General features: G+C 41.4%; 2 protein-coding genes across 2 annotated transcripts; one reads left to right on the top strand and one right to left on the bottom strand.

Moving 5' to 3' along the window:
- Window positions 1-5,224: 5,224 nt before the first annotated feature.
- Window positions 5,225-20,840, bottom strand: LOC140247035 (SAP30-binding protein-like). The gene is made up of 8 exons (XM_072326334.1): window positions 20,804-20,840; window positions 17,362-17,598; window positions 15,095-15,252; window positions 11,470-11,604; window positions 9,876-9,955; window positions 7,912-8,024; window positions 6,366-6,539; window positions 5,225-5,430 (listed from the first exon to the last, which is right to left on the bottom strand). Exons 2-8 carry the CDS (start codon window positions 17,558-17,560, stop codon window positions 5,225-5,227), a joined length of 1,065 nt encoding a protein of 354 aa, XP_072182435.1. The 5' UTR covers window positions 17,561-17,598; window positions 20,804-20,840.
- Window positions 20,841-25,733: 4,893 nt separating this feature from the next.
- LOC140246545 (uncharacterized) lies at window positions 25,734-95,046 on the top strand. The gene is made up of 44 exons (XM_072325887.1): window positions 25,734-25,775; window positions 27,011-27,089; window positions 28,146-28,390; window positions 30,674-30,790; window positions 31,461-31,544; window positions 32,575-32,688; window positions 33,346-33,480; window positions 34,322-34,502; window positions 35,992-36,045; window positions 37,342-37,417; window positions 38,910-38,958; window positions 39,779-39,879; window positions 42,251-42,317; window positions 43,852-43,900; window positions 49,189-49,407; window positions 50,894-51,192; window positions 52,427-52,700; window positions 53,963-54,081; window positions 54,735-54,912; window positions 55,767-55,995; window positions 57,597-57,722; window positions 58,351-58,481; window positions 60,077-60,147; window positions 61,144-61,330; window positions 63,605-63,819; window positions 64,699-64,823; window positions 67,510-67,686; window positions 68,523-68,660; window positions 69,560-69,767; window positions 70,144-70,385; window positions 72,907-72,969; window positions 73,319-73,433; window positions 74,841-75,002; window positions 75,622-75,825; window positions 77,484-77,573; window positions 78,529-78,695; window positions 80,698-80,879; window positions 81,379-81,759; window positions 82,400-84,390; window positions 85,479-85,639; window positions 86,262-86,390; window positions 88,982-89,213; window positions 89,861-89,932; window positions 91,690-95,046. Exons 1-44 carry the CDS (start codon window positions 25,734-25,736, stop codon window positions 92,782-92,784), a joined length of 9,375 nt encoding a protein of 3,124 aa, XP_072181988.1. The 3' UTR covers window positions 92,785-95,046.
- The last annotated feature ends 9,485 nt before the right edge of the window (window positions 95,047-104,531 follow it).

Below are 104,531 nucleotides of genomic sequence, written 5' to 3' on the forward strand. Positions count from 1 at the left end.
GCTGAAAGTCTGTTCTTTAAGAACTTGCTCTTCACTAAAATTCCATGCCTGGCGACTTTTTGTTTGTTTAGTGATGCAGGGTCACATAGTGTTCCTCGGTGGGTCAGTGATGAAGGGCTATAGGCCCACCGTTCCTGCAATATTAATACAGTACAATGATGTTGTATAATTATTAAGGCTTGTTGAATATCATGAGAACTTTAAAAAAGATGTGTTCACGTGTGTGTGTGTACGTGTGTGTGATTGTTTCTTATTACAGCTGTACGGTCAACTTCACACATGTCAGAAAATGGGCTAACTGAAACAATTCTATTTGAAGGATATGAACGTGCTGATAACTGTACAATGGATACATATACATAATCATGTATGTGTCAGTCAAAATTAAGAACTTACTGACACATGAAAGTTGGGGATTTTCTGTAGTCCTAGATTTCACTTGGGCAGGGGTAGACTGTATAGAGACAAAGGAATGCGACAACATTTGCATTGTTTCATATGAAAACATTTATTTACAATTTGACTTCCCTTGGATGAAGAGGAAAGTGACAAAGGAAAAGTTCTGAGAGGAATAAATAATGCTCACTTTTATTTCATGTACATCCTCATCAGCAAGTTTATATGGATTTGTACAGAAAAGGTCAATCAATCTGACACACAATTACACAATAATGACAAGTCATACTCATAACATCGACATGGGCAGCTAAAATGCTTACAAGGAAACCCATTAGAGCCTGGAAATTTCTTCCAGAACTATGCTGTGTTGATAGAAATTTCAGTGGGAAAGTGGTCACTGACAATGATGTTCACTATGTTCTTTGAAGCAATTTTAGAGTTTTAACTTGCTTAAATTGATGTGTTTCCTCATTATTTTAAAGCTTTTACATATACCTGGATAGATTTATGAGATAATATGAAGGGTAAAAAAGTCAAAGGACTTGGCCAGCTGGAAAGCGGTCTCCGTATTTACACCATTATTATCCTGTAAGGGGGATGAGGTTATCTCCTACAGGGGAACCTCGGTATAGCAAGGACATAAAAACATTGACAATTACAGTGTACCTTGTGCTGTCAGGTGCCTCATTTGATAACTAAACACAAAAGACATGTACAGAGTGGGGAACTGTACAGCAAAATCACTTTATGCTGTATACGCCAAACATTTCGCAAGGTTTTTATTTTCGCAAACTTTGTGAGTCAAGTGCTTATTCGCGAAATTAAAGACACGCGAAAATATTGACTCTGATTGCGATGTGGATGTGATGTCCGCATGTACATTTCTCTGTGCAGTGCAGGACTCCACGATCGCGAATTTAACCACTCGCGAAATCATCGGGAATTCCCTATTCACGGAAAAAATTTCGACTCACAAAAATATACGTAAATACAGTATATTAGGGTTTTGTCACAGTGCACTACCGTTCCAATGAACATGGTTATAACGAAACTCTTGTGAGAACGAAATCAAAATTCAGGTCCCAAAATTATCATCTATATACAGTATGCTAATATACACTGTACTATTCGGTTGTAACAAAGTTTCGATATAACAAAGTTTTGATATAACGAAATAAAACCACTGGTTCTGAAGACTTTGTTATAATGGAAGTACACTGTATGCAACCACTCTTTAGCAGACAAAAAGGAACTTTGGCAAATGGGACAGGAAGGTATAGGCGATGGTAAGCTGACCACAAAAATTAATCCAGCTTGATTTGAACATGTACAGGAAAGAAAAACAAATGACTTGCAGATATTACCCCACATAGATGATTTCTAATTCTCATCACTACGTGCATGCTATAAACAAGATCTTGCTGTGCGTGAGATCTTACTGTATCAAATACAGAGCTCATTTTACAGAGGTAGAATCCCACTGAAACACCCCCCCCCCCAAAAAAAAAAAAAAAAAAAATGATTAAAGAACCCCAATATTACAAACTATTGCAGCAACAAGGTTATGCTCCTCCACTAAAATGCAAAGTACCTTTGTACGTATGTATTTCATTGTTTGTCAAGTGCAGATACAAACAATTTCTGTACAACAGCAATTTCACTGCTAACACAGTGTTTATCATAACAATACGTCGCTGTATTTAGTAAAGCTTGGTGTTCACTGAAGGCATACAGCTATGCCCAAATGACTGAATAAAATATATTCACAAACACGTCATAAGTACGTTCTAAGGGGAGCTTGATGAAGACTAACATTTTGTCCCACTGGAAGTTAGAATAAACTTTTCTTTACACACTCGCCATACAAGGATGGGACGAGGATCTCACACTGTATGGATAGAGTTTTGGCCGTATACCCACTCTAACAATAACACACAGGGTAGCTTACACTTCTACACTGGCTGAAATGCTTGTTAGAATACAGGATCTTGTGTTACAAGCTGATTCTCATTATGTCACTTTCCCTCTGAACAGCGAAACGGGACAGATGATTTTAAAAGACGTCCTGTTTAAGGGGCATTCCGGACGATTTTCATAATTTCACATCATGTAGTAAATAAATCAACAGCTTCATGTATAGATTTGTAGAATTTATTGTGGTTCTTGAGCAGAGAAACAGTACTTTCAAAAACCTTAACCCTATTCTAACTGGGGGGGGGGGGGGCAAATTGACCCCCCCCTCGACGTTTCGCGCCACGATTCCGCAACGCGCGAAGATTTTGCCGCGTCGTTTCATGACTTTTTTCATTAAAGTCTCCCGCACATTTTGAGACCAAATTTGCGATGTCCGGGTACACCGTTCTGAAGTTATGCAATGTTTTGCATATGCATGTCAACCCGAAAACCGTTCAAATTCATGATTTCGTGTGCAAATCCAATGGAAACTGTGTTTTTTTGTTTAATTGATATGAATTAGATTATTTCAACTTTTAACCATTGAAATAAATCAATTCTAATGTAGATAAGCTTGAAAAAGTGCCTCCAACAAATTTTGGCAAAAAAACAATAGAAAACAAAAGATCGAAAAACAATAAAATACATAAGAAATTAACAAAACAATAAAAAACAAAAGAAAATGATTTTGATTGCGCTATTTTTTTACAAGAAAATTGTTTGATGTGTCTTGAGGAACTCTGACACAAAAATTTAATAATCCTTCAGTCTTTTTGATGGCGTTATAGATGAAAATATGAGTTCATGCGTTAATTTGCATAATTAATTAATTAAAAAATATGAAATCAACATTTTTCTATTGTATGGCCATGTAATCTTGTAGTTGACATCCGGCTCTATGTTCAGGCAAAATTTTGCGGTGATCGCGCGATTGGCGGCCGAGATCTGAAGGGGGGGTCAAATTGACCCCCCCCCCCCCCCCCCCCCCCCCCCCCCCCCACTAAAAACTTGGTCTCAAATAGCCCAGTTAGAATAGGGTTAAAGGGGCATTCCGGACGATTTTCATAATTTCACATCATGTAGTACATAAATCAACAGCTTCATGTATAGATTTGTAGAATTTATTGTGGTTCTTGAGCAGAGAAACAGTACTTTCAAAAACCTTAAACAAATTACACTGAACAAAGATGATGACATAGGAGCCTCACATATCTCAGAAATGTAGCAGTGTCATTCCATTACAATACCGCATGCTTGCAAGCTCACCTGTGTGTAATCTATGCATGCCTTCTTCTTTTGTGCTGCTTCCTTGAGCCACATCTCATGCATTCTTATGGTGAGGCTGCCATGTCATCATCCTTGTTCATTGCAATTTGTTATAAACTTCGAAAACATTCTTATTTTTCATCCCAATCATTATAAATCCTCAAACTCTGTACCCAGTATAACTAATTTATATATGTTCAAATGTAAAAATTTGAAAATCATCCGGAGGTCTCCTTTAAGACCGCACTGTTGCATCAAACCCTCTTATTAGGATCACGGTAAAGATAAGAAGCATGATACATCTACATGTACATCACTAATAAGCCAGTTTGGAGATAGCTCATGTGCACATGGGTACAAATGACCTTCATCTTTCTCAGTTGGTTAGTCACTTCACTCGAAGCGACATAATACTTAAGCTTGGTAAACATAGCAGTTTATGAAACTCGTATTCAAACAAAGGATGGACCTGCGTAGATCAAGTAACCATGACGGTTCGTCAGTCAACACTTTGAGAAGCATCCATTTCATTGCACTGTTTTGAACACATTAACAAACTATTTCTGTTAACATTGTCAAATACCATTCGGGTTTGCTGTCAGGGGGATATACTGGCAGGCTCCATTGATAAGGATTACATGAGTAATCATCGCATCAAAGATGCTCATCTCAGTGAATTTAGAAACCAACATGTCTCTCAGTACAAATGACCTTTTTCTGCTCATGCTCAAACTGGACCCCGACCTGGATAATTATCAAAGTGCAATCCACATCACTCTTTCCACATTGGTCCATCAGTCGAGGGTCATTATAGCTGGTGGGTGTGCCATGTTGTGCAATACCTTCTGTGCCAAATCCCCGCTCCCAGCTCTGGCCTTACACTGTCCTCGTCCATGTATGACAATAATTTCAGAATCTCGCCCGAACTGAGTCGCACTCGTGGCTTGATTTAGGTATCAGTTTACAGTTGATGCTTCTTCCTGCTTTTTCAAGCCACTCCTACATTTGTACCACACAGTCTTTGTCTGTTAAAGATGTCAAAGTCCTTTGCAGCTTGTGGCTGTGTTGTATTTTGCAACGCCTTCAGATTTGAAACTGCACTACCAGCTTCGGCAATGCACCAACAAACGCACCAACTCTCACCAATATAATTCTTCAACCATATGGGAATCCTTCCAGAACTGAATTCACAAACTCGAGAATCTCTCAAGGATGGTGAGGAAAGGCAGATATGATGCTTGCTGCCACTCTACAACTGCTCTCTCCCCCCACTGCTCCCACATGGTACCACACTAGTCTTTGTTCAGGGAAAAGTGTCCAAGTTAATGCACGCAACATTCTGTTGCTGATACACACATCAGAGGGCCGCCCTTCATTGTTTGATGCATCACGCGTTACCCCGGGGTACCGTTGTACCCTGGGGTACCACGAGGTGTAGCGCCACCTCACGTCCACTCGAGGACAGTGGCTAGCGCCCGCTAGCTCCAGCACCAAAATAATTTCCCACTTTTTGGCACCCAGGGTACAACCTTAAAAAAAAAAAATAATAATAATTAAACAAAATGGCTGATTTTTTATTCGGTACCCCGGGATACCATTTATGTCATCATTTCTCCATCTTCGGCTTCTTAAAGGTCCCTATCGATGAGATGACCGTGGTCTTTGACCCCGTTGCCGACGTCGTTGTGGAGACTACGGACTGGGCGGTGATGGTGGTGGTGACAATGGAAATGAGCGGTCGCTGCATGAGCGGGACAGGAGGTGGCAGGGTCTGGATCGGGTTGTCCCATTTACTCTTCCGCTTCTTCTCCTCTGTAAAATTGGGAACGGGAATGGGGGAAAGAGGGAAGACATTAAAACTTTGCAATTTCGGAATTCTTCATTGTTCCTTAAACCAAGTTTCATAGAATGACTGCACATTGGCAAGGGAACCTTCTTATAAAGAGGACATAAATCCTATGACAAGTACCCTGTTATAGCATGTTTTTCACTATCCATTTACATGTCGTCGCTGGGGTGACAAGACCTTGTATCTGCAGTTTTGGTGAAAATGACTTTTTTAGATTAATGGTCAGATAATCAATTAAGTGATGTCCTGTCCAAATCCTAGATGTCTTACCCCAAAAATGAAGCCACCACGGCATGTCAAAGGAATGTCTATCCCATTGGATACAGTGCTTTGGCTGCCATGTTTTTTTGCTCTCCTGAACATTTGACATTTTGTAGATACGAGGTCTTGTCGCCCCAGCGACGATGTACTTATGGCAAACTGAAATCTGTGTGTGTGGCTCAACGTGCTCTCGTAACATCTTAGACAGGGCGAACTTGAACTTTTGAAATTTTTTTTGCGAATCTACACTCCTTGATTTGGCTGCTCCCTGGTTGCTAGTATTCCAGCATGCTAGCCATGAGGGGTAAGCCTAGAGCCTAATGTCTCTCTGCGCAGTCACAGAGCAATCACTCAGGGCGTGCAGCGAGTAACCACTCTAGTATGTGTAATATAGGTTGCATGATATTTGCGCAAGCAACAGCTGCTCCCGTGGAATATCTGTATGCTGAGCCAAACATGAATTCTAACCACAAACACAACCCTAACCTTAATCCTAACCCTCGCATCAAACTAAACCTCGAACCCTATCACAATCCTAACCCTAAACCTGACCCTAAGTCTGAAGAGAAAATAAGAGTGGACCAACTGTCGGAGGAGCAAATGTCACGTCACTGTGATACATGCTCTTTGTTCTTACCATGGACTGGTCCCTGGCTTGCTGCAGAGGTTGAGGGCGCTGTTCCTGTTGTGCTGGTCACAAGAGCTGCCTGGAGCTGGGGCTTCTTCACCATGCCAGTGACAAACTCCACCTTGGTTCTCTCCTTCTTCTCCTTCTCCTTCCTCTTCTGGATCTCCTCCTTCTGAGCCTTCGCTGCAGGTTGATGGAGAGTGAGAGAATGAGAGAATAGGAAAAACGTAATAAGAGGAAATTGAGCTTTTGCTGCACAGGGGGCGAGAGAACAAGATAACGAAAGAATCATTGATTGAATGACATGAGGAGCAGATGATCAAAGAACGAGAGATTATGAGAATGAAAGAATACTTAGAGACTGAGCCTTTGCTGCAGAGATTGAAAGGGAGCGAGAGAACGAGAGAAAAGGAGAACGTAATAAGAGGAGACTTAGTCTTTGCTGCACAGATTTACGGGGAGCGAGAGAACGAGAGAATAAGATGAGACTGCACCTTTGCTGCACGCATTGATGGGGAACGATTGAGAGAACAAGATAATAAAAGAATCATTGAGTGAATGACAGAACATCAGGAGCAGAGGACCAAAGAACAAGAGAACAGGAGAATGAAAGAATATGAGGAGACTGAGCCTTAGTTGCAGATTGATGGGGAGCGAGAGAACGAGAGAATAGGAGAATGAAAGAATAAGTGAAGACTGCGCCTTTACTGCAGAATGACGAGAGAACAAGAGAATGAAAGAATCATTGAGTGAATGACAGAACATGAGGAGGAGAGGACAAAAGAACGAGAGAATAGGAGAACGTAAGAATAAGAGGAGACTGAGCCTTAGTTGCAGATTGATGTGAACGAGAACAAGAAAATAGGAGAATGTAAGTATAAGAGGAGACTGAGCCTTAGTTGCAGATTGATGTGAACGAGAACAAGAACATAGGAGAACGTAAGAATAAGAGGAGACTGAGCCTTAGTTGCAGAATGACTGGGAGTGAGAGAACGAGAGAATGAAAGAATCATTGAGTGAATGACAGAACATGAGGAGCAGAGGACCAAAGAACGAGAGAATAGGAGAATGAAAGATTAAGAGGAGACTGAGCCTTAGTTGCAGAATGACTGGGAGTGAGAGAACGAGAGAATGAAAGAATCATTGAGTGAATGACAGAACATGAGGAGCAGAGGACCAAAGAATGGAAGAGTTAGAGGGAATGAAATGAGTGAATGAATGACAAAGAAGAGAGAAATCATGTGATTCACTCTCAAAGATTGCTGTGACTCGATTTGTCGATTATCGACAATCAGTCATGAAAAAATTACACAGCAAGTACGATCAGGTATGTTCTGAGATTGTGGCCTTCCGACAGAGCTTTTAGGCTAACATTTCACATTTGTGTCCTTGCCCAACTGAAAGCTCGTTATCACAGCATTATTTCTTCCACACATTCCTTCTGCATACATGTAGACATTTTTGAGCAAAAAATTGACAGTTCTGCAGGCATACATGAACTATGTTTTGGTGTTAATTTTTCTGGAGATTCGACCAGTCCTATCTCGATACTCACCAAGAGCCTCATAGTATGAGCTCTCCTCCCAGCAATAAGGGTCGTACATGTCCTTTGGGTAGTTGCTGCCAAGTTCGTCGATACCGAGGAAGTCAATTAACTTCTCGTAAATGCTGAGTGAAGGAGATACAAGGTTGGGGATTTTCATGAATAAAATCACAAACAAGTGCTACATCCATCAACTGTTTCATGTTTGATACACGTTTCAATACCCAATTTCGAAACATATAATATTGCAAACACCTTTCTGATTGTGTTTCTTCCGTTGATGTCCATCAACTCTGTTGTGAGTCGATTGGGAGGCCCTGTCACTGCGCAGCTCCATCGTACAGTTTTACCCAAGGAGCGGAGATGTGTAGTCGGCAGTGGTTGGCGTGGGCAGGTCCAAGCTATAGAGGCGCTTCAAAATGACACTGTGTTTATCAACTGCAAAACGCGTTTGTGGCCCAAACACATTTGAGATTGAACTTTTTTCAGCATTTCAAAAACATGTAACCCCATAATCAAAATGGCATTTTGTTTATCAACAGTCCAAAACTCCCTGAAAGTTGCTCGGAAAACGTAACTCTGCACCACAAGTGAGTTGATCAATGCACCCACAAATGTATTTACATTTCAATGGATCCTTTTTTTTTTTTTTTTTTTTTTTACTGCTATCACAATTCATACAAATCTGGAGTACACTTATGGTAAAATAAGGAAAATTTTAAACTTTGACCTTTAGAGAACAATACATGAATATCAAAGAACACTATATTGATCTATTCTGACATAAAAATACAATCGTATCTGTTCAAAGTAACTGTAATGAAATACAGATATTAACTTCCAAAAGTTACAGCGTCTTTCACACATTCAGCAGCCTTTTGAAAACTTGACTCAAAACTTGGGAAAATAAGAATGTCGCTACGGCAACTGGCATGCATCCGCTGCATTGCTTAATTCTCCCAATAGGCAGGGCTCCACACTAACTTTTATTTTTGGTGGCCCAAAGGCAAACATCCGACCTTTTTTGGTGGCCCGATCAGGCCACCACATTCGTCATTTCTGAAATTTTGGTGGCCCGACGTGCGTTTTTGGTGGCCCCGGGCCTCCGGACCACCGTTAGTGTCGAGCCCTGCAATAGGTCTACACACTACATCTTGACAACGTGAGATGACTGCTTCACAGGATTGGCAACAAATTACAATCTGGCAAGATATAATCACCAAATTTCATGAAAACACTTTCAGCTATCGTCAAAAATAAGGATCTTTTTTTTTCTTTTAAACATTTTCACTGACCTTTGACCCTATGGCCCAAATTCTTCATTATGTTATTGTGCAGTATCAAATGCATGTAATATCTTATACACCAAGTTCAAAATTTGTCCCGTATACACCGAGTGAAAAAAGAATACAGATAAACCGATAAAAGGACGGCCAGACAACTCAAAGAACTATTCTGTGGTAACACTTCGTGATGGAGGCTTAGGCCCCAGTCACATATAAACACGGATGCTCAAGGATCTACACGGTGATCCGGGGACGTCCGGGGAGATCCGGGGAGATCCGGGATTTTGGTATGGCTGTACACACGGTATCAACACGGCAGCTACACGGATAAGGCCGGAAGAGCGCGGCGTCTACACGGACAAACACGGCATCTACACGGATCAACACGGCAGCTACACGGCAGCCACACGGACCACCCCGGATTGCTCTGCCAACACGGCAATCCCCGGATGACGCCGGATGTTTTTGACCTCCAAAAGTTGCCGTGTTGGCCTCCCGGCGTCAACACGGATCTCTCCCCGGATCAGATCCGGGGTGGTCCGGGGTGATCCGGGATGTCTATGTGACTGGGGCATTAGGATACAAAATTGAACATATTTGATGTAAATTTACTGCTGAGGCATCTTTCATTTCCATTTTCTATATTTTGTGCAAGACTTTGGTTGTTGTGCTTGCTATTTTCTCCATTACCTTGGATTTCTGAAATCTTTTCTCCTCTGAATAAGCTGGTTCACATCCTGCTGCTTCCTGTAGTAGCTGTTGATCTTCTCCTGTGGGAAGAATAAGACAACAGGATCAGAATGCAAGCCATAGACTTGAATCATGATTGTAACAAGCACTCTGGATCTCCACATCTCTTAATGACTTCATTTTACCTTTTGAAGAAACATCACTTTCACTGACAACATTAGCTGGCAGTGCATTTCCCATTTTCATCATGGCTAACTAATGCCCCTAACATTTGCACTACCATCATCATCATCATCAGCATCAGTATCATCAGCCTCATCCTCATCCTCCTCCTCATCATCATCATCATTACATCATCATCCTCCTTCTCATCGTCATCAGCTGGATAGTCATCATACTTGTTACTACAAATTTTATGAATGTTATCACCAATCACCACCACAATAATTCAAGACCATCACTCATTTTTCTCCTCCTTGTCAATAACTGCTAACACCACCACAGTCACTGCTAACACCACCACAGTCACTGCTAACACCACCACAGTCACTGCTAACACCACCACAGTCACTGCTACCATCACAATCACAGCTACCATCAACATTGAAATGCTATCACAACCAACATAACTGAATCCACCATTTTCATCACTGGAATCACCACCATCATTCATGCTACCATCTCAGTCATCAATGCTACCACCATCATTCTTGCATCAGTTGGACCACCACCATCATCCTTGCTACCAGTGTCCTCCACCATCACCGCTGCTACTACCACAAGCACTGTTACCATCATCATCACTGCTACCACAGCCATTATCACTTAGATCACCACCATCATTTTTGCTACCACCACTATCATCCATACTACCTCCATCATCACCCTTGCTACAACTATCATCATCACCAAGTATTACCACTGCCATCATACTTGCTACCTCCACCATTCCTAAACAACTGCCAAAATCACTTGTAAGAGCAGGGTTCTAACCTGGTGAAGTGGTCCCTCTACCGACCGCACAAGAAAAAAAACTGGCGAATGATGCCGACCCTTTGTGGTTCGCCCCAGGTGACTAGCAATAGTCAGCAAATGGTATCGATCAGGCACATTGTGCCATACCCTACATTGTACAAGGAGAAGAACCAACTCCACCATCAACATTCCCAAAGCCATCTTCACTGATACAATCATCATCATTACTGCTAACATCACCAATAGTGAAATTATCACCTCTTTCTTTTTCCTAATTATCATCATCATCATCATCATCGTATATTAGTATTATAGGTACCATCACCGTACCACCATGATCATCAGCGCAGCTGCCACCATCATCCGTTCACCATCATCACAGCTACCATCACCATCTTCTGCTGTTGCCATCATACTACTCCCATCCTTCTCCTCCTACTCCTCCTCCTCATCATCACCAACCTCATCCTCCTCCTCCTCATCATCATCATCATCCTCCTCCTCATCATCATCATCATCATAACTATCACTACTATCACCACCACCACCACCATCCACATCACTCCGATCCATCCCCCTCCCCTATCACCATCCTTCTCCCTGAATTCCCCAAACATACCTGGAGCTGTCTGGGACACCTGCCAGGTGGTTCGGGGGGCAGAGAGACCTCCTCGGCGCTGAGCCGGCGGATCTTCTGCGAGAGAGCTGACTCCGGTAACGACATTGATGCCGTGAGATAGTCCTTGTCCACAAGCTGCATGATAGAATGAATGCGAAATTGAGAATATTTTCACGAAATACTTCCTTTTGTTGTCATTATCAAATATTATCAAATATATGCAGTGATTACAAATCAATGTACCTGTTAAACACAAGTCTCTTTTTGATTGCTTATGACAGCTGATAGCAACTTTGACCGATTGCCCATCAGTGTGTATGAGAGTGATAGAGAACAAAAATAAACATGCCAGGTTATATCACCCAGTGTTTCAGCAATAATATTAAATCTAAAGTCGGCATGACATCATTGACATGGTTGTTTTTGTAGTCTTTTTTCTTTTCTTTTTTTTTGGTGTCAATCCTGCCCTCTTCCTGATTACATTAAAACATTCAAGCCTCGACACCAGGAAATTCATGTGAGCTCAACCTCTCCTAAAAATGAAGAAGCAAGGTTATCCTATGATTCTAGCTCAAGCCAAGATATCCCCCACCAGACTTGCAGTGAAATGGGACAGGCCACAAGCAGCCACTGCCTGAATGCAATACTAAAGATTACAATACACTTTTAACTCTTTATGTGCCATGTCGCACTCCCAACTCAGTTGACGGCATGCCAACTTCGCATATATTCTGCTCAAACGCACAAATCCGCCAAAACCGATCGATAAATTGCCAAATGTCACAGTATAATGAAAGTAGTTCTCACGATTTGTCGTTCGTCTTTACATATAGCTTGCATTTTATTTGATGATTGACCAAAACTGGTGTTCCTTACTGAATTTTTTGTGTAAATTCTAAGTTTCTGTCCCTATTTAGCATGCAAAAGTCATGCCTTTTAACTACATGTATAATGTAGTTCCCGGTCATTTCAAAGAAAAGCAATAACATATTTGTCATACCATTTTTATCAACACATGGCTTGGCATTTTTTCTACAACTTTGCTCATTACGTGTCCAGCTAAACAGAAATCTGTAAAAGTTACATGGATTTAAAAAACAGAATATCTTCCCAAAGCATGACAACATTGGTGTCTCAGAATAATGTGGCACACAGGGGGTTTCCACCATGGCACATAAAGAGTTAAAAAGAATGTAGCTATCCGATTGGTCGATTGCTCATCACATAACATTCAGTTGAAAGTACCATCAGTACCGTGCATCACAAAACGAAAAAAAGTCGCCCACACTGATTTTGTGTGAGGACTGAAAATAGGTGAAATGGGTCAACCGAGCCGATCTCGACTTTTTCATATTTTCTGAGATTGCAAATCTTCTTCTACACTAAGCTAAAATTTGGGATCATAAAACGGGCAGGAAAGTGTGTTTTTCAGCAGTTTATCTCGAACATTTTTTGGCAGAATAGTGTGTCTTTAGAGTACCCTTTTCATTTCTTAAAAACCTTGTTCACTCTCTTCACTTTCAACTCCTATAACTTTTGAAAGGATGATGCTACACCCGCTTTGAAAGTTGGCATTAATTAAGGACAGAATGTGTTGATAAGGCATGCTCAATTTCAGTTTAACCCTAACTTACCTGGGCTATTTAGCGAGCTTGAATTCCTGGGGGGCATTATGGCCCCCCCTTCAAATCTCGGCCGTTGATCGCGCGATTGCCGCAAAATTTTGCATGAACATAAAGCCGGATGTAATCTACAAGACTGTTAAGTTAAATTTTCAAAAAATTTGCATTTTCTATTTTAAATCAATTAATTTTGCAAATATATGCCAAAAAATCATTTTTGTCTGTAACTGGCTAATAAAAGCTTATGGAATGCTGATTTTTGGTTTAAATATTCCTAGTGACATTCCAAACATTTGTGCGTACAAAAAAATTCAGAATCAAAATTAATTTCTTATGTTTTTTATTGTTTTATCAATTCTTTATGTATTTCCTTGTTTTTTTACGAACTTTAGTTTTTGTTGTTTTTTCAGCAGAATTTGTCACACACATTTTTTGAAGCATAATTATACTAAAATAAATTGATTTCAGCCATCAAAATCAAAAATATGAATCTTTATATGAATTAATTGAAAAAACACAATTTGTATTGACTTTGTACAAAAAAAATATGTTTTTGAGCAATTTGGGGGTTGACGAAAGTTTTTTGAAGGGGCGTGGCTTTGGAACGGTATGCCCGGGCGCGACAAATTTGGTCTCAAAAGTTGCGCGAGACTTGAAAGTAAAAAGTCAGCGAACGGCGCAGTCAAAAAATTTTGCGCGCCAGAATGGTCGCAGGGGGGGGGGGGGGGGGTAAGTTAGGGTTAATTTGATAATGCCTTCATTATTATTATTGTTACTCCAGTGGTTTACATCCTGTTTTTTGTCCCATTCATCACACAGCCAGCACGGCTTGGTAAAGATTAAGCGCTTGAATAGACACTGTACTTCAGAACCTCTTTTCTCAGTTCACACTTTTCCCCGAGTGTGTGCCTTCTTTCCAATATTTACATACAATGCAGGTAAGGAGAGTCCATTTGCTTTGAGTTATACATCATTTTAAAGCTTAAAGTCTGCTCTTTCAGAAATATATGCTCTTAACTAAAATTTCATGTCTGGCGACTTAAAGGTAGGGGATACCTTTTACAGACCTCCCAAAATGCAGCAAAACATTAAATATGAACCTCAGGGGACTTGTTTAGGCCACTGCTGAGAAATTTGGAAGTCAACAGTTATCTACAATTTGAATAATGCACAAAACTCAACTACTCAGTAGTTCTGTGTGTCAGCCACACTTAAGCCTTTTTGTTGCAGTCTTCTGTATTTTTTATCTATAAACACAAATCTAAAAGTATAAGAGCTGATGTAATAACATATAGAGTGTGTGGCAAGAATGTATATAGAAATGTTTGTAAGTTTTGATGAACTTTCTTCACAAAATATACATGATGGACACACATGCCATGCATGGGTCTGCAAAGGTAGCCTAGTAATATACTGGAATTTACAGTGAGCCCCGAAAAAAAAATTCAATTCAAAATCTAACGGTCAATAAAAATGTACTAAATGTTACCTTCCACTTTCAATACTTTATGGGAGTTTCTAAAATGATACTCTCTTCAACATACCACTGTATTCATACAACTCTTCATTTAAGGCATGCAAATGGGATTCCCTACCTTTAATGTTTGTTTTGTGATGCAGGGTTACATATAGTACGCACTAACCATCACTTTCAGTCAGTCTAGCATTGATGGTACTACTAGACTGACTGACTGTGCTACTCAGTTGCCTTTCTCACAAAAAAAAATGCTTGCCATTTCTGTGCTAGATTCAAGAATCTGAGTGGACCACATCTGTTTACGTCCGAGGTGTTGTATCAAAAACAAATAGTGTATGGTCTTTATTCATGCAATGGAACAAGATTTCACACTCGGTGAAAGATGAGGCGCACTATTCAACTCGGCTTCCAATTGTTAAATACAGCGCCTCTAAAATCACCTCATGCGAAATCATGTACCATAACACTCGGGACCATTCACAATTTGTATAAATACTTTTTACACTGCCACAGTTGACTCGCTTACCGAACTTCTCTTCAGCTGAGAAGACTCCTCGTCGGGTTCTGGTGTGACCTTTGACCTTGACCCTGACGGACCCTTGACCACATCCTCTTCTTCCTCATCTTCTCCTTCTTCTTCTTTCCTTCCTTCCTCCTCTTCAACAGTGTAATATGACACAAGGCCTTTGCAGAAACAAGAGAACTAACTGTTACACCTGTGTATAGTGTTGTGCAACTGTCAGATATATTAAAGGGTGTGTACAGTTCTGGTCGAGGTGAGGATTTAGCTTTTAACTCTTTGCGAAATATTCAGAAACCACTCTATGAGATGTCACAGAGCATGCAGTTCTAAGGGGTATCAAAAGTTTATTCGATGAAAATCGGTTTTGAAATGGCTGAGATATCCAAAAACAAGGTGAAACACAGAGATCCTAATAAAGTTGTGGCATGTCGCCTTTTATTATTAGCACTTTTGGGATATCTCAGCCATTTGAAAACCAATTTTCATCAAATAAATGTTGAATCCTTCTTAAAATTACATGTTCTTTCATATTTCATAAGAGGCTTTTCATTATCTCACTTAGGAATGTTCAAAACATGAATCCCCACCTCAACCAGTACTGTACAGTCCCTTTAAAAAACGAGTTCTGTGCTGCGAACGTTTCTGCTTATACAGTTAACCATAATTCCAAGCTCAGGTGACTTTTTTTAAATTTTTTTAATAGAGTCAATATTTATAGTTGTACAAAAGCACATAAAAATATTGCCTTCATTTACAGAAGTAAATATATATATATGGGACATTGATATACTACTTAAACCTGATAAAGTGTAAAGTTGGGCCTTTAGGCAAAGTAAAAGACTGGTTGCATACATTGTAGAAGATCTCAGCCAGTCATTTGACTGGGATCCATCTCAAAGTTTATGAACCCAAATATGGGGCCCTTTGACAAATCGCCAATCGGACAGACAAGTCAGTGTTCACTTTTTGTGTTTTTTTTTTCTGTCTTTTATTTATTTTTGGGGTAATAGCTGAAAGTCAGAAAAAGAATCTGCTTCTTACCAATGTATGGGGAAATAGTTGAGGACACACAATTGTAACATTAATTATACAGGGTACACTGTACGTACGCATAAATGTACAGTACTTTAGCAAGCTAAAATCTTAGCAAGCATACCTGTAATTCTTTCCGCAGCTATTCTACATGTAATTTTTTTTTCTTTTTTAAACACACAGCAGAGGTTTGCATTTATTCATTCGTTTTGTTATTTCTTTTAAACTTTTTTTTTACTATGCTGGACACAAACGAGCACTTGACCTACCCCAATTAGGAAGAAGGCCTAGTGGTATGATATTACCCTTCAGTTACAAGTTGAAGGAATGTGCACATGTACCGGTACTTTTCATTAAAAATTCAAATTTTGTGGAATTCTCAATTCTCTTTATTATCACTGATCTCTAGTGATGTCACAAACTGTTGTGGTCTTCTCGTCCCGACATGATGGCACCATTAACAATAAACTTTTTGAACAGTAGATGTGTTCTACTAATATTGCTGTTTTCACTCGGTCCACATGCAGGTCTATACTTGGCTTTAGGTGAGATTCTGAGAAAATGGTCTCAAAGCAGGGCGGCTGGATTCTCTGTACTAAAGACCTACGGTTGTACATTGTAATCTGAGCTTAAACTTGAAGGGAGAATAATCAATCAATCTTTTCACAGAATTTCTTGGTCAAATTCCTTGTAAGAAACACAAAATTTGTTGGAAAAGATCATATTTTTCTACTTTTTTAGTCCCCCCCCCCAATACAAAATAAAGAGAAAAGCAGGCCTAGAAAAAAAGAAGAGGGAAGCTATTAAAACATGTATAGGGATGGTATAGTATTTGTGGAGACGAGGATTGGGCCTTTCTTTTTGTGAGATACCAGAAAACCACTTATGAAAAAGTACAGAGCATCGCCATTCTAAGAGGAATTCAAAGTTTATTGGATGAAAACTGCTTTTGGAATGGCTGAGACATCCAAAAACAAAGTAAAGCAAAGTGATCGTAATAAAAGGTAGGCCTACAGTACAAATTGTAGGTCCCACCTTTTATTAGGATGGCACTTTAGTGGATAACTCAGCCATTTCAAAACAAATTTTCACCAAATAAACATTGAATCCCTCTTGGAATTACTTGCTCTTTCAAATTTCATAAGAGGTTTTTCATTTTCTCCCCAAAAATGTTAGAAACCTGACATTAGGTCTGAACCGAAACTATACGATGCCTTTAAAAGTAAACTTTGCCTTACTCGCTCCTTGCTTCAGCTGTGTCTTGGTCTCCTTGGCAGAGATGCCATCACCATCCGGTTTCTCTCCTTCCACCTCCGCTATCTCTCCATCTTCTTCCTCCTCCTCATCCTTCATCTTCTCCTCGTCGGAGTCAGAGGCATAGCTGACGAGGTGGGCCAGGCTCCTTGCCCCCACACTCTCACTGGATTGTAGCGACATACTTGGTAGTTGGCTTCTTTACACTGCAAATGATGCACCTTAACAAAATCAAGATCATGAACTAATGAAGACTGAACACAAAAGCTTGTCTCAACGTCTTAAGTTTGGCTTCGAAATAGACTACATTGTACAGATATAACTACATCATTCATTGATCATGTAGATGTAATGTAATACTGTATGAGCTGAAATTTTCGCGTGCAGATATTTTCGCGAATTGCTACTTGGAGAACATTTTCGCGTGTTGTTAATTTCGTTGTTGCGAGGCTCTAACTGAACTTAGTTAAATTTATTCGCGCATTGTTATTTTCGCGTGTTGTTATTTTCGCGGTTCAAAGGCGATTCGCGAAATTAACACCACAGCAAAAATTTCAGCTCGTACAGTAACAGTTAACAGGTTAGACAGGATCTTTTGCACACACATCGCCTCCTCGCACAATCCACAATGTTCTTCAAAACAACTTATAAATATCTCCTTCCCAGCTTTCATAACACAAGTCCTGTAATGAACCCTCAGCAGAAACAACAGCCTCATGCAAGGTATGGTAGGGGTCCAACCCACCGACCGGGTCCATAACGACCGGCCGCGCATTATAATGGCATTGCGCGTACAGAAAGAAAATGTACGCATGGGACTACGCGCAACGGTGTTCGATTCTTCACTGGGCTACGCTACCGAGTAAAATGTGGCGAAAACAACTAAGTATTCCCTCTAAATTACCGAAATTTAGCAAAATCGAATAAGGTTTATCGTGTAACTACATATAACTAGGCCTACCTTTGCTGACTCGTTGTTAGATGTAGAGTATCCTTCCGTAATAAATTTGACGATTTTGACCGCAAAATTGTCACCGCCGCTTGTACGATCGTGCACACACGTTACACATACACATGACATAAACATTTTGTCGCCCGCTACGACCGTACGACACTACGAGTTGATGCAGAAACGAGAAATGAATGTGAAAAAAACGGTAATCATGTAGAAATGCACACCATGCACACCTACAATTTCCTTCCTTAATTTGTCTATGAAAACTTCTTTTGGATATCAGAAATGTCAAGATGGACCATATCTGATGGTTTCATGAAATTTCATAGCCAATTACAGAAGAAAAGTAGCTAATTTTGACTCAAAAGTACGCCGATCGCGATCGACGGCTGTGTCAGCGTAGCTTGATGGGTGATCGATTATGTACAAGAGCGATATAACGATGATAATCGATCGTTGTAGTCTGTGATACAGCCGCTTGTTTGATGTTTAACCACAATAATTACGTCGGCTCAGCGGTAAAAAGTGGAATAAAGAAAGTGATCTTGATGCGTCTGTTTTTTATCGTTTTAGCTTATTTTCTCCTGCGTGTGACTGTATATCTGTCAACATTTTTGCTGACTGAATGATGGAAGGATAATACATTGTACGTGTACAAACTAGTAAAAGATATATGAAATAAAAAGAAAATTCTCCATCATAGTGACTGAGGTGTGTTTTTTTTTTTTAAATAGTTCTTGTCTTGTCTGACCTGAGCATTTGTGTTATTTTGATTTTGTAATTTTACACCTGTATATTTATGCAATACTGTGTATGTACTCAATGTAATCACTTATGTAAAATCGTTTGTAATTCAGCTTCTGGCTGCAATCAATGATTTGTTGAATAAAGATACCATCAACTATGATACTAAAAAAAATCATGAATATTATTATTGCACAATAAAATGGACATACCTATAGCCTACTACAAAACAGAAGCAAATATTGGGGTTTGCAGTTCTTGTATACATAATTAAAAAGTGAAATGGAAAAACAAATACTAATCATAAAAACAATAATATTTATATTATAAATCAAACTTATCAATTACAAAAAAATAATATTTCAATTTCAATATTCTGTTTCCACAATGCCATGAGTATCTTTTTAGGTACATGTAGAATGAACACTTTATAAGAAGTCCACCATATTTAAAACATGATTGTACACTTTTCTAAGATTATTAATATTAGGCCTATATTTAGATTACTAGAAACAAATCCCCTTTGAATTCAACTTCCCTCTCATCTTTTCTCTCTCTCTCTCCCTCCTTCTAATAGCCTTATCATTTTCTTCCACTTTTCCTTCAACCTCATTCTATTCCCTTCAACGCTATTGAAATAAGATTATTAGAGTTCTATTATTATTATCAACTTTTGTCAAGATAAAATCAATACTTGCCACAATTTTCAAGGAAAGGACGACTAAATCCTGGTACGAATAATCTGTATCAATAATTTGAATAGCGATAATCATGATAGTGGCAATGAGAACAATGAGAAAAAAAATAGGAAAAAGAAAGCAGGGCCTACACGTATTGCTCGAGTCGTACGTGTTCGATATTGTTAGTAAGTGGCTAATTAGAGACTACTAGAATCGATTATAATCGTTGACATCGTTCTCTGCGAAATCGATGCACTACCTACTACGTCGGAGATTTTACGTTCGCGACAGACGTACTTTTCAACTCCGATTTCTCATTTTCCTTCCCTTTTCGGCTTTCTAATTCCATGAAAACTCTCTGATATGGTTCAATTTAGCATCTCCAATAGCTGCACAAAATTTGATTGACAAACGACGAAGAGAACGGCAGGTGTGCATTTCTACATGATTACCAAAAAAACAAACCGACTCATCTAATTTATTTCAATTACGATGAAAAGTTTCCTAATGAAAATCAAGTCAAATTCATCAAACAGTCCTTCAAAAGTAATATCGAAGGATTCAAAATATATTCAAATATTATTGGGGAAAAAAATTACGACTAGAAAAAAACAGCAGCTTGTCGAAAAAACGCGTTTAAGTACGCTTTATACGTATTGTCAATAGAGGGCGGGGTGGTCGGTCGATATGAGCCCGGCAACTGAGTGCGGAAAAAATGACACCCCACGCGTTCGAAGCCGCCATCTAGAGCGCGTACCTCAGATCGCATTTTCAGTGCGCGCTTGTGAATCCGGAGTATTTTCTCTACACGTGAGTAAAATTTCAGGCAAATTGTGAGATTTTCCACGTTTCTATTGATAGAAAAACGTTAGGTGTCCGATATTATGAACACCCAACCATACTGCTGTACGTAACATTGTACGTCCACAGCGCACACACACAAGACTCAGACAGTTATTGTTTCTATACGTATTTAAACAATTATGGACGTGGATATTATGAAGTTAGGATTCGTAAGACAATGTCAAAGTACTAAAACATACTCACAAATCAATGCAGATGTACGGTTTGACAACTTTTGACATAGAAGATACAGATCCCTAGGCTGTTGTATGCATGCACAATTAAAACTAAGCGCTGAGTAAACCTCCCAACGCGGTACGCAACGTACACTACCCGCGCTCCGTCGATCCCCTTCCTTACATGCACTACACAAACACACGCGCGGCGCACGCACGCACGCACACACACACACGGTATCACACACCATACAATGTGTATAAAATACCCAACACCCGCCGCATACATGCGCTTCTTTCGCCGAATGGTCTGCTACCATACGCCTCTGAGTGTACGATTTTTGCTGCGGGCCGCGACCCGAATGCCAGCCAGCCGGCCACCCAGGGACTTCGATCCGCTAACTCAGTCCGGGAAACCCACTCACAAGGGGGGCCCCTCCTTATAAGTAACCCGTCCCCCTTATAAGTATACCCGTCCCCCTTATAAGTAACCCCCGGGGCACCCCTTATAAGGAGTCTCCACGCTTTTTTGCAATGCAACACGAAAATGAAAGGACTCCGGCAATTCGCTTGATTATGTCCATAAAGCTTCACAAGTTTCCTAGTTACTCACGAAATTTGAGCAAAATCGGTTTGAGGCATCATATCTAAAATCATGGATTTAAATGCGATGTCAAACGACCCATGCGAATGCTGAAATGCAAGCGATTACTGGCGTGAGTGTCGCCAGGCGCGGCGGCGCGGCAATGTTTGAGTGCAGACGTGGCGACTGACCTCCGTGCTCAGTCGCCACGTCTGCACTCAAGCATTGCCGCGCCGCCGCGCCTGGCGACACTCACGCCAGTAATCGCTCGCATTTCAGCATTCGCATGGGTCGTTTGACATCGCGTTTAAATCCATGTTTTTAGATATGATGCCTCAAACCGATTTTGCTCAAATTTCGTGAGTAACTAGGAAACTTGTGAAGCTTTATGGACATAATCAAGCGAATTGCCGCAGTCCTTTCATTTTCGCGTTGCATTGCAAAAAAGCGTGGAGACTCCTTATAAGGGGTGCCCCGGGGGTTACTTATAAGGGGGACGGGGTTACTTATAAGGGGGACGGGTTACTTATAAGGAGGGGCCCCCCTTGTGAGTGGGTTTCCCGAACTGAACTGACTATCGGAGTGTATTCTGCCGTGCTGTACGATAATAAAAAGTACGTTGTATCGGATATCGGAGTTCTTTTCTTCGACTGCAAGGAATGACTATGTGATTTACAACGTTGTATTTTGGTATGTAACGTTAGAGCTGTATGTAAATTGAATACACAACAAGGCTGCGTGGCTTTAGTCCCTTTTCCCGGTTGCAATATCTTGTCAACAAAGTACGTAGATTTTCCCCACTGTAGCTAGAAAATTGAGAAAAAGTGACTTACTAAATCCGGTCAGTCCCATGCATTATTATTGGCGTGTTTGTGCATGTGTGCATGTGTGCGTGTGCGCGCGCGTGCGTGGTGCATGGTGTATGGTTGGACCTACTACTCATCGACCGCCTAATGTTTATTTGCTTGATAAGAATATTTAACACTGAAATTCACATAAAAAACTTGACCTACGTGATTGAGAAAATCCAGCACTATCAAATGCCGTTGTTCCCTTTTCGATTCGAAGTTTCAGTGCAAAAATATCGCCGTCGAACTTGCGTGGCCTCGTTTCAGCTCCCTGCGGTAAAGCTCCTTATTGAGATTGACCGCTGTTTTTGCATTGACAATGCACGCAAACCGAGTTGTATTACACACACTAGATCTAGGTGTCTAGTACTTTTGAACACCGTGTTGTACGAAGCTTTTTAGAAACCTCCATAGACATTAACGTTACATTACGATTCGGTGAAAATATTTATTCGAAATTTTGTCCTTGATTAAAACCAAATTAATGAACAGTGAATTTTCGCGTTTTCCCACACCATCCTCATCAACGGTCAAAGCCAATCCATTTTTATGTGCTCTGCGTGCAGTGAAGTGCGTAGCGTACTAAGCGTTCTGTGCGCCAATACACGCGGTCAGTTTCAAAAAGGGTGGTCGATATAGGGCTAGGAACTACCATGAGAATGCAATTGTTTTCATTATTCAGTTGGTAAACTTGTTTTCATGACATTAGGTTCTAATTTTTTTGTTGTATTTTTGGTTTCAGTTCATCTGTTTTACAGTTTTACACAGTGTTGTGACATCTAAACAGTTACTCATTGAGTTAGGCCTAGATCTATTTGTTAGTTAGATGCTAACGTTAGAACTTTTCTAAACATTTTTGCAATCGGATAGCATTCTGTCTTTAACAAGAATACTGAACAATAACATGTTAAATTTAGAATCTAAACTGTGGAGTGATAGTGAATTTAAAGAAACCCTTGGCCTCAATCTATTTTTTGAGATGGCCATGGGTCTACCAATTAGGTGCCTACCATGTCTAGTTGTACAGTAACTGTACACAGCCCAGTCGCTGTATTAAAGTACAAATGTAGCGCGATAGGGCTGTACCAACGGACTGACAAACACGAAGAGAGTTCAGCGATTGCATGACAAATTTTTGAATTCTGCAACGATGAACCCCGATGGTCGGGGACTCCTTCGCTGTTCTGCTGCGCTAGAAAGTGTTATTTTTTTGTTCAATGGACTTAATCGTGAGGGCTCTCTGGACTTAGTACCTTATCTGTAATACAGTGTACAAGCATGCACTTAACGTGAGTAACATATAAATTTTAATAAGTTTTCTAGTCGTGTTGTGGTTCCCCACTTTGAAGGTGCATGCCTCGTTGGTCAGACGCTGTATTCGCACAGCGTACTACAGCGTCTGGTCGGGCTAGTTGTACAGTTGAGCTATAACCACAACAGTGACTCCAACATGTACAATGTACATGTTACGGACTGCCAATAATACTGGTTACAGTGCCCCGCAACGGGGTTTACGTTGCAGTTGAGCTAGTTATGAATTTTACTAGCAATCTTTGGAGACCCTCCCTCATCAGCTTTTTTACCAGGTGCCTAGATTCCTGTTTTATAGTATAAAATTCAATCTTTACTTTTTATGTGTAGCTCTACATGTAGTCTCAGCAAGTGTAGACTGTAAAAACTTTTTACTGTCTCTTTTGTCGCGTTAATCCTAAAAATGATGAATTTTAATGTCAAAATTAAAGGTAGATGTTAGTGCAGTGCACAAAAGTCAATCGTTGATCTGAAAGTAGCAATCCCATACGATCACAACAATTTTTTCTATGGTATCTTTAAAAGATTTTTTTTTCCTCTTTTCATCAGCTTGTCCCAAATGAATCTATTATGCCTATGGAGTTGTTGAGGCTTGTTGTGTAATTTGAAGTGTACTGTAAAAGTGGATATTTTCACGAGACTAATTTTTTCGCACTTGGCTGTGTCAGAAGACTTTCGCACGTTTTTAATTCCGCGGAATTCAGACTTCAAGTACTGGAACATATGGCATGCAAAAATATTCGCGTGCTTTTATTTTCACGCTAGCTTCTCGTTGCGCGAAATGTGCGAAAATTTCAACACCGCGAAAATGTCCACTTTTACAGTATCCCTTTATTTTTCTGTCCTTATGTCTTTTCTTCTTTCATTTTTGAGTAGGGCTTGCATGTTTTCTCTTTCCTTTCTATTAGTCTTTTCTTTATTTCCCAACTCTTCTTTATGTATTTTTTTATTTGTTCTTTGTTACCTTCCACCTGCCTCTCCCTTCATCTGCATTTTCATTCTTTCCTCTTCAATATAACATTTCTTTCAATCTCACATCCATACATTAAATGTTATTATTTTTTCTTACCTTTTTCATGCAATTTAAGTCTTTTTCCAAGTCTATTAATCTGTTCTTTCATTAATTTTCAATCATCTCTCTTCCTTTCAATTTCAATCTATCTCTATTTTTTCCTTCCTCCTTTATTTCCTTTCCATGTTCTCTTCCCCAATTAACGCTACTTTCTATTAATCTGATTACACGGTTATTCTGATTTTTTCCCCTTATATCTTTGTTTTCATGTATTTTCTTTCTGCCTTTTCCCATCCTTTCTTGTTCATCCCGTTTCACCTGGCTGTCTACTCCTCTTTAGCTCTCTTCTCTCTCTTTTTCACCCCCCTGTCTTTCTCTTTGATTTTTAGTCCACGGAAGGCCATGATTAATTATTTTGAGATTGACATATAATAATCACATTTTTCACAGATATTCTCATTGCATTCCTCCAAACACACACAGACAGACAGGCACACAGACACCCACACGCAGATACATCCTTACACACGAACAACACAGAACAACACCAGACCTCAGTCAACCACTTTGTATTATCAAAATATAAACCAGTACCACAAAACTTGATACGAGCTCAGGGAAAGAGAAAAGAAAGAGAGTTGTAAACATGTGTCTCTTTAAAGATGCCGTAGAGAAACTCACTGTGATCGCTGTGGGATTGCTACATTTCAGGTGGAACAATCATCTGTAATGCGCACTGCCATGAAAACATGACCCCTTGGAAAATTCACTATTTTGAGACTTTAAAGTGACCACAAACCCAGAGAGAGAAAGGAAAAAGATTTTCACATATCACTTTGACCTAAAGATTGAATTTTATTTTGTAAAACCAGAATTTTGGCACCCAATGCAAAACTGCATTAGCGCCATTCTGTCTAATTACCGACATGTAATTATGATAGTCTAGGAGTATTGTAGTAGGATCCTGTATGTGTGTCCATGTGTTGAAACATCATTTAAAAATTTAAACTGAAAAATTGATTAATTTATTTATAGACCAATGTATATGTTCATGTGTATTTAATGTGATAATATTGCCAGCCCAAAATATATAAAACTGCCTTGGATTGAATTTAGTGAATTTCAGAATCCAAGCCAATCTAAGGTTTATTGATCTTACCCCTGCAGTTAATCCTCAGTTTGCGGGTCAACTGATGCCCGGACCATGCCGATCATAAGAACGCTGAAGGAAAGTGGTCTCAGCTATGTAAGTGTATAAATTGATAAGATCTCCGAGTGCAACATGGGGAACGTGTAGATATACACTGTAGGCTGTCTAATTTCTTGTGGGTAAACGCTGTGTTTGATTTTCTATGTTTCTATTTCCAACTGCAAGAGATGCTTGTGTACAAATGCAGTTGAGAGTGTTTTTTTCTGAAGGAATAACTTGCTTTGTTTTACGTGTAAGAACAGGATTGATGTGCCTACATGTACAATGTATGGTGTAGATTGTTTTGTAAAAAAAATTGAGTGAAGTAATTTTTCTTTGGAGATTATCCAGATGATGTTTAGCACACAGAAATTGTTAGCTATGACATTTGTGATACAAATAAGGCAGGGCTCGACACTAACGATGGCCCGGTGGCCCGGGGCCACCAAAAATGAAAGTCGGGCCACCAAATTTCAAAAAAGGGCAAATTTGGTGGCCCACCTCGGGCCACCAAAATTTTTTGAAAAGTATGTCAATAAATTTGCAACTTTTCGCGCCGGAAATTAGCAGTTAAATTTGTTGAAAGGGTGGATGAAAAGGACTGAATGAATGCCTGAGAGTGAGTGTTGCAAGTTTGTTGAAGTTTATTTATGAGCAGATATGTCCAACTTCTAATTCTTACTATCATAAAACTTAAATATTTGACTCATTAAAAAAAAAAAAAGGACTTTTAATGTTTTTTATTGTTTTTTTCTGGACACCAAATTTTTCTCTTGGGCCACCAAAAATTTGAAATTTAGGATTTTGGTGGCCCCATCGGGCCACCAAACAAAAAAGTTAGTGTCGAGCCATGAATAAGGGCTTGTCACAACATGCACTGTACAATAGCAATAGAATTTAGAGTGGTAACAGAGCGTGGTCTCATGTACAAGTTTACAAACACTGTATTTTTTGTGGGACAGCTTTTAAAGATTTAAATATCAAAATTAGAGAAATCACATCCAATGTTGTTAACCATTCTTACATGCAAATGCAGCTTCATGAGTAGTATTACTTTTTTTTTTAGGGGGGGGGGGATGGGGTCACATCTTAAATGCTGTCACTTTTTCTTTTGCTGTCATTGAGTGGAATAGGATTTCACGTCAGAAATGTTATATCAATGAATTTATATATCAGAAACTGTCATTGCTCAATTCAGATAACGTCACGATGGCATTTTGAAGTAAACCTCTTGCTTTTACCAAAGAGTGTGTACCAGCTGATATGCAGCAAATTTGTCTTCACTGTTGCAGGAGGCGGCCAAGCGGAAACTCCTTATGGCTACAGCACACTTACAGGAGGGGGAGGGTCTGCCACCACATCAGCTTCAATGTGAGTGCATTGTGTTACGACGACTTGACACCTATTTTAATAGATGTTCAATATTTGTTTTATAAATTTTGTGTTTCCCTTTCTTTCTTCAGGTATTCACATTGCCTGCAGTATTTTGGTACTGCAGACTTGTCACTGAGCGCTCGAGTCAAGCACTCCCTCCCATGCAGAATTATTCCTCATTATTGAGCTGTTAAAGGGGATGGCTAGTAAGTGATCAGTGGGAATGAGTGGGAATGCTGGGGATGACTGTTCCAATCCTTGTGGGATTCATTTAAGAGTACATTATCTATTGTTGTGTGAAAATTATTTGCTTCAGAATGATCTCATATTCAAGTAATGTGCAGTTTATTGTTTCCAGGTTAGCATGCCTGTACAGTGACGGGGCATTAAACTGCACATTTCTTGAATATGAGACCATTCTGAAGCAAATAATTTTCACACAACAATAGATATATAATGTACTCTTAAATGAATCCCACAAGTATTGGAACAATCATCCCCCAGCTTTCCCACTGATTCCCACTGATCAGTTACTAGCCATCCCCTTTAAAGAAATCCCAGCATTGCTCTCTTTCTTTACTTAAGAAATTACCTAGCCAAAGGTTATGAGACTTTGGATTAAAGGTATCTTGTACGTATACATGTATCTTCACAATTTATGCATGAATAACTCGTGTTACCAAGTAGTGAAAAGCAAGCAAGATTTGCGCCATGGAAAATCATTTACCAATACATGGATATGACTTAAAATTCATACCTATGGTCAAACCTGTCTATTACGGCCATCCAAGGGAGCCAAAAAAAGTGACCGTTGTTGACATGTGGCCACTATAGAGGAGTTCTTTAACATGCTTTTTCTCTCGGAGGGAATTGTTTGTAGTGGCCTTATAGGGCAAATGACCACTGTAGACAGGTGGTCGCTACTTGCCAGGTTTGACTGTACTATGACAGACTGTATGTTTTGACTGAGATTATCCAATATACTGTCAATTGTTGTCACAATGAGACTCGGTGCCGTGACATGTATTTGTGGGTATGTATGTTTCGATGTAGCAACCGAAGACTATGCTATTCCCAAGCGACGACGACCAGTCATAGAATCCTCCTCCTCCTCTTCATCATCTTCCAATGACGATAACGGCGATGATGATGGCGATGAAGATGATGATGACGACGATGATGATGATGACGATGCTGAGGATGATGGCGACAATGACGACGATGACGCAGCTGCCAGGGAGAGAATGGCAAAAATTCACAAAAGCCGGGAGAAGAAACTACTGAAGAGTTTCGAAAAGGTTTGAGGCATTCTCTTGTGGGGAAACACACTGGACAGCAAAAGAAAGTACCCACTTCTGTCAAAGGCCGCACACAAAAATTCACCCCCTAGAAATATACAGTTTTTGTACACAGGTGTGCTACAATGCCCCTTACTTATCACATGCACATAAGCAAGTGAATGTCTTCATAACAAAGAAGAACTTGACATGCACAGCATCTTGGTCATTGAATAAAAAATCCCACGCAACAGCACTTTCCACCATGCAAAAATGGCCACTGAATGGATAACATTTTAAACAACCAATATGTCAAAGTGAATGCCTGTTTTGTCAAAATGATGTTAATGAGTGTATTCTGTATTTAGGGATGCTATCCTTCCTGATTATGCTACTTCTCAGAATAAAATCAGTTAGCTCTTTAGACTGGACATTACTTTACTCTGGTGTAAGCAAGCTTCCATCAGGAAAATTATGCCACGTCTTGCTGGGCTTGTAAGGCTCATTCTGTTACATTTTGCGACTTTTGATTCAGTGACCAAGATGCTGTGCATGGCATTTTTTCTTTGTAATAAAGAAAATCACTTGCTATTGGGTATGTGATTGCTAATGGATATTGCAGCATACCTGCGTACAAAAATTGTTTATTTCTAAGTGGTGAATTTTTGTGTGCAGCCTTTGACAGAAGTGGGTACTTTCTTTTGCTGTCCAGTGTGTATGTCCTCATCTTGTTACATTATCCTACCTCTTGTGCTCCTCCTTCTCATTCTCCTCCACTTTCTCCCATGCTTCTTACTCTTACTGTCATGAACATGTGACCCACTACAACAAAAGGATCCTAAAGTCGCTGATGGCTGAGCCGAGAAAATCGAGTTTGAAGTCACATCATCATAATTGGTCAAGACAATCAGATTTCTGTTTTCGGCATAAGTTTGTAGTCTAATGTTTTGTCTATCATCTACTAAAATTTTGAAGCTATGGGTATGATCAAAGGAAAGGAAAGAAATCGGCATTTTTCTGGGCCATGATTTTCTGACTTTTAAAGTAACAGAAAGGTGTCCGAAGATTTGAATGTAGTGCCACAGCTAGACTCCGCCCCTAGCAACGAGGGAGTGATCTTATTGGCCAGTGCGTGGCATCCTGATTACTGATTGGTCGTGCATAGACTGCTGGCTCCATTTAAAGCTTGAATGAACATCGCAGAGGTCGCTAGGAGCATACCTTCTATTGTCAAACGGTGAAAAGCGTCGCCCCTTGATCATGATACATGTAGCATTGGAAGGAAAACTTTGAAGGCATTTTTCTCAAAGCTCTGATTTCCTCAGTCACTTGACATGCGCTAATAAAATCATCATTGTGCTATATATGAAATTATAGTAGAAGAGTAAGGGAATAAATATGCTATTTTCAGAAAATTGTCCTCCCCCGACTTTCGGATCCTTCTGTTGTAGCGGGTCACATATGCATATATGCAAATTAATGTACCCATGAATTCCTGTGCAAATCCAAGTGGACGAAGAATTATTGCAGAGGAGATACATCCCATGGTGCTTGAGAAATTAATTTGAATTTTCGGCTCCTCCTATTATAGGTGGTGATGCAGGATTTTTCATGCCCTGGTGCCACACAAACCATGCATGTGCTGTTCACTACCACCATCTCCTCTGGACTCAAGCTTATAACATTTACAGTACCATGGCATTGACGGTTCTGGGACTATTACCCTCTGGACAATTTACTCCAGACCCTTACCCTGATCCTAATCCTAATCCTGAATTTAGTCCAAACCCTAACCAAAATATATCCCTAAACCTATTTCTAACCCTAATCCCCACACTAATACTGTGTCTTTATTGTATAGCACAATTGGCAAAATGATTACTTTAAAAAAACTGTTATTTTCACGTACAGATATTTTATGAATGAGGAGGTCACAGACATTTTTGCGAGATGATGTTCTCGCGATTTGACACTGAGGCCATCGCAAATGCACTCACGCCCATCCATTCGCAATATTTTTGCATGTTGTTAAATTTACAGCCCAACAGTGATTCACAAAAGTTGTGAAAACTAATCCCTCACGAAAATAACAGTTTTTATAGTTAGTATGCTTGAATATCAATGTACTTCTCAGACATGTCTGCTCTACACAGAGCTACTCATTAAACAAAATGCAAAGCAATATCAAATGATGAGCAATGTATGCCATTTGCTCTCCTTCTTTTTACCTCACTGCCTGGTGTATTAAGTGAAAATCATAGTTGACACGAAGCATTTTGTTGACTGTTTATCTTCTCTCCCAAGAACATCATGAGGAAGCGGAAAGTCGTGTACGTCAGTCGGCCGTCATCCTACCAACGAACTGAAATGCACACGGAGAAGTCGGCCAAACCCAAGACAAAGAAGCCCTCATCTTCCATGGTAACTATCCCGAATGACTTGGCACCTTAACAAGAAAACCACACAACAAAACAAAGCAAGAACAAAAATCAAAGCCACAAAAAGCAAAACACAGCACAAGAATTAGCCCAAAAGTGGGGTTCGGGAGTTATATGGACGTCCTGTTTTGTTTTGATTTTTTTTTCTGTGTTTTAGCTGTATGCTTGTATGTTGTTTGTACAAGACAAAATTGATGCTCTGTCTCTCTATGAGTAGAATTCATTGTCTGCCTTAAAAGACTCCCTAAAACTGTTTTGTTTGTTTGTTTGTGTGTTTGTTTGTTTGTTTTACGATTGTCATGCTCTTTTTTTTTTTCATGGGGGGGGGGGGGGGTCTTGGATGTGTGTAGACCAGATGAATTGCAGGGCGACACTAAAAACTCTTTCTGACTCTGATGTGTTCAGAGTTACCGGGTAATGTTTTACACCAGACTTGGAAACCTAGATTAAACAGATTCATAGATTTGGCAGATTCATAGATATGACAGATTAACAGGTTTGACAGATTTGAGACGATATTTTGTCATGATCTTGTGGTATTTTCCTCCGTTTGTTCTGGTCTTTTGTTCTCATTGTCGCTATGATCATCAAGAATGGTTTAAGCAAAGTATTTTATAACGACGAGAGTTGACACCAGTTTGTATTTGTTTCAGGCCGTGATTGCTGCATTAAACGAGAGCAGTGAAGAGGCCGATAGCGATGAAGAGTCTGAGATGGAACTCACCAAAGAGGCGCAGGTCTGTTATTTTTTAATCTCCTTCAAGCCGTTGAATCCCAGAAGCTACAATCAAATGGTTTGGTGCTGTATCTTGCCATAATATTTCTTACTGTGTATAGTTGGTATTTCATTATGGAAGAGCAAATACTGTTCTGCTTGATATTTGAGGTTTTTGTTATTCATACATTATTTTTTGCTTCAGCTCCATAATTTCAAAAGCCCTGTTATTTACTTAATTGATTTTTATGAATTGGCCGCACATTTTAGAAGATTAAGTTCCTCTTTCTTTCTCAAATTGCCAATTCCTTGTATTTTTTTTTTTCTAAATGTGTGTTTCCAATCAATTTAGAGAGTTATAATGTGGTAACATCATTATTTCATCTCAATTGTGCATTTGTGGTTGCAAGCAATATTGTCGTCTTGTGGAAACATGCGAATCCTCTGAAGTTCCTTATAGGTTGACTCCTTAACCTGCTGAGGACGGAGTGATTTTGCTACAACACGCATTTCCCATAGACACCTGCCCGAGTATACTCGGGACTCATCCTCAACGGGTTTATAATGTTCAGAGTTTTCCACAAGCGTAGGCTTACAACAGAGATGTGCCAAAATAAATCTCTAAGTAAGACGTTCAGCCTATTGTATGTTTGTGGATGAAATAAGTGTGCAAACTGTTTTATGATTGGCAGGCAGCAGAAATAATTTATTTTCATCAGAAGAATGATGCTTCTCTTTGTCCTTCCCCTCACACCCACATTCTTACACTGTAAAACACAATATTTTGCGGCATGAAATTTTCGCGAATTGGAGCCGACGGCCTTTTTTTTTGCGGCATGAAATCTTCGCGAGTTGCCTATAGCATTTGATGCATATAGTGTAGAAAAGAACTTTTGCATGCATTTTGATTTGCGAATCTTGGCTCTCGCGAAATTCACAAAATTAAAATGCACGCGAACATTCCTCGTTTTACAGTAATCTGTGTCTCTCCATCCATGTTCTCTCTCTCTCTCTCCCTCATTGTCGTCTTGTGTGTATGTGTGAAACGGTAGGAAGAGGAGGCATTTTCGCTGTACAAGAGGGCGCTAGAGTACCAGAGGAGCGGCCAGGTGGACAAGGCAGGGGAGACGTACCGCGATCTGCTGCAGACGCGATTTCTCGCCAAGGTATGATGCGTGGTCATCTCGCAGTCTCAAAATTTGTGTGTGTGTGTGTATGTCATTTACTTCACCATTCACATTAAAGACATCAAATATTTGTGCATCTACCGTGTATGTTATATGATAATCTCGTCAAATAAACAATTCTCGGTATTACCAATACCTAGGTGCCGTGCGCAGAGCAGCGTTTTAGATACATTGTGGGATAGCTCGGGGGACAATCTTTCCCCCGGTTTTGGCTGCATATGTGCGCTCAGGTCATGTTCTGTCTTTTTCCAGGGGTATTTTTTGTTGAAGATTTCTTCACTTTCCATCTTGTGACCAGCACATTGAAGCCTTGCAGTAGTGAACCATAACTCTAGTGATAACAAATCCGTAAAATTTAGAAACTTTCTAAACAATTTTAAAGCTGAATTATAGCCAAGAAAAAAGGAGAAACATCGGAAAAGCAGACAAATAACTCCACTGAATCGCATGGGAACTGCGATGCTCTTTTAGACAACCAGAAGTGACAAGGGCACCGAGGAATCCCACAATGCATCTGTGACAGGGCTCTTCAATGTTTGCAGAAGTTTTCTGTGCAGATACTGAGAATTGCCAAGACTCTCTGTATTTGAATGATTGTTTGACTGCTGTTCTTATTTTGCTTTTGTTTGACCAAAGGTCAAGGCGCCAGAGGGGGACCGGCGCGGGGTGACCAGCACCGCCATTACGCTCAAATACTCCACCTACAAGAACGTCGGCAACCTGGCATCGGACAGGGGCGACCTGAACACAGCCATGGAGAACTACCTGGAGGTAAGCCATGGTATAACCAAGGCTTGATATTAGCAGTGGCCCGGGACCACTGAAAATTGATGTCGGGCCACCAAATTTTCAAGGAAGTTTTCTTGTGGTGGACCAACCAGGCAACTGTATTGTAAATTTGAAATGGATTATTATAGTTCTTTCTTTTTTTTTATTTTGGGCCACCAAAATGTCAAATTTAAAGATTTTAATGGCCCGAATGGGCCACCAGAGAAGAAATGGAAGTGTCAACCCCCTGTATAGCCCATATATTCTGGAGTCAGAAATTGTTTAGTTGAGAATCTGCCTTTTTTCTTTTTCTTTTTTCTTTGTCCTGGTTACGGACTGCCCCTCAAAGGAATAACTCAAACTTGTGGAATCCATTTCACATTGCATAGTTTATCTTTGTGTTGTACATATGTATATGACTGCGTAAATGCACACAAATACAGTGGTAGATTAGGAAAGTTTTATTACATTATGCAATGTCATGGTTAGATATCAGCTCCTTTCGTAGTTGAATGTTCACAGTTTTTCAAGTGGTTGAGCGTGAAACAGCTTGAATGCTGACCAAGCATTACCAGCTGTGTGATTCTGTGCTAATTTTTTTCAGTAGGACTGGTGTGTTTTACTACGGGTTCATGAATAATGACAACATTTGCAGTGCTCAAAATGACCTTGACTTGAGCTGAAGCCCTCAAATTAAGCTTCCTTTGTTCATGATTTGCCAGTGCTGACAGCATCTTGGGGTCTTTGAACTACACTAGGCTTCGACTAGCTGGGTACCAGAGATTGCAGGCTCATTGTTGTGGTCTGTTTTTGTGGTTCCCCCATTCCTTTATCATGGCTCCAGGCGGTGACTCTGGACGGCACTGACGTGACACTGTGGTACAAGATTGGCAGCGCCGCGGTGAAGCTGTACCAGCTGGCACTAGCCCGGGTGGCCTTTGAGCAGGGTCTCCGCTGCTCCAAACACCACTGGCCCTGCCTGGACAACCTCTGTACCATCCTCTACGCCATCAATGACTATGTCAGTAAGTTTTCTCAAAGGCATGCTTTTCCTTTTACACAATTCATTTCTGCTCAGGTTTTCAGGAATTCATTTGTAATATGTGACCCGCTACAACAAAAGGATCCTAAAGTCGCTGACGGGTGAGCCGAGAAAATCGAGTTTGAAGTCAGATCACCAAAATCTGTCAAAACATTTGGATTTCTGTTTGAACATAATCTTGTAGTCTAATGTATCTTCTATCATCTGCCGAAATTTCGAAGCTAAATGATCAAAGGAAAGGCCTGAAAATAGCATTTTCTGGGCCATGCTCGGCTCACCCGTCAGCGACTTAAGGATCCTTTTGTTGTAGCAGGTCACATATTCTTGACATTGAGTATACACAGCTATAGTTAATCAAACCCATATTACATAATGTATTCAAATACGATGAAAAGTAGTAACAATGATTATGATAAGTGTGCACATAACCTCTTTGATATGTTAACAACCATGTTAGTCCAAGTTATACTTGTCAGATAACATTCAATATTATACCATAGATTTTTCAAACAATCCAGACAGATTGCTATCAGCGAATGAAAGTAGTTTGGATGACATCCCACGTGGGTTCATATACAGTAACTTTCAGTGCAGCCAAGTTTTGGCAGAATGAATTTGAATTCCAGTCAGACAGTTTTGTTCCTATGCCTAATAAATGCTTTTGGGGCATAAAGACCATTTGTGGATGACAGACTTCATCTGCAAATGCAAAACCACTCCGGCTCCCAGAAACAACAGGATTCTATAGAGGATTACTCAGATGTGTGCTGTCTAATTTGGTATTACACTGTTTTAGCCTGTTATATGCGCAGGCACTTATCTACATGCCAGGCTTTTTCATTTTAGTAATCCATCAAAACTTCAGCTAGGTATGAAGTTTAGGAAGCCCACTCAGGTGTAGCAATGTGTCTAAGTCCAACATAAAGGCTGTGATGACTCAATGGGGATTAGTAAGATTAGGCAATCTCTATATGATGCACCACGCGTTACCCCGGGGTACCGTAGTACCCCGGGTTACCGCGTTGTGTAGCGCCACCTCACGTCCATTCGAGAACAGTCAGAGAAAAATGCATGCACTGTGTGCGTGTACATAGTCCTTCCCATGCCACTGCATGTTATACTATGCGTGCATGAAAGCTGCGATACCACTAGCGTGTGCTTTAGTGTAGTGCAGTGCAGTGGCTAGCGCGCGCTAGCTCCAGCACCAAAATAATTTCCTCTTTTTGGCACCCAGGGTACAACCTTTTTAAAAAAAATAAATAATTCAACAAAATGGCTGATTTTTATTTGGTACCCCGGGATACCATTTATGTCATCATATATTGATGATGAGTTTCTAGACACCTTTGCCAGTCAGAGGGAAAGCACTCATGTGTGCCATACAGATTGGCGACAAAGAACAGTAAGGGTTAACCTGTCTTAGCTCCCTTTTCTTACTCTTCTTTTGTTTTAACCTTCTCACTACCATTCAGCTTGCCTGTATTATATTGCCCAGGCTCTTGAGAGAGACAGGTACTACATGAAAGGTAAGCCCACATAAATGCAACAGCATAATTATTCCAACACAAAGTACATAGGGCAGCAGACTGCTTAAAGGGATCGTATAGTTTTGGTTGAGACCTGATTTTAGATTTCTAACATTTTTTTTTTTTTTTGTTGAGATAATATGAAGCCTCTTATGAAATATGAAAGAGCATGTAATTCCATGAGGAATTCAACGTTTATTTTGATGACAATTGGTTTTGAAATGGCTGAGATATTCAAAACAGAGCAATTCTTATAAAGTGTGGGACCCACACTTTTTTTATGATCGCTTTGTTTTACTTTGTTTTTGGATGTTTCAGTCATTCCAAACCCGCTTTTCATCAAATAAACTTTGAATTCCTCTTAGAATGGTATGCTCTGTACTATTTCATAAGTGTTTCCTTGGTATCTTTGCAAAAAGTTAAAAGCTCAATTCTCATCTCCACCAATAATGTGCCATCCCGTTAAGCTAATTTCTTGCTCCGTTGCACCCTAAATATGTCAAAGAAATCCACACAGAAACCAAATGGAGGATAATTGTCATGAGGATTGTATTTTTGGTGTCAGTTGGTCTTGACTACAATTATTTTTGTTCGTGGTGATGAATTTAAATTTCCCTGTCTCAGTATTAAAGCCAGTTCCCAATTAGTGCATTATTATGCACATTGGTACAAATGACCTTTCTTTTACTTTCCCAGTTGGTTTGTTTGTAGGCTCTTCACTCGATTTCAAAACAGCATAATACATGTAAGCTTGCCTATGTAACAACTCATGGGACTCATATTCAAACGAAGAGTGAACAAATGGCTTGTATGTAGATCAGGTGACTAGAGTGGTGTGTCAATGGACACTTTAGCAGGCATCCATTTCATTGTTTTGTAGTGAATGCATTAAGAACCTTGTCTATTTTTATATTGCCAGTTACAAGGCTTGCTGCTGTTAAGCGATGTGCTGGCAAGTATCATCAATATGGATTCCATGAATAATCATCACATCACGGATGCTTATACCAGTGAATTTAAAAACCAACAAGCCTGATTATACAAATGACCTTTTAGGCTCATGTGCAAAGTGGAATTGTGAACTGGCTCATATCTGAAATTTGTGAACAATAATTGCAACAGTTCCAAATTTCACTGATTACATTTGGCAACGTGGTAGATGTATCTATAAGTCTTGTTTTGTTGAACTTATGCCATATTGTCAAGTAAAGCTCTGTTTAAAGCTGCAAAATGCCAAAATACGTCATCTAATAAGCCTTGTCTTCATAATATTTCCTGTTTTTTGTGTCTACAAAGGTTTAGCACTTCGGGACCAGATTTACTCTGAGCAGCCATGTCTGAGAAGAGATTGCCTGGACCTTTTCAAACATTGGTGAGAATGGCAAATTATGTAGTGCTTAACCCTATAATTCTGTAACGCGAGAAGGCCTCGTCGCGAGGCTTCTTAACTTTATTTGTTCAAGTCTCGCGCAACTTTTCAGACCAAATTTGCAACGTCCGCGCATACTTTGCGAAGCCACGCCCATTTTTGTAACGGAATGTCGCCCCAAAACGGGCACAATTTTGTGATTTTATGTACATTTCCTATGAAAAACACTGCTCTGTCATGAAGGTCATAAAAACCTGATTATTTTTACAATTAATCACTTTCATTTATGAATTTTGTGCTAATTATGGTAGAAAAATGGTCAGTGACAATTTCCAATAAAAAACAAAGAAAAAAACAAAAGTTGAAAAACAAAGAAATACATAAGAAATTCTGAAAACAATAAAATACATAAGAATTGAAATGAGTTTTGGAACTTTTTGTGATGTACAATTGTTGAAGATGCTAAAACAGATACACAGATCAAACATTAGACTCTCAATGCTTGTAATTAGGCTAAAATATGATATTGAGCATAATTTGCATAATTGATTGATTAAAATTAGAAATTAATTGTTTAAAAAAATCTTATGACACAATCTTGAAGATTATGACGTGGGTCTAACGCATGCAAAATTTCATCGCGATCGCACCATGGGGGGGGGGGGGGCGGAATCCATTCCCCTCCCCGGTCTGAGCATAGCCAAAAAAGCCCAGCCCCTCTAGGGTTAAACTTTATCAAACTCTTTAAAAATTCTCACGATCCCATGTTTGGAATGCATGCATTTCAAGTTTGTGATTTGCCAGATCATGACATGCACACCTGTACATTTCTCCATTCACTACTGGTAATCCACGATCTGGGATTCTCGATTCATATTAGACTTGGACTCGCTAGAGATATGGCGTATCCCTGGTAGTCTCTGCTTCATGGCAGCTACATGTAGTTTCCAGACATCCGTACCAATCGCCAAAGAAACCACTCCAGCCTTCGTGCCAATGGGCACTCAAAGCACAATGACGGCAGCCTGAGCTATGAAGTTTACTGTCGGTAGCAATTTTAGCAGGTACATGCAGGGTAGTCTTCAAATAATTCGCACAAGACTTCAAATTCATTGAACATGATCACTACCAAATTATTATTCTTCTTCATCTTATTATTATTATTTAATTTACTAAGCCACAGACGGAAAAAAAAAATTATTTTGTATTGATCTGTAACTCAGTCACAAGATCTGGTCACCATGGAATTTTTTGAAATATACTTTATATTCTCAGGATTTGGACTTATGTTAAAATATAATTATCTCGTAGTCAGTTACCTGTAATGAACAAGTAAGTGCTGTCTTACAAACTTTGAAATCTATAAACGACCATAATTGATATGCTTACTCTCTTTCTTTCCTTTTCCCTCTCTCTATATATCTATCTGTCTCTTCTTTATCTTCTTCTCCCTCTCTATCTCTCTCTCTCTGACACCATATCTCTCTCTCTCCAGTGATGATGCTGTGTTCTACTCAGAAGCTCCCAGGGAGAAGTCAAAGCAGGTGATATGTCACAGATATATAAAATATATTATGAAACATATGAAGTATATGAAAACATGAAATATCTGAAACATCGAAATATATGGAGCATATGAAATATTTGAAGTATGTGAAATATATGAAGTCCAGTATTGAATGTAAGAAAATACAAAGTGTTGAATCATATGGAGCATATGAAATATCTCATAAGTGTATGAAATATATGAAGCATTGAATTATGTGGAGCATACAACATGTCACATCTGGAGTATGATATGAAATGTATGAAGTGTATGTGGTAGAATTACATATTGATATATTCCACATGTTGTATCTGTGTGTGGGCAGGCTTTTATGTGTGGTGTGGAAGGACCATATTGGACACCAATCTCAGTATTTCAACTTGACGTACGTTATAAAGATATATCCTATGGTAGATCTTTTGTCTATGTTTTCTCAGAAATCCTTCTCGAGTAATCATTTTGAAAACCAAGAAGTGAATATATCATTTTTTAGTGTCTGTCATTTCTTTTTGGTGGTTTTGTTCCTTTATTTATTCACCCATATGCATGGATCCTTCTTTTATTCATCATCTAAAATGTTTGCATGGATTTATCAATCTCTGTATGAATTCTATTCGTTCAGTTTCATTGATATCATTTGATCGTTTGTAATGATTTATTTTTTCTTTTAGTGGGTGAGGCAGGATTTCTCATATTTCTAGCCCTCATTTCCTGTTTATGTAAACAGTTCTCTTGGTAGTCTTGATGATATTTTACAGAGAGATAATACACTGGTGATGAGGAAAATCATTTCAACTGATTAAACTCCAACTGTGCAGGTTGTGGAGGAGGCACTGTCATTGAGGAGAGAGAGACAGCGACTGGCGAAAGACCCGCCGCTCCCTCGGATCAAGTTCCTGCAGAAACTCACCGAGTACAAGTAAGCTTTGATCTCATCACTTCCAGAGAATCCAACCCCCAGCATCTCTTTAAAGGGATGGTATAGTATTGGTGGATATTAGGATTGGGCTTTAACGTTTTGCCAGATACCAAGAAACCACTTATGAAATAGTTGAGAGCGTGCCATCCTAGGAGGAATTCAAAGTTTATTTGATGAAAATCGGTTTTGGAATGGCTGAGCCATCCAAACTGTCCCACCTTTTATTAGGATCGCTTTGTTTTGGATATCTCATCCATTTCAAAACCGATTTTCATCAAAGAAACGTTGAATTTTTTTTTTATGCCTCCGCCAACGAAGTGGCCAGAGGCATTATGTTTTCAGGTCGTCCGTCCGTCCCGTTTTGTTTTTGTCTATATCTCAAGAACCGTGTGGTGGTTTTACATCAAACTTGGTATGAGGGTATGTCCTGGGGGAATAATAGTTTGTTTGGATTTTAGGGTCACGGGGTCAAAGGTCAAATGTCACAGGTTATTTTGTGGGAAAAAAAAACAACTTTTGGTACAGTATTTTACATACTATGAGACATGAAAGTTTAACTTGGTGTGAGGGTAGAGTATGACAAGACAAATATTCACTGGTATTTTGGGGTCAAAGGTCAAAGGTCACAAAGGTCCTTATGATATGACAAAAATAAAATATTTTTATAATATTACAGATGTTAGACCCATAAACTTCAGTTTAAAGCCACTGATTAACATTGTGTTTGATCGATTTAAAAAATTCTAAAACTGAACTGCCTGACCAGTCTAATTATGCTCAGATGGATGACAAAACAAACAAGAATGCAAAAATAATGAAAGTAACACATTAACTATGAAGATATCTATGATAATTGCATTTATTCTCGGTCCGAGAATAATTCTAGCACAGTAGTCTGTGAAGGCGATTTCAAAGTGATTATCTTATGAATTTTAGGGTCAAAGGCCAGATGAAAATGGTAACAATTTACTATTCAATACAGAAATTGCACTTTTTCTCCATACCGGTACCTTGATAATTAATGCATAAATGTATGAATGGGTCAAAGTCAAGTTAAAGTCCTTAAATCCCCAAATACATGCTCTCCTATTCATCCAATTAAACCTAGGTCAAGGAAGGTGAACATTCAACACATTTGTGACAAACTTGTCATTTTAATATTTTGCCAATTTTGTGAAAATGTAATCACACATTGTCCACATGTACTATCTAGACCTATTAGGAGAATCATGCATTATGGCGGAGGCATACCATTCGCCATAGCGACGTTTCTAGTTTAATTATGTGCTCTTTCATATTTCACAAGAGGTTTCTCATTATCTCACCCAAACATAGAGGAACCTGAAGTTGGTCTCAACCAAAAGTATATGATCCCTTTAAACAGGAGAGTCTCCCGCCTGGACTCCCATGTAAACTGGAGACTCAGAATCTGCAAACATGCACATGGTATTAAAGGGATGGTGTGGTTCTGGTTGAGATGGGAATTCAGATTTTAACATTTAGGGAGATACAGTGTAATTGGAAACCATTTACACATGAAATGTTTAAGAGCAATACAATTCTAAGAGAAAATAAAAGTTTTACAGATGAAAATGGGGTTAGAAATGCATGAGATATACACTATATAAAAATAATGCAAGACAAATTGATCCTGATAAAAGGTGGGGACTTGTAATTTCTCTTAGAATTGTGTACTAGCGTAAACTTCCGGTTTGTCTCATAATTCTGAGACTGCAGTACATGACCGCTTTTGGAAAACATTCCGTTTTTTCAAAGCTACATGTATGTAACTTTTTATAGATGCATTTATGCCAGAAATGCAGTTCAGGAAAACTGTAGAGAAAATAGAAAGCTATACTATGATTTAAATCTTGCCCACAAAGTTGTGGCTACTTTCATGGCGAATGGCCAGTAGTCAGAACAAATCAGTTTGTGTGTGGATGTGCATTTGAGCAAAATATGCAAAGTTGGCAAGCCGTCGACTGAGTTAGGCATCCAAATGTTGCACACAGAAAAGTTAGTCCTGCTATTACCATGGGTAGTGCTGGTGCATGAGAAGTCATTGGGTATCTGTGGAACGCTGTAAAACCAGAAATTTTGGCATGCATTTTAATTTCACAAATTTCATGGGAGCCAAGATTCGCTAAATTCAATTGCATGTAAAAGTTCTTGTTTCCACTATATGCATTAAATGCTAGTGGCAATTCACACACACACACACACACACACACACACACACACACACACACACACACACACACACACACACACACACAAATCGTGCCACGAGTAAATCTTGCTTTACAGTGCCCTGATTCTGTAAGGGTCTACCAGTGATAAATTCTCTTGCTTTATTCTGATCTTTCTGCAGATGGAAACCACTTGGAGAAAGGCTAGTCGCCCTCTATGATCACATGACTTCTAAAGACCCTCCCATGGTGAGAAACAAGAAAGAAAATAAAACTATACAAAACAAAAACATAGAATGTACAAACATGCAATACCATGCAAAGTGTCTTTAACACCTGTCTTAAAGGGGACCTCCACATGATTTTCATACTTTTACACCTGAACAACTATAAATTAGTGAAACCGAGTACAGAGTTTCTGAATTCATAGTGATTGGGATGAGAAATGAGAATGTTTCCAAAATTTATAACAAATTGCAGTGAACAAGGATGATGACATGGCAGCCTCACCATAAGAATGCATGAGTTGGGGCGCAAGGAAGCAGAACAAAAGAAGAAAGCATGCATAGATTCTTCACAGGTGTCTTGTACTTGTTAAGCAGGGGGTATTGTAATGGAATTACACTGCTACATTTCTGAAGTATGTGAGGCTCTGATGTCATCAACACTGTTCAGTGTAATTTGTTTTTAAGATTTTCATTTTATTGGTTTCTCTGCTCAAGGGCAACAATAAATTACACGAATCTATATATGGAGCTGTTGATTTATGTACTACATGATGTCGAATTATGAAAATCGTCCGGAATGCCCCTTTAATACCAGTAACTCCTAAAAGCGAGAGAGTTTTGAAGAAGGGCAAGTTTTGCTCCTCAGTTTATCAGTCAGTTACTTCTTTTCATTGTATATCACAAATTTACATGATAATTCAGACAATCACTCGAAGCAGTCACTGGTAAATATGAACTGATATATTTGTGGTAAATGTTATGTTTGCTTTAACCCACTGAGGATGGACTGATTTTGCTTTAACACGCATTTCCCATAGACACCTGCCCGAGTATTCTCGGGACTCATCTTCACATGGTTAAAATGCAACAATGCGAGAGATGTTTAATTTGTGAATACATTACAGGGCTGGCAGTGTAGAATGATTTCATTGATGTTACAGTGTTGCTACAAATGAACATTTCGATGGTCATGAATGAGAGTGCATTGTTAGAATCAAAACTGTATGAGAAGGTCACGGAAAGAATTATTGGGGGGAGGACTCATACGAAGTCGACTGTAGTGATATCATTGATGAATTTACCCGCAGTGTCATACATACATGTGTACATGTATAAAGTTGATCTTTTATTTTGTCTTTTTAGCTCCTCTGTCTTTCTCTCTTGCATTTAGGGTTAAAAAGTATTACATTTAGGGTCGATATTACATTTAGGGTTGACATGTATTACATTTAGGGTCGATATTACATTTAGGGTTGACATGTATTACATTTAGGGTTGTCTCCGGCTATTACATTTAGGGTTGTCTCCGGCTATTACATTTAGGGTTAAAATGTATTACATTTAGGGTTGACTCGATTATTACATTTAGCGTTAAAATGTAGTACATTTAGGGTTGTTATTAATTACATTTAGGGTCGATATTACATTTAGCGTTGATATTACATTTAGGGGTGATACACATGTGTACATGTATAAAGTTGATTTTTTACTTTCACTCCCTCCTCTGTCTTTCTCTCTTGGTCACGCTCACTTTCATCTTTCCCCATCCACTGCAGAGCCTCGTTACTATTCTGGATTTAGATGAATACCAAGGCAAGACCCATGGTGAGAGACACATTTTATTGTGTAAACTGAAAAACTTGTGATTACCAAGATTGATTTAGTGGAATTATTCTGAATGGGACTGCACAGATCGCTTCAAGTTGCTCAGGAGGGGTGTAGGGCAATTATCCCGGACCCTTCCCTGGCCCTAATCCTAATCCTAATCCTATTTCTAATCCTGAACCTTATCCTAACCCTAACCCAAACTCCTAACTCAAAACCTAACCCTAAACCTAACCATAATCTTTACTCTAACCTTACCACTTACCAGTACATAGCTGGGGGTGGGGGGTAATTGCCCTTGTGGGGTACTGTATACGCCGAATATTTCACGAGGTTTTTATTTTCGTGAATTTTGCGAGTCAGGTGCTGTTCGCGAAATTAAAGACACGCGAAAATATTGACTCTGATCCCCGATGTGAATGTTACGTACATGTGTACATACACCGTTCAGTACAGGACTCCATGATCGAGAATTTAACCACTCGCGAAATCGTCGGGAATTCCCGATTCGCGAAAATTTAGACTCATGAAATACATGGCGTATACAGTAATTGCCCTGATATGTCTCATCAGGACATGTTGGCTTTTTCCACACAATGTGTAAAAATGTGATTGCAAGCAGTCTGTGATGGGCAACCACATGAAAGACGGTGTCACAGCATAAAGTACAATTAAAGGCATTATTTACCATTTGCAAATGAAACAAAAACCCAGCTTTAGTGCTTCAAAATAGTTCTAAAGTGTTTGTCAGGGATACAAATTTAGGAACAGCCAATGTAAAGATTGTAATCGTTATAATCAATGTTAAGTATTGGTAAATATACAAAATGTTAACAATAATTATAATAAAATTGTTTCTTGAGTAAACCGTCGACAGTTATGGTTTACTCAGATAAATAGTGATATCTCCTTATATTTTTGGCTTTGTTGCAAAACTTGTATATGATAGGATGTTTTCTGGTGCAACTGACCTACACATATACATCAAATGTATTAACTCAGAAACAGTTTTTAAGTCACTGCTCCTAATGGTAAACTATACCTTTAACTCTTTAATTGCCATGGTGGAAACCCCCTGTGTGCCACGTTATTCTGAGACACGAATATAGTCATGCTTAGAGAAAGAATTCTGTTTTTCCAATCTGTGTAACTTCTACAAATTTCTGTTAAGCTGGACATAATAGCAAAGTTAAAGAGGAATGCCAAACTTTGCTTCCATATACAATGTATAACAATTCTATTTTCAATTATTCTTTTGAATTACCAGTTGCTACATTACTGTAAAGGAATGACTTCTGCACATAAAATAGTGACAGAAACTTAAAGTGTACATGCAAAATCTAGTTGGGAACACCGCTTGATAGTCATTCGCCACATAGAATGCAAGCCGTATGTGAGAGGAACAAAAGCGCGAGAAACGCTTTGATTGTACCGCGGGATTAGCGATTTATCGATCGGTTTTGGCGGCTTTGTTTGTTGAGCAGAATATGCGAAGTTGGCACGCCGTCGACTGAGTCGGACGTGCGAACGTGGCACATAAAGAGTTAATATCTCATCAGAATTAATAGGATATCCTAATGACCCAGTAGCATGGGATACCAGGGAGTGGGAAGGCTTTCCTGGTTCAGATATCTTCAAGAATCCCCGTGAAAAATAGTGCACAGCTTCTTCACTGATCTCTATGTACATTTGTGCAACTCTACAAAGACAGCCAAAGCCTCTCGACTGAAGTCGGCCGTTAACCGATCGAGGACGGACTGATTTTGCTACAACACGCATTTCCCATAGACACCTGCCCGAGTAAACTCGAGACTCGTCCTCAACGGGCTAACGATACGCATAATCTGCCCCCCCAAGGAAAAACGCAGTATCTACATCCAGCTCCATTTCTAAACAACCGAGATATTCACCATTTTATCTTTTTGCCAAAGCCCCTGGAAAATATACTCTTTTGAAAAATTCCTTCATTGTGGAATTTTAGTCTATCTAGCTACCAATTTTCCTGGAAAATATCATTTTGTGTTTTTGTTTTGTTTTTCAGTTATTGATGAAAATGTAGATACTTTGGGGAAACCCCACGCAATTGACTGATTTCCCCAAGGAAATACGCAGTATCTACAGCGGAATGACTAGGATTAATCTTCTGCCATAATTATGTATGCATGTATACATCATTGTTCAAGTATTCTCTGGCCCTGGGGGATGCATCCTCCATCCCCCCCCCCCCCCCCATTTATGCCCTGATTACAGAGCAGGCTTCATAAGATTATTAAATAACAGATCGTTCTTGGAACGTTTTGCTTAAAAGTGTATCCCAGACAGATCTTGCTGTAGGCCTAACGTTACGTCGATACGTGTTATGAAGCTTGCCAGGGCTGTAATGTGATGCTACATGGCCTAGCCGCTAACTAGCATCTAGAATACTAGATCTAGATCTGTACAGTCTAGGTTACAGTCTGTCTAGACCAAAATAAATCTAAATCGGATGTCTGGACCTAGATCGATCTAGACTAGGTCTAGTTTTTATATCGTTTATTCTAGGCTGGCTACGTAGCAGGCTACACGAGTCTACCGCCTCAGGCTATACATGCACGATGCTCACAGAAAAAAAAAAAAAAAATAGCCTAACGTTAGAACTGCAGAAGGTTTAAGCCCTACACGAGCCAGGACTCTTTGATTAGAAAAAAAAAATACATCTAGAACCGGTCTAGAATGAAGTGACATCCGCTCTCTATGCCTATTCCTTCTGGATTGAAACTAAGTTTAACGTCATGTAAATTTGTAATGTAGGCCCTAGGTCCCTAACTTTTTTTACTTGTAAGTTATGTAGCATGCAGCATGGGATCATGCATGCATTTTACGCAACCCAGTCTCACTAGGGTCTAGACACTGTCTAGATCCGATAAGAATTATAATACAACTTATTCTTAACTGTCTCTATTTCGTCCATTTACCGTGGGTACGTGGTATTTTTCACATGGACCCTAATCTATAGTATTGTCAACTCTCTAATTTTAAGACAGTATGGTATGGAGAAGATAATTGAACATTGACACTTCACTAGACTTAGGATTCTAAAAAGTGGTTAAGTTTTAGACTTCTTACTACAGGCCTGCCCTAGAGTAGGCCTATTCAAGTCCTACACTAGATCTTTCTTTAGACTTTCAGAATACGGACCCTGAAAGTTCTGATTAACGTTAAGTCTAACATTAGAAAAGAGACGCAAGACTCAAACGTTACTGTCTAGACAAGTCTAAAAGACTTAGGGCCTAGACTTAGATCTAAGGGAGGGTGTAACATGTTACATAACCTGACGTTTATCCGATACAACACAAATAGGCCTAGATCTATTGCCTTTCGAAGAAACTTTCGGATTCGGAGCCTGAGGAATTTTGACAAGGGTCTAGGCCTAACAAAGTTACTTCACAACAAGTTATAGTACGGATAATGTTCATCATTGAGGTAGAATATGAAAGAATAAAGCTGATCGTTTATCACACGAAGCGAAGTAAACACAAATGTATGCATGTGTGTTTACCTCGCTTCGTGTGACAAACATGCATTTGTGTTTACTTCGCTTCGTGTGACAAACAATCAGCTTTATTCTTTCAATATTGAAATAGTTTTGAATAACTTACTCATTATCTGCAGATAAATTTTTCTTGAGGGCTAGGCTCACGAGTAATTTTTCCCACGACAACATTTTGTTTTATTCCAAGTACACACTCCCACTGTATGCTGACTAGCCGGGCCCTGTGCTGACTGCTGCACAGCTGCATCAGGGCAGCTAGCTGCAAGCTGTCAGTGTTGTGTTGTATTGTTTAATGTGCACTCGGTTAGTCTTAATCACACACTGTGTTTTATATTAGGATCACGATCTCATCAAAATATTTACTAATCAGTATTGTTTCGGTTAGATATTTTGAACATTATGTCTTATTATTGAGCAAGTATATCTAAAGAAAATAATTTACGTTCAAATTACAGAACAACCGGCAAAGTATTCACATATATAAATAACAGTGTCTGGTAATTAAGACTAGCTTTGTAGATACTGCGTTTTTCCTTGGGGAAATATTCATCATGTAGATACTGCGTTTTTCCTTGGGGAAAGTGCAAGTTAAGTGTAGATACTGCGTTTGGCAGTTACGGAAAAGTGGCTTTCTAAACATTTTTTCAAAAATCTGAATATGTCATATGAAGAAGGATTGCCCACTGACTATATTTATGCAAAAAAGTGAAAATCGCCAAAAATGTTAGATACTGCGTTTTTCCTGGGGGGGGGGGGGGGCAGTAATACAGTATGCTTCGATGCATGTATTAACTGACCGTTGCAATTCACGGTTTTCGAATATACCCTGAATGTGCAATGAATGAAACGGGCCACCCATGAATCCATGCACACACTACACAGTCTTTAGCACACTAATATTATGTGTTGCACAATTCAGTCGATAGGAATGATGATGATGATGATGATGATGATGATGATGAAACATCATTTATATAGCGCCAAATATCTGTTGAAACATTCAGAGGAATTACACAAACCTTTAACAACTCACATAGGATAAAGCACACACATTAGACAGGTATTCACTGACAGTAAGTTGATGGCAATTCTTATCTATGAGAAAAAAACTACTAGTAATAGGTTATATGGAATGACAAAGAAGAAAAAAAAATAGAAAGCTCCCGTTCATTGATATAAAAGCAAATATTAGGCAATATGTGAGTTTCATGCATTATTCTTTTTTTCAATTCACAAGTTAGTTTACAACATGTTTTATTTACATTTTCAATGTACATGTCTGTGCTATTATTTTCTTTTCTAGTACAAAAAAAGAGGGTCAATTACCATGCAAAGTTTATGACTGAATTTAGGGGGAATTTCCAAATTGTGTAACATGAAATGTGACCCACTACAACAAAAGGATCTTAAAGTCGCTGACGGGTGAGCCGAGAAAATCAAGTTTGAAGTCAGAACACCAAAATCTGTCAAAATGTTCGGATTTCTGTTTTTACATAATTTTGTAGTCGAATGTATCTTCTATCATCTGCCGAAATTTCGAAGCTAAATGATCAAAGGAAAGGGCAGAAAATAGCATTTTTTCTGGGCCATGCTTGGTTCGCTCGTCAGCGACTTTAGGATCCTTTTGTTGTAGCGGGTCACAAATGTTTGAAGTATCCAAAGAAAAGGTAACCTAAAACAAAGATTAGATGGTCAAAGTGCTTTGTAAGAGGACTCTCCAATCCAAAGGTTTCATTTCCTTTGCTTCTTCCTGTAGAGGACAACACACGGGTTTCATCGGCCAAGCCAGAGATGGTGGACCGCCCTCTGGAGGCCATGGACGTACAGTCCCCCGCTGGCAAACCCTCGGAGAAGGACAGTGAGAAGGATGTGGCAATGGAGCCAAGCGGTTCGATGGGCAGAGTCGAGACGGAGAGAGACAAGCCGAGGGATAAGGATGACCGGGTTGGAGAACAAGAACAACGTCCCCCAGCAGGTGAAGAGATGGCCCGTTGGGCCAGGGCTTGACATTAGTGATGGCCCGCTGGCCCGGGACCACCGAAAATTGATGACGGGCCACCAAATTTCCGAAAAGGTTTAATATCTTTCAGTGGCCAGATCGAGCAATTAGGATTTGAAATGGATTGATATGGTCCCTTCTATACAGTAAATCAGGCCACCAAAATTTGAAATGGAATGATATTAGTGGCTTGAACGGGCCGCCAGAGAAAGAGAGAGAAAAAAAAGTTAGTGTCAAGCCCTGCATCAGTGCCAACAGTCGCAAATGAAGCTGGCCGAAAACCAAGCACGTCGACACCAGGCTCATTTGAGATATGTAAAATGTGATCAGTATTCACGGGGTGGAGGGTAAAAGCTTGAAGTGCTCCAGCTGGATGCTAGATAAGTCGAGTCACTTTGACCAGTGAAATAGATTTAACCAGTGGCCATCAGTGCAGAATGTTTAAATGCACTTGAAGAAGTGTCTTTGAGCGGAGCTCTGACGGTATTAGCCGATGTTTGCTGATTGGGTCCTAAAAATTAGCAGCAGAATTGATAATGAAAAAGATGTAGGTTAAGACTACTGAAGATATATCTTAGGAATAAGTCTCTCAATTCCCCAATCTGTGTTTTGATGCAGATGCTGATGCTGATATAGATAGTGGCCCATTCCAGTACTTCCATTGTTGATGTGGTCCTACTCTTTCTGCTCCCTCTTTTTTTTTTTATTATTATTAATTCTCTCATTATTGTTAATATTATTATTATTATTAGTAAAGTAGTTACGTAGTAGTAATAGTAGCAGCAGCAGTAGTAGTAGTAGTGGTAGTAGTAGTAGCAGTAGTAGTAGTAGTAGTAGCAGCAGCAGCAGTAGTAGTAGTAGCAGTAGCAGTAGTAGTAGTAGTAGTGGTAGTAGTAGTAGTAGTAGTAGTGGTAGTAGTAGTAGTAGTAGTGGTGGTAGTAGTAGTAGTAGTAGTGGTAGTAGTAGTAGTAGTAGTAGTAGTAGTAGTGGTAGTAGTAGTAGTAGTAGTGGTAGTAGTAGTAGTAGTAGTGGTAGTAGTAGTGGTAGTAGTAGTAGTAGTAGTAGTAGTAGTAGTAGTGGTAGTAGTAGTAGTAGTAGTAGTAGTAGTAGTAGTAGTAGTAGTAGTGGTAGTAGTAGTAGTAGTAGTAGTAGTAGTAGTGGTAGTAGTAGTAGTAGTAGTGGTAGTAGTAGTAGTAGTAATAGTAGTAGTGGTAGTAGTAGTAGTAGTAGTAGTAGTAGGAGTAGTAGTAGTAATGTTGGTGATGTAGTTGTTATCATAGTCATCATCATCTTTGATGAAAGAAAAAAAAAAAAGAAAAGCTTAGAATCAGAACTGTTAATCATTGAAGTTTCCTTCAAAGATTAATTACTGGCAAAGCTTGGCTAACATGAAATGCATACATTTGAAACATGGGATCGTGAGAGTTTCAAAATCCTTATCTATTGGTCTCCATGGTTACAGAAGTGATGCCATCCACTGACCAACCTGCACCGGGAGGAGACGGGCCCAGAGTTGACGGGGAGAAAGAAGACGGGGTGAAAATGGCAAAGGAGAAGGAGAGAGAGGCTGGGGAGGAGAAGGCGTTGAAGATGGAGGTTGAGGAAGAGTCGACCCTAGGGTCATCGGCCAAGACGCTGAAGCAGCTAGCTGCGGCGTTCCTGAAGGATCAGAACGCTGAGGCAACAACCGCTATGGGTGGCACAGTGCTGCAAGCACTAGGCAGTGTTGGTGGACAAGGGGACAACAACATGCCCTTGAAGGTATGTGTACTCACTTGAGAAACATGGTTCTTTATCTGAAATTCTGTCACGGAGGAAGTATTAGACTACAGTTATTGTAAGCAAGAGAATGCTAATGAGTGAAGACGGAACAAAAAAAGAATAAGTCTTGTTTTGTTTGGTGATGTTTTTAACCCATCAAGTCTCACAGATTTATTGCTATGATGCTATAGGTTGGTTCTTCATCCATTTTTGATAATGATTAGGCGGATAAGGTATCAATAAGCCAGTTCGTAGTTCTACTTTGCGCATGAGCAGAAATAGGTCATTGGTACCAAAACGCATGATGGTTTTTAAAATCACGGAGATAAGCATCTGTCATATAATGATTATTCATGCAATCCTTGTAAATGATACTTGCCATTACATCCACCTGACAGCAAACCTGGTATTTAACAATACGAATATAAACATGTTTTAATGCATTCAATACAAAACAAAGAAATGGATATTTCCCCGAGGGTTGTTTGACAGACCATTCTGGCCACCTGATCTCGCTATGCAAGATCAGTTTTTGTTTAACACGAATTCCATAAATTGTTACGCCGGGCAAACTTACCGGTATGCATTATGTTGCTTTGAATATGAGTGAAGTGCCTAAAAACCAACTGTGAAAAAAGAAAGGTCATTTGTACCAATGTGCACATGAGCTAATTACGAACTGGCTTATTTTCTCTTTGTAGACATTAAATTTCCAGACATCTGTGGTAATTACAACTAATCAGCTAAGAATGCAATGTAGCTTTCATGCCAATTGGAGCACAAGCCACAGGCTGGTGATTTAGTGTTTTGGCTCAGTCGGTACATAGCACGTCTTCCTCCAGATCCAAAGGACGCGGGTTTGATTCCCAGGTCTAACTGAGCAATGTTGTGCATAATTATAACATCCCCGTGTAAGAGGCAAAACACTTTGTCCCTCGGATAAGACATAAAATGGAGGTTCCCATGTGTGAGAGTCACAACTCATGCACGTAAAATATCCCAGGGTGCATAACCCAGGGAAGTAGTCTAGCCTCACATCCAACTGGACCCCATGGAAGACCAGCTAGTGCAGCCGAATATGGGCTATCCAGCCATTTTCTCAAATGGAAGAGGAAATAAACAAAACAAACAAACAAACACTAACTAGACACGAAGAATCTAGAGATATATGGTTATGTGTAATGTACTGCACTGAAAGCACTTATTTTTTTGGCACATGCTTTTCTCCCAAAAGCTTGAAGACCAGCCGGCTTCCAGACAACCTGACAGCACCGTAGAATGTCCATCGGTGACCCAAGAGTATCCTTTAGTGACCCAAGACACCAGTCTGGCCGCCTCGGAGGCTCAGCCGCACTTTGGCCAACTGGACAGCAGTACCGCGGGGAGCAGCCAGGATAGCATTCAGCAGCCTGGTAAAGAGACTAACTTGATCCTTGACCCCACTCCCGTCTCAACGCCCACCACCACCATCGCCAAAAGGAAGCCAGGCCGCCCTAGACAGTCGGAAGGTCAGTGACCTCTTACCGTAGCTCGATATCAAACTCATACATTGTATAATAATCTAAAATATCATTCATACATTGTATAATACTGTAAAAGGTTTATATTAGACTATTATATAGCAATGATTGTTATATACACACGAATAATGACATTTGTCAAATAACTCGATGAGTTACGGTGTACTTTGCTTGTGGGTTCCATTCGGTCCAACATGGCGATCGGTTGTCTCAATATTTTACATAAAGGGGTCTGCGCCCTCAACGTTACAAACATTATAGTTTTTAAGCACAGCAGTGATGTTGACGATAATGATAATATTAATAACAGAAGCAACAGCATCAATAATAAAAACAAGGCCTCAAGGCTTTTCTCTAGTTCTCTTTTTCATTTCCATGAACTGTTTGATAGCGCAAATATGTAAACTCTAATTTTGTTTGTCTCCATTATATCATTTATTTCATCTTGATCTTGATTTGTGTGTTTGTGTGTGTCTGTTTTGTAACCACCGATCTTTTATTGGAATGAATAAACGAAGCAAGAATCTTTGTCTCTTCATTCTACAACATGTGGCAGTGAAAGGCTTTGGCCTACTTTTGAGGGGCATGCAAACAATTTCCGAAGGATGCAAATTTCGAAGAATTGGCCAAGTCCAGCATGTGTATTTCAGGCCGCTAGAGATTTGTCAAATTTGCATGGGGGTTTGGAAGCATCATCAGTTATTAGGCGGATGTCAATTTTTAGTTCGAGGGATTTTAGAAAATGATCATGATGACGGTGTTGACATTGATGATGTTTACTTTAATGATGATTATGATGATGATAATGATTTTGGTGACGATGATAGTTATGATGGTGATGAGGATGATAGGAATGATGATGATGATGGTGTTGATGATGATGATGATGACGATGATGGTGTTGAAGATGATTGTGATACTGTTGCTGATGATACTCATAGTAATGATGTTGATGGTGCTGGTGATTGTGATGATGATATTGACAGTGACGTTTGTGGTAATGATGATAATGGTGGTGATGCTAACGATGATAGTGATAATAGTGATGTTGATGCTGTAGATGAGGATGATGGTGATTTGTGCTGATGATGATGCTGATGATGTTGATTTTGGTGATGATGATGACATTGCTTTTATGAAGTAATTGTTAGCGGAAATCATCTTTCATGAGCAGAAAACTTTTTTGTTCTAGAAAAGTTGCTCTCCAAAGATGCAAAACCACTCAATTTCCCCGTTGTATCTATACTCAGCTTTAGATCTGGTTGCCATGGAGACGGAGGATGGACAGTCGGAGAAGAGCAGGCGAGGCCCGAAGAGAAAGAGGCTGCATCGGGAGGAGCCAGCCCCGGGCAAGCGCAGATCAGCACGAGTAAGCATGAGATGAAACCAAATGTGACCGTGCGTCACAAAACCAACAAAAAGCCGCACCCCTTGATTTTATGTGAGGACTCAAAAAAGGTGAAACGGGTCAACCAAATCAATCTTGAGTTTTTCATGTTTTCTGAGAGAGCTACATGTATATACATCTTCTACATTATATGTTAAGTTTGGTGTCATCAAAAGAGTGTGAGCTTTCTTTCTAATATTTAGATAGGTTAGGATTTGAATTGAGTTGTGTATCATTTTAAAGCTTAGAGTCTGCTCTTTCAGAATCTGCCCTTCACTAAAAATCCATGTCTGGCGACTTTTTGTTGGTTTTGCGATGCAGAGTTGCAAATGTAGATTTTTGTCCCGTTGTTAATCTGTTGCAAAAACAGAAGTGTTTTGTCCAGATCAGACAGAACTATCGTAAAACCGGAAACATTCTTGCCGTGAAAATTTCACAAATTGGAGACGACTTCATGTTTACAGCTTGAAACTTGTACAAGTTGCCACTAGCTTTCATTGCCCGGTGTAGACAAGCACTTATGCGTGTGTTTTACTTGCACGGATGTTGGCTCATGAAATTTGCCAACAAAATTCCGTGCACACAAAAAGTTCTGTTGTTATAGTATCATGCATCAAGGCTTTCCTTTTTTCAAGGTCCGAAACACGACGGTGAAGAAGAAGGAAGAGGAGGAGATCATTAACTACTCCGAGGTGCTGCGCCAGTTTCTTCCGATCTCCCTCCAAGTCGGTGACGAGGAGGATGAAAGCGTCGTCGATCTCAGAAGGGCGAGTGAGGCATCGGCGACAAAAGCCGACGGCCAGAAGAAGGCGGGTGAGTCGTGTGGCTTAGCGTGGTTTGTCTCATCATCCTGAAGTTACATACAGTATGTGTGTCCACCCAGCTCCAAACACACAAAAACTCACGGAATAAGATTATCTGTAATGGACCAAAATGTGTCATTTTGATTTTGGTTAGTCGACTCAAATTTTAAAACTTCGTCTTACCTGGGAAAGTGTGCCTTTCTGTACGTCCTCAGTGAAAGATGTTGCATGTCTTTCAAACAAGCAAATGTACATGTGATTTATACTGGTCCCTGCTATTCAAAATTTTGTTTGTATCTTGTCTATACATTATGTAATTTTCGTCTTCAATACAAACACTTTTTGTAATCTTTGTGCTCCCCCTTAAAAAAAAAAGAAAAAAAAAAAGAATGGAATGGTGTCTTGTCATTGGAAATGTGTGTTTTCAAAACGTTATGCATACCCTAACTATGAAATCGATATCTCTGCACATGTGCTTGATGTAATCAGTGCTTATGTTCTTCGCTCTTTGAATCAATATGTTATCATTGCATTGATATTATTGTATCGTCGCTGGGGCGACAAGACCTCGTATCTACAAAATGGCAAATGTTCAGGAAAGCAAAAAAAACATGGCAGCCAAAGCACTATAGCAAATGGATAATCTTTCCTTTGACATACCGTGGTGGCTTCATTTTGGGGGGTTTGACAGCTAGGATTTGGACAGGACATCACTTAATTTATTATCTGACCATTAATCCAAAATAGTCATTTTCACCAAAATTGCAGATACAAGGTCTTGTCACCCCAGCAACAATATATGACTTGTGCATGGGGAGATGAATGATATATTATGGATCCTATTCTTATTTGCCACTTTCTAAGATGGATCCTTGGGAGGCGGAGATGACGTGTTCGTTTCTACGGAAACGGACGACGTCTTGTCCTTCCTGGCGGAGTGCCGCCTCAATAGCGGCGTCGTTGATGTGATGAGCCGGTTTCTGGAGAGACTGGTGGCCAGACACGATCTCAGGTGGCCCAGCGGCCTGGCTGGTGTGTTCCTGGAGGTGTACAAGAGGCTGAGAAAGCACACCAGTCTACCGGAATTATTTTGGTGAGAGATCAGCCCTCTTTAGCCGACAGTATCACAAGGCCATTCACAGTTTCTCAAATACAAAGCTATTATGGTAATGACAAGCATACTACTCTGCAACGTAAAATTGCAACACCAAGATTCAAGTGTAATGTAGATTTTGTTTGTCTCGCTATTTTTGCATATCTTTTTGTTATGCCTCCGCCAACGAAGTGACCGGAGGCATTATGTTTTCGGGTCGTCCGTCCGTCCGTACGTCCGTCCGTCCGTACGTCCGTCCGTACGTCCGTCCGTACGTCTGTACATCCGTACGTCCGTCCCGTTTTGTTTTTGTCGATATCTCAAGAACCTTGAGGTGGTTTTGCATCAAACTTGGTATGAGGGTATATCCTGGGGGGATAATACTTTGTTTGGATTTTAGGGTCACGGGGTCAAAGGTCAAAGGTCACAGGTTATTTTGTGAAAGAAAGGTTGACATTTCATGTTTTTCTCCATATCTCGCAAATGGTTCAAAGTATCTTTATGGAACTTTGTATATATGCATGTTCCGATGGGCAGTGATTATCTAGGGAAGTTGGGGGTCATGGGTCAAAGGTCAAGGTCAACTCCTCAAAATATCACTGCTTTCCATATATTTATGCAATGCCTGAAGGATTTTTTTTTAACTTGATGTATGCATGTATAACCCAATATATATTCTGTGGGAAGTTTCTTGCCAAAAGGTCAAAGGTCAAAAGGTCAAAGGTCAAGTGAAAGTGCTAATTTGCACTTCTTCCTCCATATCTCAAAAGTAACTCAAGGTATTATCATGAAACTTACATATTTATGCATGTTCTACCTAACAGTGATTCTCTTTGGAACTGTGAGGTCAAAGGTCAAAGGCCAGGTTTAGATAATACTATTTTACCATTTGATACTGAAATTGTACTTTTTCTCAATACCTTGAAAATTACTCATTGCATAAACTTATAAAAGGGTCAAAAGTCAAGTAAAAATCATCAGATCCCCCAAATACCTGCACTCTGACGTTTTAATCATTCATCCAATTAAACCTAGTTCTAGGAAAGTGAACATTCAGCACATTTGTGGCAAACCTGTCATTTTAATATTTTGCCAATTGTGTGAAACTTTCATCACACATTGTCAAGACATTGTACTATAGACCTATTAGGAGAACCATGCATTATGGCAGAGGCATACACCAGTCGCCGTAGCGACATTTCTTGTTTTTGTTTATTGTCTCATTTGTTTTATTTTCATATATTTTTGGATCAATCATTTTCATGCAGTCTGTATGCTCTTGTAGTTTTCATTCCTTAATCAAACTGCAATTCCCAACTCACACTATTTGTAATTTTTCTTGATCTGATGGGCATGAATTATCAAGCTAACATAATGATGAGAGACAAAACGGTGCCCCTTTTCCTGAGAGAAAAACGGGTGGATTCCATCCATGTTTGTAGTTCTTGCTTGACATACACAAGATATCTGAGCCAGTGATTGCTTGTTCATGTATTTTTTCCCCCATATTGTAAGTTTTATTCGGATTTACTTGTATCTTTGTCGTTTCCTGGTTTATTTGTGTGTCTGGAATTTCATTTCTGTCATGAAAATTCATTCAGCTGTGACGAAGATGAGTCCGTCGTCAGGGAAACCAGTCTGATGTGTCTCTTAGCAACGGAGTTCAACCTGGATGAATGCCTCTCCTCCCGAACCAACGGGAATGCAATGGGCACCTCGCCATCCATGTGAGTTCTGTCAGTAGAGGGCGCTATACCAACCACTGGTTTACTCTGAAGAGGGACAGTTAATCAATAGCATTATAAATTAAGAATTGTCTTCCGTGAAGTAACACAGAATCTAAGCAAGAAATCAGCACAAGTTTGAGCTGATTTGAACTTGTGTCAAGGAAGTGCCAAGGGTTTTGATATCAGCAACAAAATCTATCATATCTTTTATGGCATCCAGTAATGTTACTGGTACATTCATTGTTACTATTATCATTATCATTATCATTTTAGCATTATTGTTATCCTATATTATCATCACCATTCTATTCCGCATAAGAACAAAAAGTAAGATGAACGGGTAGGAAACATTGAAGGATAATTTGAAAAAAAAGGATGAAAGGACATTTTCCAGAGAGAAAGCAATAAGGTTGGCCTGCAGAAAAGACCATCATTCAAAATGTTAAAGAAGTATGTGTCTTGAAGTCAATTATAGCTCTTTAATTTTTTGATAATTATTTAATTGTGCATTCAAAAGAAATCTCATAAACACAAAGAGGATGAGGAAAAGAAAACTTTGGGTGAGGGATAGAGTTGTGTTCTGCATTAAACCTGTGTTCCCCTTCTATTTCATTGTGTTTCCATAAAGGATTGGCACGACCGCCCCTGTCTGCTCTCACAAATGGGGTGAGCACCATGATGAGGACATGGGGTACCTTCAGGAACTCACTCTAATGGAATACATGCTACCGGACATGTGGCCAATGGTACCGGCTAGAGGTAAAGATCTACCTTTGGTACCGTAGAATAGGGTGTGGGAACAACGAATGGTACACTGAGGTTACTGGAGATTAATACCTGACTGCACAGGCCATTTATTTTCCAGATGGACATGTAATATTTTGAAACTTGAGACTTGTAATGCAAAGTTTGTGAGTAGTGCAATTTTTACTGTAAAAAACAACAACAGCAGCAACATAAAAAACATTAAAAAACCCAACAATATGAAATACACAAATTCATGTAGAGGTGAATTGGAGTGCTAATAATTTGTGGGATAGGCAATGCTCATTTAAATAGCGTTCAAACATTATGAATAATACTTTGGCATGTTCACTTAAAGACCGTGAAATTAAAATCATAAAGAAAGATAATGATGTGTGCAGAACATGCCAAAATTGTAAAAAGTGGTTCTGCAGCTTGCTGTGTTACACCTGCCAGTGCGCCACTCTTGTGGTATGATATTCTAAGTACCATAGGAAGATAGCTACAATACCTGCAGGGTAATTGCACCTCGATATGCCAAGTGCACCAGAGGGTCACTCTTTTAATTAGTGGTACCAACAAGAGGTAAGTTTGCAGTTCATTGAGCCACAATGGCCCGAATTCATGAAGGTGGTACTAATGAAACCATGGTTTAAACCATGGACAATTTGTATGGAGCGCCAAGTATTGCATGGCCTATTTTGTCACGAAATCAGTCTTTTCGTCGTATTTCATCGACGAAATAGACGAAATGTTTATTTCATTACGAAATGACTGATTTCGTAATGAAATAGGTCATGTGATACTTGGCGCCCCATAAAAAACTACAGTCTTTGTCCATGGTTTAAACCATGGTTTCATTTGTACCACCTTCGTGAATTCGGGCCATGAAGAGTACTGTATACGCCATTAATTTTAGCAAATCGGGACTTCCCGACAATTCTCTGAGTGGACAAATTCAGGATCGTGGAGTACAGTACAGTAGTGAAGGGAGACATGTACCTGTGTTTGTTGCTTTCATGTCAAGGTCAGAGTTAATGAATTTGAGTGCTGTTAAAGGGTGTGTACAGTTCTGGTCGAGGTGTAGATTTAGCTTTTAACATTTTGCGAGATATTCAGAAACCGCTCTATGAGATGTAAGGGGGAATGCAGTTCTAAGGGGTATCAAAAGTTTCTTCGATGAAAATCGGTTTTGAAATGGCTGAGATATCTAAAAACAAGGTGAAACAAAGAGATCCTAATAAAGTTGGGGCACGTCGCCTTTTATTATTAGCAGTTTTTTGGATGTCTCAGCCATTTGAAAACCAACTTTCATCAAATAAATGTTGAATCCTTCTTAAAATTACATGCTCTTCCATATTTCATAAGAAGCTTTTCATTATCTCACTTAGGAATGTTCAAAACATGAATCCCTACCTCAACCAGTACTGTACAGTCCCTTTAAGTTCGCAAGTAGCAGATGACCTCTGAAATTCGTGAGAAATGAGAACCTTGTGAAATATACAGCATATCCATTAGTTGTCTACGTGGTGTATATGATCCAAAAATGAAATGTATCTGTGTACGATTGCAGGTGTACATTGATCACAAAGTTTTCGTTTGTTTGACAGTGTTTTGGCTGAGAGCTCGCTACTTTCTGCAGTTTGGTCAGATGGAGCAAGCGGAGGACGCCTTCCTGAGGGTAAGATGTGACCCTGTCATGCAAGATGTATTAAAGTAGTGCATCTTCAGGACGGTGTTGGGGTACAGTCAGTTACTGTATACGCCATATATTTAGAGAGTCTAAATTCTCGCAAATCGGGGCTTCCCAACAATTTTGCGAGTGGTTAAATTCACAATCGTGCAGCACACTACTGAATGGAAAAATTTATACGTGCACGTCACATTCATATTGGGATCAGAGTCAGTATTTTCGCGTGTCTTTAATTTTGCGAATAGCACCCGACTCGCGAAATTCGCAAAAATGAAAAGTAAAACCTTGCGAAATATTTGGCATATACACTAGTTGACATCACCTGACATCAGTCGGTCATTCTGTCTGTTAACAACATCTCGCAAAGTCAACATATCCAGCAATTTTACTGTTCTGATAATCTCGAGTAATCTTATAGATCTGTTTTACATGCTTCTTGTATGCATTAGCACAAAGTGCCACCATGGCAACTACAAATTGATGGAGTTTGTTTATCCTGTTTATACAGCTTTATCCTTTAGTCCCGACATTTGTGCGGATAGTTAAATTCACAATTTATCATGGAGTGTAGTATGCAGTGAAAATGTGTATGTGGGCATGCAAGTCGCATTGATGTGAAAGTCTGAGTTAATATTTTCACATTTTTTTAGATTCGTGAATAGCAATCGACTCGAGAAATTTATGAAAATAAAAGCCTTGCAAAATATTTAGCATATTACGTAGAGTACTGTAAAAGTGGAAATTTGCGCGGTGTTGTAATTTTCACGCATTTCGCGCAACCAGAAGCTAGCACAAAAAAATAAAAGAATGTGAATATTTTTGCGTGCCATATGTTCCAGTACTTCATGTCTTAAATCCGCGGAATTAAAAACATGCGAAAGTCTGTTTACACGGCCAAGCGCGAAAAATTAGTCGCGCGAAAATATCCACTTTTATAGTACTCTCCGCCAAACTTCCCTTGGCCTTCTCCTTGTGATGTAACAGTGCAGAGACGTCCTGAGGAGAGAGGCTGAGAAGGAGGAGGGGCGACGCCCGGAGACAGGGCAGAAGGAGGAGGAGGAGGAGGAGGAGAAGATGGAGACAGAAGCGGGTGGTGGAGATGGTGCACATAAGACGGTGGAGGTGGAGGTTCTGGTGCCAAATGTCCGACATGGAGGACTCATTTCCATCGGTAAGTTTCAATCTCTGATGATGATAAGGACTACTGATGTGTTGTTTCGCTTGTCACACTGTTTTGGAACAAATAAGTGAAGGGTCTTATACACTGCTAATATACACATGTACAATATCCTTTCTTTTGTCTGAGTACCACAATTTAAAGTGGGTCACTCTCTTTGAATTTTCTGAGTATTGCTTTGAATAAACAGCAAGAAGAAAATTTTGAAACTTTTGCATTTTTAACTGTATATTGAAAAAAAAAAATTGTAAAAGTTTCCCTGAATTTCCTTGTCTCAGTTTGTGTTTCAGGTTAAAGTACCTTTCATATAACTAACACTGTGAGACATACTCGTACCAAAGTGCTCTCATGTCTTAGTAATCATGCAGTTAACTGCGACCAGCAGGCCCATACGCATAGCGTAATGGGGCTTCGCATTGTAGCATTCAGGATCATGACCGATGTAGTATCGCAGGTATATATCAACTTAAAATCCAAAAATTTCTTCAATTTGAAGACTTACCAGTTAAGTTGAAGTATTGAAAACAGGCTTCGGGCAACGTTTGGTTCTGCCAATAGTCCCTTTCTGTTCGAATTGATGACTGAATGTGACTCGGTCGAGAGGACCTTGGGAGAGCTACATACACTGATTACTACGGCCAGCGCATGCACATCACATGCTCACAAATTTCAAATCCCTGAACGGATAAGATGTTTGTGTGCGCATGCGCTGGCCATAGTAATCAGTGTATGTAGCTCTCCCAAGGTCCTCTCGACTGAGTCACATTCAGTCATCGATTCGAACAGAAAGGGACTATTGGCAGAACCAAACGTTGCCCGAAGCCTGTTTTCAATACTTCAACTTAACTGGTAAGTCTTCAAATTGAAGAAATTTTTGGATTTTAAGTTGATATTTACCCGCGATACTACATCAGTCATGATCCTGAATGCTACAATGCGAAGCCCCATTACGCTATGCGTATGGGGCTGCTGGTCGCAGTTATCATGCAAGAATGGTTTCGTACAATACGTGTACTACCTCGCCGCCGTACGGCGGCGGCTCTGGTACGAAACCATTATTGCATGATTACTCAGACATGAGAGCACTTTGGGGCGAGTAAGTCTCACAGTGTTAGTTATATGAAAGGTACTTTAACCTGAAACACAAACTCAGACAAGGAAATTCAGGGTAACTTTTGAGGTACCAAAACTTTTTATTATCTTTAACCTGTTGGAGATGAGCTGATTTTGCTATAACACACATTTCCCATAGACACCTGCTCGAGTATACTCAGTGCTAGTCTTCAGTGGGTTAAGAAGTCATACTCCTTGGGCCCTGGGGATCCCAGAGCTTCCAATTTGGAGTATCTATAAGAAAGAAAAATAGGAATGCACTGAGTAAATACATCAGTGTTTGCACTTTCGAATTTGACAGATCTAGGGGTGACCCCGTTGAATGGGACAAAGTTCGGGGTCATCGCTTTACAATTTCAGGGTCAAATTTTCTAAAAGCTTGGCGGGTATTTTCCTAAGTGTAATATAATTTTCAAATGGACACCATGTCCCCTGGAGCCCCCCCCCCCCCCCCCGATAAGTTTGCTATCATCTTCTAAGGTCATAATCTGCAATACTGTTTAAATAGTTTATTGGCTATTACTTTTGCAAGCACCTCATTTTCACAAATTTTGTGAATCACTGTTGGGCAGCAATTCAACGCCTTGCAGAAATATTACAATCAGACAGACTTTAGCGCACTTACACTAGACTTAGTGTCAAAGCTCCAAAATAACGTCTGGCAAAAATGTCTGTGACCTCATTCTGGAAAATATCAGATAAAGCCCCAGTCATATAGACATGCCGGATCACCGCGGATCTGATCCGGGGAGAAATCCATGTTGACGCCTTAGGCATCCTTTGACATCTGGAAGGCCAACACAGCAACTTTTAGAGGTCAACAACATGTGGCATCATCCGTGGACTGCCGTGTTGACAGAGCAATCCTGGATGGTCCATGTAGCTGCCGTGTAGCTGCCATGTTGGTCCGTGTAAGCGCTGTGTGGATGCCGTGTAGATGCTGTGCTGTTCCGGCCTTAGCGGTATAGCTGCTGTGTTGATACCATGTTTACAGTCACATCAACACTCGTCGACACTCCATCCAGGGTGAAACTATCCCGGAATTCCCCGGATCATCGTGTAGATCCTTGAGGATCTGTGTTTATATGTGACTGGTTGTTAGGGCTTCACTCACTGTGACTGTTGCTTGTCTTTTGTTTTTTTACCTCTTTTCAGCAAGTGTTAGCTCTGAGATGGAATCCCTACAGCGATGCCAGTCCCTGGACCAGCTCCAGCGCCTCCAGGCGGCCGGTAGCCACTCCAAGGTGGTGGAGCTGCTCCGCCCGTCCCTCCGGTCCGTGCCCCGCCCGGTTCGGCCCGAGGGCACGCCAGAGCGCTGCTCCCAGCTCCTCCTCCTTGCCCAGTCGTTGGCAGCTCTCAAGGACTGGAAGGTGGGAGCATCAAATTCTGTTGTCTGCTTACAGTGTACAATACTTCTTCATTCATTGATTCAGCTTTATTGTCCACCTGCCTGTAGCAACCACATAGTAGTCCCATTCAGAGGAAAAGGTGTACTCAGTTAACTCTCTGTGCTACCATGTAAACCCCCTGTGTGCAACATTATTCTGAGCCAACAACACATGAGTGCCTTTGCATAACATTCTGTTTTTCAAAGCCATGTGACTCTCTATAGAAACATTTTGTGCTAGACATGCCATGAACAATTTAAAGTTTTTAGAGAAAATTCCAGGCTAAACTGCGATGTAAGTTTTATGACACCACTGTCATGATAATTTAAGCATTCCAAATAGCCAGTAACTACATTATGTATTATCCATTCCTCTGAGACACAACTTTTGTAGACATGACCGCAACAGAAAAGTAGCATTTACTTGAAAACCTCTATGGAACTCTGCTATTCAATCACCAGGCATCACACAAATTACATGTGCGGGGAATACAATCACGAGTGAAGCGTTCATTGTAATGTGACATTTGACGATATATCAAATGGTGTGGGCAGAGTTGTGCATTTGATCAAAAATGTGCAGACTTTGCAAGCTGTCGACTGAGTTGGGTGTGTGAATGTGGCATGTAAAGAGTCAAGAACTACAAATGTAAACTGTGCATAGCCACAAGCTGCCTGAGACATCCAACAACCGCGGCTTTGCTCTCCATTACAGGCCCACCACCAAAATTTGAACCCAGACTGGAATAGAATTTATGAAAAGAATGACATTCATGGTGCAGGATCACGTAAGTGTTGTGAAAAATTGCCCTCAAGTTTGTGGTGTTTGTTAACCCCCCCTTCCCCCTTCCCCCTTACCCAGGAGGCGATCCTGACCGGTATCCTGAGTGTTGTTGAGGCGTGGCAAGGACGGAAGACGGGAGGGCAACCGAGCTGCCACGCCCTTTGGTTGGAGACCCTCAACAAACTCCTTGGTCACCTTGAAAAGTTAGTTTGTGCTCTTCACTCTGTCTCTTTCTAAACTAGTCTTGTTGGTTTTGTTATTTTTTAAGCATGTTTTGTGAAATAGTATTACAATAGTGTTGATTGCAATGACAATAGTATTGAGAGTTATGATACTGTGTGTGCTACTTCTGCTCCTTACCACAATCACCAGTGACTGCCACCATCACCACTACCACCGTACGGCGAATTACCACCAGAAAAAATGAAATATACACAACGGCAAACTACATGTAGCTTGTGATATGCAATAATCTGATTTTGAATAATATCAGAAAAGGACTGTTTTTCATGATCACTAAAGACAATATGTGACAACAAAAGAATCCGAAAGTCGGGGGAGGGCAATTTTCTGAAAATGACATGATATTATTCCCTTGCTCTTCCAATTATAACATGACTCATGAATGTACTCGGTTGTGGAGATATCGATGATTTTATCAGCGCATATCGAGTGGTTTAGGAAATCAGCGTTTCGAGAAAACCGCCTTCAAAGATTTCCTCCCGACGCTATCATGATTGAAGGGAGGCAAGACAGTTTTCACCGCTTGACAATAAAAGGTATGCTCTTAGTAACCTCCACGATGTTCATTCAAGCTTAGCGCCAGCGGTCTATGCAGTAAGCAGGATGCCATGCACTGACCAATAAGATCACTCCAACGTTGCTAGGGGCAGAGTCCAGCTGTGGCGCTAAATCCTTTGGACACGTTTCTGTTCTGATGAAAGTCAGAAAATCATGGCCCAGAAAAACGCTATATTCTTGCCTTTCCTTTGACCATTTAACTTCAAAATTTCGGCAGATGATAGACGATACATTAGACTACAAAATTATGCAAAAACAGAAAACCAATAGTTTTGACTGATTTTGATGATCTAACTTCAAACTCGATTTTCTCGGCTCAGCCATCAGTGACTTTAGGATCCCTGTGTTGTAGCGGGTCGCATATGATGCATCACGCGTTACCCCGGGGTACTACGGTACCTCGGGGTGACCGCGTTGTGTAGCGCCACCTCATGTCCACTCGAAGACAGCCAGAGAAAAATACATGCACTGTGTGTGGGTGTACATAGTCATTCCCATGCCACTGCATGTTATACTATGCATGCATGGTACGCTGTGCTAGCAATAGCGTGTGCTTCAGTGCAGTGCAGTGTAGTGCAGTGCAGTGGCTAGCGTGCGCTAGCTCCAGCACCAAAATGTTTTCCTCTTTTTGGCTTCCAGGGTACAACCTTTTTAAAAAAAATAAATAATTCAACAAAATGGCCGATTTTTATTTGTGACCCTGCACCTCAAAACAAACAAAAAGTCGCCAGACATGAATTTTTAGTTAAGGCCATATTCTGAAAGAGCAGACTTTAAGCTTTAAAATGATGTATAACTCAAATCAAATGGACTCTCCTAACCTATCTAAATATTGGAAAGAAAGCACAAACTCAGGAAAAGTGTGAACTGAGAAAAGAGGCTCTGAAGTACAATGTCTATTCAAGCGCTTAATCTTTACCAAACCGTGCTGGCTGTGTGACGAATGGGACAAAAAACAGGAAGTAAACCACCAGAGTAACAACAATGAAGGGATTATCAGGTTAAGCTGAAATTAGGCATGCCTCATTAACACATTCTGTCCATACTTAATGCCAACTTTCAAAGCAGTAGCACTATCCTTTCAAAAGTTATTAGAGTTGAAAGTGAAGAGTGTGGACAAGGTTTTTCAGAAATGAAAAAGGGATTCTAGAGACACACCTAATCACACTATTCTACCAAAAATATTCGAGATAAACTGCTAAAAAACACACTTTTCTACCCGTTTTATGATACCAAATTTTAGCATAATGTAAAAGAAGACCCGCTCTTTCAGAAAACATGGAAAAGTCAAGTTCGGCTAGGTTGACGCATTTCACTTTATTTTCAGTCCTCACGCAAAATCAGTGTGTGCGACTTTATGTTCGTTTTGAGGTGCACGGTCATATTTGGTACCCAGGGATACCATTTACACTGTATGTCATAATGAAAAAAGCCAGATGATTTATTTATTTCTTCTGTAGTGCGCAGCACATCCCAGCCACAAGCCCATCACACTCTTAGACACACACAAAAGATGCTGTAGTTATTTTAATGTGCTCTGTATAGATTCATTCAAGCTTATGGCACTGTGTGCCTGGTTGATAGCATTAGACTATTGCTAGTCACCTGGGACAAACCATGAGGGGTCGGCATCATTTGCCCGTTTACTTTTGCGGATTGGATGGGGGGACCACTTCACTGGGTTGGCACCCTGCTCTTTGCGATGAATGAATGAAGCGGGATCTTTTACGGGCGTGTGTCGTGGCTAACACACACAGGACCTCCATTTAATGTCCTGTCCGAGGGACAGCCCATATAGATATGAGTGAAAAATGCAGCAATGCAGCCTATTAGTACAGTGTAAATAGTTTCCATGGTAACGACAAAAAGTGCAAATTTCAGTACTTCTTCTCATCCATTCTAAGATGGCAACTGCCACGAAAGAAGAGGAAAAAACTTTTAACTGACGCTCATATGTGAACTACATTGTAAATCGTCCCACAGACTTTCAATAGCAACGCAAGTCCTTTTTAGCATTGGCAGTTTTCATCTGAATGTTTTTTTCCCTTCCTGATTTAATAGCAAGTCGTCTCTTTCGATCTATTTCAGGGCATTCCTTTCTTGCGAGATCGGTTGCCTCGGCTGTGAGGGTGCCGCTACCTTGAGAAAAGCCGTCAACGTCCTCATCAAGATCATCGAGTGGTCCATGGCCCTCGCCGAGGTCAATGAACTCAGCAATACAATCTCCGTGATGGCGTGGATCGTGCTGTACTACATCATCCGATAGTAAGCACTAAAGGGTGAACTATGGAGGACTGTAGCTACCGTAGTGCATTGGGAGGGTGGTCTGGTGACTGAAAACCGATTCTTGTCTGCATGAAGTAATGTATACGCCATATATTTAGCGAGTCTACATTTTCACGAATCGGAACTTACCGCCGATTTTGCGACTGGTTAAATTCGCAATCATGGAGTCCTGTACCGAACGGAGAAATGTATAATTATGTGTATGTCACATTCATAGCGTGATCAGAGCCAATATTTTGATTTGCAAAATTCGCGAAAATAAAAATCTCGCAAAATATTCACCGTATACAGTATTGTGATTCTGAGTACCGCTAATAAACAAAGCATCATTGTAGAGCCGTTTCACCGATGCGATGCGGGATAGCTTAACTCCCGAAGATATGTCATTGGTTGAACATCTTGACGGGCCTACCGCACATTGTATGAATGGACACATTTGACATTTGGTAGATACGAGGTCTTGTCGCCCCAGCGATGATAAGCTTTTTGCTACAACTACAACCGCCAACAGGTTGTTTCATTTTGGAAAGGACGTGTGTTGAGGTAAATCACTTGCTGATATATTCATCTGCACATTCATGTAAGTCAGCGGTTCAAGAGTGCAGTATCACATAACTTTTGATTTTTACTCTCTCAACCTGTTTAGCTCACAAGCCACCTTCATATTCGTATCGTCGGTTGAGAATGATAAGGGCATTAAGTTGCCACTAAACCCATAGTGTTCAAGACCACTTAATGCCCTTCTCATTCTCAGCAGACGATATGCAAATATTTTTTTCCCCACTTCCTTCCCACCCCTCCCTCCATCCATTCAGTGAAGAGGATCGCACCGCAGCTAGAAGTACGCCCTCTGGAGGCGGCGAGCGGACAGACAGGAGCCGGTCTCCGAGCCCTGTCCCCATGCTGCCTCGCTCCCTCATGCTGCTGGAGAACGCTCACGACTACCTGGGAAGGTGGGTTGACCACATGGCTGTTGTCATGACGACGATGATAATGATGATGACGATGATGACGACGATGATGTGTGCAGGAATTCAAAGATGCTGATCAAGTGCGCTCCCTTGATAAGAAACGCCATGATAATAATGCCACTTTGTTACAACGAAGTAAAAATTCAGGTCCCAAAGTCATCTTCTTATATCTTCATGTCCTTTGTTATGACAGGAGTCACCTCTATATAAAAAAAAAAAAAAAGAAAAAAGAAGATGGCAATAATGTATAACTTGTTTGTAATGGCAGGAATGATTATTAGGAGACAGTGCAGTTGATGATAAAAGTGATGTTGATGAAATCCTCTTGATGAAAAGTGATGAAGATGCCTTTAATTGATGGTATAAGGATGACGGTGTCTATGATGATAATGATTGTAAAAGTGAAATGAGAATGACATATAAATGATAATATCACAGCAACAGTGATTAAAGTGACGATGCTGATAATATAATGAGAATGACGATGATGGTGATTTTGGTAAGATCGATCATGGCAGATGATTATGAATGAAGTGATAATCAAGTAATGATAATCATGATGATTATGATCATTATAATAATAGGGGTAATAGTGATGGCTGAGACTTTAGTTTTGATGTAACGTTGATGTTAGACACATCTGTCATTTGTTGATTTGAAGAACCTAGTCTGTGTGACGATGGTGATAATGATGGTGATGATGATCATGGTAATGGTAAAAATGATTTGATGTCAGTGAATGCTGACACATATATTACAACATTAAAATGAAAATAACAGTGAAAAAAGAAATAAGATCAACAAATGAAAAGTTTCTAACCTGAAGAAGTGACACTCCCCTCTCTGTGATCTGATATCCACTGCAATGATGCACCCCACAGGCGGACGTGGTGCTGCAACCATGAGGGCGCCCTTCTGAAGCTGTACATCCGTGTGCTGTGGGAGGAGCTGACGCGATGCCCCGAGGGGGAGAGGCATCCGTTCTCCAGCGACCTCCGGCACACCCTGGAGCAGTGCTTCTTTTGTCTCTATGGTCACCCCACCAAGCGAGCCAAGACCAAACATCTCCAGGACCATGGAGTCATGGAGGTGAGGCTGCTGTGGCGCCCTCTACAGTTCAGTTTCAACCATTTCTCTTCTTTTACCTCCACCAAGGGAGGAGGTTATGTTTTTATCGGCATTAGTTTGTTGGTTTGTCTGTGTGTAAAAGAACGGATTGGGATGAAACTTACAGGAAAGGCTGAGAATGACACAAGTAACAGATTATTAAATTTTGGTAGTGATCCAGGAAATTAAACACATGCAAAACCCATCTTACCTGGCAAAGCGCAAAAAAAGTACTCACACAAAGATATGTCCACTTTTACAGTACCCAGATGTCTGACCATGAGAGTTCCGTCTGGTTATTTTTGCAGGTATTTAAATCCACGTCTCTTTTTGTGCGCTGCATTTTGTCTTTCACCAGGTACCCCTGGAATGGTCAAACTGCTGTTACATCTTTGACTACTTCAAGCCGAAGGTCTTCCCCGAGTTTGATAGCTACAAGACCAGCTCGATGTCCAGCGAGCTGGAGGGACTACTCCTCAAGATCAGCCGCGTCATCCCGGCGGACGCCAAGCCGACCAGCGCCCTCGAGTATCTGCAGGCATACATTGACGGCAGCAGCGACAAGACCCCAGCCCTCCCCGACGACTATACAGTCCCGAAGTGAGTGTAGACCAAAGAGCTTAACCCGTTCCTTCCGCAATTCTTTGAGTGCCTTAAATAAGCCTAAAGGGGCGGGGGGCGGAATCCGCCCCCCCCCCTCGACGTTTCGCGATATAATTCTGTAACACGAGAAGGCCTTGTCGCGAGGCTTCTTTACTTTCTTCGTTCAAGTCTTGCGCAACTTTTGAGACCAAATTTGCAACGTCCGCGCATACTTTTTCGAGGCACGCCCATTTTGGTAACGGGAAGTCGCCCCAAAACAGACACAATTTTGTGATTTTGTGTACATTTCCTATGGAAAACAGTGCGCTGTCATGAAAGTCATAAAAACCTGATTATTTTTACAACTATTCATTTTCATTGATTGATTTTATGCTAATTATGGTAGAAAAGTGGTCAGTGACAATTTCCAATAAAAAAACAAAGAAAAAAACAAAAGTTGAAAAACAAAGAAATACATAAGAAATTCTGAAAACAATGAAATACATAAGAATTGAAATGAGTTTTGGAAGATTTTGTGATGTACAATTGTTGAATATGCTAAAACAGATTTACAGACCAAAAAGTAGACCCTCAATGCTTTTAATTAGGCTAAAATATGATCTTGAGCTTGATTTGCCTAATTAATTAATTAAAATTAGAAATTGATTAATTGAAAAATTTTTATGACGCAGTCTTGTAGATTATGACGTGGGTGTCACGCATGCCAAATTTTGTTGCGATCGCACTCCCAATGGCCGAGATCTCGGGGGAGGGGGGGCGGAATCGGTTTTAGCATAGCCAAAAAATAGCCCGGCCTGATTGGGGTTAAATGCCCCCAAACTAGATTCTTTTTTGCCCGTCAACAGAGAATGGACAGGTTGGTAATCCACCTGTGCAAAAGCATTCAAGCGGTAAATGTACCCCATTTTGCGGTCAACTACGTGTGCCATCGAACAAAGGAAATATCAATCGGGCGCGAGGTATGAAGAGACTGTGCACTGATGTGCTCACAGACTCTTGTGTTCTACACAAAAGTAGGCACCTGAATGGGGTGACTGGGGTCAGCGAACAGAGAAATCTAACTGATCTCAGCTTTGATTGCTATGTGCATATGAAGGGTTTGTTTGCAAAAACCGATAAGTCCGTTTTTGAAGATTTTGAATTACAATCTCTGTCATAAAGTACAAAATAATACCTTTTAAATGATGTATTGGTCTCTACATATAAAGGTATATTTTTGAAGTTATGGTCCGAAGAAGCAAACATTTTCTTATTATTCTCTTTATTTTTCTTGACCTTTAATCGCAAATATCTCCATTTGGCAAATATGGACTTATCGGCTTTTGCAAACAAACTCTTCATATGTATGAGTTTTATAGGAGAACAAGCATAAACTAAATCAGATAAAAGTGAAATTATACTGTGATATGCACATTTTTCCAACAAAAAGAAAATGTATGCTGATCGAATAAACTCATATTTTTTTATCAAACCCATTTTTCTTGGCATTATACCACAAAGAAACATGAATTTAGGCCATGAAACTAAGCACTCTTGTCTTCATCTTGGGAACTGCTATACCAGGTTCCAGTATATCAGTTGCTCCCACGGGAACCTGGTATACCAGGTTCCAAATAAGGAACGGGTTAATATGTCATGAGTAGGTACTATAGTGCTTGCTAGCTATGCGCCCCGTATGATTTGCTGTGTGATTGCGCAGAGGGACTCAGTGCAGAAGGTTTATCCTTCATTGCCAGCACGCTAGCATACGAGCAACCGAGGAGCAGCCAAATCAAGGAGTTTATACTCACCTAAAAGTTCAAAAGCTCAAATACTTCCTGCAAAAATTTTACTTGAGTGCGTAGTCCTCATACTACATATATGTGGGTAACGTGTGGCTCCTTGTAATCATTTACTGGCAGTATACTCTGTAGTTTGCCCTCTATATTATGTACATTTAGGTTGTGAGAGAAATCTCGGTGGTGTGTGAGATCAAGTTGCTTCCACGTCCTTGACCCCCCATACAGAGAGATTTGACCTTTCATTTTTTTATCTGTATTGAAATCCGGAAGAGTCATCAGCTCGAATTTAGGCAACTTGCCTAGTTTGTTATAGTTCAGTAAGTAGTCATTCCTTTAATATGAGGAGTCTGCAAAATGCAAGCTCTGCTTTTTAGCAGCCTCCCCCATTTCCAGGAATTCTGATTCTTATTACAAATTAAAAAAGTCTTCACATTTGTTGTACTTAGGTGTGCAGTATTCTCCCTTATTACAATACATGTATTGATTTTATGTAATTATTTGTATCTTTATGTCTTACTGCATTTGATCATTGTATTTTTGTTTGTTTAAAATAAGATAGATAAAATGAAATGATTTCTGAATTCTGTTAGGAAACATAGCAGAAACCATTCTGCTTCTTTTAATTTTGCTCAATTGAAAGAAAAAAAAAACAAACAACAACTTTAACACAGTGTGACATTAATCTTCAAGTGCCTTTAATGGTGAAATCTGAGTTTGATGTGTTTCTCATTCTACAGCACTGTAATCCAAGAGATCTACTACCTTCTGGCAGATTACTACTTTAAGAACAAGGAGTTCGGGTGAGTTCATACTTCACGCTGATATTTTCTTATTACCTCTGAATTTGTAGACGTTAGCAAGCTCTGCAGTGCAAACTTTCATGTTAGTATAATGGTACAGGGACTTTCGTGGCTCAGTGGTGTAGTAAATTTACCTTAAACCCTATCACAATCATAACCCTAAACTCTATTAAAGTCCTGGGAGAGAACGTGACCAGAGCAATTGTCACAGGAGTAAATGTCATGTCACCGTTCATGGTACAGATATTGTCATGTCGAAGATTACATGATTGTATACCGATACCCTACAATGGGGATCTTTGCAGGCGTTTTGCATGAATTTGCTGACTTGTCTGTTTTCTGGTTGCAGGAAAGCAATCAAGTTCTACCTCCACGACCTGTGTGTCTCCCCCAACCGCCTGGACAGCTGGGCAGGACTGGCTCTGGCTAGAGTCGGCCGCTTGGACCTCAAGCTGAACAACTCAGTGAGTAGCCGACAGTAGAAACTATGAGTGGGACTAACATGTGGCTGGTCTTATCACACTCATAATCCTGACTGTCATTGTGAAAAACTGCCTAAACTTGAATTTCCGTAATCTTGGTTGTTATGGTTGAACCCTCATGAAATAACTGTCTAACAGTATAGTACTTGTGTGATCATCTCATCTGGGATATGGAAAAGAGAGAGAGAGAGAGAGAGAGACAGACAGACAGACAGACAGACACACAGACACACAGACACACACACACACACACACACACACACACACACACAGATAGAGGCAAGAGAAAAAAACCTTCCAGGTTCGATTCTCTGTGCTAGTCAGCAAACTAAAAAAAAAAAAAAAGACACTCAAGATGTGAATAATGATAAAACATGCAGATCATCGCTGGGGTGACAAGACCTTGTATCTAAAATTTTGGTGAAAACGACTTTTTTGGGTTTATGGTCAAATAGTCAGTTAAGTGATGTCCAGTCCAAATCCTAACTGTCTTATATCCCCCAAAATGAAGCCACCAAGGCATGTCAGAGGAAAGGCTCTCCCATTCGCTATAGTGCTTTGGCCGCCATGTTTTTTGACTCTCCTGAACATTTGACATTTTGTAGATTCGAGGTCTTGTCGTCCCAGCAACGAACTGAGAGTATTAAGTAACTATGTCAATATAGTGACTTGACAATGGCTGGTTCAAATCCACAACATAACATCCTAGAAAGCATCATGCTTGAGAATATGGCATTTATCCAGCTGTATCGCTCATCTGAATGGCCACCATCCCAACAGGGCCGAATGACTGATGTCAGACTGCACTTAACTCTTCATGTGCCACGGTTTATTATTCCGAGACACCAACATACATGTAGTCATGCTTTGGGAAACATTAATGTTTTTTTTTTTTTTTTTTTTTTTCGAATCTATGTAACTTATAGTTTTCTGTTACTATGAACATGTAATGGGCGAAGTTGTAGAGAAACTGCCAAACTTTGCTTAGATGTGTTATTGTGTGACAAATCTATGATTGTGTTTCTTTCATGTGATGGGTAGCTACGATATTGCAGAGCCATGACTTTTGCACTCAAAACAGTGACAGAAACTATGAATTTACGAGCAAATCCACTAGGGAATACTACTTAATAGTCAAGTATCACATAAAATGTAAACTACATGTGACAGGATTGGAATCGCGAGTAATAATTTCAATGAAATGTGGTCTTTGGTGATTTATCGATCGGTTTGGGCGGGTTTGTGCATTTGAGCAGTATATGTGAACTTGGCACACCGTCGACTGCATCCAGTGTGTGAACGTGTGGCACATAAAGAGTTGATATTAATCTTGTCATTATAACTTTAATTCAATCACTACTATGATGACAACTCCCTTACATACCTCAGACTGATTCCAAAACCGAGGGGGCCATTCTGAAGCCAGGGGCCCAGGCGCTGCGCTGCTTCAAACGGGCCCTAGAGCTGGAGCCCACAAACTTCTCTCTCTGGATCGAGTACGGCTCAGGGGCGTACATCCTTCACTCCCACGCCTCCAGACAGATAAAACAGGTATTGATCATTTTCTTTCATCCATCGTCACATCGTCACCATGACAAGTGAAAAAATATGTTCTTTACATGAATTAAGATAGATAGATACACTGTACATGTAGATAAATAGGTAGGTAGAAAGATAAATGGATAGGTTCAAACTGAACATAAATTGCCAGATATATAAAAAGATTAATAGGTAGATAGATGGATTGATATTGCTATAAAAGGTAACCTCATTGTAATTTTGCTTTCAATGAGGAACTTATGCTCTTAACCCGTTGAGGACGGACTGATTTTGCTACAACACGCATTTCCCATAGACACCTGCCCGAGTATACTCGGGGACTCGTCCTCAACGGGTTAATGGGATGAATTCAGCAGTCCTCTCATTACTGTACTTAACTGGACTCTTTTTTGTATACTACATTTACATGAAGGTACCAGTTACAAAGTGGTAAAATCAGCAGTCCAGCCATCTTATTATAGCAGGGTTTTTGCAGCAGATGCTACTTAGTTGGAAAAGGAAGGAGGACCGTAAAGTCAGGTTTAGATTTTTGAAGTGTACCCCAAGGTTTCACTCAAGAGAGATGCACACTCAAACTTTTCCTCCATCCATTGCCACCCCTGCCTACCAGCGGGAACAGCTGGGCATCAGCGCCGACGATGCGGTTGCCCTCGGCGACAAGCAGAAGGAGATGTTGGCGGTGGCAGAGCAGTGCTTCCAGCAGGCCCTGGTGTGTGAGGGGGAGGGTGATGAGGAGTGGCTGGTCCACTACATGCTGGGCAAGGTGGCAGAGAAGAGGTCCTTACTGGAGGAATCCCTCAAGCACTACCTCCAGGTGAGTCATTAGGCACTTTTCCATTTGCACGTTGAGCCCGGCGTCACCGTGCTATGACATATTTTTTACTGTCTGTGCATGTGTGAGTGTCGACCCTCCTCAACTCATCACCAAATTTTCGAACGCATTCACCCCGGGCCCGGTTATCACCGTCCACCCAATTCACACGTCACACTCCTCTCGCGGTAGACGAAATTGTGCGAGAGAGCATGATGACTTCTCAGGAAACCTGTGCTAAATTCACCTGTTTTGCTATTTCTATCGAGAGAATATTAATAATTTGATTACATGAAAGCTTATGATCTCGGTATGTCACAGCAGCAGCGCTGACATACAAACTGCAGCCTTTGGTAACTACTTTATTTGCCCGCTTTCACTGTTTTGCAATTTGCAACTGCATACCGTGGATCAACACATGCGTTTGCACGTAATGCGGTACGCAATCACATCTCAGTGCTTGGCCTAGTGCAGCGCATTTTACTTTGCAGCCTTACCATGCATCATGTTCTAAAATTCACATAATTCATCCCAGGATACTTATTTGGCATCTAGTCAGAGACAGAACAGGTAAAAAAACAAATCACAAATTCCACATAACTAAGCACCCAAGGCACAGGTAAGCCTCTTGCACACGCCACGAGACGTGACGCCCGAAATCGAAATGTATTTCAGCAGCAGGTCATCGTACAGACGTGATGCCTTGACAAACGCTTGCGCTCGGCGTCACAACCTTCTCGTTCACCCAATTAAAAACTCCCTATTGTCTCCTGGCCCCACCTCTTCCCACCCTTCCTTAACCTCTTGAAACCCCACCCCTTCCATCCTTTCCTAATTTTTTTTCTATCCCTGTCCCTTTCCTCCCTCCCTAAATGCTTCCTATCCCCACTCTTTCTATTGACCGATTCTGTGACACGCTATGTGTATTTTTGGCATGGGCAGCGCCATTACGCGGTGTCTCAGCCGACCCTCCCTTCCCACTCCCCACCCCTCTCCCTACATTAGCACGCGCGCAGAATGAAAAACTGATGCATGGTTGCTTTAGCCAGTGGGCGTCTCGTATTGAGTGCGCGAATGCTTGCTTAGTGCGCGAACCTTTGTTACAAGTGCGCGATAAACATGTTGCCCGGGGGGTGGGGAGAGCAGGGGGGGGGGGGGGGGGGTCGGCTGAGACACCGCAATTTGAGCTCATGGCTGCGCCCAGTGCCATAAAATGTCTGCTGCCCTCCACGAACCCGAATCGGTCAATAAACGTCTCCTAACCCCGCTCCTCATGCTTCATAATACTCTTCTGGCCCCACCCCCCCCCCTTCCTAACCCCCTCCAACCCCCCCCCCCCTTCGCTCCCTTCATAAACCCTTCCTACCCCCACTCCTCCCTCCCTTCTATAATCCCTCCCTTCTTCAATCCCTCCTAACTGCACTCCTTCCTACCCTTCATAGGCCCCTCCTAACTCCATCCCTCCCATTTCTTCTGACCATGTGTGCTGTATTTCCAAATATTAACCCGTTGAGGACAGACTGATTTTGCTACAACATGCATTTCCCATAGATTTTTGCCCGAGTATACTCGGGACTCGTCCTCAACGGGTTAATATCCACAAATCTCCAACACCAGTATTTCCACCTTACCTCTCTACCATCCACTTCACCCCGCTCCAGGCCAGTCACCATCTCCACGAGAACGAGGCGAGGTACCCGAAGAAGATCCCCTACCACAACCCACCAGACTTATCCCTGGAGGCCCTTGAGGTAGGTCAAAAGTCGTGACCTTATCCCTGCTTCTTGTACAAATTGCATAAATTCAAAACATGCGCCTTATGAGGGGTGTTGCCAAATCGAAGTTGACGACGGGAACAAGGAGAACGTGTCACTGTTATTTGTTACGGATCATTGAAGCTATGTTCCCTTCCTCTATGTGGATACTGTATAAAGCTGTTATTTTCGCGTATAGATATTTTCACAAATGAGGAGGTCAGAGACATTTCCGCGAGATGATGTTTTTGCGAATTGACACCGATGGTGTCGGAAATGCATTATTACCATAGTGCAATGTGACTTTTTTGCGTGGTGTTAAATTTGCAATCCAACTAAGATTCGCAAAATGCATGAAATTAAGCCCTCGCAAAAATAACAGTTTATACAGTACAGCCTCTGTGTTTACAGCCCAGGATACTGTAAAAGTGGATATTTTCGCGCGACTTTTTTTTTTTGCGCTCGGCCGGTTAAGAAGAGTTTCGCATGTTTTTAATTCTGCGGAATCAAGACATCAACTACTGGAACACATGGCAAGCAAAAATATGTGCATGCTTTTATTAAATGTCCTCTTTTACAGTATCTAGCACACTTGCTCACTTTCAAATATTAGCAGGGGGGGGGGAGTTCATGAAGAATTAAGTCGATCTTAAAAATTAGTATTGACTTGGATGAAATTATGGTATACCACTGGAATCCCTGTTTACTTTCATCAGGCTTTCAGAATCCGCTTCAAATTGTTATCAAAATTTTGAGAAAAATTCTTTCTCATATATGTTTTCTTGTATACCACTGGGTACATGCAAAAGTTTCACAAATTTTCATTTTCATTTGCAAGTTTAATAGAACACCATTGAAGCATGCGCAGCTTACCATCAATACTACCGTCACCTTGGCTGTGAATTTCATTTGTTTGCACACACTGACCATTCATTCCTGATATCTACTTCAGATGTATTTCAGAATCCATGCAGCTGTCCTTAAGCTCATCCAGTGTTCAGAGCTGGGGTCAAGGGTCAAAGGTCATAGTTACACCTCTCTAGAGGGCATGATCCGGGAAGCAGCCCAGCTGCCGTTTGTCCGCGCCGAGGAGAAGAAGCGGGACCCGAGCAGTGAACAGTGAGTGTGCGCTGATCCTCTATAAAAAAAAAACAACAACAACGAAAAACGTTAATATCGCCCTGCCAAGTCAGTTAGATAATAATGATAATGGATAATGACAATTTGCTATGCATTTTTACACCACTGCTGCATAAACTACCTGTTGTGTAGCAGTTTTCTTTCATAGAAGTGTACAGAATACCATTTGAAATATTGTTCATCAGCTGAAATTGCTAATCCAATTTGAGTCAGAAAATTATTCCCTGGAAAAGTATAAATCAAACTGCAGAATGTCGTTGCGCACCTTGTGATATTTATATAGCAAAAACAACAAAACTGTATTATTGATTGAGTGAGTTTGAGCATTGATTTAAATCTACACTTTGACCATATTCAAAGTGAAAAGGAAAGTTTGCTCCAGAGAAATTGGGCAATGACAGAAAATGTTCCCTCCTCACCATAAAGATGAACAGATCTTGCACTTGGAAAGTTTAGCAGTTCTTGTGCTTGCAATGTTAGAGCCTGACAGGGAACACTACAATGAACCAAGGAAGTCTTTAAAGGTACTAGCCCACATTTGTAAACCTGCAGCAATTGGTCTCATAGTTAGCATTGAGTTTGGGTATGATTGCAGTAACACCTGTGCAAAATTTCGTTCCAATTAGTCCATTACTTTCATAAAAATAAATGAAAATGCACCGTATGCATGCGTATAACGCTCGCTAGCTCCAGTCCACGTACGTACTACTTGCATGCAATACATGTGTAAGTTGCATGTACGTACTAGTAGCTAGCCCCGGTCCTGGCGGCTACCTCGCAGCTGAGCGGGAGCAAAAATCACTGCCACATTCACGGCGACTTCACAAATAAAGCACGGCTAAATTTCTATCATAAACACAGTGACAATTAATACATTACCTTTTCGACTTGGTTTTTCTCACCCATTTATCTAGAAACTGCAAAATTTTCTACATTTTTTTAAGGAGTAATAAGCGGCCTGCCCCAGTGCAACAGTGGAGAGACTTGCTGCTATATCCATTAGTACGCATTACGCATGCTCTCAATGCACTGCACTGCATGCATGCTGTGCGCCTGTGCAAGTGATTGTGAGTTTCAGTGAGCATCGGTGAGCTGAAGATATTCGCGTTATAAGACAACATTTTCTGCATCATAAGCAATGAAATGCATCAAACTGTCGCCGAAATTAATCATTTAGGTTTAATCGACCCATGTAAGTATTCTTAGTAGTTTTTGTTGAAAAATTAAGGAAATATAGCGCCGAAACGGCACCCGTTTTGTACAACTCCTCGATCTGAATGCAAAAACGGCTCAGCCCCAACGCTGCACGTTGGGGCTGGTCGCAGTTAGTACGTAGCTAGCCCGCGCTCGTAATTCGTTTTTGGGTCGGGTTGACCCGGTTTGAAAATTGATTTTAAAACGATGATTTTCTCTCTTTTATCGAATGGTATAGACAAAGAGCAACAGGTGAGGTATGTTACTGTTATAACTTGTACTTGAAGTCATATTGGACCTGTTTTATGCAGTTTTGATTTTCGTGGGTTTGCAAATGTGGGCTAGTACCTTTAAGACCAAAAGGTATGTACACCACAGTGAGGCAGATGTCATCCCAGAAAATGTCTCTCATTAGATAATAATAATAATAATAGTGGAGTCTTGTAATGCGCCATGTCTGTCACACAGTGGCACTCCTGGCGCAGAAAGGTAAGACCTCCTCCCACATTGCTTCATTCAGGAAGAGATCCCAATTGAAAGAAAGCACAGTTACTGATTAATAAAAAGGTCTTGAGTTCCCTCACCTTGAACAGAGGGAAAGAGGTCTCCATTCTCAGTTTCAAAGGCAGTGAGTTCCAGAGAGAAGAGCCAGACTGGGTGAAAGTTCTGGCATTGTTTCTTCACACACACTAAAAACAAAAAAAAGAAATAAGAAATGAAAAAATTTGAAAAAAGAAATAGAAAGGTTTTTTTTTTTGTGTGTGTGTTGTTTTCGTCCCATTCCCAGCTCTACAGACACGGAGCAGGAAGCGCGGACCGGTCCTTTCCGGCCAGACCCTGCTACCGTGGTCATGGTCAAGACGTCGGGCAGCCCTGTCTACGTAGCCACTCCCCAGGACCACGACTATCTCCGTGATAAGCACAGACGCCAGAGGTCACGGGTTAGCAGTCAGGAAGACATGACCACAGGTGCAAAATTCTCTCCCTCCCTCTCTCTCCCTCTCTCTCTCTCTCTTTTCTCTATCTTTGAAGAAGGGTTCAAATTGTAAAGTTGTTCTTCTGCACATATATGTATGTGTATATAAATGGGTTGATGGGAAATACGTTAACAATGATCAATCTAAGTATGTAGTACAGTGCACTCCCGTTACAACAAACACGGTTTTAACAAAAATTTTGGTTACAACGAAGTCAAAATTCAGGCTGCAACATTATCCACTCTTTGTGTCTTTAATATTCTTTATTTATTTGGTTATAACGAAATTTCGATACATGTAATAACAAATTAAAGAAAATTGCCGGTCCCGTGGACTTTGTCATAATGGGAGTCCACTGTGCAGGTTACAACACAAAAGCAAAACAAAAAAACAAACAAAAAGAAGTTTTTGAACCCCAAGGAAACAAGGAGTATCATTTCCTGATTGATGTCATGTGATCACTAATCTACCTTTCTGTCGTTCTTCCGCAGACACGGCGTCTGAAAGCGACATTTTCTCCGGCGATGAGAGCATGTCCTCCTTCCCCATTCCCTCTCGCAGCTCTCTCACTCTCCGCCCTGTCCCAGTCCGCCGGCCTGTAGCGTCGGCCGTCGAAGCTGCTACTGGTGCAGTGCCCTCTAGTGCTGGCATGAGGAGAGGCTCGATCACCCGGCCCGACACGTCGTCTTTGCAGACTCCGAGGTCTTTGCAGACTCCGAGCACCCCGGATGCTGCGGCCTCCTCTGCTTTGGTCTCCGCAGCGCGGAGTCAAATGAGCGACGAGAAGGAACAGAATGGAAAGGCCCAGCAGAGTGATCAGACAGAAATACAGACAGACTCAGAAGCAGACAAACAGGGAGTGATAACCAAAGGTACAGATAGAAAACTGATTCATCAGATGATTTGATGGATTAATCAGTATGGTTCATTCACTTCTGACCAATTTTCAATCAGGCACACTGAGTAAACGAATGTGGAAGTTGGAGGGAAGATTTTTATGGATTGATTGATTACTCGATATCACAAATTTATTAATTTGTTTAATTCTAAAACAAATTCCTAATGTGACGCATTCTGTAGAATGCAGGTGTTTGCTGATATTGATGAATTCATTGTATAAAGGAATTTGACAAATATCTCTGAAAATGCACTAGTGGAGTTCACTTGGCCAAATTTGATTTGATGTTATGTTATGGTGTTATGTGTTTTGAAGAAAGACAATAAACTTACAAATTTGCTTTCAGACTTCCAGAAAAAAAGATGTCACTTTAATAATGAAAATTTGCAGCAGTTTCGTCAGCATATTCCATCTTCTTTCATCCACCAGCCTGTTTTTTCTTGTTCTGAGTTGTTGATTTTTTAATCTCTTTTCTCACTGTTTCTCTCTCTCATCGTACATGGATCAGTGAGGGTATTTTGGCCTTTTGTCTGTGTGCCAATGTGTGTCATATCGACCCACATGCTTATCTTTGTGCGTGATTAAAATGCTCGTTTTGTTAAAACCCACTGCAGACATTCCTGCCATCGTCGTATCTGAGCCTAGCCCCGAGCAGGTGAATTCAGATTCGGCAGAGTCGCAGGCCGCGACCCCTGACCCGGAAGTACAGCAGTCGAGTCAAGATCAGGAAAGAGGGAACGAAGGGCAGGAGGCAAGTGATAGAAAAGACACGGGCGGTGAGGATGGTTTGCATACCAATGTAGCGTCTGAAGTGACAGAGGAGATGACGGATGAAGCAGTGAATGCCAGCGTCACCATGGAAACGGATGTGGATGCCAATCTAAGCGAAGATGGAGAAAAAGCAGGTGAAGTTATCAAGGAAACCGCACAGTCCTCGGAATGGGATACGAGGCAGTGCGTGTCACCTGACCGCACCAACTCAGAGGAATTAAATGAAGCGGGAAGGAAAGAGGCTGATGGAGATGACGTGGAGCAGGATCGGATGAAGGATGGAAGCAAAACGGAGGAGGAGGAGGAGATGGAACTTGAGCAGGCAAAGAGTGGAGAGGAGAACGAAGATGAAGAGAAGACACTTGCTGAGAAGGACAAGGATGCAAAGAAGAAAGATGAGGATAGCACCAAGCTGAACATTCCAAAGGAGAGGAAGGAAGGAGAACCAAAGGAGGAGGAAGAGGAGGTTTGTGAGGAGAAACCAGTGGAGGCGGAGGATGATGCCAGGATGGATGTGGTTCCCACTGCTTCCAGCGATGAGCCAGGAGCATCCACACCCCTCCAAGTCAGAAAGGATGATGCTAGGATGGATGTGGTCCCCACTGCTTCCAGCGATGAGCCAGGAACATCCACACTCCTCCAAGTCAGAAAGGATGATGCTAGGATGGATGTGGTCCCCACTGCTTCCAGCGATGAGCCAGGAGCATCCACACCCCTCCAAGTCAGAAAGGATGATGCTAGGATGGATGTGGTCCCCACTGCTTCCAGCAATGAGTCAGGAGCATCCACACCCTTCCAAGTCAGAAAGGATGATGCTAGGATGGATGTGGTCCCCACTGCTTCCAGCGATGAGCCAGGAACATCCACACCCTTCCATGTCAGAAAGGATGATGAAGAAGACAGGATGGATCAAGGGGATGTACCGCATGCTGATCAAACTGGAGTAACCATGACAACAGGAGTTGGTGAGAGTGAGGAAGATATTAAGATGGGGGTTGAGGAAGAACAGGGTGAAAATGAGACAGTGACCTCCCATCTGGTTTCAAACAAAGGCAAAGCAGAGACCGCAAAAGCAGCAGACTCTAGTGATGCACCCAGTAAAGAACTGGTAGCTATCGAATCCACCGGATCATCCGTTACGGAAGAGAGTAAAAGTGTGACCCTTCAAAAGACCGCTGAGACTATGGATGATCAAGATGAAGCTTTGCCCCCATCAGAAGAGAAGCAAGATGCAGTCGCTAAGCAACAAGAAGTGGAAGGTGGGACTCGCGAAGACAGAGAATCTGCCAGTGACCACAAATTGGAAAGTGAGCCAAGTGAGCTTGGAGAAGGACTGAAGACAGAAGAGTCCAAGGATGCGGAAGATAAAATGGAAAAGAATGAGACGAAGATGGGAGACCAGGAGGAAGTGATGGATGTTGAGAAGAGGCAAGAGGATGGAAGGAAAGACCAGGCAGAAAAAGCAGAGACAGGAGATGCCAAAGTTGACAACAGAGAGGAAAGTGCAGAGACAGAACAAAGTGGTGGAAAGGAGAAGGATCCTCAAGGCAATCCCGCCGGGAGGGCGGTGGAGAAATCTGGTGCGCCATCTGATGAAGATGCTGTCCAGAGAAGCAGTGAGGCAGGAGGGATGGATGATGGACAGAGGGAAAAGGAGAACAATAAGGAAGAGGAGGAGGAGGAGGAGGAGGTAGAGGAGGGGAGGAAAGAGAGGCACATCAAACTGATTGATGCTTGCGTCGCTGCCATGAAGCTTTGTCTCCAGCGCTTTCCCCAGCACTACAAGTCTGCCTATCGGCTCGCCTTCATCTACGCCCACACACCCTCTCACAAGGTTTGTTTAATAGACTTTGGCCTTCCAATCTTTTCTGTGATTGTTTTTAGAATCTGTATTTGTGTATTGCACACAAAAAGTAACAAAAAACGAGCACTCCTCTTCATGTCCAGTAAACCCATGACGTTATTTTAGAGCTGAGATGCAGTGTAGGGAATGTACCAAGAGATCTATTCCTAGGGTTTGGTTTGACATCAAAAGAGGTAAATACAACCTTGTCATATATTGTAAATAATCTATAAGGGTGGAACAGTCAGCATAGTCTTGTAGCATGTGACAAAAGAGCAAACAAGATAACAAACAGACTCCTGTTCTATGACCCCACATCTTCAGCCAAATGTAGTTTAACTCTTTATGTGCCATAAATGGTGAAAACCCCCTGTGTGCCACTTTATTCTAGTACACCAATGCAGTCATGCTTTGAGAAAACATTCTGTTTTTCAAATTTATGTTACTACTAAATAGATTTCTGTTATACTGGACACATAGCGAGCAAAGTTGTAGAAAAAATGCAAAGTTATGCTTTGATGAAAATTGTATTAGAAATCGATAACCATTTTTCTTTGAAATGACCAGCAGCTACATTACTGTAAAGGCAAGACTTTTGCACATAAAACAGTGACAGAAACTTAGAATTTACACGCAAATCTATTAGGGAACACCCCTTGATAATCAATCACCACATAAATGCAAGCTATATGTGAGATGAACGGAAGCGCAAGAAACGCTTTCATTGTACTGCGGCATTTGGCGATTTATCGATCAGTTTTGGCAGGTTTGTGAGTTTGAGCAGAATATGCGAAGTTGACACGCCGTCGACTGTGTCAGACGTGTGAATGTGGCACATAGTTAATGAGTTTGAGGCCATGTGAAGATGTGACGGGGATAATTGGCAACGTTTAACAGGTTTAGCAGTTGTCTCCATGTAGTAAGAGGAAGTTAGGGCATTTGTAACAGAGGGATGTCGAGGAAAGAACAGAAAAGGAAGGGAACAGTTAGTGTCATAGCCAACGAAATGAAACTTTTTGTTATATTTCAACTTCGTCCGTTCTTATTCATCCCACTCATTGTCCTCCGTGTGGTTGCAGAATCTCGCGTGGAGTCGCGACATCCTGATAGCGGGCGGCGCGTCGACCCCGACGAAGCCGCCGCCGAGCCACATGGTGGCGCCGGGACTCTTCTACGAGCAGCACAAGAACAGGAACCTCTTCCAGGGTATCTGGAGGATACCCATCCAGGACATAGACAGGTAGGTAGGGCGAGGTAGAGGGCGCTGTTCAAGGTTTCCTGAGGAAACGGGAAGGGCGGGGGTGGGGGGGGGGTGGAGGAGGGAGGGAGATAACAGGAACCTCTCCAATGTGGCAACTGCAGAATACTCATACAAGACAGACACAGGAGAAGCTACAGTAACTGTATGAAAAGCGAGATATTTTCACAGGATGAAATTTTCGCAAATTGGAGCTAACAGCCTTTTTTGCAGCATGACATTGTTGCAGACAGCCACTTGCATTCAATGCATATAGTGTAGACAAGAACATTCACGTTCATTCTAATTTTGCAAATCTTGTTTCTCGTGAAATTTGAGTACATGTAGGTCTGTAGAAATTGTGTACATGCAGAATCTCTGTATCATCCAAAACCATTCGGCTATGCCTGGTGGTTTCAAATAATTAAGTGGTGCTTTGTGTATGCAATTACTTCAGACCCACTCCATTCGGTGAGTCTTTTGTGTTATTTGAATGTATTATTCAATATCGTACAGGTCTGGTAGTTCAGCCGTGATTATAAGAATATTCAATCCATTTTATAATACAGATAACTTTCAGGTTTGAGTCATTAGTACTGATTTTTTTTTTTTTCCCACCAAACAGGTCTGGTAGTTTCCCCTGGCACATGTATCGCTCTGTGTCCCTTCTGGTGTTCATCCTGACACAGCTGGCTGATTACCGACTTCTCCTCCAGGTTGCTGTCAAGCTCTACAGGACGCCTGACCAGGGAAAGTAAGTAGAAGGCGCTTTGCCATGGTGATCTATCACTTGGTTTACTCCCACTTCGTCTAATAACCATATAGTCTCTAGTCAACCCACATGGTGTAGTCCTGTTTCGACTACAACCAGTTCGTCTAGTATTAAAACCATTTATTCCAATTGCCATTTAGCCTCATTTACCAGTTGTTCTACTTCCGGATGGGCTATGCCCACTTCGTCTAATACCCACAGTTTATTAGACAAAATGGGAAAAAGTCCACAGAGACAAAACTGCAATTAGACCATCTGGCCATTAGATGAAATGATGAGTAGCCAAAATGGGCATTAGACCAAGTGAGAAGAAGACAGAACAGGCATTAGACGAAATTGATAGTAGGCCAAGTGAGTTTAGCCGTAGTGGTGTTAGACGAACTTGGAAGTGGACCGTCTGATAGTAGGCCAAGTGACAATAAACCCTTTGCCAATAGCCCTTTTGATTGAGCTTTCCATTATAGTGAATGTGGTTGGAAGTGCGAAAAATGCATTTTATTGTAATAGGGTGGAATACTCTCCGTGTAGCGAATATTAGGTTTTGAATTGCGAAAATACATGTGATTGTAATTATTATGGTGGACAGCAAGTAGAGGGCGTTCTAATGACAGCACCTTTGAATGGGCAATCCATATCATGAATGTCGTATGAATTGCGCAAATACCATCTGATGGAAATACCCAGAGCAAATTGTTTTTATCATCGTCAAGGAGGTAATGTTTTGCAAGCATTTGTTGTTTTGTTTGCATGTATTTTTCAGGATAGTTTCGCTATAGTAAAAGAAGCTGCTGATATGTGTTTTGCGTGCTGGATTAGGATCTGGATCCATTTGTTTTGTTTGTATTTTTATGCCTCCGCTACGAAGTGGTGCCGGAGGCATTATGTTTTCGGGTTGTCCGTCAGTCCTTCCGTCCGTCCTTCCGTCCGTCCGTAATGAATTTTGTGGACAGCGTAACTAAAAAACCTTTTGAGGTATCCTAATGAAACTTGGCATGTATGTGTGTCAGGGGATGAAGTTGTGCCTATCAACTTTTGGGTGCACATGCTCAAGATCAAAGGTCAAAAGGTCAAGGTCAAATACATAAAATTTCACTATTTTCACCATATCTATGCAATGCCTGAAGATATTTTCTTGAAACTTAGTTTATACGTGTATTAACCAATTAAGATTCTCTGGTGAAAGTTTGGGGTCATGAGGTCAAAGGTCAAAAGGTCAAGTAAAAATATTAAAACTTCACTTTTTTCTCCATATCTTGGAAATTGTTCAAGGTATCTTCATTGAACATAGTATGTACACATGTACTGACTGGCAGTGATTATCTAGAGAAGTGAGGGTTCATGGGGTCAAAGTTCAGGGTCAAAGGTCAAGGGCAACACTTCAAAATTTTACTATTTCCCTCATATTTATGCAATGCCAGCAGGATTTTTTTTTTTTTTTTTTTTACACTTGGTGTGTATGCATGTATAACCTAATAGAGATTCTCTGGAAACTTTCTCTTTTTTTTTTTTTTTTTTTTTGCCTCAAAGGTCAAATGGTCAAAGATCAAGGGAAAGTGCTGAACTAACTTTTTCCTCCATATCTTGGAAGTGGCTCAAGTTATCTTGAAACTTACTACATATTTATGCATGTTCTGCCTGACAGTGATTATCCTATGAATTTTAGGGTCAAAGACCAGATGAAAATGTTAACAATGTACTTTTCAATACAGAAATTGCACTTTTTCTCCATACCTTGAAAATTACTCAATGCATAAACTTATGAATGGGTCAGAGTCAAGTTAAAGTCCTTAAATCCCCAAATACATGCTCTCCTTTTCATCCAATTAAACCTAGGTCAAGGAAGGTGAACATTCAACACATTTGTGACAAACTTGTCATTTTAATATTTTGCCAATTTAGTGAAAATGTAATCACACATTGTCCACATGTACTATAGACCATGACCTATAAGGAGAATCATGCATTATGGTGGAGGCATACCAGTCTCCTTAGTGACATTTCTAGTTTACGGATGCATTTTACAGTTCTATGACATTAGTGATGCAGTGGCTGTGGAAGTTTAAGTGCTTCTTGTTCTTTCCTGAAAAAAGATACTACTAATAATAGTAATAATAAGGTCTTATTTACCCAGGGTAGCCTCTTCAGTGTTTGCCACTGCTTTACCAGAGGGCCCCGCCATTATTACCCTAACATTGCCAGGTACAGGATTGTACCAATTTATACACCTGGGTCGAGAGTGGCATGATGGGTAAAAACATCCTGTCCAAGGATGTAAGCACTGGGCGGGATTCAAATTCGACACCTCCGATCGGAAGTCAAGAGTCTTATTCCCAATGCCACAGCTACATGTAGGTACAAGAGAACAAGATTCGAGAGAACATTCTTAAAAGATTTATTGTGAGCACTGGTACATTATGACTGTTTTATCTGTCCTTAAAAATAGAAAAAGATGTATGAAAGAGTGAAACCAATCTGTTTGAATATTCATCTTTGAATACCAAATTAACCTTCCACCACAGTCTGTGATGGTCCTCAAACAGCAATAACAAACTCTTGTTATCCCCTCCCTCCAGAAAGTACCTGCGTGACTCGGACCGGCTGTACCTGGCACAAGAGGCGTTCAACGCATACGTCTCCACCGTCTGCGGGCAGATTGGGGCGCCCTCTCTGTCGGAGTATGACCGCGTTTCGCTGGTTCTCTCCACCTACCACTGTCTGCGAAATAGCCAGGACAAGATGCCGCGGAACACGGACATCTCTGCCGAACTCCTCGTTCACTCGTACACAGCATATCGAGGGAAAGCGGTAAGCTGCTGATCAGTCCATATAACATCTGTCTTTATCGCACCCCCGCTCTAATAGCCTGGTAGATCACAGATGCATGTCCAGCAAATTTAGGATGTTGGGAACAAGATTTATAATTTTTTTTTTCTTGTCCCATTCATGACACAACTATAGCAGCTTGGTAAAGAAAATGCTTGAATAGACCCTTTACTTCAGAGCCTCTTTTCTCAGTTCACACTTTGTTAAGAGTGTGTACTGTCTCTACAATATTTAGATAGGCTGGAAGAGTCCATTTGAATTGAGTTATAAATCATGTTAAAGCTTTAAGGGTCTGCCCTAAAGCTTAGAATCTGCCCTTAACTAAAAATCCTTGTCTGGCAACATTTTGTTGATTTTGTGATGCAGGGTCACAAATATAACCACTTTTAAGGTGCAACTTCTATCATGGCTGTATCTTGTTTGTATCTCTGCATAATGACACAATTTTGTGTGTGTATGTGTGTGTGTGTGTGTGTGTGTGCAAGATTATCTTTATGTCTAATGTTCTTATGAGGCATGCACTGACACAATTCTGTTGGTGTGGGGCTAATGTGAAGCTGGGCTGAATGGTGCGTAAATGCATGTGTGTGTGTTATAGTAATTCAAATCTCTTATCATGTTTTTCCCAGATTGGGCCTGCAGTGTATGATGAGGCTGTAAGATTCTGTAATCACCATCTGATGCTACTGAAACCACCACATGTAAGTCTGTCTTTAATATTTAAATTAGTGATATTTGTTTTTATACAACACCTAAAAAGAATGTAGCCATCCGATTGGTTGACACTGCCCATCATGTGACATTTAGTTAATAGTTCCATCGCACGCTGTGGCTGCCAGCTGTGCAATTTTGTTTGAGCAAAAATGGATAGCACATGGCTGACGTCACCCATTTCCATTGACTCCCGTGTTAAACTCACGATTGACTCAAAGTTTGTGTTCCATCGCACGGCTCTGATGTCACAACCGACAAACATTTGTTGCGCGCACTCAGCAATACAAGCGTGCTTACAAGCGCATACTTATGTCACTCATTTTTGTAAACAACTGCAATCGATCAGCTTCGCGTACACTACATATGTACACGGTGACTGTGACTGCGGCAACTCATTCGTCTTTCATGATTGCCATATTTGTGCTAAATTCAAGAATTCTGTGTGGACCACATCTGTCAATGTTCGAGGTGTTGTATAAAACAAATTTTGTATGATCTTTACTTGTGCAATAGAACAAGATTTTGCACTCGGTGAAAGATGAGGCGCCCTGTTCAACTCGGCTTTGCCTCATTGAATAGAGCGAGTTTCTCTTTTTCTATTTCTAATGTGATCAGATGTAGGCCCTACATACATGAAGAGATTGATTCCAAAACGAATTGACTACATATAGACTTTCTTTTCATTTCAATTCATTTCATTTCATTCATGTCAATGTTCGTTTCATTTCATTTATTTCCACTTTCATTAAATTTGAATTAAAAACAAACAGACAAACAAACAAATGAACAAAAGTGCATTGTGTCAAATATGATACTGTAAAACATGATATATTCGCGGCATGAAATTTTCGCGAATGAGAGCTGACAGCCTTTTTCGTGGCATGAAATTTTCGCAAAGTGCCACTGGCGTTCAATGCATATTGTGTAAACAAGTGCTTTCGCGTGCATTTTAATTTCGCGAATCTTGGTGCTCGCGAAATTCGCGAAATTAAAGTGCACGCGAAAATTCCTCGTTTTACAGTACGTAGTTGCGGAATCATGAGAAGAACAAAGTAGACTTATTGAAAATGACCCCTTAACAAATGTCATGATGTAAATATGTGTAATCATATATGATCATCAGTAATTGGATTGAAACAAACATGAATACAAAATGTGATAAGATTCACAACTTGAAATCAATCCAAAAAAAAACAACAACATGTACATGTACATTATGAAAGAAAAAAAAAAGGAAAAATGATTTTTAATTAGAGCTGCTCAAAAGAGAAATTAAGAACATACTAAATATATGAAGAGTTTGTTTGCAAAAACCGATAAGTCCATATTTGCCAAATGGAGATATTTGCGATTAAAGGTCAAGAAAAATAAAGAGAATAATAAGAAAATTTTTGCTTCTTTTGACCATAACTTCACAAATGTACGTTTATATGTAGTGACCAATGTATCATTTAAAAGGTATTATTTTGTACTCTATGACAGGCATCGTACTTCAAAATCTTCAAAAATGGACTTATCGGTTTTTGCAAGCAAACTCTTCATATATATGCATATTTTTCTAGCTGTAATTACAAGAATATGCCCCTTCTGCAAGTGAAGCATGATGGGAAATGTTCTGTTTTGTTTTATCTGATAGTGGGCTTACTTTCAAATGTTTAGAAATGGCACTTAAGTCATTTTGCAATCAAACTCTTCATACCCGTATTTCAGTGTCTGAATGCGTCAATGTTTTCCATGACTGCAGACACCGACATGGATGGATCCCTCCACCCCTAGGAGCTTCCTCAAGGACGTTGCTGCAGCCCTGGTGACCGGAGCTGGGCAGAGTTCAGAAACCAGGAGAGCTCTGGGGCAGAGCCTGCCGCCGGAACCAGTTAGGCGCCCCTTGGACGAGGGCAAGGAAGCCAGGATCGGAAGGACGAAAGCAGAGGAGGGGGTTGAAGGTGGCCAGGGCGACGTGGGTCGTCGGGATGCTGAAGCGACGGGTGTGTCAGCAGGACAGAAGGAAGCAGGGTTTGCAACCAAGGCAGCAGAAGCAGTTGCCCAGGCTGAGGATGCGGCCACGCATATCATTAGCAGCACATCAAGTGCCCCTCAGGAAGAGATGGTCAAGGCAGGTGTCCAGGGAGAAATCGCCCAGAGGGAGGGTGACCGGACAGGCAGTAAAGACTGGAAAGAGGCCTCGGACTCTGGGCAGGTGCCGAAGCCAGAAGACACTGCCTCAAGCACGACCAAAGAGATTCCCGTCGGCAGTGCCAAACGCAAGTTTTCCCAGATGGCCAGCACGGAGGAGAATGTTGCAATGATTGTCCGGCAGGTGGCCAGACAGTACGAACTGTCCCTGGCCCAGGAGAGGGCAGCAGCGTCCAGGGACCAACTTGGAGATGAGCGGCCCAGGAAGAGGCCAGCGCAAGGTGGTGTGGAGGATGACCCGAAGGAATTCGGTTCTCAGACAACATCAGCAGTAGATGGCCAGAACCTTGCCAACCCTGGAACCCCTGGCAGCCTGGGGTTAGTTTCGTCCGCTCCAGGCGCAGCCGTTGAGACTGCATTCCAGATGGCTGCTGCTTCCGGGAAATCACCTGCCAGTAACGCCCCGGCTGTCAGTACTTTTGCCAGCGCCTTCCAGAAGTTTGTGTCCTCCCATAAGGAACCCTCTGTTGGCTCTCCTTGGAGCGAAGTCTCAGAAGACAACTCCCAAGCCGAGAGCTCGGATCCTGCCGAGGGACCGAAGGAGAGCGACCAGGCCGGCTCGTCCGACCCCCAGAGAAGTTTGTCGCTGACATCCTCATCTAGAAACCTTACCTCATCAATTCAGGCAGGAGCAAATCTGAAGTGATGGAACCTCTCTACCACAGCTTGTGAATGAACAGTAATATGTGGCTGACAAGTCCAGAATTCAGAAAGTTTGTTATGCACGAGCAATGCAGAGAGAACTGGAACTAAGTGAAAATCATGTTCATAAGAATTTACTGTAAAAGCAAAAAAATATTTGCAGCATGAAGCTTTACCGAATTATAGATGGCCTTTTTCATGGCAGGAAACTTTTCCCAATGGACGCTGGCATTCGATACATTGTCAAGACAGACATTTTTGCGTGCATTTTACTTTAGCAAGTCTTGGCTCCTCCTGAAATCGGAGAAAGTTGCATGCATGTAAAAGTTTCTGGATTTACAGTTTTCAACTCTCATCTGCTTTCTTTTCATTGTAGCCTCAAATTAGCTGTATAGTGAGGTGCCCGTACCTCGCCAGGGGCCCGAATACCGTCGCCCTGTTTAAAATCGTTGCGAGCACACTGAACAATAATTTATGCCTGGGACTGTGTTCATTACGCTTGAAACTTGGCAGGGCTACCACAACCAAGCAAATTGTGGTGAAAACTGAAGAGTTTTTCACGAAAATCTGAAATTTATATTAGGAATATGTGTTATAAATATCATTACGGTCACCCGCACGCATCTTTTACGTGTATGTCTATGGGAGCATCATAGTCACCCGCACACGTCTTTTACGTGCTTTGTCTATTGGAGTGCGGGTGACGAGTTACGGGCCCCTTCCTTACCGCACAAGTATTCCGCATTGTTCGCATTTGATGACGATAGCTGCAAATTTCCGGTATCGATCGGTGAACTTGTGATTTTATTGGAATCTTCAGCATTTTTCCTGTATGTGAGTGGGATTTAATAGAATTTCAGTGACGAAATGTGATTCAAATATGCTTAAACATCAACTATGACGAGGTGCAAGTCACCGAAGTATACACTGTATACAGCCAGTAAGGACGTTGTTAATACCTTAAAGCAGAAGAATTACTATAACTTCACTCTGAAGAACTGCACGGGGATAAAGAGCAATGACTGAGGGCACTGTAACCTTTACTACCAGTGCACTTAGACCAGGAAATCCCCCCCAAAAAAAAGAAAAAAAAAAGAAAATAAGAAAATAGAAATTAGAAATTAAACAGAAATTAAACAAAGATGAATAAAAGGTTAAATGCAAAATAGAGAAATAAATGGAAACTGTTGTTTACATCATTGAGCCAGTTATCAGGTACTTATATACATCTTGAGTTCCCAGGGGTGCTTTCTTTCCTGATTTGTGCAGGTTTCTGAAAACTGATTGCCAAGAAATAGAGATTCTGTAACCCCCATTCCTGTTTTGTCACCATAGCCTTCCTGTTATTGAAAGACCCTTGAAATAACACCCGATATGAAGGAAATATGGATAGTGACCATAAGATGCAAGCAAAGAAGTATTAAACAGACACACTATATTTTAATTATCCTGTTTTGGTTGGAAACTATACGGGAATAAAGTAACTTTACACTGTAATCCCTTTTGTAGATGGAAGTGCCATGATAAGACAACCTATTGATTGTGGGCATCTTCGGCAAGACAAAACAAGACAAGACAAGGCAAGCCTTTCCTATCAGGCCAATCCACACTTTTCTCCAGAAATTGTCTTTACTTCCTTATAGCAAACTGGGAATCAATATGCCCCAAATATCGATGCCAGTGGACTCGAACCAGGGAACCACCAAAAAAAAAAAAGAAAGAAAAAAGAAACTGTTGTTTTAAGCAGAAAGCCAGTTGGCAGGTATGTTGAGCTGGGTTGCTTTCTGTACTGATGGCACAGGTGTCTGAATACAGATTACTAATAGATTAAATCCACCTCCCCCTTACCCCCCCTTTTTTTTTGTCGAGCAAGGGAGGTGAGAGGAAACACCTCCCTGGTCGAGCCCAGCGGAGGTGCGGGGAGCCGGGGAGACTACGGGATCGCATGCGGCGTCTGTCCATCCTTAACACTACAAAAACTTGAATAACTCTCTACTGAGGACTTCAATTTCGATCAAACTTGGAGGGAAGAGTGGCTATATAATTTTACGCATTTTACTTAACACGAAGGTCACCTCCAGGTCAAAAGGTCACAGGCAGGGGTCAATGAACTCTAGGGCCCAATGTTAAGTTTTTATGGCGTGTTTCGATTATGGCTCATAACTTTTGATCCATATGTCCGTTTGAGACCACACAGGTCTCTCTTTGATCGCTCTGTAGAATATCACTCTAATACGTCAAACCTGGTGGCCCTGCTCTTAATATATATATTGATATATATTTTTTTTTTCCACAAAAAAAAAGGAAGAAGAAGAAAAAAAAGAGGCCTTCAGTGCAACTTCTGCTGCCACTTCCATTTTTCTTCAGCTGACAAGCAAAAAACAAAAACAAAACAGGCCTTTGCTAAACAAAAGCACTGGTACAACTTGCAGTTTGCAAAAGCTTAAACACATTCTATTTTGCGGTGTCTGGAGTAAAAAAGAAAAAAAAAATGGGTGGTGGCCCAAAGTGGTGACTCCCTATGTATTCATGTTTATTGTGAAAAAAAAAATGGGGGCTATAGGACTTTACATTGCTTACTTTGTTTCCTAATCATTTCAGGCGCCAACTTCCTTGTAAAACATTAAATTACAGTCAACCTTGCTTATATCAACCTTGCATACACATAATTCAAATACAGCACTGTAGTCACATATTGACTGCATTTTCCTTCCCCCTTTGTTGAACTGGGGCTTTCTATCGCTCAGTCGGTAGAGCACCGGGCTAGCAATTCGGAGGTCTCGGGTTCGAATCCTGATGGAATCCCATTGTCAGGGGGAACTTACTGCGCTACTCTACTCTAGTATAGACCACGTAAATAACACAGCGTGAAGATTTTGTTTTGGATTCAAAATGCAATAAACACAATTTTAATTCCGCTGCGGGTTCTATGTTTTCTGACAGATATCATCATAACGCAACACAACATAAATAAATTATCTGCTTATATACTTAAATCAAATATTCCACTGAATTCATTAGATTAAATCAACCTCATCAAACTCCCTGTTACAATTACACTCCACTTGTATTACTGCCTACGGAGCTCCTGCAACTATCAACGGTCAGGCGTTATCTTGCCGAGTTCTGTGTCCTATGACGTCGCTGGAGGGCGCCCCCGTGCGTCTTGTAGATCGCTAGGGTGCAGCGTCGGTGCCGACGTCGACCAGTCTGGCCCGGCCAGTGATGACAGCGTCTCTGCTGACGACCGTGACTGTGTCACCGAGCAGCGGCTGGTCCCGGACTCAGCTCGTGGTGGTGCGGCTGTCTCAGCTCGTAGCACAGCGGCTGCCTCAGCTCGTAGTGGTGCGGCTGTCTCAGCTCGTAGCACTGCGGCTGTCTCAGCTCGTAGTGGTGCGGCTGTCTCAGCTCGTAGCACTGCGGCTGTTTCAGCTCGTAGCAATATAAGGATGCGGCTGTAAATTTACAATTAACCACCACTAACACAATAATGTCCATCCATATTAATACTGTTCTATCCTCTCTTTGATATTCCCCGACTACACGGCGACTGTTCTGTGTCCCACTCATAACATCAATATCACAATCTTCTTAGAACATCCATATCAAAATCATCTTATAACATCATGGCATTCGCGCTCTGTATGGCGAATATTTAATCCCTATTACTACTGTAACTACTCCTTTACATTCACCCAAAAACATTTCTCTATACCTGAGAATTCTCTTCATCATAATTTATAACTTTCGAAATTTTTTTCCCCAATGTTTACAATGTGTGCATAAACCATAACCGAGCTTCTTGGTTTACAGCTATAACACAGTTGGATATACTTCTGTACTTTATTTCTGCACACAGATTATTACCACCCTACTTTCTTCAACATCAATTCATTCTCACCTTACACATCAAATCATTCTCTTCATACAAAAAAAAAACAAACTAATATTGTCATTTACTACCAGGCGCCTCGTTTTAACAGCGCCTCTATTGAGTCCCAAAAAAACTAACGGGAAGAAAATTACTGAAATCCACATATAAATTCCACTTACAGTTATTTCTGCCCTGCACCGCGCGGAGAGTTGCCGTCTGCCCTCGGAGTTGTCATCCAGTACCCCGTCTGCCAATTCCGCTCAGCAGCAGGAATACTTCAGCCTCGGAGTATCACAGGTTCAATTTCTCTCTCGCTTTCTCCCTCACAGCCTTTTAGCTCGGATCTCAGCGGAGTCTTATCCTGGATTCCCTCCTATTTCGACGAGCCTGGACCCTTCCCAGTGGGCACAAACGGTCTTTCCACTCTCGCGTCGGATTAGCTTCTCTTCTCATTTTCCTCCTTCACAGCTATTTATCTTCTCTCACGCTCCCTCTCTCGGTCTTAACCCTGCATACATTATCACTCGCCAATCAGTGCGATTCCCTTAATTCTAACCTTTCACTCCCATACCAATACAATATTAATTAACCTGTAATTTGACTACTCACTGTCACTTACATTATCCTTATTCAAATACCGGGGTGCGGCCTTTATTGATAACCAAATGAATCATAACAAAATTCGCGGGAAACCCAGCCAAGCATTTCTTCCCGCGCTGCGAGAAGGGTGCAGCTTGCAACCTCGATCTCGCCAGCTGCTGGCCTAAAAATTGTTTCTACCTAGACAATAGCCCACCGTAAACAAGAGGGTAGGAGAAACGGGAAAAAAAAAAAACCCTTCCGTGCCGTTTACCTCTGACAATTCACCCCCTTCTTATGTTTTTTTTTCTTTCTCTTTATGTATCTGCTCCAACCTTTTGCCTACACATTTCAGTCTCCCTTTTCGCTCAACTTTGCAAAATTACTTGCTCCTTAATTGTTTGCACCTTTTTTGTATTTGTGCCCTTTACCTACTCATGGGAATGAATGCGGCTCAAGTAGTCTGCCCCTACATTTTCCTTCCCTTTGATAGCCTCTACTCGGTACTGGTATGGCTGTAGGGCTAACGACCATCTAAGCACTCGGGCGTTTGCTACCTTCCCCTTTCTCATCGCCCGCAACGGTTCGTGGTCGACCTCTAACACGAATTCACGCCCGTACAGGTATGGCTCGAATTTCTGAACCGCCCACACCACGGCAAGGCACTCCTTCTCTATCGTCGAATAAACACGTTCTCGAGGAAGTAACTTCTTGCTCGCGTATGCGACTGGAAACTTCTCCCCTTCGGTCTCCTGTAGGAGGACAGCGCCCACTCCGTTGTCGGATGCGTCGGTGCGGAGGATGAATGGCTTGGTGACATCCGGGAGTTGGAGGATGGGTGCGTTAGCCAGTGCGGCCTTCAAACTCCTGAACGCTTGTTCTTGTTCCTTCTCCCACTTTACCTTGTTTGGCTCTCCCTTCTTAGTGCGGTCTGTCAGTGGGACGGCAGTCGCCGAGAAGTTCGGCACGAACTTGCGGTAGTATCCTGCTAGCCCGATGAAGGACCGCAGCTGTTTCTTCGTCTCCGGGCGTGGGGCGCTCACAATGGAGTCGACCTTGTCGAGCGTGGGCCTCACGCAGCCCCTGCTTACTTGGTGGCCCAAGAAATCGATGGTGTTGAAGCCGACGAAGCACTTGTTTGGCTTGGCTGTGAGGTTGGCATGTCTCAGACGATGCAGCACTTCTTCAAGCACGTCCAGGTGCTGTTCCCATGTGACGGTGTGGATCGGGATATCGTCGATAAAATTATCGACGCACGGCACTCCACGAAGTATGCTCCTCATCAAGCGGCTAAACGACGCCGGGGCGTTGACGAGGCCGAATGGCATAGTCCGAAACTGATAGAGGCCATCTGGGGTGACGAACGCGGTCAGTGGCTTCGCTCTATCTGTTAGTGGCATCTGCCAATATCCTTTTGTCAGATCTATCTTCGAGAAGTACTGGTCGTTTGCTAACTTGGCAAATATCTCATCTTGGTCCGGTATTGGTTCGGCGTCCTTGACGGTGACGACATTAAGCTTCCGGAAATCGCAGCAGAATCGATTGGTCCCGTCTTTCTTGGACACTAAGACAATCGGCGATGCGTATGGCGACGTCGAAGGCTCGATGACCCCATAGTCGAGCATCTCTTTTACCTCACGCTTCACGACTTCCCTTAGGGCGTGGGGCAGTGGATATGGCCGACTCTGGATTGGCCTCGGATCTGTCAGCTCGATGTCATGGTAGCCAGCGTTGGTAACCCCGGGGACATCTGTTAATGAATCAGAGTACTTGTTCAGTAATTGCTTTGCTTCTGATTTTTGTTTACTCGTGAGATCAGGGCTTACCTTCACGTCTTCAAAGGTTTGAGTTTGCTGTAGCGTTGGTACTTCCAGAAGCTTTGGTTTAGGTGGGTCCGTGTGCGTTTCGGCGTCATCGGTGTGGGGCTCGTCGTCATCCTCTTCGACGACCGAGGCTGCGGCGACGTCGAACGGGGTGCCTGTATTTGCATTGCCCTGCTGGTCGTCCTCTCTCCGCAGATATCGTTTCAGCAGGTTTGCATGGAAGGTTGTCACCCTCTGCCCAGTGTCGATGCGGTAATCCATCTTACCCACGACACCTACCACCCGGAACGGCCCCTTCCAGTGCATCAGTAACTTGTTCTTATCGGTAGGGAGTAGTAACAACACCTCGTCTCCGACCTTGAACGATCGTGCCTTGGCTCTCCGGTTGTAGTTTTTGCGATATCCTTCGTGTGCCTTCATCAGCTCCTGGCTTGCTATTTCACATGTTTTCTCCAGCTTTTCTCGGAGGTCCATGACGTATTGGTACGCCGTCTTCGTCTCGGGCACTGTATCCTCGTCTGTCCACAGTTCTTTCAAGATCATGAGGGGTCCTCGAACGTCTCTGCCGTATAACAGTTCGAAGGGTGCGAACCCCGTGCTGTCATGGGGCGTCTCTCTATAGGCGAACAGAAGGGAGTCGAGGTACCGATCCCATTCCCTGGGTTGTTCTTCACACATCTTTTTGAGCATAAGCTTTAATGTGCCGTTGAATCGTTCCACTAGCCCGTTACACGCGGGGTGGTAGGGCGTGGTGGTGAGATGCGTGATAGACAACAATCGGCTTACTTCCTTCATGACGCCTGACGTGAATTGGGTCCCTCGATCTGTCAGCATTTCGCGCGGGAAGCCTACCCGAGAGAACATGCTGAGAAGAGCCTCCGCCACGGTTTGGGTATCGATGTTACGTAGTGCCATCGCTTCGGGGTACCTGGTGGCATAATCAACCAAAGTTAAGATATACCTATTCCCTCGTCCGGTGACCGGCGTGATTGGGCCGACTATGTCAACCGCGACGCGTCTGAATGGCTCGTCGATCAAGGGGGTCGTGCCGAGGGGCACCTTACTGACTTTTCCCTTGGGGAGTGAGCGCTGACATCCGTCACAAGACCGACAGAATCGACGAGTGTCCACATACATCCCCGGCCAGTAGAAATTTGCGCTGATTTTCTCCGAAGTCTTCTTCGTTGCCAGGTGTCCACCTAACAAGGACTCGTGAGCGAGGGACAAGACATGTCGTCAAAGTTTTTCCGGTACAATCAACTGCCATGTTGCATCCTTGCTGTCTGCATAACTGGATGAAAACTTCCGGTACATCAACTTTCCCTTCATGACAAATTTAGTCTTATTGCCCTTTCGGCTCACCTTCTCGTCTCCTGACTCGATCTGTCTCCGAATGTTCCCGAGCGAGGCGTCCTTCTCCTGCTCTTGCCGGAATTGCTCCGCCGTTATCGCCTCTTTCTGACCAGGCACCCTCAGTTCCCTCAGTGGTTTGGTAACGTCACGACGTTTACTCCGAGTCTCCACTGCTAGGGCTGTATCCTCGTCAGGCTCAGTTGGCGTCCATTCCCGGTCTGGCTGGCTTGGCTCTCTCACTCCTGGGACATTACCTAGTATCAAGTCATAAATCGGGTTAGTCACGCACAACACTTCCAATTTCCCTTCATAGTAGGGCGTATCCACGTGTACCTTAGCGACTTGGAATTCTCTCACCGTGCCATCAATCAGGACACACGTGCGCACCTCCTCTGTCAACTGCTGGTGTTCGATCAACTCGGCCTTGGCGACGGCTGTCGAGCATCCACTATCTCGCAGGACGGTCACCTTCTTGCCGTTTAGGAGTTCGCTAACTACTGGCATTGCCCGAACTGGCTTCGCTCCACAGGCGGCACTTACACTCGGTAGCATGGTATCCTTTCGCTGCTCTTTTTCGTGTACCTGTGTGGTGGGACTACATGAAAAGCAAGAGTCGATTAATAGACACCCTTTCTCACCCGTGCCTCGCCGGTTCTTGTCTCCCTCTCGACGGTTGTCAGCTACCACGTCCCTCTCTTCTTTTTCGTCCGTCGCGGCCGTCGCTCCCGAACTCTTCCCGTCTCGCGCCTGTGGATAGGACGACTTGTCGACTCCCGCGGCCAGCTTCTCCGGCTTGTGGCGTTTCTGACAGTTCCTCGCGAAGTGTCGGGTGCTACCGCATAGAAAGCACCCGGGCTTGTCGCGCGGGGTCTCCTCCCTTGGCTTGGCGTCCGGCTTTGGGCGAGCGGTACCTGTATTGGGACGACTACTCTGATTCGGAGCAGGCCTGGTTTGTGGGCCCTTGTGACCTGCCGGTGAATACCATCCTGATCGAGATTCTACGGAGCGGTCGGCGATCTCGACCATTTCACTTAGGGCTGTCGGCCTACGTTCTCGAATGAACAGTACCATTGGTTGCGAACAACTAGTAAGGAACTGCTCCATTAACATCAACTCTACTAACGCTTCATACTGAGGTTTTGCTCCCGCTAGTTCTACCCATTTGTCTAAATAACTCCGCATTCGAACAACAAATTGACTGGCGGTTTCCCCATTGTCAGGCTTCGCCGCCCGTAGCTTCTTTCGGAATCCCTCACTTGTTAGAGAGTACCTATTAAGAAGCGCCTTCTTCACAACCCCATAATCCTGTGCTTCTACATCACTCAACCTTGCGTACGTTTCTAATGCTTTCCCCGTAAGTAAAGCACTGAGATTCGTGGCCCACGCCTCCTCCGGCCACCGCTGTGTGGTTGCGTATCTCTCAAATCTGTTAAGGTAGGCATCCATCTGATCTTTACTATCATTAAACGTCGGTAGCTTCGGGGCCTGTACAACTGAACCATTACAACTATTGTTCCCATTATTTGAGTTTCCCTTAGCCTTCTCTAATTCCAACCTTAACTTAATTAATTCTCGCTCTTCTGCCCTCGCTTCCCTCTCTCTCGCCCACTCTTCCTTAGCGTTCTCCCGTTCTCTGGTTATGAAGTCCTGCAACTCATCACCCTTAAACCCAAGAGACTCACCAATCTTCGCCAATCTCTCAAGCTCCATCTCACTTAGTCTGCTTCGTCAATTCCCTCGGAGAATACACTCACTGACTGCAGCTCGTTCACGGATAGGCAGACGAGGCGAGGACGAATCGATGGGGCAGGCAGCACTCTCCCAAACCGCAACGCGCTCTGACGGACCGCCCTGTGCTAAGGAAAAATACTCATACAGACAAACCGGTTACAGTCTACACTTGTCACTAACCCTTCACAACTACCCTACACAATTATCACAACACTCTTAATTACCTTCACAATTCTCTATTGCAACATGATTACCATACCAGAATATGCATGAATACAGTTTCACACTGATAACTGCACAATCCTAACCCTTTTTTCTTTTGCCTACCTTCTAACACTCTGCTTTATAATTTCACCTAGTTCCAATAATCATTCACTATTCCCCAAACATAAGGTCCCTTCGTGGTCGCCAGAAATTGTCAGGGGGAACTTACTGCGCTACTCTACTCTAGTATAGACCACGTAAATAACACAGCGTGAAGATTTTGTTTTGGATTCAAAATGCAATAAACACAATTTTAATTCCGCTGCGGGTTCTATGTTTTCTGACAGATATCATCATAACGCAACACCACATAAATAAATTATCTGCTTATATACTTAAATCAAATATTCCACTGAATTCATTAGATTAAATCAACCTCATCAAACTCCCTGTTACAATTACACTCCACTTGTATTACTGCCTATGGAGCTCCTGCAACTATCAACGGTCAGGCGTTATCTTGCCGAGTTCTGTGTCCTATGACGTCGCTGGAGGGCGCCCCCGTGCGTCTTGTAGATCGCTAGGGTGCAGCGTCGGTGCCGACGTCGACCAGTCTGGCCCGGCCAGTGATGACAGCGTCTCTGCTGACGACCGTGACTGTGTCACTGAGCAGCGGCTGGTCCCGGACTCAGCTCGTGGTGGTGCGGCTGTCTCAGCTCGTAGCACAGCGGCTGCCTCAGCTCGTAGTGGTGCGGCTGTCTCAGCTCGTAGCACTGCGGCTGTCTCAGCTCGTAGTGGTGCGGCTGTCTCAGCTCGTAGCACTGCGGCTGTCTCAGCTCGTAGCAATATAAGGATGCGGCTGTAAATTTACAATTAACCACCACTAACACAATAATGTCCATCCATATTAATACTGTTCTATCCTCTCTTTGATATTCCCCGACTACACGGCGACTGTTCTGTGTCCCACTCATAACATCAATATCACAATCTTCTTAGAACATCCATATCAAAATCATCTTATAACATCATGGCATTCGCGCTCTGTATGGCGAATATTTAATCCCTATTACTACTGTAACTACTCCTTTACATTCACCCAAAAACATTTCTCTATACCTGAGAATTCTCTTCATCATAATTTATAACTTTCGAAATTTTTTTCCCCAATGTTTACAATGTGTGCATAAACCATAACCGAGCTTCTTGGTTTACAGCTATAACACAGTTGGATATACTTCTGTACTTTATTTCTGCACACAGATTATTACCACCCTACTTTCTTCAACATCAATTCATTCTCACCTTACACATCAAATCATTCTCTTCATACAAAAAAAAAAACAAACTAATATTGTCATTTACTACCAGGCGCCTCGTTTTAACAGCGCCTCTATTGAGTCCCAAAAAAACTAACGGGAAGAAAATTACTGAAATCCACATATAAATTCCACTTACAGTTATTTCTGCCCTGCACCGCGCGGAGAGTTGCCGTCTGCCCTCGGAGTTGTCGTCCAGTACCCCGTCTGCCAATTCCGCTCAGCAGCAGGAATACTTCAGCCTCGGAGTATCACAGGTTCAATTTCTCTCTCGCTTTCTCCCTCACAGCCTTTTAGCTCGGATCTCAGCGGAGTCTTATCCTGGATTCCCTCCTATTTCGACGAGCCTGGACCCTTCCCAGTGGGCACAAACGGTCTTTCCACTCTCGCGTCGGATTAGCTTCTCTTCTCATTTTCCTCCTTCACAGCTATTTATCTTCTCTCACGCTCCCTCTCTCGGTCTTAACCCTGCATACATTATCACTCGCCAATCAGTGCGATTCCCTTAATTCTAACCTTTCACTCCCATACCAATACAATATTAATTAACCTGTAATTTGACTACTCACTGTCACTTACATTATCCTTATTCAAATACCGGGGTGCGGCCTTTATTGATAACCAAATGAATCATAACAAAATTCGCGGGAAACCCAGCCAAGCATTTCTTCCCGCGCTGCGAGAAGGGTGCAGCTTGCAACCTCGATCTCGCCAGCTGCTGGCCTAAAAATTGTTTCTACCTAGACAATAGCCCACCGTAAACAAGAGGGTAGGAGAAACGGGAAAAAAAAAAACCCTTCCGTGCCGTTTACCTCTGACACCCATTTTCTTTGCTCATTTTTCCACAAATAATGTCATAAATTTTCAA

Source organism: Diadema setosum, chromosome 3 (genome assembly GCF_964275005.1).
Source record: "Diadema setosum chromosome 3, eeDiaSeto1, whole genome shotgun sequence".
In the NCBI taxonomy this organism is placed as follows: Eukaryota; Metazoa; Echinodermata; class Echinoidea; order Diadematoida; family Diadematidae; genus Diadema; species Diadema setosum.

Coding starts and splice junctions, on each gene's coding strand:
- LOC140247035 (XM_072326334.1), bottom strand. CDS start 17,560: ATGTCGCTACAATCCAGTGAGAGTGTGGGGGCAAGGAGCCTGGCCCAC. Junction 11,605..15,094: donor CTCAGCTGAAGAGAAGTTCG/GTAAGCGAGTCA, acceptor TCTATCATGCAG/CTTGTGGACAAGGACTATCT. Junction 5,431..6,365: donor AAGCCAGGGACCAGTCCATG/GTAAGAACAAAG, acceptor CCAATTTTACAG/AGGAGAAGAAGCGGAAGAGT.
- LOC140246545 (XM_072325887.1), top strand. CDS start 25,734: ATGCCGATCATAAGAACGCTGAAGGAAAGTGGTCTCAGCTAT. Junction 51,193..52,426: donor ACAACAACATGCCCTTGAAG/GTATGTGTACTC, acceptor TTCTCCCAAAAG/CTTGAAGACCAGCCGGCTTC. Junction 72,970..73,318: donor TTTAAGAACAAGGAGTTCGG/GTGAGTTCATAC, acceptor TTCTGGTTGCAG/GAAAGCAATCAAGTTCTACC.